General features: G+C 41.4%; 4 protein-coding genes and 1 pseudogene across 4 annotated transcripts; 3 read left to right on the plus strand and 2 right to left on the minus strand.

Moving 5' to 3' along the window:
* The first annotated feature begins 43,775 nt into the window (after window positions 1–43,775).
* LOC139354022 (uncharacterized) lies at window positions 43,776–44,567 on the plus strand. The gene is made up of 2 exons (XM_070998242.1): window positions 43,776–44,001; window positions 44,061–44,567. The coding sequence occupies exons 1-2, from the start codon at window positions 43,978–43,980 to the stop codon at window positions 44,472–44,474; spliced, it is 438 nt and encodes a 145-aa protein (XP_070854343.1). The 5' UTR covers window positions 43,776–43,977; the 3' UTR covers window positions 44,475–44,567.
* A 10,985-nt stretch (window positions 44,568–55,552) lies between these two features.
* Window positions 55,553–60,883, minus strand: LOC139354098 (uncharacterized). The gene has a single exon (XM_070998363.1). The coding sequence runs from the start codon at window positions 60,881–60,883 to the stop codon at window positions 55,553–55,555; it is 5,331 nt and encodes a 1,776-aa protein (XP_070854464.1).
* Window positions 60,884–68,468: 7,585 nt separating this feature from the next.
* Window positions 68,469–97,440, minus strand: LOC139354099 (uncharacterized; annotated as a pseudogene).
* Window positions 97,441–97,769: 329 nt separating this feature from the next.
* Window positions 97,770–98,789, plus strand: LOC139354100 (uncharacterized). Its single transcript, XM_070998366.1, has one exon. The coding sequence runs from the start codon at window positions 97,770–97,772 to the stop codon at window positions 98,787–98,789; it is 1,020 nt and encodes a 339-aa protein (XP_070854467.1).
* Window positions 98,790–99,538: 749 nt separating this feature from the next.
* LOC139354101 (uncharacterized) lies at window positions 99,539–100,324 on the plus strand. The gene has a single exon (XM_070998367.1). It carries the CDS (start codon window positions 99,539–99,541, stop codon window positions 100,322–100,324), a length of 786 nt encoding a protein of 261 aa, XP_070854468.1.
* The last annotated feature ends 43,855 nt before the right edge of the window (window positions 100,325–144,179 follow it).

Below are 144,179 nucleotides of genomic sequence, written 5' to 3' on the forward strand. Positions count from 1 at the left end.
TTTTTTTGGAAACTAGTTCAATTTGTTTTCCGCTTGTAATTGATCTTAGATACTTTCGACTTTGCGGAAAACTGTTTTTTCCATCGTTCCAAAAAATGTTGTGATGTGTATTGGTTAATCAAATTGCAGTCTTTCGAGTTTTGTATTTGGCATTGTAAAATCATATGGTGGTTCTTTTAAAAATCTACTATTCAAGTTTAGATCTTTTTCGAATACAATTCCAATTTGCACATCAATCGAAACAGTATCTTTCAGAAATTTTCTAATGTTAAACATCTCGTTGTACTAGTCCGTTTAATGGGTTATATTCATCTAAACGGTCATGTATGAAGAGACAATAAGCTTGGGTATTATCATGACTTGGTGTCTTCAGTTCTATTGAAATTCTCACATCAAAAGGATCAGTTTTCACTGATATTAATATGAAAGATCAACCACAACAATAGGGGCCTTTAATTTAAATTCATTTGGGGTCAAAAATGGTTGTGATTCACGATTACAGTAACTAGATTGAAATCTTGTGCACATTTTATATAGGTGAGCATACTGATTTCTACTAAAATCGACATTGAGATTATCATATGTTCTATATAAGTTCTCCATGTAGTGTAAATCCAATTATTGAAAATCTTGGTTTTTCGCGGTTAGCCGTCAATTTCACATTCCAGCTGTGTTGACTGCCATACCCCAACTAGGGTTTAGCATATGAATCCCAACTTCAGAATGCGATTGGTAAGCTTACACCACTTTTAATAATATCGCTATCTTCATTTTTGCAAAATCGATCGGAGTTACATGGGGAATTTTACAGGTTATATTCGTCGTTTCCAGTTAAAAAGTTTGTTCATTTCTGGTTTGTTCAAACACATCGCCAAGATTCTTAGGTATCATCAACACTTTTTTATAATCCTCAGCAAATCCCAACCAATTTTTTAATGGTACAGAAAAGTTGAACTGGGGTCCCGTAGAAATTTCGTCTCCACTGCTCCAACCAAAATTAAATATATATTGACTTTGAAGATTATCCAGAGATATAAACTTTTTTGGGATAGAAGTCATACCGACGAATCGTGTTCTATCAATCTCACATCCATTCATTTCGTACTCATTCAAAAAGTAAGCCATACAATTATTTTTAAAGAAAGTGGTGACATTTTCAGTTGAAAACAAGGAAGAACGCTATAGTCGAGTACCTCGACTATCAGATACCCGTTACTCAAAGGGAATAGGAGATATGCACGCAGCAAAGCGAAATTAAAATGCGCCACCTACCGGCGGTAGACAGTTTTAAGCGTTATGGGCGTTAGAGTGGGCGTGGCAAATTTATTTTTGGATCAATCGATAGGTATTGACGACACCAATACATTTCAGTTAAAATTTTTTAACTAGCATGCAAATTGTGGGCGTCACAGGTTTTCGTGGTTTGTGGGCGTTTAAGTGGGCGTGGCAAACTTTTTTTTTAAGTCAATCGATAGGTATTGATGAGAACAATACATTTCAGTTAAAATTTTCTGTCTAGCATTAAAACTGTAGGAGTTACAGTTTTGGGCGGTTTGTGGGCGTTAGAGTGGGCGTGGCAGTCTACTGAAACAAACTTGCGCTGCGTAAGAAGCTCAGGAATCTGTACGCCAAATTTTAATAGCCTAGCTCTCATAGTTTCCGAGATCTCAGCGTTCATCCTGACAGACAGACGGACAGACGGACAGACGGACATGGCTAGATCGACTCGGCTAGTGATCCTGATTAAGAATATATATACTTTATGGGGTCGGAAACGCTTCCTTCTGCCTGTTACATACTTTCCGACGAATCTAGTATACCCTTTTACTCTACGAGTAACGGGTATAATTAAGGTAGTTTTCGTGAGGAAGCACGATTTTGATAGTAATTTGAATTTCATCGTTTGTTTTAAATGTTTGATTATACGATGAATAAGTATGAAACTCTTTTTTCGAAATACTCTCATCTGAGTCAACCTTTTTTCGAGCATTACAAATTTCGTTAATTGTTTTCCTTTCCACCTCTTATATTATACTAGAAGCTTCAATCCTAACGACTTTAGGTATACTTTATTTTTCAAAGTAAGTGACCTTCTTTTTACTGTTTATCCTCTTTCTATAGCTTTACAATTAGTAATTCTTGGCTGAGGAGTTTAGCTACGTCTTTTATTATAAATAATCATTCTATTAACCGAATGTGTAAATTAAATTCGTTGTTTGAAGATGATTTAAAAAAATTAATTTTTGATTTTAATACTCGGGTGTTAAACCTTTATTCTTAATACACAATTAATACAAGACACTTTTAATACTTGTGAACCGATCGCGGCCTCGGACAAAATGGGACTGACTCCCTCATTTCTTAAACTGATCCAATGATGTTTAGATTAAAATTTATGTTTAGATTAAAAGCTTAAGATGAAACTGTCGCATATCATTGTGAAATTCAATTATGCTGACCGTTGCAATTTGGTGGGAACTTGAAACACAAAAGGCGCAATTGATTGGTCTTCGAGGGAAAGCCGATGTTTACTTTAATTTTGATTTGCTTAACTTAGCTTGGGAACCAAGATCGGACCTCAAAGCCAAAGGCAAATGCAGAGTTTGAATATTTTGTTTATAACAGCCTAAGCGGCCTAGTTTCACGGTTGCAATATGAAATTCATTTAATTGATCTCTTAATTCTCTTTTTGGTTACAAATAGTATAACATTTTTGTATTTTATAATGAGTAAAAAAATGAAATATATAATGATTAAAATTAATAATATAAAGGTAAGTGATATTTTAGTATTATTGATTTTAATGAAAGGATTTAAAATGTTTATATTATCTAAAGAAAGTTGTGAGTTATTTGATAATATGTAATCGGATATTTCATAATTTTTGAAATGGTTCGTAGTTATGTAGTTAAGAATTTTGTTTTCTATATTGGTATATGAAATATTATTAACTTCGGTTGTACCATTAAATGTTATCAAAAATGAACCGTTTAAATGGGAGTTGTTAACAATATTGTTACCATCTATAAGAAAGGCATCATCTTGTATGATGTATATTTTTTTATTTTTTCCTCTTATTTTTTTACAAGTGGATTTCTCACCATTTAGTAAGCGGCTAAAACAAGTTTTTTCCTTAATTAAAGTGGTATAATTATTAAAGAGTTCGTTCATAAAGTTAGATATTTCATAAAACATATTTGCGAATTTTGCGACTTGATTGCTTAATACTAGTTTCACATCGATTTAGGAAACAGCTCTAGCGTGATATATTTCGCATACAAATAACTAAAAGTTCTTTATGCAGTGCGATTTTAAAAACAGAGATGTCCATTAAGTCAGCGATAATTATAGGTTTTTGTTCCTGTTTTAATATTTCCATGATGTCATCATTGTTTAATATTGTGGTTTTATAAACGTCAATTTTTGCTAGTGTGATTGTGCCAATTAAATTTTGCAGATCAAATGTTAATAATCGTAAGCGATGTTTTCGCAGTGGTAAATCTTGATCAATAAAAACATTTTTAATATCATCAGAAAGAGATTATATTTCTTTGAACAATTTGGAATTGATAACAAATTGCTTATTCTTATTTTCAATTAAATCATTGAATTCATTCTGAGTTTTAATAAAATCCGGAGTTCCAGGTAACCATTTCCACACAGTTGTTGATCTAGGTGATATTTATTGTGATAAAATTAATTCGATCCCTTTTTATATTATCTGATTCCAATTTTATTATTTCTTTATAAAAACTTAAGTTAGTTACGTTACCTTGAATAAAAGATACTTGCGAACTGTATTGTCAATTATTTCTGATTTTGGTATTAAAATAAGGTGTAGTATGAGCACCTGATAAAACATTTTCTGGAAAAGGTACCTTTTCTTTAACTACTTGTATTTATATATAGTTTTAAGTTTATTTCTTTCTCCGTGTTTCTTTTTGCATAAACTACCTGTCCTACATGACATAATTTTTCTTTTCTGTTTTCATTATAAGTTTCTAACATTTTCTCTTGTGTATTTTTTAAAATTTGAGGAATGTTATCGTGCTCTATTTTATTATATAGTACGTCAAAAGGTTTTTGGTTAGTTGTAGAATGAATGCTCTGATTATATTCTTGAGTAGCTCTTATTACTATTTCGGTATAGTCGGTTAAATTAAAGTCTTCTTTAATGCATCGAGCTAATTCTGTTAATGTAGAATGTGCACTTTCAACTTGTCCATTTGAGGTACTGTGCCTCGGGTCTGCGTAATGTAAAATTAGACCGCACCTTTGTGCAAAAGATTTAAATTGGGTCAGTTTCCTTGCTATTTCCTTGCTAAAAATATATGAAAATGATTTCCTCGTAACTGCAATCGCATACTTTTTAGCTTGCCCAGCAATAATAGAAAGGAATCTGACGTTATGCATAACAACTTGCACCAAATTCTTACGTTCTTACGTTCTTAATGTTTAACGGCCGCTGCTCCCGAATACTGAACTTCGGTATATACGTTTAAAAATCTGTAAAAAATCGATTTACCAACGGATTGTCGTGATCAATGGCGCATATTCTCCGTTAAGGTTCAGCCTTCAAGAAAGCAACATAAAACTAATTTCGGTTTTTAGGCGTGTATTTTTAAAGAAGCAATTTATGCCAGCGTTTTTGCATTTTTTCCAAATTTTTCAATTTTGACGAAGTGTAGATTTTAAACGAATGATGTGTATAAGAAAGTTAAAGGGCATTCTATTACCTGTAAAATGAGTCTTTGATGACCGAATTCGGTTTATCACAACTCAAATTAGAAAATAAAAAAGTGCAAAAAACGTTTTGTACACTTAAAAAACCATTGGTACCATAGAAAAAATTTTAAGAGCCCTTTTCTTAATCAGGAAGATGTATCTTACCGGAAAACAAAGGTTTCCTGAAAGGCGTATTTCATCAATTTTTTTTTTGTAAACTGGTGGTCTTGGACAAATATTCTTGAATGCATAAATTTATTCATAAAGCAAGGAAGAACGCTATAGTCGAGTACCTCGACTATCAGATATCCGTTACTCACCTAAAGGAAACAAAGGGAAATGGAGATATTCAAGCTGCAAAGCGAGGTTAAAAAGCGCCATCTATCGGCGGTAGACAGATTTAAGCGTTATGGGCGTCAGAACGGGCGTGGAAAAATTTTTTTATCAATCGATAGATATTGACGAGACCAATACATTTCAGTTAAAATTTTTTATCTAGCATAAAAATTGTGGGCGTAACAGGTTTGGGCGGCTTGTGGGCGTTAAAGTGGGCGTGGCAAACTTTTTTTTGGGTCAGTCGATAGGTATACTAGATTCGTCGGAAAGTATGTAACAGGCAAATGGAAGCGTTTCCGACCCCATAAGGTATATATATTCTTGATCAGGACCACTAGCCGAGTCGATCTAGCCATGTCCGTCTGTCCGTCTGTCTGTCCTATTGAAATTTGGCATGCAGATTCCTAAGCTTCATACGCAGCGCAAGTTTGTTTCACCCACAAGCCGCCCAAAACTATGGCTCCTAATGTATTGTCCTCATCAATACCTATCGAGTAACCCAAAAAAAAGTTTGCCACGCCCACTTTAACGCCCACAAACTTCAAAAAGTCGTAAATCAATATGTGATCATGCGTATCCTTGTATAATTTATATTTATAGTTATGAAGGCGGATATCTAGAAAACTATCAAAGATAGAGAATTGGGATCTTAGATTTAGATTCCGTAGCCTTGTACGCAGTGCAAGTTTGTTACGCGAAGATGTCACGCCCACTTTAACGCCCACAAACCGAATAAGCCTGTAGCCTGTATTAGTCTCGTCAATTCCTATCGATTGACCCCAAAAAAAAGTTTGCCACGTCCACTCTAACGCCCATAACGCCAAAATCTGTCTACCGCCCACATAACCAAATATTGAGATCGCGGGTAGGTGGCGCATTTCAATCTCGCTTTACTGCTCGCATATCTCCATTTCCCCTTAGTCCCTTTAGCTGAGTAACGGGTATCAGATAGTCGAGGTACTCGACTATAGCGTTCTTCCTTGTTTTAGTTTTGCAAAGGTTTAGAAAAATAGGCGTCCTTTTAATTTTTTAAGGCCCCTAACTTGGTCAGAAGAACTCGGATTTTTAGATGGAATACCTTTATGGACTTGTGGTATGAACTCGCTGTTATCTGCATAAAAATATTTAACTTTAAAGGAAGTGAACATTTTCACCGTTTTATGTCATTGATTTTAATATTGCGAAGGTTTTGAAAAAAGGGCCTCTTCTTGAACTTTAAAAGCCCATAATTTGGCCAAAAGGAATGGGATTTCGATATGGCATACCTTTATGGACTTGTGGAATGGTTCTGCTGTTACCTACATAAGAATATTTATTTATAAAGGTAGTCAACATTTTTTCCGTTTTTAGGTCACTGATTTTAATTTTGAGAAATGGGCCCTCTTTTGAACTTTAAAAGCCCATAACTTGGCGAAAAGGAATCGTATTTCGATATGGCATACTTTTATGGGCTTTTAGAATGAATTTGCTGTTAACTGCATAAAAATAATTTACTTTAAAGGTACTCAACATATTCACCGTTCTTATTTCATTGATTTTAATTTTGAGAAGGTTTAGAGAAATGGGCCTCCTTTTGAACTTTTAAATCCAATAGCTTGGGCAAAAGGAATCGGATTTCGAAATGGCATACCTTTATTGACTTGTGGAATGATTATGCTGTTATCTGAATAAAAATATGTAACTTTAATGGTATTCAACATTTTCACGGTATTTATCTAGTTGAGTAAAATTTTGGAAGGTTTACAGAAATGGGCCTCCTAAAAGTATTTAACTTCAATGCTAGTCAACACATGCGAAGGTTAACAGAAATGGGCCTCCTTTAAAACTTTAAAAGCCCATAACTTGGCCAAAAGGTATCGGATTTCGATATGGTGTACCTTTTTGGACTTGTGGAATGAATTCGCTGTTATCTGCATAAAAGTATTTAATTTTAAAGGTAGTCAACATTTTCACCGTATTTGTGTCAAATATTTTAATTTGGCGAGGATTTACAGAAACTTAGAATGTTAAAAGCCCAAAACTTGGTCAGAAGGGCTCGGGTTTCTATGTGGCATACCTTTATGGACTTGTGGAATGAATTTCCTGTTATCTGCATAAAATTATTTAACCTTAAATGTAGTCAACACTTTCACCGTATTTTTGTCATTGATTTTAAAATGTTAAACTTTCGACATTTCCACCATTTTTAGGTCATTGATTTTAATTTTGCGAAAGTTTAGAGACATGGCCCTCTTAGTTTTAAAGCCCATAATTTGGTCAAAAGGAATCGGATTTAGATATGGCATACCTGTTTAATCCGCTGCCTAATTGGAGGCAGCCAAAGGTGAAATTTGCCCTCGTGCAAATACCAGTGGCTGTTATAATTGCACCGCCTCTGCATCTGTGCAGATGGCGGAGCTTGATCTAAAAATTAAAACGACGGAGTCAATGATATTCACTTCACGAAGTTCTGTGTGATACTATAATCTTGCTTTTGGTTATACATTTGGTTGGGCTATGCATAACAAGAAAGCTTATGATTTACCGTTTTCATTGTGGGTCATGATGCTTTACAATAGAGGGTAATATTTTAGCATACAATTTCAACTAAAACAAGGAAGAACGCTAAAGTCGAGTACCTCGACTATCAGTTACCCATTACTCATCTAAAGGGACCAATGGGAAATAGAGATATGCAAGCAGCAAAGCGAGATTAAAATACGCCATCTACCGGCAGTAGACAGACAGACAAATTTTTTTTTGGATCTATCGATAGGTATTGACGAGACCAATACATTTCAGTTAAAATTTGTATTCTATCATCAAAACTGTAGGAGCCAGTAAGAGTAAGAGTGGGCGTGGCACATTGCTGAAACAAACTTGCGCTGCATAGGAATCTGCACGCCAAATCTCAATAGCCTAGCTCTTATAGTTTCCGAGATCTCAGCGTTCATCCGGACAGACGGACATGGCTAGATCGACTCGGCTAGTGATCCTGATCAAGAATATATATACTTTATGGGGTCGGAAACGCTTCCTTCTGCCTGTTACATACTTTCCGACGAATCTAGTATACCCTTTTACTCTACGAGTAACGGGTATAATAAAGAGGCAAGCGTGAACATACTCAGCCCGTTGGAAGGACGGTCGTTCTTTCAAGATACAGGTGAGATAGGCTGGGGCGCAGATTTTCGAATTGGACGACGAATGACTCCTTTTGCCGTCTTAATATCGACGACTCTTCCGTCCGCTCCAGAGCAAGTAAGAGCGTTATCTTCATGGATCATGACCAGCTGTCCCTGCAAGGTGTGCAGGTAATCTCGTCGCCAAAGCTCCCAGAATTGTTCCTTCATGTGGGTGACCCGTTGCCAACGTGTCAAGTGCGATAGGTTGCATTCCTCTAAACTTGGCTCTGGAAGTGCCTTTAAAGACGTTCCGACCAAAAAATGCGATGGAGTAAGGGCTTCTCCATCGTTTGGACCTTCTGAAAGAGGCGCGAGGGGTCGTGAGTTGACAACCGCTTCAGCATCAACTGCGACAGTTTGGAGTTCCCGTACGTCAGATGTGAGCTACCAGTGTTTTTTTTACCAATAAAAGCTTCATGGACTTTACCGCCGCCTCCCACAAGCCGCCAAAATGTGGTGCGCGGGGTGGAATGAAGCTAAACTCTACGCCATTGGATGAAGAGTTGCATTTTAAATTCCTCTAATTGAGTGCGGGTTCCAACGAAGTTGGTTGCGTTGTCGCAGAATATCCGATTTGGCAAGGTATTAGTTGAAAGATCAGATACTAGTTCTACATGTACTGCTTTGGTGGCAAAGCAAACGAAGACGGCCATATATGTTTTGTATGAAGCCTTTCCGCGAATACGATAGGACGTCAGAAATGGATCACACAGGTCGACTCCAGATACAGCAAAGGGTTTTGTGAGTGACAACCGATCAGCAGGAAGTGACCCCATGATCTTGTCCAGCAAATGAGGCTTGCAGTAATGGCAGTGGATACAGTTGCACACCACTTTGCTAACTAGTCGACGAGAATTAACGATCCATACTTGGAGACGTAGGACTCCGATTAGAGCCTTGGGCCCTGCGTGCATGTTAGTTTGGTGAAGAAATTCGACGAGCTTATATGTGAATTTGTGATCTTTTGGCAATAAAAGTGGTACTTTGCTTCTACCGGGATTTGCGCATTTTCTAGACGCCCGCCAACACGAATCAGTATCACCGTGCGAGTTGCTATAGCTGATTCCGACAGAAAAGGTGTCAGCCTTTGAAGATTTGCGCTGAGGACTTTACCCTTCTTTAAACAATCTATTTCCTCCCAATACGATTAATGCTAAATAATAAACAGGAACGAGTGCTGCAATTCAGTTGGTGGCATTTCAACCGCTTGCGACACGCAAAGGTTTTTGCTTGCAGGGATCTTGTTAAACGCCCGCAAAACGTAAGCTGTGACTCGCAGAACACGATGATACGAAGAGATTCAATTCAGAATTTGCTCAAGGATGTTTTCTTTAGATTCGGTGCATTTCAATGATGAAATTTTTCTTATTTCCAAATCCGCATCTATGGTTTCGATTTTGTCCAACGACTGCGGCCAAAGATGTTCTTCCAACTTAAGAAAGGTTGGCCCTGTAAACCAACTTGTATTTTGAAGTTCGCTGACCTTGCATCCACGAGATATGATGTCAGCCGGGCTTTCTTTTCCTTGCACATGACGCCAAGAAATGTTTGATGATTTAGTTTGAATTCCTGCGATCCAATTGGCTACAAAGCAATTTGGTTTAAATTGTGCAAGCCAGGATAAATAGATTGCCAAGGATCTATTAATTGTTGAGGCAGTATTTCGTCCCAATCCAAATGACTCATCCACAGCTCCTGCACAGAAAATTTGCATCTTATAACCACTGGTCCTAACAAGCCAAGTATGTCATACAAACGTGCAATAATTGAGAGAATGTCCCTTTTCGTCATAGCGTTAGTTTTTGGCAAATCGAACCAAAAGCAAAATTCATCCAATTGGGGCCTCCACATTCCTAAGGTTTTTGTGATATCTTTGCTGTCTAACTTGAATCGATGTTCTTTGATATTATCATCCAACTTGCTAAAATTTTATTTGGCTAACTTCAATCCGGCACAAGACAAGATTCCAGTAACTTGATCAATCTTCAATTTTAAATCCTCAATGCAGCCAGCACCTCTAAGGAGGCCATCGACATACATCTCTTTAGATATAATTTCAGATCCTATAGAAAATTCTTTCCTATATTTTTCTGCTATGAAATACTTCTGATGGCGAGAAACGGTGCACAAGCAAGCCCATATGTGACAGTATTCAACTGATATAATTTAAACGGGTCAGAAATATTGTGCCTCCACCAAATCAACTAAAACTTGCGGTCCTGTGGATCTACAATGAATGGCCGATACATTTTTGTTATATCAGCTGTTAGAGCATGCCTATACAACCTAAATGAAAGCAGGGTTAAGATAAGGTCTTGCTGAACTGTCGGTCCAACCATTAAAATGTTATTTAATGATACTCCTGATGACGACTTCGCAGATGCGTCAAAAACTACACGCAACTTTGTTGTTGAGCTGTCTGGACGCAGTACAGCGTGATGCGGGATTACAAAGTGAGGTTGATTTGAGTCAACAGGTTGCAGGTTGCATGTGCCCCAGATCAATATATTCTTGCATGAAATCAGAATAAATTTTTTTTGATCGGGTAAACGTTGTAAACGACGCTCTATTTGCCAAAATCGTTGCTTGGCAATATCCATTGAACTTCCCAATTGTTGGGTAGATTTCGAAAAGGGAAGCCGAACTTGAACTCGCCCATTCTCGAGAAAAGCAGAGTTTTTACAGAAGTGGTGATCAAATTCTTCCTCTTCAGTTGTGTACTGGTTTTGAGATGGTTCTGGAAACGATTCGATATCTCAAATTAGATTTTCATTCAGCTGTTGTGACTGCGAGATTTTGCACATAAGAACATTAGCCTTCGCCCTAGATTGCGGATTATCAACAACTTGTCCACCAATAATCCATCCAAGTGTAGTGTTAAGTAGGCATGGCAGCCCAGGCCCCAGTGAGCGTGTGGTCGTCGAGACTGAGAACTGAAGTTGCTATAAAATCTGCCTCAAGCTGATCGCGAGAATCTTCTTCTAAGTCTATTTCTTCAATTTGCTGTTAAACTTGACACAATTGCCTAAAGTGCGATTCCAAAAAGGTCAAGTGACACTCTGCCGATGCAGCGTCCATTGCTGTGTCTGCAACCGCTCGATTCGAAGTTCGTTTGTTTCGTTGCAGCAGAGTTCTTTTGCGCCTAAGTGCAGCTAGCTGTTCTTCTACAGATGGTTTGGTCAAGTTTGCAAAGAGATGAAAGATCAGTCAAACTGTAAGGAAATTGCGTTTGAGGGGCTTTAACAAGTTTTAAAACCCTACAACAGTTTTAGAGTAACTGCGAAACTTTTTGATGTAAAATGGGGTACATCAAGCCTGCGTGTTCTGAGAAGCTTTTATGACATAGGTTAAATAAATCACACCTATATATCTAGAAATTTTTTCTCGACTTTTCTTTTTTATTTGTATTATGTGCGTCCGAAAGATCAAATAAAACTGCCGATTTAAAAGCTTACGTGGTCCAGTAATTGTCTCAGGTGTACTGGTGAGGTAATGGCGTGATGCCGTAAAAGTCCAAGTTGAGATAACTTTCCAACTGATCCGCCTGAATTGTAGCTGCTACTGAGTCCCTTGTGATCCCTGGCAGCTGAATTGACGCCAAGAAATGTTTGATGATTTAGTTTGAATTCCTGCGATCCAATTGGCTACAAAGCAATTTGGTTTAAATTGTGCAAGCCAGGATAAATAGATTGCCAAGGATCTATTAATTGTTGAGGCAGTATTTCGTCCCAATCCAAATGACTCATCCACAGCTCCTGCACAGAAAATTTGCATCTTATAACCACTGGTCCTAACAAGCCAAGTATGTCATACAAACGTGCAATAATTGAGAGAATGTCCCTTTTCGTCATAGCGTTAGTTTTTGGCAAATCGAACCAAAAGCAAAATTCATCCAATTGGGGCCTCCACATTCCTAAGGTTTTTGTGATATCTTTGCTGTCTAACTTGAATCGATGTTCTTTGATATTATCATCCAACTTGCTAAAATTTTATTTGGCTAACTTCAATCCGGCACAAGACAAGATTCCAGTAACTTGATCAATCTTCAATTTTAAATCCTCAATGCAGCCAGCACCTCTAAGGAGGCCATCGACATACATCTCTTTAGATATAATTTCAGATCCTATAGAAAATTCTTTCCTATATTTTTCTGCTATGAAATACTTCTGATGGCGAGAAACGGTGCACAAGCAAGCCCATATGTGACAGTATTCAACTGATATAATTTAAACGGGTCAGAAATATTGTGCCTCCACCAAATCAACTAAAACTTGCGGTCCTGTGGATCTACAATGAATGGCCGATACATTTTTGTTATATCAGCTGTTAGAGCATGCCTATACAACCTAAATGAAAGCAGGGTTAAGATAAGGTCTTGCTGAACTGTCGGTCCAACCATTAAAATGTTATTTAATGATACTCCTGATGACGACTTCGCAGATGCGTCAAAAACTACACGCAACTTTGTTGTTGAGCTGTCTGGACGCAGTACAGCGTGATGCGGGATTACAAAGTGAGGTTGATTTGAGTCAACAGGTTGCAGGTTGCATGTGCCCCAGATCAATATATTCTTGCATGAAATCAGAATAAATTTTTTTTGATCGGGTAAACGTTGTAAACGACGCTCTATTTGCCAAAATCGTTGCTTGGCAATATCCATTGAACTTCCCAATTGTTGGGTAGATTTCGAAAAGGGAAGCCGAACTTGAACTCGCCCATTCTCGAGAAAAGCAGAGTTTTTACAGAAGTGGTGATCAAATTCTTCCTCTTCAGTTGTGTACTGGTTTTGAGATGGTTCTGGAAACGATTCGATATCTCAAATTAGATTTTCATTCAGCTGTTGTGACTGCGAGATTTTGCACATAAGAACATTAGCCTTCGCCCTAGATTGCGGATTATCAACAACTTGTCCACCAATAATCCATCCAAGTGTAGTGTTAAGTAGGCATGGCAGCCCAGGCCCCAGTGAGCGTGTGGTCGTCGAGACTGAGAACTGAAGTTGCTATAAAATCTGCCTCAAGCTGATCGCGAGAATCTTCTTCTAAGTCTATTTCTTCAATTTGCTGTTAAACTTGACACAATTGCCTAAAGTGCGATTCCAAAAAGGTCAAGTGACACTCTGCCGATGCAGCGTCCATTGCTGTGTCTGCAACCGCTCGATTCGAAGTTCGTTTGTTTCGTTGCAGCAGAGTTCTTTTGCGCCTAAGTGCAGCTAGCTGTTCTTCTACAGATGGTTTGGTCAAGTTTGCAAAGAGATGAAAGATCAGTCAAACTGTAAGGAAATTGCGTTTGAGGGGCTTTAACAAGTTTTAAAACCCTACAACAGTTTTAGAGTAACTGCGAAACTTTTTGATGTAAAATGGGGTACATCAAGCCTGCGTGTTCTGAGAAGCTTTTATGACATAGGTTAAATAAATCACACCTATATATCTAGAAATTTTTTCTCGACTTTTCTTTTTTATTTGTATTATGTGCGTCCGAAAGATCAAATAAAACTGCCGATTTAAAAGCTTACGTGGTCCAGTAATTGTCTCAGGTGTACTGGTGAGGTAATGGCGTGATGCCGTAAAAGTCCAAGTTGAGATAACTTTCCAACTGATCCGCCTGAATTGTAGCTGCTACTGAGTCCCTTGTGATCCCTGGCAGCTGAATTGTTAAGGTTCAGGACAGCTGTCCAGTCACGGTCGCCAATGTTTAATCCGCTGCCTAATGGGAGGCAGCCAAACGTGAAATTGGTCCTCGTGCAAATGCCAGTGGCTGTTGTTATTGCACCGCCTCTGCCCCTGTGCAGATGGCGGAGCTTGATCCAAAAATTAAAACGACGGAGTCAATGATATTTACTTCACGAAGTTCTGTGTGAGACTATATTCTGCTTTTGGTTATACATTTGATTGGGCTATGCATAACAAGAAAGCTTATGATTTACCGTTTTCATTGTGGGTCATGATGCTTTACAATAGAGGGTAATATTTTAGCATACAATTTCAACTAAAACAAGGAAGAACGCTATAGTCGAGTACCTCGACTATCAGATACCCGTTACTCAGCTAAATGGAGATATGCAAGCAGCAAAGCGAGATTAAAATGCGCCACCTACCGGCGGTATACAGATTTAAGCGTTATGGGCGTTAGAAGGGTGTGGCAAATTTTTTTTTGGATCAATCGATAGGTATTGACGAGACCAACACATTTCAGTTAAAATTTTTTATCTAGCATGAAAATTGTGGGCGTCACAGGTTTTCGCGGTTTGTGGGCGTAAAAGTGGGCGTGGCAAACTTTTTTTTGGGTCAATCGATAGGTATTGATAAGAACAATACATTTCAGTTAAAATTTTTATTCTAGCATTAAAACTGTAGGAGCCACAGTTTTGGGCGGTTTGTGGGCGTTAGAGTGGGCGTGGCACTGTACTGAAACAAACTTGCGCTGCGTAAGAAGCTCAGGAATCTGCTCGCCAAATCTCAATAGCCTAGCTCTCATAGTTTTCGAGATCTCAGCCTTCATCCGGACAGACAGACGGACAGACGGACAGACGGACAGACGGTCAGACGGTCAGACGGACAGACGGACATGGCTAGATCGACTCGGCTAGTGATCCTGATCAAGAATATATATACTTTGTGGGGTCGGAAACGCTTCCTTCTGCCTGTTACATACTTTCCGACGAATCTAGTATACCCTTTTACTCTACGAGTAACGGGTATAACAAGGAAGAACGCTATAGTCGAGTACCTAGACTATCAGTTACCCATTACTCATCTAAAGGGACCAATGGGAAATAGAGATATGCAAGCAGCAAAGCGAGATTAAAATACGCCACCTACCGGCGGTATACAGATTTAAGCGTTATGGGCGTTAGAGTGGGTGTGGCAAATTTTTTTTTGGATCAATCGATAGGTATTGACGAGACCAATACATTTCAGTTAAAATTTTTTATCTAGCATGAAAATTGTGGGCGTCACAGGTTTTCGCGGCTTGTGGGCGTAAAAGTGGGCGTGGCAAACTTTTTTTTGGGTCAATCGATAGGTATTGATAAGAACAATACATTTCAGTTAAAATTTTTATTCTAGCATTAAAACTGTAGGAGCCACAGTTTTGGGCGGTTTGTGGGCGTTAGAGTGGGCGTGGCACTGTACTGAAACAAACTTGCGCTGCGTAAGAAGCTCAGGAATCTGCTCGCCAAATCTCAATAGCCTAGCTCTCATAGTTTTCGAGATCTCAGCGTTCATCCGGACAGACAGACGGACAGACGGACAGACGGACAGACGGTCAGACGGTCAGACGGACAGACGGACAGACGGACATGGCTAGATCGACCAAAGCTCCCAGAATTGTTCCTTCATGTGGGTGACCCGTTGCCAACGTGTCAAGTGCGATAGGTTGCATTCCTCTAAACTTGGCTCTGGAAGTGCCTTTAAAGACGTTCCGACCAAAAAATGCGATGGAGTAAGGGCTTCTCCATCGTTTGGACCTTCTGAAAGAGGCGCGAGGGGTCGTGAGTTGACAACCGCTTCAGCATCAACTGCGACAGTTTGGAGTTCCCGTACGTCAGATGTGAGCTACCAGTGTTTTTTTTACCAATAAAAGCTTCATGGACTTTACCGCCGCCTCCCACAAGCCGCCAAAATGTGGTGCGCGGGGTGGAATGAAGCTAAACTCTACGCCATTGGATGAAGAGTTGCATTTTAAATTCCTCTAATTGAGTGCGGGTTCCAACGAAGTTGGTTGCGTTGTCGCAGAATATCCGATTTGGCAAGGTATTAGTTGAAAGATCAGATACTAGTTCTACATGTACTGCTTTGGTGGCAAAGCAAACGAAGACGGCCATATATGTTTTGTATGAAGCCTTTCCGCGAATGCGATAGGACGTCAGAAATGGATCACACAGGTCGACTCCAGATACAGCAAAGGGTTTTGTGAGTGACAACCGATCAGCAGGAAGTGACCCCATGATCTTGTCCAGCAAATGAGGCTTGTAGTGATGGCAGTGGATACAGTTGCACACCACTTTGCTAACTAGTCGACGAGAATTAACGATCCATACTTGGAGACGTAGGACTCCGATTAGAGCCTTGGGCCCTGCGTGCATGTTAGTTTGGTGAAGAAATTCGACGAGCTTATATGTGAATTTGTGATCTTTTGGCAATAAAAGTGGTACTTTGCTTCTACCGGGATTTGCGCATTTTCTAGACGCCCGCCAACACGAATCAGTATCACCGTGCGAGTTGCTATAGCTGATTCCGACAGAAAAGGTGTCAGCCTTTGAAGATTTGCGCTGAGGACTTTACCCTTCTTTAAACAATCTATTTCCTCCCAATACGATTAATGCTAAATAATAAACAGGAACGAGTGCTGCAATTCAGTTGGTGGCATTTCAACCGCTTGCGACACGCAAAGGTTTTTGCTTGCAGGGATCTTGTTAAACGCCCGCAAAACGTAAGCTGTGACTCGCAGAACACGATGATACGAAGAGATTCAATTCAGAATTTGCTCAAGGATGTTTTCTTTAGATTCGGTGCATTTCAATGATGAAATTTTTCTTATTTCCAAATCCGCATCTATGGTTTCGATTTTGTCCAACGACTGCGGCCAAAGATGTTCTTCCAACTTAAGAAAGGTTGGCCCTGTAAACCAACTTGTATTTTGAAGTTCGCTGACCTTGCATCCACGAGATATGATGTCAGCCGGGCTTTCTTTTCCTTGCACATGACGCCAAGAAATGTTTGATGATTTAGTTTGAATTCCTGCGATCCAATTGGCTACAAAGCAATTTGGTTTAAATTGTGCAAGCCAGGATAAATAGATTGCCAAGGATCTATTAATTGTTGAGGCAGTATTTCGTCCCAATCCAAATGACTCATCCACAGCTCCTGCACAGAAAATTTGCATCTTATAACCACTGGTCCTAACAAGCCAAGTATGTCATACAAACGTGCAATAATTGAGAGAATGTCCCTTTTCGTCATAGCGTTAGTTTTTGGCAAATCGAACCAAAAGCAAAATTCATCCAATTGGGGCCTCCACATTCCTAAGGTTTTTGTGATATCTTTGCTGTCTAACTTGAATCGATGTTCTTTGATATTATCATCCAACTTGCTAAAATTTTATTTGGCTAACTTCAATCCGGCACAAGACAAGATTCCAGTAACTTGATCAATCTTCAATTTTAAATCCTCAATGCAGCCAGCACCTCTAATGAGGCCATCGACATACATCTCTTTAGATATAATTTCAGATCCTATAGAAAATTCTTTCCTATATTTTTCTGCTATGAAATACTTCTGATGGCGAGAAACGGTGCACAAGCAAGCCCATATGTGACAGTATTCAACTGATATAATTTAAACGGGTCAGAAATATTGTGCCTCCACCAAATCAACTAAAACTTGCGGTCCTGTGGATCTACAATGAATGGCCGATACATTTTTGTTATATCAGCTGTTAGAGCATGCCTATACAACCTAAATGAAAGCAGGGTTAAGATAAGGTCTTGCTGAACTGTCGGTCCAACCATTAAAATGTTATTTAATGATACTCCTGATGACGACTTCGCAGATGCGTCAAAAACTACACGCAACTTTGTTGTTGAGCTGTCTGGACGCAGTACAGCGTGATGCGGGATTACAAAGTGAGGTTGATTTGAGTCAACAGGTTGCAGGTTGCATGTGCCCCAGATCAATATATTCTTGCATGAAATCAGAATAAATTTTTTTTGATCGGGTAAACGTTGTAAACGACGCTCTATTTGCCAAAATCGTTGCTTGGCAATATCCATTGAACTTCCCAATTGTTGGGTAGATTTCGAAAAGGGAAGCCGAACTTGAACTCGCCCATTCTCGAGAAAAGCAGAGTTTTTACAGAAGTGGTGATCAAATTCTTCCTCTTCAGTTGTGTACTGGTTTTGAGATGGTTCTGGAAACGATTCGATATCTCAAATTAGATTTTCATTCAGCTGTTGTGACTGCGAGATTTTGCACATAAGAACATTAGCCTTCGCCCTAGATTGCGGATTATCAACAACTTGTCCACCAATAATCCATCCAAGTGTAGTGTTAAGTAGGCATGGCAGCCCAGGCCCCAGTGAGCGTGTGGTCGTCGAGACTGAGAACTGAAGTTGCTATAAAATCTGCCTCAAGCTGATCGCGAGAATCTTCTTCCAAGTCTATTTCTTCAATTTGCTGTTAAACTTGACACAATTGCCTAAAGTGCGATTCCAAAAAGGTCAAGTGACACTCTGCCGATGCAGCGTCCATTGCTGTGTCTGCAACCGCTCGATTCGAAGTTCGTTTGTTTCGTTGCAGCAGAGTTCTTTTGCGCCTAAGTGCAGCTAGCTGTTCTTCTACAGATGGTTTGGTCAAGTTTGCAAAGAGATGAAAGATCAGTCAAACTGTAAGGAAATTGCGTTTGAGGGGCTTTAACAAGTTTTAAAACCCTACAACAGTTTTAGAGTAACTGCGAAACTTTTTGATGTAAAATGGGGTACATCAAGCCTGCGTGTTCTGAGAAGCTTTTACGACATAGGTTAAATAAATCACACCTATATATCTAGAAATTTTTTCTCGACTTTTCTTTTTTATTTGTATTATGTGCGTCCGAAAGATCAAATAAAACTGCCGATTTAAAAGCTTACGTGGTCCAGTAATTGTCTCAGGTGTACTGGTGAGGTAATGGCGTGATGCCGTAAAAGTCCAAGTTGAGATAACTTTCCAACTGATCCGCCTGAATTGTAGCTGCTACTGAGTCCCTTGTGATCCCTGGCAGCTGAATTGTTAAGGTTCAGGACAGCTGTCCAGTCACGGTCGCCAATGTTTAATCCGCTGCCTAATGGGAGGCAGCCAAACGTGAAATTGGTCCTCGTGCAAATGCCAGTGGCTGTTGTTATTGCACCGCCTCTGCCCCTGTGCAGATGGCGGAGCTTGATCCAAAAATTAAAACGACGGAGTCAATGATATTTACTTCACGAAGTTCTGTGTGAGACTATATTCTGCTTTTGGTTATACATTTGATTGGGCTATGCATAACAAGAAAGCTTATGATTTACCGTTTTCATTGTGGGTCATGATGCTTTACAATAGAGGGTAATATTTTAGCATACAATTTCAACTAAAACAAGGAAGAACGCTATAGTCGAGTACCTCGACTATCAGATACCCGTTACTCAGCTAAATGGAGATATGCAAGCAGCAAAGCGAGATTAAAATGCGCCACCTACCGGCGGTATACAGATTTAAGCGTTATGGGCGTTAGAGTGGGTGTGGCAAATTTTTTTTTGGATCAATCGATAGGTATTGACGAGACCAATACATTTCAGTTAAAATTTTTTATCTAGCATGAAAATTGTGGGCGTCACAGGTTTTCGCGGTTTGTGGGCGTAAAAGTGGGCGTGGCAATTTTTTTTTTGGGTCAATCGATAGGTATTGATAAGAACAATACATTTCAGTTAAAATTTTTATTCTAGCATTAAAACTGTAGGAGCCACAGTTTTGGGCGGTTTGTGGGCGTTAGAGTGGGCGTGGCACTGTACTGAAACAAACTTGCGCTGCGTAAGAAGCTCAGGAATCTGCTCGCCAAATCTCAATAGCCTAGCTCTCATAGTTTTCGAGATCTCAGCGTTCATCCGGACAGACAGACGGACAGACGGACAGACGGTCAGACGGTCAGACGGACAGACGGACAGACGGACATGGCTAGATCGACTCGGCTAGTGATCCTGATCAAGAATATATATACTTTGTGGGGTCGGAAACGCTTCCTTCTGCCTGTTACATACTTTCCGACGAATCTAGTATACCCTTTTACTCTACGAGTAACGGGTATAACAAGGAAGAACGCTATAGTCGAGTACCTCGACTATCAGTTACCCATTACTCATCTAAAGGGACCAATAGGAAATAGAGATATGCAAGCAGCAAAGCGAGATTAAAATACGCCACCTACCGGCGGTATACAGATTTAAGCGTTATGGGCGTTAGAGTGGGTGTGGCAAATTTTTTTTTGAATCAATCGATAGGTATTGACTAGACCAATACATTTCAGTTAAAATTTTTTATCTAGCATGAAAATTGTGGGCGTCACAGGTTTTCGCGGTTTGTGGGCGTAAAAGTGGGCGTGGCAAACTTTTTTTTGGGTCAATCGATAGGTATTGATAAGAACAATACATTTCAGTTAAAATTTTTATTCTAGCATTAAAACTGTAGGAGCCACAGTTTTGGGCGGTTTGTGGGCGTTAGAGTGGGCGTGGCACTGTACTGAAACAAACTTGCGCTGCGTAAGAAGCTCAGGAATCTGCTCGCCAAATCTCAATAGCCTAGCTCTCATAGTTTTCGAGATCTCAGCGTTCATCCGGACAGACAGACGGACAGACGGACAGACGGTCAGACGGTCAGACGGACAGACGGACAGACGGACATGGCTAGATCGACTCGGCTAGTGATCCTGATCAAGAATATATATACTTTGTGGGGTCGGAAACGCTTCCTTCTGCCTGTTACATACTTTCCGACGAATCTAGTATACCCTTTTACTCTACGAGTAACGGGTATAACAAGGAAGAACGCTATAGTCGAGTACCTCGACTATCAGTTACCCATTACTCATCTAAAGGGACCAATAGGAAATAGAGATATGCAAGCAGCAAAGCGAGATTAAAATACGCCACCTACCGGCGGTATACAGATTTAAGCGTTATGGGCGTTAGAGTGGGTGTGGCAAATTTTTTTTTGAATCAATCGATAGGTATTGACTAGACCAATACATTTCAGTTAAAATTTTTTATCTAGCATGAAAATTGTGGGCGTCACAGGTTTTCGCGGTTTGTGGGCGTAAAAGTGGGCGTGGCAAACTTTTTTTTGGGTCAATCGATAGGTATTGATAAGAACAATACATTTCAGTTAAAATTTTTATTCTAGCATTAAAACTGTAGGAGCCACAGTTTTGGGCGGTTTGTGGGCGTTAGAGTGGGCGTGGCACTGTACTGAAACAAACTTGCGCTGCGTAAGAAGCTCAGGAATCTGCTCGCCAAATCTCAATAGCCTAGCTCTCATAGTTTTCGAGATCTCAGCGTTCATCCGGACAGACAGACGGACAGACGGACAGACGGTCAGACGGTCAGACGGACAGACGGACAGACGGACATGGCTAGATCGACTCGGCTGGTGATCCTGATCAAGAATATATATACTTTGTGGGGTCGGAAACGCTTCCTTCTGCCTGTTACATACTTTCCGACGAATCTAGTATACCCTTTTACTCTACGAGTAACGGGTATAACAAGGAAGAACGCTATAGTCGAGTACCTCGACTATCAGTTACCCATTACTCATCTAAAGGGACCAATGGGAAATAGAGATATGCAAGCAGCAAAGCGATATTAAAATACGCCATCTACCGGCAGTAGACAGATTTAAGCGTCATGGGCGTTAGAGTGGGCGTGGCAAATTTTGTTTTGGATCTATCGATAGGTATTGACGAGACCAATACATTTCAGTTAAAATTTTTCATCTAGCATGAAAATTGTGGGCGTCACAGGTTTTCGCGGTTTGTGGGCGTAAAAGTGGGCGTGGCAAACTTTTTTTTGGGTCAATCGATAGGTATTGATAAGAACAATACATTTCAGTTAAAATTTTTATTCTAGCATTAAAACTGTAGGAGCCACAGTTTTGGGCGGTTTGTGGGCGTTAGAGTGGGCGTGGCACTGTACTGAAACAAACTTGCGCTGCGTAAGAAGCTCAGGAATCTGCTCGCCAAATCTCAATAGCCTAGCTCTCATAGTTTTCGAGATCTCAGCGTTCATCCGGACAGACAGACGGACAGACGGACAGACGGACAGACGGACAGACGGTCAGACGGTCAGACGGACAGACGGACAGACGGACAGACGGACATGGCTAGATCGACTCGGCTAGTGATCCTGATCAAGAATATATATACTTTGTGGGGTCGGAAACGCTTCCTTCTGCCTGTTACATACTTTCCGACGAATCTAGTATACCCTTTTACTCTACGAGTAACGGGTATAACAAGGAAGAACGCTATAGTCGAGTACCTCGACTATCAGTTACCCATTACTCATCTAAAGGGACCAATGGGAAATAGAGATATGCAAGCAGCAAAGCGAGATTAAAATACGCCATCTACCGGCAGTAGACAGATTTAAGCGTCATGGGCGTTAGAGTGGGCGTGGCAAATTTTGTTTTGGATCTATCGATAGGTATTGACGAGACCAATACTTTTCAGTTAAAATTTTTATTCTATCATCAAAACTGTAGGAGCCAGTAAGAGTAAGAGTGGGCGTGGCACATTGCTGAAACAAACTTGCGCTGCGTAGGAATCTGCACGCCAAATCTCAATAGCCTAGCTCTTATAGTTTCCGAGATCTCAGCGTTCATCCGGACAGACGGACATGGCTAGATCGACTCGGCTAGTGATCCTGATCAAGAATATATATACTTTATGGGGTCGGAAACGCTTCCTTCTGCCTGTTACATACTTTCCGACGAATCTAGTATACCCTTTTACTCTACGAGTAACGGGTATAATAAAGAGTCAAGCGTGAACATACTCAGCCCGTTGGAAGGACGGTCGTTCTTTCAAGATACAGGTGAGATAGGCTGGGGCGCAGATTTTCGAATTAAACGACGAATGACTCCTTTTACCGTCTTAATATCGACGACTCTTCCGTCCGCTCCAGAGCAAGTAAGAGCGTTATCTTCATGGATCATGACCAGCTGTCCCTGCAAGGTGTGCAGGTAATCTCGTCGCCAAAGCTCCCAGAATTGTTCCTTCATGTGGGTGACCCGTTGCCAACGTGTCAAGTGCGATAGGTTGCATTCCTCTAAACTTGGCTCTGGAAGTGCCTTTAAAGACGTTCCGACCAAAAAATGCGATGGAGTAAGGGCTTCTCCATCGTTTGGACCTTCTGAAAGAGGCGCGAGGGGTCGTGAGTTGACAACCGCTTCAGCATCAACTGCGACAGTTTGGAGTTCCCGTACGTCAGATGTGAGCTACCAGTATTTTTTTTACCAATAAAAGCTTCATGGACTTTACCGCCGCCTCCCACAAGCCGCCAAAATGTGGTGCGCGGGGTGGAATGAAGCTAAACTCTACGCCATTGGATGAAGAGTTGCATTTTAATTTCCTCTAATTGAGTGCGGGTTCGAACGAAGTTGGTTGCGTTGTCGCAGAATATCCGATTTGGCAAACTTCTCCGCCCGATGAAGCGCTTTAAGCAGAGATTGAAGGTATTAGTTGAAAGATCAGATACTAGTTCTACATGTACTGCTTTGGTGGCAAAGCAAACGAAGACGGCCATATATGTTTTGTATGAAGCCATTCCGCGAATGCGATAGGACGTCAGAAATGAATCACACAGGTCGACTCCAGATACAGCAAAGGGTTTTGTGAGTGACAACCGATCAGCAGGAAGTGACCCCATGATCTTGTCCAGCAAATGAGGCTTGTAGTGATGGCAGTGGATACAGTTGCACACCACTTTGCTAACTAGTCGACGAGAATTAACGATCCATACTTGGAGACGTAGGACTCCGATTAGAGCCTTGGGCCCTGCGTGCATGTTAGTTTGGTGAAGAAATTCGACGAGCTTATATGTGAATTTGTGATCTTTTGGCAATAAAAGTGGTACTTTGCTTCTACCGGGATTTGCGCATTTTCTAGACGCCCGCCAACACGAATCAGTATCACCGTGCGAGTTGCTATAGCTGATTCCGACAGAAAAGGTGTCAGCCTTTGAAGATTTGCGCTGAGGACTTTACCCTTCTTTAAACAATCTATTTCCTCCCAATACGATTAATGCTAAATAATAAACAGGAACGAGTGCTGCAATTCAGTTGGTGGCATTTCAACCGCTTGCGACACGCAAAGGTTTTTGCTTGCAGGGATCTTGTTAAACGCCCGCAAAACGTAAGCTGTGACTCGCAGAACACGATGATACGAAGAGATTCAATTCAGAATTTGCTCAAGGATGTTTTCTTTAGATTCGGTGCATTTCAATGATGAAATTTTTCTTATTTCCAAATCCGCAGGCTCATGTGGTTTACCACCCAAAAAAGCCGTATCTCTCACTACCAGGTTGCATTCAAAAAGAGTCACAGTACTATGGATGCTCTCTTGAGATTCCAACACTTCGCGTCGAAGGCCCTTTCTACAAAAAATCACGTATCCATTCTGGCTACGGATTTTGAAAAGGCTTTCGATCGCGTGGGGTTACACTCAGTGTTATACCAACTCGTACTCTGGGGCGTTGGTCCAAGACTTTATAACCTTATAAAAGCCTCTATGACCAACAGAACTTTCAGGGTCCGAGTCAATAACTCAACATCAAATCTACATAAGCTCCACAATGGCATTCCTCAGGGTTCCCCTCTTTCGGTGGTACTCTTTATGATTGCTTTTGAGCAAATATCTTCAATTTTTAACAGACACAAAGACATTTCCATTTCATTGTATGCTGATGACGCATTTATTTACACCAACAAGAAAGATCTCAATTCCGTTAAAGATACCTTCTTAAACGTTCTGGACGAACTGGAACAGTGGGGCGCTTCATCTGGGGCATCTCTTTCCATTGGAAAATGTCAGGTCCTACATATTTGCCGAAAACAAAATTGCAACTTTCCCGAAATTGTATTTAAAAACAAAGTCATTCAACAAACTAATCATTTAAAAATCTTAGGAATTACCTTCGACTCTAGGCTTACATTTAAAGAACACTGCCTAAGACTTAGACAGCAGTTAGAATCTCGTCTCAATATAATTAAATTTTTAAGCTCAAAATACTCTCATGTACATATAAATACTTTAATTAACATAACAAGGGCATTAATACTCTCAAAGATAGATTACGGGCTTCCGATATTCGGCTGGATTGCAGCCTCCAATATCAAGAGTATTCAACCACCATACCACGCAGCTGTACGCAGATCTATCTATGCCTTTCCGACCTCTCCGACCAAGTGCACTCTAGCGGAGTCCGGACTACCCAGCATCACCAACAGGATAAAAGAAACTACAACCCGACTCATACCTAAATTATATACCACTCCAAATCGGTTATTAGCTGACGACTTCAAAAACATATTTAAAGAAAGAAGGAGATACAAATATCCTTCTACTCTCCGGATTTGCGCCAACTTTAGCAAGAAATTGGACCTACCCCCACCAAACAGATTTAGATCGTCCGGGCCATCTCCACCCTGGTCTCGGAACCAACCTAACATCAACACCAAACTGCGTATCTCCACAAAAAGTGATACTCCCAGCTCAGTTCATCGCACCCGCTTTCAAAACGAAAAAGAACTCCTCGGTGAAAAACATTGGCTGTTTACCGACGGATCCAAAACTTTGGAATCAACCACTTTCGCAGTCATCGACGCTAACAATTCAATATTCGTGGCAGAAGCTACGGCTATATTACTAGCCTGCCGCTTTGCCACCAGTAAAAACGGAGAGTTTGTTGTCTGCACTGACAGTCTGTCGTCACTCCTGGCAATAAATAACCCCGAGTATCGCGATCCCACCAAAAGAGAGATACAAAGATTAACAAAAGAACATCCGAAAAAAATAACACTCTTTTGGGTCTCAAGCCATCAAGGCATAAAGGGTAACGAAGACGCGGACCAGGCAGCCCACAACATTGGCCTCTCACCAACATTCGTTTTCACTCCAATAAACAGCAAGGACATACACAAGCTAATAGATCGCAACTTGGAAAACCAAAAGATGGAGGAATGGTCCACTTTCACCCACAGATACTGCAAATTTAATCCCACTTGTACAAAAATACCTCTCCCAGCGGCAATCGGGAGACGACAATGCAGTACCTTTATCCGGCTTCGTATAGGACACACCAAACACACACACGAACACCTATTAAAAGGCATCAACAATCCGATCTGCAGTCTCTGCGGAGGAATCCCAAACACCGACCACCTTTTAGACAATTGCCCTGGACTGGCCAATATTAGAGCCCACCTGTTCGGCACACAGCCCCCTTCCCAAATCCTCGATTGCCCATCCGTAGAAAATATTAAAAAAATTTACGAGTTTATAAGTAAATCAAAGCTAGCAATATAATAACAAACTAAGCCCATAAATAAACCGCAAGTACAGATTTAAACACAGCAGATTAGTTACAGTCAGAGTCGAAGGCCTCCGCAGCCAGTGCTCGGAAATTTAGTATTAAGTTTAACATTGTATGATAAGCTTAATTTGTTAAATAAATAATTTACCGTTTTCATTGTGGATCATAATGCTTTACAATAGAGGGTAATATTTTAGCATACAATTTCAACTAAAATAAAGAGGCAAGCGTGAACAATAACTTTATGTGCTTGTGGAAAGATTATGCTGTAATCTGAATAAAAATAATAACATTTAAGGGTAGTCAACGTTTTAACCGTTTTTATGTTATTGATTTTAATTTTGCAAAGGTTTACAGAAATGGGCCTCCTTTAAAACTTTAAAAGCCCATAACTTGGCCAAAAGGAATTTGATTTCGATATGGCTTACCTTTATTGACTTGTGGAATGATTATGCTGCTGTCCGCATAAAAATATTAAGCTTTAAAAGGAGTCAACATATACACCTTTTTGTATGTCATGTATTTTAATTTTGCGAGAGTTTAGAGAAATGGGCCTTCTTTTAAGCTTTAAAAGCCCATAACTTGGTATGCCATAACGAAATTCGATTCCTTTTGATCGGATTTCGATATGGCATACCTTTATGGGCTTGTGGAATGAATTCGCTGTTATCTGCATAAAAATATATAACTTTAAAGGTAGTTAACATATTCACCGATCTTATTTCATTGATTTTAATTTTGCGAAGGTTTACAGAAATAGGCCTCCTTTGAAACTTTAAAAGCCCATAGCTTGGACAAAAGGAATCGGTTTTCGATATGGCATACCTTTATGGGCTTGGGGAATGAAATTGCTGTTATCCCAATAAAAATATTTAATTGTAAAGGCATTCAAAAAGGCATTGAATTTCGATATGGCATACCTTTATGGGCTTGTGGAATGAATTCGCTGTTATCTGCATAAAAATATTTAATTTTAAAGGTAGTCAACATTTTCACCGTTCTTATGTTATTGATTTTAATTTTGCGAAGGCTTAGAGAAATGGGCCTCCTTTTTAACTAAAAAAGCCCATGGTCAACATTTTTACCTCCTTTTAAACTTTTAAGGCCCTTAACTTGGTCAGAAAAACTCGGATTTTTAGATGGAGTACCCTATGGACTTGTGGTATGAACTCGCTGTTATCTGCATACAAATATTTAACTTTAAAGGTAGTCAACATTTTCACGGTTTTTATGTCATTGACTTTATTTTTGCGAACGTTTAGAGAAAAGGGCCTCCTCTTGAACTTTAAAAGCCCATAACTTGGCCAAAAGGAATGGGACTTCGATATGGCATACCTTTATTACCGGAATGATTATGCTGTTATCTGCATAAAAGTATTTAACTTTAAAGGTAGTCAACATTTTCACCACTTATGTGACATTGATTTGAATTTTTCAAAGGTTAACGGAAATGGGCCTTCTTTGAAACTTTAAGAGCCCATAAATTGGGCAAAAGGAATTGGATTTCGATATGGTGTACCTTTATGGACTTGGGGAATGAATTCAGTGTTATCTGCATAAAAGGATTTAATTATAATAATAATCCACCGAATTTATGTCGTTGATTTTAATTTTGCGAAGACTTACAAAAACTTTAAACGTTAAAAGCCCATAACTTGGTCAGGACTCAAATTTCTATATGGCATACCTTTATGGACCTGTGGAATGAATTTGCTGTTATCTGCATATTTATTCACCGTATTTATGTTATTGATTTTAAAATGTTTTACTTTTAATGCTGTCAACATTTTAACCGTTTTTAGGTTATTGATTTTAATTTTGCGAAGGTTTAGAGACATGGACCTCTTATTTGAAAGCCCATAACTTTGTCAAAAGGAATCGGATTTCGAAATGGCATACCTTTATGTGCTGGTGGAAAGATTATGCTGTTATCTGAATAAAAATACTAAAATTTAAGGGAAGTCAACGTTTTCACCGTTTCTATGTTATTGATATTAATTTTGCTAAGGTTTACGGAAATGGTCCTCCTTTAAAACTTTAAAAGCCCATAACTTGGTCAAAAGGAATTGGATTTCGATATGGCGTACCTTTATTGACTCTGTTATTGACTTGTGGAATGATTATGCTGTTATCCGCATAAAAATATTTAACTTTAAAGGTAGTCAACATTTTTACCGTATTTATGTTATTGAGTTAAATTTTGCGACGGTTTTCAGAAATCTTTAAAATCTTTAAATCTTTAAAAGCCAATAACTTGGTTAAAAGGAATTGGATTTCGATATGGTATACTTTTATGGACTTGTGGAATGAATTCGCTGTTATCTGCATAAAAATATTTAACTTTAAAGGTAGTCAACATTTTCACCGAATTTATGACATTGATTTTAATTTTGCGAAGGTTTAGAGAAATGGGCCTCCTTTTGAACTTTAAAAGCCCATAACATGGCCAAAAGGAATCGGATTTCGATATTGCATAGTTTTATGGACTTGTGGAATGAATTTGCTGTTATCTGCATAAAAGTATTTAGCTTCAATGCTAGTCAACATTTTCACCGTTTTTATGTCATTGAGTTTAATTTTGCGAAGGTTTACAGAAACGGGCCTCCTATAAAACTTTAAACGCCCATAACTTGGCCAAAAGGAATCGGATTTCGATATGGTGTACCTTTATGGATTTGTGGAATGAATTCGCTATTATCTGCATAACAGTATTTTATTTTAAGGTAATCAACATTTTCATCGCATTTAATTTGGCGAAGATGTACAGAAACTTAAAACGTTAAAGGCCCATAACTTGGTCAGAAGGACTCAGATTTCTATATGGCATATCTTTATGGACTTGTGGAATGAATTTGCTGTTATCTGCATAAAACTAATTAACTTTAAGGGTAGTTAACATATTCACCGTTTTTATGTTGTTGATATTAATTTAGCGGAGGTTTGCAAAAATGGGCCTCCTATAAAATTTTAACAGCCCATAACTTGGCAAAAAGGAATTGGATTTGGATATGGCATACCTTTAGGGACTTGTGGAATGATTATACTGTTAGCTGAATAAAAATATTTAGCTTTAACGGTAGTTAACATTTTCACCGTTTTTATGTTATTGATTTTAATAATGCGAAGGTTTAGACAAATGGGTCTCCTTTTAAGCTTTAAAAGCCCATAACTTGGCCAAAAGCAATTGGATTTCGATATGGCATACCTTTAGGTTCTTGTGGAATGATTATGGTGTTATCTGAATACAAATATTAAACTTTAAAGGAAGTCAACATTTTCACCGTTTTTTGTTATAGATTTTAATTTTGCGAAGGTTGACAGAAATGGGCCTCCTTTTAAACTCTAAAAGCCCATAACTTGGCCAAAAGGAATCGGATTTCGATATGGCATACCTTTAGGGAGTTGTGGAATGATTATGCTCTTATCTGAATAAAAATATTTAGCTTTAACGGTAGTCAACATTTTCACCGTTTTTTGTTATTGATTTTAATTTTGCAAAGGTTGACAGAAATGGGCCTCCTTTTAAAATATAAAAATATTTAGCTTTAACGGTAGTCAACATTTTCACCGTTTTTTTTTATTGATTTTAATTTTGCGAAGGTTTAGAGAAATTGGCTTCTTTTTAAACTCTAAAAGCCCATAGCTTGACTAAAAGGAATCGGATTTCGATATGGCATACCTTTATATACTTGTGGAATGATTATGCTGTTATCCACATAAAAATATTTAACTTTCAGGGTAGTCAACATTTTCACCGTATATATGTCATTGACTTTAATTATGCGAAGGTTTAGACAAATGGGCCTCCTCCTAATCTTTAAAGGCCCATAGCTTGGTCAAAAGGAACCGGATTTCGATATGGCATACCTTAAGGGACTTGAGGAATGACTATACTGTTATCTGAATAAATATATTTAGCTTTAACGGTAGTCAACATTTTCACCGTTTTTTTTTATTGATTTTAATTTTGCGAAGGTTTAGAGAAATTGGCTTCTTTTTAAACTCTAAAAGCCCATAGCTTGATCAAAAGGAATCGGATTTCGATATGGCATACCTTTATATACTTGTGGAATGATTATGCTGTTATCCACATAAAAATATTTAACTTTAAGGGTAGTCAACATTTTCACCGTATATATGTCATTGACTTTAATTATGCGAAGGTTTAGACAAATGGACCTCCTCCTAATCTTTAAAGGCCTATAGCTTGGTCAAAAGGAACCGGATTTCGATATGGTCTACCTTTAGGGACTTGTGGAATGATTATGCTGCTATCTGAATAAAAATATTTAATTTTAAGGGTACTCAACATTTTCACCGTTTTTATGTTATTGATTTTAATTATGCGAAGGTTTAGAGAAATGGGCCTCCTCTTAAACTTTAAAAGCTCATAACTTAGCCAAAGGGAATCGGATTTCGATACCTTTATGGACTTCTGGAATAAATTCGCTGTTATCTGCATAAAATTATTAAATCTTAAATGTAGTCAACACTCTCACCGTATTTATGTCATTGATTTTAAAATGTTTAACTTTTAAGGCTGTCAACACTTTCACCGTTTTTGGGCAATCGATTTTAATTTTGAGAAGGCTTAGAGACTTAGGCCCCTTATTTGTAAAGCCCATAACTTGGTCAAAAGGAATCGGATTTCGATATGGCAGACCTATGTGTGTATGTGGAATGATTATGCTGTTATCTGAATAAAAATAATAAACTTTAAGGGTAGTAATCGTTTTCACCGTTTTTATGTCATTGATATTAATTTTGTGAAGGTTTACAGAAATGGGCTTCCTTTAAAACTTTAAAAGCTTGGCCAAAAGGAATTGGATTTCGATATGGCATACCTTTAAAAACTCTGTTATTGATTTGTGGAATGAATATGCTGTTATCCGCATAAAAATATTTAACTTTAAAGGAAGTCAACATATTTACCGTATTTATGCCATTGAGATAAATTTTGCGAAGGTTTTTAGAAATGGGCCTCCTTTAAATCTTTAAAAGCCAATAACTTGGTCAAAAGGAATCGGATTTCGGTATGGTATACCTTTATGGACTTGTGGAATGATTTCGCTGTTATCTGCATAAAAATATTAAACTTTAAAGGTAGTCAACATATTTACAGTTTTTTGTTATTGTTTTTAGTTTTACGAAGGCTTAGAGAAATGGGCCTCCTTTTAAACTCTAAAAGCCCATAACTCTTGTGGAATGGTTTCGCTGCTATCCGCATAAAAACATTTAACTTTAAAAGAAGCCAACATTTTCACCGTTTTTATGTCATTAAGTTTAATTTTGCGAAGGTTTAGAGAAATGGGCCTCCTTTTAAGCCCATAACTTGGCCAAAGGGAATCGGATTTCGATATGGCATACCTTTATGGACTTGTGGAATGAATTCACTGTTATCTGCATAAAAATATTTCACTTTAAAGGTAGTCAACATATTTACAGTTTTTTGTTATTGTTTTTAGTTTTACGAAGGCTTAGAGAAATGGGCCTCCTTTTAAACTCTAAAAGCCCATAACTCTTGTGGAATGGTTTTGCTGCTATCCGCATAAAAACACTTAACTTTAAAAGAAGCCAACATTTTCACCGTTTTTATGTCATTAAGTTTAGTTTTGCGAAGGTTTAAAGAAATGGGCCTCCTTTTGAACTTTAAAAGCCCATAGCTTGGTTAAAGGGAATCGGATTTCGATTTGGCATACCTTTATTTGCTTGTGGAATGATTAAGCTGCTATCTGCATACAAGTATTCAATGTAAAAGGAAGTCAACATTTTCAGCTTTTTTATGCCATTGATTTTAAACTTAGAAAGCCGATAACTTGGTCAGAAGGACTCGGATTTCTATAAGGCATGCCTTAATGGGCTTTTGGAATGAATTCACTGTTATTTGAATAAAAATATTTAACATTAAAGGCAGTCAACATTTTTCCCATTGTTAGGTCTTTGATTTAAATTTTGCGAAGTCTTAGAGAAATGGACCTCCCTTTAAACTTTAAAAGCCCATAGCACGGTCAAAAGAAATCGGATTTCGATATGGCATACCTTTATGTGCTTGTGGAATGTTTAAGCTGTTATCTGAATAAAAATATTTAACCGTAAAGGTAGTTAACATTTTCACTGTTTTTATGTTATTGATTTCAATTTTGCGAAGGTTTAGAGAATGTGCCTCCTCTTAAACTTTAAAAGCCCATTTCGATATGGCATACCTTTATACTTGTGGTTTGTAAGAGTAATGGGCCTCCTTTTGAACTTTAAAAGCCCATAGCTTGGTCAAAAGAAATGGAATTTCGATATGGCGTACCTTTATGTGCTTGTGGAATGATTATGCTGTTAAGTGAATAAAAATATTTAACTTTAAACGTAGTCAACATTTTCACCGTTTGTATGTTATTGATTTTAATTATGCGAAGGCTTAGAGAAAAAAGCCTCCTCTTAAACTTTAAAAGCCCATTACTTGGCCGAAAGGAATCGGATTTCGATATGGCATACTTTTATGGACTTGTGGAATGAATTCACTGTTATCTTCATCGAAATATTTAACTTTAAGGGTAGTCAACATATTCACCGTTCTAATGTCATTGATTTTAATTTTGTGAAGGTTTACAGAAATGGGCCTCCTTTAAAACTTTAAAAGCCCATAACTTGGCAAAATGACTCCGATTTCGATACGGCGTACCTTTATGGACTTGTGCAATTAATTCGCTGTTAACTTTAAGGGTAGTCAACATATTCACCGTTCGTATAATATTGATTTTAATTTTGCCAAGGTTTACAAAATTGAACCTCCTTTAAAACTTAAACAGTCCCACTTGGGCAAAAGGAATCGCAATTCGATATGGCATACCTTTATGGGCTTGTGGAATAATTATGCGGTTTTCTGAATAAAAATATTTGACTTTAAAGGTAGTCAGCATTTTCAAAGTTTGTATGTCATTGATTTTAATTTTGCAAAGGTTTTCAGAAAAGGGCCTCCTTTTGAACCTTAAAAGGCCATAGCTGGGATTCCGATATGGCATACCTGTAGGGACTTGTGGAATGAATTTGCTGTTATCTGCATAAAAATATTTATCTTTAAGGATAGTCAACATTTTCACCGTTTTTATGTTATTGATATTAATTTTGCGAGGGCTTACAGAAATGGATCTTCTTTAAAACTTTAACAGTCCATAACTTGGCGAAAAGGAATTGGATTTCGATATGGCATACCTCAATGGACTTGTGGAATGAATTTGCTGTTATCTGCATAGAAATATTTAACTTTAAAAATAGTCGACATTTTCACCCATTTTATGTTATTGATTTTAATTTTGCGAAGGCTAAGAGAAATGGGCCTCCTTTTGAACTTTAAAAGGCCATAACTTGGTCCAAAGCAATTGGATGTCGACAAGGCATACCTTTATGGGCTTGAGGAATAATTATGCTGTTATCTGAATAAAAATATTTAACTTTAAAGGTAGTCAGCATTTTCAAAGTTTTTATGTCATTGATTTTCATTTTGCGAAGGTTTAGAGAAATGGGCCTCCTTTGAACTTTAAAAGGCCATTACTTGGCCAAAAGGAATCAGACTTCGATATGACATACATTTATGTGCTAGTGAAATGATTATGCTGTTATCTGAATAAAAATATTTATTTTTAAAGGTAGTCAACATTTTCACCGTTTTTATGTTATTGATTTTAATTTTGCGAAGGTTTAGAGAAATGTGCCTCCTCTTAAATTTTAAAGGCCCATAGCTTGGCCAAAAGGAATCAAATTTCGATATGGCATACCTTTATGGACATGTGAATGGAATGGAATGAATTTGCTTTTATCTGCATAAAAATATTTAACTTTGTTTTATTGATTTTAATTTTGGGAAGGCTTACAGAAATGGGCCTCTTTTTGAACTTTAAAAGCCCATAACTTGGCCAAAAGTAATTGGATTTCAAAATGGCATACCTTTATTGACTTGTGGAATGATTATGCTGTTATCTGAATAAAAATATTTAACTTTAAAGGTAGTCAACATGTTCACCGTTTTTATGTTATTGATTATAATTTTTCAAAGGTTTAGAGAAATGTGCCTCCTCTTAAATTTTAAAAGCCCTTAACTTGGCCAAAAGGAATCGGATTTCGATATGGCATACCTTTAGGGACTTGTGGAATGAATTTGCTGTAATCTGCATAAAACTACTTAACTTTAAAAATAGTCAACATTTTCACTGATTTTATGTTAATGATTTTAAATTTGCGAAGGTTTACAGAAATGGGCCTCCTTTAAAACTTTACCAGCCCATAACTTGGCGATATGGCATACCTTTATGGACTTGTGGAATGAATTTGCTGTTATCTGCATACAAGTGTTCAATGTTAAAGGTAGTCAGCATATTCACCGTTTTTATGGCATTGATTTTAATTTTGCGAAGGTTTAGAGAAATGGGCCTCCTTTTAAACTTAGAAAGCCGATAACTTGGTCAGAAGGACTCGGATTTTTATATGGCATACCCTTATGGACTTGTGGAATGAATTCACTGTTATCTGCATATAAATATTAAACATTAAAGGCAGTCAACATTTTCCCCGTACTTAGGTCACTGCTTTTAATTTTGCGTAGGCTTAGAGAAATGGACCTCCTTTTGGACTTTAAAAGCCCATAACACGGTCAAAAGAAATCGGATTTCGATATGGCATACCTCTATGTCCTTGTGCAATGTTTATGCTGTTATCTGAATAAAAATATTTTTTTGTATAGGTAATCAACGTTTTCACCATTTTTATGTTATTGATTTTAATTATGCGAAGGTTTAGACTAAAAGGACTAAAGGAGGCCCTTTTGAAGTTTAAAAGGCTATAGCTTAGTCAAAAGGAATCGGACTTCGATATGGCATACCTTTATGTGCTTGTGAAATGATTATGCAGTTATTTGAATAAAAATATTTAACTTGAAAGGCAGTCATCATTTTCACCGTATTTATGTCATTGATTTTAATTTTGCAAAGCCTTAGAGAAATGGCCCACCTTTTAAATTCTAATGGCCCATAACTTGGCCAAAAGGAATTGGATTTCGATAAGGCACACCTTTAGGGACTTGTGGAATGATTATGGTGTTATCTGAATAAAAATATTTAGCTTTAACGGTGGTCAACATTTTCACCGTATTTATGTCATTTATTTTAATTTTGCGAAGGTTTAGAGAAATGGGCCTCCTGCTAAACTCTAAAGGCCCATAGCTTGGCCAAAAGGAATCGGAATTCGATATGGCATAACTTTATGTGCTTGTGGAATGATTATGCTTTTATCTGAATAAAAATATTTAACTTAAATAGTATTCAACATTTTCACCGTTTTTATGTCATTGATATTAATTTTGCGAAGGTTTACAGAAATGTACCTCATTTAAAACTTTTAAAGCCCATAACTTGGCCAAAAGGATTTGGATTTCGATATAACATACCTCTATGGACTTGTGGAATGAATTCGCTGTTATCTGCGTAAAAATATTTAACTTTAAAGGTAGTCAACATTTTCACCGTATTTCTGTCATTCATTTTAATTTTGCGACGGTTTAGAGAAATGGGCCTCCTTTTAAACTTTAAAAGCGCATAACTTGGCCAAAAGGAATCGGATTTCGATATGGCATACCTTTAGGGACTTGTGGAATGATTATGGTGTTATCTGAATAAAAATATTTAGCTTTAACGGTGGTCAAAATTTTCACCGTTTTTATGTTGTTTATTTTAATTATGCGAAGGTTTAGACAAATGGGCCTCCTCATAATCTTTAAAAGCCCATAGCTTGGTCAAAAGGAATTGGATATTAATATGGCATACCTTTATGTGCTTGTGGAATGATTATGCTTTTATCTGAATAAAAATATTTAACTTTAAAGATAGTTAGCATTTCACCGTTTTTATGTTATTGATTTTAATTATGGGAAGGTTTAGAGAAATGGGCCTCGTCTAAAATTTGAAAAGCCTATAACTTGGCCATTAGGAATCGGATTTCGAAATAATATACCCTTATGGACATGTCGAATGGTTTTGCTGTTATCCGCATAAAATAATTAACTTTATATTATTGATTTTAATTTTGCGAAGGTTTAAAAAATGGACCTCTTTTTGAACTTTAAAAGCCCATAACTTGTCCAAAAGGAATTGGATTTCAAAATGGCATACCTTTATTGACTTGTGGAATGATAATGCTGTTATCTGAATAAAAATATTTAACTTGTGGAATGAGCCAACGTTTTCACCGTTTGTATGTTATTGATTTTAATTATGCGAAGGTTTGGAGAAATAAGCCTCCTTTTAAACTTTAAAAGCCCATAACTTGGCCAAAAGGAATCGTATTTCGATATGGTATACCTTTATTGACTTGTGGAATGATTATGTTGTTATCCATATAAAAATATTTAACTTTATGGACAGTGAACATTTTCACCGTTCTTGTATTATTGATTTTAATTTTGCGAAGGTTTAGAGAAATGGGCCTCCTTTGGCCAAAAGGAATTGGATTTCGATATGTTAAACCTTTATGGATTTGTGGAATGAATTCGCTGTTATCTACATAAAAATATTTAACTTAACAGTCTCCTTTTGAACTTTAAAAGCCATAAGCTTGGTCAAAAGGAATAGGATTTCAATTGGCGTACCTTTACACTTTCACCGTTTGTATGTTATTGATTATAATTATGCGAAGGCTTAGAGAAATGAACCTCCTTTTAATTTCTAAACGCCCTTAACTTGGCCAAAAGGAATCGGATTTCGATATGGTATACCTTTATGGACTTGTGGAATGATTATGGTGTTATCTGAACAAAAATTTTTAACTTTAACGGTAGTCACCGTTTTTATGTTATTGATTTTATTTATGGGAAGGTTTAGACAAATGGGCCTCCTCATAATCTTTAAAAGCCCATAGCTTGGTCAAAAGGTATTGGATATTGATATGGCATATCTCTATGTGCTTGTGGAATGATTATGCTGTTATCTAAATAAAAATATTTAACTTTAACGGTAGTAAACATTTTCAACGTTTTAATGTTATTGATTTTATTTATGCGAAGGTTTAGACAAATGGGCCTCCTCATAAGCTTTAAAAGCCCATAGCTTGGTTAAAAGGAATTGGATATTGATAAGGAATACCTTTATGTGTTTGTGGAATGATTATGCTGTTATCTGAATAAAAATATTTAACTTTAAAAGTAGTCAACAATTTCACCGTTTTTATGTCATTGATTTTAATTTTGCGAAGGTTTAAAGAAATGGGCCTCCTTTTAAACATAAAAGGCCCATAACTTGTTGAGAAGAAGTCGGATTTATGTATGGCATACTTTTATGGACTTGTGAAATTAATTCGCTGTTATCTGCATACAAATATTTAACTTTAAAAGTAGTCAACATTTTTACCGTTTTTATGTTATTGATATTAATTTTGCGAAGGTTTACAGAAATGGATCTCCTTTAAAACTTTAACAGTCCATAACTTGGCCAAAAGGAATCGGATTTCGACATGGCATACCTCTATGGACTTGTGGAATGAATTTGCTGTTATCTGCACAAAAATATTTAACTTTATAGGTAGTCAACTTATTCACCGTTTTTATGTCATTGTGTTTAAGTTTGCGAAGGTTTAGTGAAATGGGCCTCCTTTTAAACTTAAAAAGCCGATAACTTGGTCAGAAGGACTCGGATTTCTGTATGGCATACCTTTATGTACTAGTGGAATGAACTCACTTTTATCTGCATAAAAATATTTAACCTTAAGGGTAGTCAATATATTCACCGTTTTTACGTCATTGATTTTAATTTTTCGAAGGTTTACACAAATGGGCCTCCTTTTGAACTTTAAAAGCCCATAGCTTGGTCAAAAGGAATCGGATTTCGATATGGCATACCTTTATGGACTTGTGGAATTAATTCGCTGTTATCTGCATAAAAATATTTAACTTTAAAGGTAGTCAACATTTTCATCGTTTTTAAGTCATTGATTTTAATTTTGCGAAGGCTTAGAGAAATGTGCCTCCTCTTAAACTTTAAAAGCCCATAACTTGGCCAAAAGGAATCGGATTTCGATATGGCATACCTTTAGGGTCTTGTGGAATTAATTTGCTGTTATCTGCATAAAAATATTTAGCTTTAAGGATAGTCAACATTTTCACCGTTTTTATGTTATTGATATTAATTTTGCGAAGGTTTACAGAAATGGACCTCCTTTAAAACTTTAACAGTCCATAAATTGGCCAAAAGGAATCGGATTTCGATATGACTTTCTTCTGTGGACTTGTGGAATGAATTCGCTGTTGTCTGCATAAAAATATTTAACTTTAAAGGTAGTCAACATATTCACCGTTTTTAAGTCATTGATTTTAATTTTGCGAAGGTTTACAGAAATGGGCCTCCTGTTGAACTTTAAAAGCCCATAGCTTGGTCACAAGGAATCGGATTTCGATATGGCATACCCATATGTACTTGTGGAATGATTATGCTGTTATCTGAATAAAAATATTTAACTTTAACAGTAGTCAACATTTTTACCGTTTATTGTTATTGATTTTAATTATGCAAAGGTTCAGACAAATGGGCCTCCTCTTAATCTTTAAAAGCCCATAGCTTAGTCAAAAGTAACGGATTACGATATGGCATACTTTAAGTGACTTGTGGAACGATTAAGCTGTTATCCTCATAAAAATATTTAACTTTAAGGGTAGTCAACATTTTCACCGTATTTATGTCATTTATTTTAATTTTGCGCAGGTTTAGAGAAATGGGCCTCCTTTTAAACTTTTACGGACCATAACTTGGCCAAAAGGATCCGGATTTCGATATGGCATAGCTATATGGACTTGTGGTATGGATTTGCTGTTATCTGCATACAAGTATTTAATGTGGAAAGTAGGATTTTAGGTCATTGATTTTAATTTTGCGAAGGTTGTAGTGGTCAGTTTAAATAGAAAGTATAAATACCTATGCTCTTAATGTTCTCTTTATAATTTGCATTGAGTGAAACTTCTTTTATGGTTCATATGCAGAAAGCTTCACCTTGCAAGAGTGCATCGGGGAAAAACGTTCATATATCATAGAAAAGCAATAATCAGGTAACATGCAGGTAAAAAATCGTATGATTCCTTTGTTATCGCCCCGGCTTGAGTAATTCGAAGTTGGCAGCTCTGCACAAACTCTTAAAAGACAATTTCATGACCGTCGATCGAGTCATTGTGAACACAAGTGCGAATACAAGTTGTCCAAAATCTATTACATTAAGCAACCTCGTGTCACCCGGAATCTATTATTTAATACTTCAATCCAAATAATCGTTCACATCACCTTACCAGTTAAAAGGGATTAAAAAAATAAATATCTTTTCTACTCGGGAGTTGCCGGTCAAGGCCTGGCCCCTTTGAGGGCCTGATACTTTTCGACGAGGGACTTTTAATTGGAAATAACTAAGCCAGGTTTTATTTGCTAGTGGAACCGCAGAGCTATCGGAGAGGCTTATTCTCCACGCCGAATCAATGTCCGGATCAAAGGTCGTAAGCTGCACGTGGTCATGATTACATAAACCGTCAGAGCAACCCCACCAACAAGAAGAAATAGTGCTCCAGTGACCCCATAATTGTGACCTGTACCACTCCTGATCGTCTTCACGTAACTCGGATGACAATCACGCTTCGCTAAAATCAGTTTTGGCCAACACATCGCCGCCTCTCAAAATGTGCCAATGTGGCTACGGGAGTGGCTTTAAAACCGAAGCTGTATGCGCAAGGCAAATGCTCCAAAACTGTTGCTGCTAGAGATGGACTGCTGTTCGAGAGCTTTTTTTTTTTATACATAATATTTAGATTTTAGATAGCACTCATCAACCACCGTCATCCTTGAGCTCAACGATCACGATTGGAAAATTATTTAAAAAGTAACGAGTGAGTTTGCAGTAAGAATAATAAAATGAATTGAACCCCCCAAATTATATATATACTTGCGCCCTATTGTTAACTAAACATACGGAAATTGAAATCCTAATATCCTAAATACATACTATCGTACGACTATTTTGTTCATCTAAATTTTGATAACTTAGATTATAACTAATTTTTTTCTTTATAAATATAAAATTATATACTCTAAAAACAAGATTAGAAAACTATGAGAATTACTATGAATTATTTTGACACTTATTTGAATTATCAAAATGTACACTTAATATTAAAATGATCGCCTAATATTTTTATTTACTCGTCCCGAGTGGAGTATGTGCAGGTCAGTGTTAATATGAATTAAAACTATAACTTTTATAAGGGTCATATTAATATTTAATATGATAAAGGAAGGGAGGGTAAAGAAATGGGATAACTAACATCTAATTCCCAGTCTGAAGAAAGAAACACCACTTGGCTATAGTCGTTAGCCTATTACAGTTATTTTATTTGCCAACCCCGCAACTTTTAATAGCCATAAGCTCGCAGTCATACGTGTACCTAAAATTGTATGCCAATGAGATCGATTGGCATATAGGAGAGTAGAAAGACCCCACGACAATCCGGCGAGCTAGTTTGAGCACAGCAAGAGGTACACTTCTCGAAATCCTCTCAATCGTCTGTGTAGTCCGAAATCAATAGCTTTTAGCTATTTCCCCTACAACAAACACTTTGTTGCAGTGTTTACATAAACAAAGGCTCGGTCAAAAACCTAAGTGGCCGAAACATGAGTCGATCGGCGGCGTACACAGAAAGTGCAAGTGTCAGCATTCTAACTGAAATGAATTGGACTTATATTATTTGGGCTTTATGGAAAATCCTACACGTTTAAACTATTACATGGCGACCGTGACGATGGTCCTGGAGGACCTAGGAAAGAAAAACTGCAGGACAGGAAATTAAAGACGATTTCATTTCACCATGACGCTGGTCCTGGAGGACCTAGAAAGGAACAAATGCAGGACAGAAATTGATCAATTTCATTAGCAGCAGACAAAAAATAATAATACCAGTGGTGTGGTAAAAAGACTAAAAGCCAGAAGGGCTGAATTACTGAAGCTACTAAATAGCGGAAGTAAATTAAATTGGAACGATTCGGTCAATTTACATGCCGAACTCGAAAATATAAAAACTTTAATAAGTGAAAGAAAAAATCAAGCCACAGCCACACACACACTTACCCTGCAATTAAAAGTCTCGCTAAAACTAATGTAAAATTACCTCCACCACAGAAGAAGGAAATAATAAAATTTTCAAAGAAGTGCCCAAACGACTGCGAGGGACCACTGTGCTCGCCCCATTGCGAGTACACCTGTGCAGCCAGCACCGGTGCCCCAACAAAGAAGACCGTCGAGGACATAGAGTAATGAACTATATAGAGGCGCCAATTGCTCTGCCGCTCTCTTTAGATAATGAGGCTATGATGCCACCTAGGCGAAAAATGCTTATTTCCCCTCTTTTTGACAAGTTTGATCGAACTTGTAATTCCTTCCCACCTCATTCTGCACCGCTCTTGCTCACTGTTTTGTTTTTGTTTTTAATCGAAATCCCTATTGCTGTTGCTTCGCACCTAAGTTAGCTTCAAACTTGGCCTTGAATTGGCTCTTAGCAGAGGTTGGGCAGAGGTTCGGGCAGAGCAATTGAAACCTCTATATAGATTCTTACTCTATGTCGAGGAAGTCCAGCCTATGCAGCCAGCACCGGCCACGTCTTGCCAACCAAGCAAGACCAAGGAGAAGTGAGCCGACAGCGCTTCATAGAGCGCATTTTTTTTTACCATGCATTGCGTTGCATAATTTTTTTCATTGCACTGCGATGCATATTTTTTTTATATTATATAAAAAACTAATGTAAAATTGAGCGACATTAAAGTTGCCCAATTAGCGTGTGGCCTGAAAGCCATACAACGTTAAAAATAAATTTTTATCAAATTATACAAAAAAAAATTTTCACGGCCCAATAAGGCAAATTTTTAACTACATGAGCCAAACTAAATGACAAATAAATTATAAATTAAACTACACACCTATAGCTATAGCAGCTCACAGAAAAACACCCAAAATGGGTTTAGTAGACGTAAAAGAAGTGGACTCCACAGCAAACGTCATAAATAAAATCGAGTCCAAAAATATTAATACAGATTTAACGAACATTTTATTATCAATCATTGTCTTTATTATGAGCACATCTATTTTTACAAGGCATTTATGTTTCATAATAAATGTATATCAAAGAGAGCCATAAATAAAAGCCAGGCTAATGATCTGGACAAAATATAAATACATAAAGCGCCAACAATAATTATAAAAAGATGTTCAAAATAAAATAAAAACAAAAGAGCAAACCATTTAATATAAATATGTATGTCCATATATTGATATATTGAATATAGATATTATTTCATCCAATAATGTTATCTAATGTACAATGAAAATAAATAAATAAAAAATAATAACAAATATAAAATATGAATACTACAGAGTGTATTAGAATCACTTTTGATAGGGAACCCAATTTTCAGAACAGGGTATTATCAATAATTGAAAAAGGAGCATAGCCTCTACTAATCAATGAATTCGTATATGAGTACATGAATAGGTACAACTTAGGCTTTTCTCCCTTGATACATTGCTCAAGTACCCAGAAGGCGATAGTATTGAGCAGCGTGCCGACCCTAAAAATAAGATGAGTAATTAACGATAACAAGTTACTTGGGAGACATCTTTCATTGATGGTTTCAAGAATCTAGAAAATATTCCATTAAATAATGGAATGGGACGAATTATATAAAGAACTAAATAATATAAAAATTGATTTTGACAGATCTTATAAGTCACTATCAAGACCCCGGCCAGCACAGCAAAACACTGTGAACAAGCATGACGAAATATTAGTAACTCGCTTCAATACAGCGCGTATACTAATACACGATCAGAGAGACAGGCTAAACAAAGCCCATTGGTCTCAGGTATGAAAATACTTAAACAAATTACGGGATAACCTAATAGTTATAAAGCAAAGGTACGACTTAACAATTTCAGTACCAACTATCCTAAACACACCTTTGAAGATAGAAGCTAGAGAAGAGTCAGAATCATCAGATCCACCAGGAAGAGCTAAGGCTGACGACCCTATCTCTAAAGATCCCGATATAAAAGAAAAAGATACAAACAACCTCACTATTCCGGCAGTCCTTATTCAATCTGAATTATCAGACCAGGAATCGACCGACTCGGATTCTCACAACAGCATTGTAGAAATAACTCCAATCAATCGAACACGAACATTTAGCAGTTTCCATTATAAAAACAAAGCTAAAAGGTGTCGCCAGAAATCTAATCGGATATGAAACAACAATAGCTGAAGTCATTTCCAGGTTAAAAAACAACGTCTTATAAACCCTTCCCATACAGTCCATTCGTTAGAAACGGTTGGGATTTTTGACAAATGTGAAACTCCGATTCCCACAGGGCACATCCAACATCTACCATCCGACAACAACTGTCAGTTCAGCTGTGCCTAATAAAAACACAAGCAAAAATTGTTAAAGTGGATTTTGCCAGACCAAAATGAACAATTTACCAATTATTTTGGCTGTTGTACAACAGCAAAATCTTAAGTTGAACCAGCTTTTATTGGCAGCCAATTCAGAGGAGTGGAATGACGACGAATTGGATTTGTACGAAAGCATTTTTTCTGCAAAATAGCAAATGCCACGAAGTGTGTGGATGCTGGTACGTGCTCTTAAAATGTTTTAAAAATACGATTAAAGAGTGCGAATTATATTAAACAGAAGCGATACGGGACATTTTGGGAAAAGGATATACCGGAAAACAACGACGAGTTCTTCAAAGAGAGCTTTCGTATGGAGAAGAGGACCTTTTCGTTTTTGGTGGACCGACTTGGTGTTTTGCGGAAGAAGGACACCAACTGGCGAAATGCCATTCCTCTTGAAAAGCGGATCGCTATAGCCTTGTACACCTTGGGATCATCAGCGGAATATCGTTCCATCGGAAGGCTTTTTGGAGTTGCACAGAACACTGTGTGCAAAATTCTCCACGAATTTTGCCGGGCACTCATTTTTGAGTTTGCCAGCGAGTTCATGTCACCGGACTATCTTACTCCAGAAAAAGTGGACGGGACGAGTGTCAAAGGATTCGAAGCAATCGGATTTCCCCAGTGTCTAGGTGCAATTGGTAAGACATAAATTCATTAAATCAGTTCATGGTCTTAGCAATGTATAACGTGTAGATGGTTGTCACATCGAAATAAAAACGTCAGCAGCAGAAGCAGTCGATCACCACAACTACAAAGGCTGGTACTCAATAGTATTATTCGCTCTCGTGGATTACAGGTAAACTGCGTTCTTCTAAGAGCTCAAATATGTTCTAAACCCATTGTATTTTAAATTTACTACAGATACAGATTTACCTATGTAAACATCGGCTCTGCTGGGCGCTGCAATGACTCCACTATATTTCAAAAGTCGAGCCTGGCAAGGAAAATGGTGTCTTCTTCGTTTCTTCACGAAAAAACAAGGGAAATTTGTGGCGTTCAAGTTCCGGTGCTGCTTATTGGGGACTCTGCCTTTAGATTTTCCCAAACGCTGATGAAGCCGTACCCATTTTCCACAACTGCATCCGAAGAACAGCGAAATTTTAACTACAATCTGTCTAAAGCTAGGCGAGTGGTAGAAAATGCATTTGGGAAGGTCGGGACAGCCACTACAAGAATAATAATGCAGTTATTCTAGCCTGCTGCATTTTGCACAACATTTTAAATGAGCACAACAGCGCTATAAAAGTTTCCCGTCATCATTGTTTACGTTTTCGTAATAAATGTTTCACTTTCCACTTTCAAGAAGAAGAGTTTAGGGTTTCCACCCAAAATTATCGCCTAACTATCGCATAAAGTAGTCCGTTAAATTTGGATGGGGAACTAACTGGGAAATTTTCGGAACGGCAAAACCTTATGGACCATCCGTTCAACGGATGGTAGATGGTGGATGGATCTCTGTGGGAAGACCCTAAAAGGCGAAACTGTAGAAGTGTTGTCAGCAAAACTGATGAACCTACAGCAACGCAATAAAACTGCCAACCAGTACACACAAGAGGTTAAGCAGATGACAAAATCTTTAGAAGGTGCATTTATAAGAGTCGAAGGCCTCCGCAGCCAGTCCTCGGAAATGTAGTATTAAGTTTAACATTGTATGATAAGCTTAATTTGTTAAATAAATAAGAAAATATTCCACTCGGCATGAAGTGAAAGCAATGACTAAAAATTGCACAATCGATAAGGTACAAACTATCATGCGAGCTGGTACCTTCAATACAATGAATGAGGCCATATTAAAATTTGTAAACAGTTGCACAAAGGCAACCGGACAGAGATACACTGTCCTATATTACAAAAATTACCCGCAGCGCGGCGGAAATCGCGGACGAGGTAATAATCGAGGTAATTATAACAATACCAGATATTATCAGAATAACGGATATAATCAAAACAATGGTTATAACAGAAATAACAATAACCAAAATAACAGTTATTACAGAAACAACAACCGTGGTGGAAACACCAGCGGCGGAAACAGCCGTGGGGGAAACAACAACAACCAGAATAACAATGTTAGAGTAGCACAAACAAATTCGGGAAACTCCCAACCACCTTTAGATACACGACAGTAAACAACATCAAAATTCACACTCTAAATCTCAGTCAAAATACATTTGTCACTTTCATGAACGTAGCAACAGGAAAAGAATTAGTTCTCCTACTAGACACAGGTGCGGAAATATCCATATTGAAGGAAAATTCCGTAAATTTTCAAAACATTCAAGATAATCACGTCATAAACATACAGGGTATAAGTCAGGAAGTTACCAAATCAAAAGGCTTAACTTTTATTGAAATTCAAACTTCTAAGTACATAATTCAACATGGTTTCCATATCGTAAATATGCAATTCGCTATTCCATGTGATGGAATACTAGGAATCGATTTTATCAAAAGATACAATTGTCAATTAGACTTCAAGCCGTCTGAAGACTGGCTTATAATAAGACCAAATAACCTAAAACATCCAATTTATGTTCGAATAGCATACAGTTCTGGCAACAACTTCCTGATTCTGCCAGCAAGATCCCAAGTCGTCCGAAAAATCGAAATAAATTCAGAAGAAGACAGTGTATTAATTCCGAATCAAGAAATTCAGCAAGGTATTTACATCGCAAATAACATAGCAACAGTCCAAAACGCATATATAAGATTACTAAATACTACAAACTCAGATCAAGTAGTCTATATCAAAAACATTCATCATGAACCACTTTCAAACTACGAAATAGTAAAAACGGACTTAGAAGACAGACAAAAAATTGTATTATCCCAACTTGCAAAAAACTTCCTGCCTCAATTCAATGAACAACTTACAGCATTATGCACCCAGTATAGTGATGTATTCGGACTAGAAACCGAATCGATCACTACCAATAATTTTTATAAACAAAAGCTGAGATTAATTGATGATGAACCCGTATATATAAAAAATTATAGAAATCCTCATAGTCAACAAGACGAAATTCAAAAACAAGTCCAAAAACTCATCAATGATGAAATAGTGAAACCCTCTGTATCACCTTATAATAGCCCACTTTTGTTAGTACCAAAAAAGTCACTTCCAAATTCGAAAAATAAAAATTGGCGATTAGTAATTGACTATCGTCAAATTAATAAAAAACTCTTGTCTGATAAATTTCCACTCCCTAGAATCGATGATATTTTAGACCAACTAGGTAGAGCAAAATATTTCTCATGCCTTGACTTAATGTCAGGTTTTCCTCAAATTGAACTGGAAAAAAGTTCACGGGATATAACATCTTTTTCAACAAACAATGGTTCGTATCGCTTCACGCGATTACCATTCGGTTTAAAAATAGCGCCAAATACTTTTCAGAGAATGATGACTATAGCTTTCTCTGGATTAGAACCTTCGCAAGCATTTCTTTATATGGATGACCTTATGGTCATAGGTTGTTCCGAAAAACATATGCTCAAGAACTTAACTGATGTTTTCGAGAAATGTAGGAAACACAACTTGAAGTTACATCCTGAAAAATGTTAATTTTTTATGCATGAAGTCACTTTCTTAGGACATAAATGCACAGATAAAGGAATCTTGCCCGACGACAAAAAATACGACGTAATTAAAAATTATCCAGTCCCACATGATGCGGACAGCGATAGAAGATTCATTGCATTTTGCAATTATTACCGACGTTTTATAAAGAATTTTGCTGAATACTCCCGTCACATAACACATAACAATGTCAAAACGCCTTCGAACATCTTAAATCAGCATTAATAAATCCCACTCTGTTGCAATACCCAGATTTTAGCAAAGAATTTTGCATAATCACAGATGCTAGCGAATACGCTTGTGGAGCAGTCCTAACTCAAAACAAAAATGGACTACAGCTTCCAGTGGCATACGCATCAAGATCCTTTACGAAAGGTGAGAGCAACAACAGCACTGCAGAACATGAATTAGCATCCATTCATTGGGCAATATGGTATGGTTTATGGTAGACACTCCACTGTCAAAACAGACCATAGAGCACTACCTACTTATTTTCAATGGTAAATCCCAGTTCCAAACTAACACGAATGAGACTTGAATTGGAGGAATATAATTTTACGGTAGAGTATCTAAAGGGTAAAGATAACTATGTAGCCGATGCGCTCTCTAGAATAACCATCACAGACTTAAAAAATATACAAACAAGCAATACAATTCTGAAAGATACTACCAGAAACCAAAGTAGACAAAAATCCTGCGCAGGAAAAGATCAAACAGAATGCATAAGCAATCTATAGAAAAAGCTTCAAAGCCCAACGTATATGAAGTCATTAATAATGATGAAGTACGTAAAGTAGTGACCTTGCATGTAAATAATAAAATGTGTTTATTTAAGCACGGAAAGAAAATTACAGCAAGATACGATGTTAGCGTTTTGTATACTAATGGAACCATTGACTTAGGTCAATTCTTTCAAAGGCTTGAAAAGCAGGCCGGCATTCACAAAGTCAGCCAACTCAAAGTGGCACCGTGGGAAAATATCTTTGAACATGTTTCAATTGATAATTTTAAAATTATGGGCAATAATATATTGAAATTATTGAGAGTAGCGCTACTCAAACCGGTGACCGTAATCAAAAGTTATAAAGAAAAAGAAGCTATATTGTCTACATTCCATGATGATCCAATACAAGGTGGTCATACAGGCATTACAAAAACCTTGGCCAAGGTCCAGAGACACTATTACTGGAAAAATATGTGACATAAAAAAATATGTGACATAAAAGAGTACATAAAGAAATGTCCTAAATGCCAAAAGTCGAAAACGACTAAACATACTAAGACCCCACTAACTATAACCGAAACTCCACAAAGAGCTTTTGATATAGTAATTGTAGATACTATTGGTCCACTTCCAAAATCTAATAATGGAAACGAATACGCAGTAACACTCATCTGCGATTTAACTAAATACCTAGTAGCTATACCTATACCAAATAAAAGTGCAAATACAGTAGCAAAAGCTATATTTGAAGATTTTATTCTAAAGTACGGTCCAATGAAGACGTTCATTACGGACATGGGAACAGAATATAAAAATTCAATTATTGAAGATCTATGTAAATACTTACATATTACAAACATAACTTCAACTGCACACCACCACCAGACTGTAGGTACCGTGGAGCGAAGCCACAGAACACTCAATGAGTTCATTCGTTCATACATCTCAGTTGACAAAACAGATTGGGATGTATGGCTACGATACTTCGTCTATTGTTTTAATACAACTCCTTCTATGGTACATGACTATTTTCCATATGAGCTAGTTTTTGGTAAAACTTCAGATAAAATAAAACCCCTTTATAATATAGAAGATTATGCTAAGGAATCCAAATTTAGATTAGAACAGGCAATTAAGAGAGCTAGACTAATGCTAGAATCTCATAAGTTAAAACAAAAACGAGGCCATATTAAAATTTGTAAACAGTTGCACAGAAGCAACCGGACAGCGAAACACTGTCCTATATTACAAAAATTACCCGCAGCGCTGCGGAAATCGCGGACGAGGTAATAATCGAGGTAATTATAACAATACCAGATATTATCAGAATAACGGATATAATCAAAACAATGGTTATAACAGAAATAACAATAACCAAAATAACAGTTATTACAGAAACAACAACCGTGGTGGAAACACCAGCGGCGGAAACAGCCGTGGGGGAAACAACAACAACCAGAATAACAATGTTAGAGTAGCACAAACAAATTCGGGAAACTCCCAACCACCTTTAGATACACGACAGTAAACAACATCAAAATTCACACTCTAAATCTCGGTCAAAATACATTTGTCACTTTCATGAACGTAGCAACAGGAAAAGAATTAGTTCTCCTACTAGACATAGGTGCGGAAATATCCATATTGAAGGAAAATTCCGTAAATTTTCAAAACATTCAAGATAATCACATCATAAACATACAGGGTATAAGTCAGGAAGTTACCAAATCAAAAGGCTTAACTTTTATTGAAATTCAAACTTTTAAGTACATATTGTAATTCAACATGGTTTCCATATCGTAAATATGCAATTCGCTATTCCATGTGATGGAATACTAGGAATCGATTTTATCAAAAGATACAATTGTCAATTAGACTTCAAGCCGTCTGAAGACTGGCTTATAATAAGACCAAATAACCTAAAACATCCAATTTATGTTCCAATAGCATACAGTTCTGGCAACAACTTCCTGATTCTGCCAGCAAGATCCCAAGTCGTCCGAAAAAGCGAAATAAATTCAGAAGAAGACAGTGTATTAATTCCGAATCAAGAAATTCAGCAAGGTATTTACATCGCAAATAACATAGCAACAGTCCAAAACGCATATATAAGATTACTAAATACTACAAACACAGATCAAGTAGTCTATATCAAAAACATTCATCATGAACCACTTTCAAACTACGAAATAGTAAAAACGGACTTAGAAGACAGACAAAAAATTGTATTATCCCAACTTGCAAAAAACTTCCCGCCTCAATTCAATGAACAACTTACAGCATTATGCACCCGGTATAGTGATGTATTCGGACTAGAAACCGAATCGATCACTACCAATAATTTTTATAAACAAAAGCTGAGATTAATTGATGATGAACCCGTATATATAAAAAATTATAGAAATCCTCATAGTCAACAAGACGAAATTCAACAAGGAAGAACGCTATAGTCGAGTACCTCGACTATCAGATACCCGTTACTCAGCTAAATAGAGATATGCAAGCAGCAAAGCGAGATTAAAATGCGCCACCTACCGGCGGTATACAGATTTAAGCGTTATGGGCGTTAGAGTGGGCGTGGTAAATTTTTTTTTTTAACCAATCGATAGGTATTGACGAGATCAATACATTTCAGTTAAAATTTTTTTATCTAGCATGAAAATTGTGGGCGTCACAGGTTTTCGCGGTTTGTGGGCGTTAAAGTGGGCGTGGCAAACTTTTTTTTGGGTCAATCGATAGGTATTGATGAGAACAATACATTTGAGTTAAAATTTTTATTCTAGCATCAAAATTGTAGGAGCCACAGTTTTGGGCGGTTTGTGGGCGTTAGAGTGGGCGTGGCAAACTTTTTTTTGAGTCAATCGATAGGTATTGATGAGAACAATACATTTCAGTTAAAATTTTTATTCTAGCATCAAAACTGTAGGAGCCACAGTTTTGGGCGGTTTGTGGGCGTTGGAGTGGGCGTGGCACTGTGCTGAAACAAACTTGCGCTGCGTAAGAAGCTCAGGAATCTGCACGCCAAATCTCAATAGCCTAGCTCCCATAGTTTCCGAGATCTCAGCGTTCATCCGGACGGACAGACAGACGGACAGACGGACAGACGGACAGACGGACATGGCTAGATCGACTCGGCTAGTGATCCTGATCAAGAATATATATACTTTATGGGGTCGGAAACGCTTCCTTCTGCCTGTTACATACTTTCCGACGAATCTAGTATACCCTTTTACTCTACGAGTAACGGGTATAAAAACAAGTCCAAAAACTCATCAATGATGAAATAGTGAAACCCTCTGTATCACCTTATAATAGCCCACTTTTGTTAGTACCAAAAAAGTCACTTCCAAATTCGAAAAATAAAAATTGGCGATTAGTAATTGACTATCGTCAAATTAATAAAAAACTCTTGTCTGATAAATTTCCACTCCCTAGAATCGATGATATTTTAGACCAACTAGGTAGAGCAAAATATTTCTCATGCCTTGACTTAATGTCAGGTTTTCATCAAATTGAACTGGAAAAAAGTTCACGGGATATAACATCTTTTTCAACAAACAATGGTTCGTATCGCTTCACGCGATTACCATTCGGTTTAAAAATAGCGCCAAATACTTTTCAGAGAATGATGACTATAGCTTTCTCTGGATTAGAACCTTCGCAAGCATTTCTTTATATGGATGACCTTATAGTCATAGGTTTTTCCGAAAAACATATGCTCAAGAACTTAACTGATGTTTTCGAGAAATGTAGGAAACACAACTTGAAGTTACATCCTGAAAAATGTTCATTTTTTATGCATGAAGTCACTTTCTTAGGACATAAATGCACAGATAAAGGAATCTTGCCCGACGACAAAAAATACGACGTAATTAAAAATTATCCAGTCCCACATGATGCGGACAGCGATAGAAGATTCATTGCATTTTGCAATTATTACCGACGTTTTATAAAGAATTTTGCTGAATACTCCCGTCACATAACAAGATTATGTAAGAAAGATGTAAAATTCGAATGAACAACACAATGTCAAAACGCCTTCGAACATCTTAAATCAGCATTAATAAATCCCACTCTGTTGCAATACCCAGATTTTAGCAAAGAATTTTGCATAATCACAGATGCTAGCGAATACGCTTGTGGAGCAGTCCTAACTCAAAACAAAAATGGACTACAGCTTCCAGTGGCATACGCATCAAGATCCTTTACGAAAGGTGAGAGCAACAACAGCACTACAGAACAAGAATTAGCATCCATTCATTGGGCAATAACACACTTCAGACCATATATTTATGGTAGACACTTCACTGTCAAAGCAGACCATAGAGCACTTACCTACTTATTTTCAATGGTAAATCCCAGTTCCAAACTAACACGAATGAGACTTCGAATTGGAGGAATATAATTTTACGGTAGAGTATCTAAAGGGTAAAGACAACTATGTAGCCGATGCGCTCTCTAGAATAACCATCACAGACTTAAAAAATATACAAACAAGCAATACAATTCTGAAAGATACTACCAGAAACCAAAGTAGACAAAAATCCTGCGCAGGAAAAGATCAAATAGAATGCATAAGCAATCTATAGAAAAAGCTTCAAAGCCCAACGTATATGAAGTCATTAATAATGATGAAGTACGTAAAGTAGTGACCTTGCATGTAAATAATAAAATGTGTTTATTTAAGCACGGAAAGAAAATTACAGCAAGATACGATGTTAGCTATTTGTATACTAATGGAACCATTGACTTAGGTCAATTCTTTCAAAGGCTTGAAAAGCAGGCCGGCAATCACAAAGTCAGCCAACTCAAAGTGGCATCGTGGAAAAATATCTTTGAACATGTTTCAATTGATAATTTTAAAATTATGGGCAATAATATATTGAAATCATTGAGAGTAGCGCTACTCAAACCGGTGACCGTAATCAAAAGTTATAAAGAAAAAGAAGCTATATTGTCTACATTCCATGATGATCCAATACAAGGTGGTCATTCAGGCATTACAAAAACCTTGGCCAAGGTCCAGAGACACTATTACTGGAAAAATATGTCCAAAGACATAAAAGAGTACATAAAGAAATGTCCTAAATGCCAAAAGTCGAAAACGACTAAACATACTAAGACCCCACTAACTATAACCGAAACTCCACAAAGAGCTTTTGATATAGTAATTGTAGATACTATTGGTCCACTTCCAAAATCTAATAATGGAAACGAATACGCAGTAACACTCATCTGCGATTTAACTAAATACCTAGTAGCTATACCTATACCAAATAAAAGTGCAAAAACAGTAGCAAAAGCTATATTTGAAGATTTTATTCTAAAGTACGGTCCAATGAAGACGTTCATTACGGACATGGGAACAGAATATAAAAATTCAATTATTGAAGATCTATGTAAATACTTACATATTAAAAACGTAACTTCAACTGTACACCACCACCAGACTGTAGGTACCGTGGAGCGAAGCCACAGAACACTCAATGAGTTCATTCGTTCATACATCTCAGTTGACAAAACAGATTGGGATGTATGGCTTCGATACTTCGTCTATTGTTTTAATACAACTCCATCTATGGCACATGACTATTTTCCATATGAGCTAGTTTTTGGTATAACTTCAAATCTAACAAAACATTTTAATAGCATAGATAAAATAAAGCCCCTTTATAATATATAACAAATTATAACAATACCAGATATTATCAGAATAACGGATATAATCAAAACAATGGTTATAACAGAAATAACAATAACCAAAATAACAGTTATTACAGAAACAACAACCGTGGTGGAAACACCAGCGGCGGAAACAGCCGTGGGGGAAACAACAACAACCAGAATAACAATGTTAGAGTAGCACAAACAAATTCGGGAAACTCCCAACCACCTTTAGATACACGACAGTAAACAACATCAAAATTCACACTCTAAATCTCGGTCAAAATACATTTGTCACTTTCATGAACGTAGCAACAGGAAAAGAATTAGTTCTCCTACTAGACATAGGTGCGGAAATATCCATATTGAAGGAAAATTCCGTAAATTTTCAAAACATTCAAGATAATCACATCATAAACATACAGGGTATAAGTCAGGAAGTTACCAAATCAAAAGGCTTAACTTTTATTGAAATTCAAACTTTTAAGTACATATTGTAATTCAACATGGTTTCCATATCGTAAATATGCAATTCGCTATTCCATGTGATGGAATACTAGGAATCGATTTTATCAAAAGATACAATTGTCAATTAGACTTCAAGCCGTCTGAAGACTGGCTTATAATAAGACCAAATAACCTAAAACATCCAATTTATGTTCCAATAGCATACAGTTCTGGCAACAACTTCCTGATTCTGCCAGCAAGATCCCAAGTCGTCCGAAAAAGCGAAATAAATTCAGAAGAAGACAGTGTATTAATTCCGAATCAAGAAATTCAGCAAGGTATTTACATCGCAAATAACATAGCAACAGTCCAAAACGCATATATAAGATTACTAAATACTATAAACACAGATCAAGTAGTCTATATCAAAAACATTCATCATGAACCACTTTCAAACTACGAAATAGTAAAAACGGACTTAGAAGACAGACAAAAAATTGTATTATCCCAACTTGCAAAAAACTTCCCGCCTCAATTCAATGAACAACTTACAGCATTATGCACCCGGTATAGTGATGTATTCGGACTAGAAACCGAATCGATCACTACCAATAATTTTTATAAACAAAAGCTGAGATTAATTGATGATGAACCCGTATATATAAAAAATTATAGAAATCCTCATAGTCAACAAGACGAAATTCAAAAACAAGTCCAAAAACTCATCAATGATGAAATAGTGAAACCCTCTGTATCACCTTATAATAGCCCACTTTTGTTAGTACCAAAAAAGTCACTTCCAAATTCGAAAAATAAAAATTGGCGATTAGTAATTGACTATCGTCAAATTAATAAAAAACTCTTGTCTGATAAATTTCCACTCCCTAGAATCGATGATATTTTAGACCAACTAGGTAGAGCAAAATATTTCTCATGCCTTGACTTAATGTCAGGTTTTCATCAAATTGAACTGGAAAAAAGTTCACGGGATATAACATCTTTTTCAACAAACAATGGTTCGTATCGCTTCACGCGATTACCATTCGGTTTAAAAATAGCGCCAAATACTTTTCAGAGAATGATGACTGGTTAGAAATATAAACGACGACGTGTGGACTGTATGTAATTTTTATTCTTGACGGTTTCGAAGCCTATTTGATACTGGTATGAATTTCACAAAAAGACGCTGTCGTAGCAGCGTTGCCAGAATCGAAAAATGGTATATATATATATGTATATCGATATTATATTACATAGGATAGAGATGGCATTATGCGCCTAATGATGAGAGGTTATTAAAGACTGCAACCGTTCAGGAACATCCCGGCCCGCCCTGAAACACAGTTTCTGAACTGGGCAAAACGGCAATCTTCGTGATTGGCCTGGTCATCTCTCCTGTTGATGTCTTCAACTTGACTGCTCGAACGAGGTTGTCCTTCCCTGGGTAGGTTTCCATAACCCGTGCGATGTGCCACGATGCTGGTGGCGTATTGGACTCCTTAACGAGAACTACATCACCGATCGAGAGGTTGGGTGTTGAAGTGGTCCATTTTGGACGTTGTTGCAGAGTAGTCAGATACTCCTGGTGCCATTTCTTCCAGAATCCTTGAAGCATAGCCTGGATGCTCTGCCAATATCCTAATCGGCCCACAGGGATGTGGCTTAAGTCAGGATCTGGTACGGTGGTTAACGGTCGCCCAATTAAGAAGTGGGCGGGTGATAAGTAGTTGTCTTCGGTATCCGATGTGTAGCACAAGGGGCGTGAATTTATCACTGCGCTGATTTGAGCAAGCAAGGTGCGCATTTGTTCGAAGGTGAGCGTTGAGTTGCCGGTGACTCGGCGCAGATGCAGTTTGACGCAGCGAACTGCCGACTCCCATTTCCCTCCCCAATGAGGAGCTCTGGGGGGAATGAGTACCCACTGAATTCCGTCATCTGCCAGAGTGGATGTGACGATGTCCTTATGCCGTTGTGATGCAAGCAATTCTTGCATTTCGTTGAGGGATCGCTTGGCTCCAATAAAGTTGGTTCCGTTGTCGCTGTAGATCTTGCTACACTTGCCACGTAGGGATATGAAGCGGCGCAAGGCAGCCAAGAAGGTTTCTGTTGTCAGGTCTGTGACAAGTTCCAGGTGTATGGCCGAGGTGACCATGCAGACGAACAGGCAAATGTAACCCTTGCTGATACGTGGCTTCCGAACTTTAGCATCCTTTAGAAGGATTGGACCTGCATAGTCGCAACCAGTATTGACGAATGGAAGGGCTTGAGTGACACGCACGCTGGGCAAATCAGCCATTTGTTGTTGAGCGGTGTGGTGGCGTTGACGAAAGCAGGATAAACAGTCGTGTGTTATTCTGCGAATGAGATTACGTGCTCCAAGTATCCAGAATCTCTGACGAACGATTACGAACAGGGAAGACACGCCAGGGTGAAGATTTACTCGGTGCTCGTGTTCCAGAATCAGCTTCGAGATTCGGTGCGTTTTTGGTAGCAAAACTGGGTGTTTTGCCTCTCGTGACAACTGCGATTGGTGCAGTCTTCCGCCTACCCTCAGCAAATCGTTTTCGTCTATCATTGGTGCAAGTTTGACCAGCTGCGATCGGCTCCTTAGGGGTTTCTTGGCAAGGAGCAATTGGTAGTCCTCGTGGAAACAGTGCTGCGCGTGTTTTATGCAAATGTTCCTTGCTGCCTTAATCTCTTCAAATGTAAGAGCTCTTGAGGCCCTATCGCAGGACGGGTTTTGTGTGCGTTGAATGAATCGCTTCACATAGGCGACAATGTGAACGAGCTTGAGCCAAGAAGAAACTCGTGCGATCAGCTTATCGAGTGGATGAACCTGAGTTGCAGCTGCCACTGTAGCCAAACAGTTGGACTTGACTTCTCCTTGAATGCGTTTGTCTGAAAGAGATAAACCAAAACGTGAATCGTTCAACTTTACCAGGTATTGATCCTGGTCCCGTAGCCACAAAGGTCCATTCCACCACAAATGGAAGTCGATGAGGTCAGCAGCCATCAGACCTCTGGAAGCGCAGTCAGCTGGGTTTGATTTGGAGTCTACGTGCCGCCAGGCCTTCCGAGGAATAGTGTCAAGGATTTCCGAGGTTCTGTTTCCAACAAAAGTCTTTAGTTGGGCTGGTGCATAAGATAACCAGGACAGCACTATTGATGAGTCAGACCAGGCAAAAACAGTTATGTTCTTGTGGCGCAATCCAGAAGAGATCGACCGAATGAGTTGGCTTAGAAGAAGTGCTGCGCAAAGCTCCAGGCGTGGCAAAGATTGTTGTTTCAGTGGCGCCACCCTTGTCTTCGCAGCCACAAGGGACACCGAGATGGATCCGTCGTCATTTGTAACTCTGCTGTACACCACAGCAGCATACGCCTTGGTTGAGGCATCCGAAAATCCGTGAAGTTCGATATTGTCTGCGTCGTTGGCAACGAAGCGTGGTAATTGGAATTTTTGTAGAGTGTCTAGATCTGCTCTACACTTCAGCCAGTTGTCCGCTAGTTTAGTTGGGAGCGGGTCATCCCAATTCAAGTTTAAGAGCCAGAGTTTCTGGAAAATAATCTTAAATTGGATTACAATGGGTGCCAAGAGTCCGAGAGGATCAAATATCCTGGAAACGTCGGACAAGACTTGTCTCTTTGTGCAGTCAGGATTTGCTGCTAGACCAATGTTGTATGTTAGAATGTCTTTTCCAGGATCCCAGTATAGTCCGAGAACCTTAACTGGCGACGATTGTGCGTTGGTATCATCCTTTTGTATAAATGAGGTATTTGATACCCATTTCCCGAGTTCCAGATTTGCGCACGACATCAGCTGAATCAACTCGTCTCGGTTTCGACGTAGTTCATCCTCATTGTTTGATCCAGTAAGAACATCATCGACATAAAAATCCTCCAGTAGGATTTTTGAAGCATTCGGGTATTCCTCTTGATGATCCACAGCGAGTTGTTCCAGCACTCGTACCGCCAGGAATGGTGCACATGACGTTCCGTAGGTTACAGTGCACAATTGGAAATGCTTGATCGGATCGGATGGATCCTCTCTCCAAACGATCTTCTGATAGTTTCTGTGCTTTTCGTTTACCCATATTTGGCGGAACATTTTAACGATGTCCGCTGAGAATGCGAACTTGTACATTCGAAAGCGTAGGCACACAGCAAATAGATCGCGCTGGATACTGGGCCCTGTGAAAAGAGTGTCATTTAAGGCCTTACCGTTAGCGTCGCGAAAGGATCCATCAAAGACCACTCGCAGTTTTCGGCCTAGCACTGGGTGGTGGGGAAGAAAGAAGTGATTCCCAGTAGCGATTTCCTCTGGCGGCACCTCACGCATGTGCCCCAGGTTGATATACTCTCGCATAAAGTATACGTACTGTGTCCGCAGCTGCTCGTTTTGTTGTAGTCGTCGTTCCACCGATTTGAAACGTCTGAGAGCTCCATGTAGAGTTTCTCCGAATTCAGGACTTTCCGTGTTGAATGGAAGTTCCACGATATACTTCCCGTTTTCATCGCGACTGTGGGTGGCGAGAAAGTGCTTCTCGACCTGGTCGTCTTCCGGTTCCAATTTTGTGTTGTTTTGAACGTTCTCCAGTTCCCAAAACTTCTGAAGCGTGTTGTCGATATCCGTGGTTAGTGCGATAGCGTCGCTTGAGTTCGATGTGATGAGTGAAGTGATAACCCATCCGAATACCGAGGAAATAGCGATAAGATTACCCTTGTTGTCGTACATCTTTCGTCCTGTGAACACTGACCATACGTGTTCGCTTCCCAATAGTATATCTACTGGTGTGTTTGCGTTGAAATGTGTATCCGCCAGCTGCAGATCCTTAAATACCTCGAGTGTCGATGCGTCTATATTTTGGCGCTCCAGAGATGAGGTGATTCTGCCTAGCACGTGGGCATAGACAACCAAACGATCATCAGATATGCGAGACTTGATTTGCAGCGTGCTGCATCCCCTTGTCGTGTCTGCTTTTACGGAAGAGATTCCCGTAACCAAAATGCGTGATGCCGACCGTGTCAATCCGAGAGCTTGGATGCAACGCTCAGATACATAAGACAGCTCTGATCCTGTGTCCAATAGAAGACGGCATGTTACGTGTTCACCTTTTGCGTTTTTAACATACACCATAGCAGTTGGTAATATGCTTCGTTTGAATTCCGTTTGATGTGTAGATTTTGCAGTGCCTTGTGCACATACAACCTTTTGGGTGCCCGCTCCTTGGGCCACATGACTGAGTGTCACTGAGTTTGTGTTAGACGCGCTTAAGTTTTGCTCGTCTCCCTCCGCTATCTGGGCAAGATTCCCACTAGCCTGTGGATTCGGTTGGACGTGAAGAAGGGAGTGATGATTTCCTTTGCATTGCCTGCACTTGTATGTTGACTTGCACCTGTTGACCCCATGACCAGGTCGCAAGCAGTTGTAGCATAGTGATTTCTCCTTCACAAATGATCGCCTCTGCAGTCCAGACATATCCAGAAACTGCTGACAGCCATATAGAGTGTGTTCCGTAGAACTGCATTTGGTGCAGCCACTACTTTCAACCGCAACCATCGAGTGTGTGATCCGTTTTGGCTTTTCAGGATGTGTTGTTGTCTTGCTTCCAGTCGCAAGCTCCCTTTTGCTCAGCTCCAGTTCCTCGCAGCGAGAATCGAGAAACTTGAAGAATTCCTCTAGAGTGGGTGAATCGGTCTCCATGCTGCGCTCAATCCACCTGCGCCGTGTGTCAGCGTCAAGTTTCTCTAGGGCTAGATATATGATCCAACAGTCGCGTCCCGTCTGATTCACCGCATCCAATCCACGAACAATTTCGTTTGCTCCGTCCGAAACCTTCCGTAGAACTGTTGCATCGATCTTTGTAGTTGCTGGCAGGCTCATAAACTGTTCCAAAAACGAGTTTACAATGTGCCGTGGACGATTGTATCTTTCCTTAAGACGTTCCCATGCAGTGTTGTAAGCCGTGTCCGTAATTGCCAAGTGTCGAACCAAGTTGGCAGCCTCATCAACGAGTAGTGTTTTTAAGTGATGGAACTTCTGGGTGTTGGACAAATGCTGTTTGTTATGAATTGTGCTTTCATATATGTCTTGAAAGGATGGCCACTCTGTGTAGTTGCCCGAGAACCGTTTGATTTGAATTTTAGGCAATTCGCTCAGATTTGAATTCGCCGTGAGTACCGAGTTCCGAGAATTCGCTAATGTGACGTCACCACCAACATGATCAGGCGTGTTCGGTGTGCTCTGACTTACAGCAAGTCGCTCAAATAGTTGTTGGTTTTGTTGTAGCAAGTTCAAGATTGCATCGTTGTGTGAGTGTAGCCCGTTGCTGCCACTCGCACCGCTTGTAGATGTCCCCGGTTGTAGATCATTACTCCTTTCCTTGAGAATAGCGCTTGCCCTTAGGTATTTTGCTTCATAGACCGCATTGTCAATCTCCGGATCGACATAGCCTTCCACTTCCTCGTGAAGCGCAATGCAATCGCTAAACTGGTTGAACTCCTTCCAAACTTCGTTGAGAAGATCTATCCGTGTGACGATCTCTGTGTGTGTAGCAATCTCCGTTTGTTCAGCCCATGCCAAGACACGTGTGATGTTGGCCTTGAGTCTTGCACGGCTTTTTACTAATGATTTTAATTGTTCCATAGCAAACAATTACCAATTGAGAATCAAAGCACTTCAAAACTGTCCAAGAATCCGGAACGATGGACCAGCAATATGGTTAGAAATATAAACGACGACGTGTGGACTGTATGTAATTTTTATTCTTGACGGTTTCGAAGCCTATTTGATACTGGTATGAATTTCACAAAAAGACGCTGTCGTAGCAGCGTTGCCAGAATCGAAAAATGGTATATATATATATGTATATCGATATTATATTACATAGGATAGAGATGGCATTATGCGCCTAATGATGAGAGGTTATTAAAGACTGCAACCGTTCAGGAACAATGACTATAGCTTTCTCTGGATTAGAACCTTCGCAAGCATTTCTTTATATGGATGACCTTATAGTCATAGGTTTTTCCGAAAAACATATGCTCAAGAACTTAACTGATGTTTTCGAGAAATGTAGGAAACACAACTTGAAGTTACATCCTGAAAAATGTTCATTTTTTATGCATGAAGTCACTTTCTTAGGACATAAATGCACAGATAAAGGAATCTTGCCCGACGACAAAAAATACGACGTAATTAAAAATTATCCAGTCCCACATGATGCGGACAGCGATAGAAGATTCATTGCATTTTGCAATTATTACCGACGTTTTATAAAGAATTTTGCTGAATACTCCCGTCACATAACAAGATTATGTAAGAAAGATGTAAAATTCGAATGAACAACACAATGTCAAAACGCCTTCGAACATCTTAAATCAGCATTAATAAATCCCACTCTGTTGCAATACCCAGATTTTAGCAAAGAATTTTGCATAATCACAGATGCTAGCGAATACGCTTGTGGAGCAGTCCTAACTCAAAACAAAAATGGACTACAGCTTCCAGTGGCATACGCATCAAGATCCTTTACGAAAGGTGAGAGCAACAACAGCACTACAGAACAAGAATTAGCATCCATTCATTGGGCAATAACACACTTCAGACCATATATTTATGGTAGACACTTCACTGTCAAAGCAGACCATAGAGCACTTACCTACTTATTTTCAATGGTAAATCCCAGTTCCAAACTAACACGAATGAGACTTCGAATTGGAGGAATATAATTTTACGGTAGAGTATCTAAAGGGTAAAGATAACTATGTAGCCGATGCGCTCTCTAGAATAACCATCACAGACTTAAAAAATATACAAACAAGCAATACAATTCTGAAAGATACTACCAGAAACCAAAGTAGACAAAAATCCTGCGCAGGAAAAGATCAAATAGAATGCATAAGCAATCTATAGAAAAAGCTTCAAAGCCCAACGTATATGAAGTCATTAATAATGATGAAGTACGTAAAGTAGTGACCTTGCATGTAAATAATAAAATGTGTTTATTTAAGCACGGAAAGAAAATTACAGCAAGATACGATGTTAGCTATTTGTATACTAATGGAACCATTGACTTAGGTCAATTCTTTCAAAGGCTTGAAAAGCAGGCCGGCAATCACAAAGTCAGCCAACTCAAAGTGGCATCGTGGAAAAATATCTTTGAACATGTTTCAATTGATAATTTTAAAATTATGGGCAATAATATATTGAAATCATTGAGAGTAGCGCTACTCAAACCGGTGACCGTAATCAAAAGTTATAAAGAAAAAGAAGCTATATTGTCTACATTCCATGATGATCCAATACAAGGTGGTCATTCAGGCATTACAAAAACCTTGGCCAAGGTCCAGAGACACTATTACTGGAAAAATATGTCCAAAGACATAAAAGAGTACATAAAGAAATGTCCTAAATGCCAAAAGTCGAAAACGACTAAACATACTAAGACCCCACTAACTATAACCGAAACTCCACAAAGAGCTTTTGATATAGTAATTGTAGATACTATTGGTCCACTTCCAAAATCTAATAATGGAAACGAATACGCAGTAACACTCATCTGCGATTTAACTAAATACCTAGTAGCTATACCTATACCAAATAAAAGTGCAAAAACAGTAGCAAAAGCTATATTTGAAGATTTTATTCTAAAGTACGGTCCAATGAAGACGTTCATTACGGACATGGGAACAGAATATAAAAATTGAATTATTGAAGATCTATGTAAATACTTACATATTAAAAACGTAACTTCAACTGTACACCACCACCAGACTGTAGGTACCGTGGAGCGAAGCCACAGAACACTCAATGAGTTCATTCGTTCATACATCTCAGTTGACAAAACAGATTGGGATGTATGGCTTCGATACTTCGTCTATTGTTTTAATACAACTCCATCTATGGCACATGACTATTTTCCATATGAGCTAGTTTTTGGTATAACTTCAAATCTAACAAAACATTTTAATAGCATAGATAAAATAAAGCCCCTTTATAATATAGAAGATTATGCTAAGGAATCCAAATTTAGATTAGAACAGGCAATTAAGAGAGCTAGACTAATGCTAGAATCTCATAAGTTAAAACAAAAAATTAGTTACGACAAAACTAGTTTAGATTTCGATTTAAAAATAGGAGATCAGGTTTTATTGAAAAATGAAACAGGACATAAGTTAGATTCAAAATGTACAGGTCCTTATAGGGTAGAACAAATAGGAGATAGAGATAACATAACTATAATAAATAATAAAAATAAAAAATAAATAGTACATAAAAATAGATTAAAACTCTTTACTTCATAATCAAATTTTATTCCATAAATATATCACGTAAAGGCTCGGTCAAAAACCTAAGTGGCCGAAACATGAGTCGATCGGCGGCGTACACAGAAAGTGCAAGTGTCAGCATTCTGTTGCACACGCCGGCCGCTCAGCCAAACTCAAGTACATACATATACCTCCGCGCTTCAGACTAAGTGAGCATACCTATATACTTAAGAATATATAGGCCGTCTCTCCGCTGCCGCTGTTGGCAGCGCCGCTATGAGACTCAGACCTCCTTAGCTCCTAAGTAAATTAAGTTTGAAAATAAACTCTTTTGAGCTCAGAGCGGCAACAATGGCTGCTCTGCTCCGAATACAACCAAATAAAAATCATCCAAATGGATATCTAACTGAAATGAATTGGACTTATATTATTTGGGCTTTATGGAAAATCCTACACGTTTAAACTATTACAGTTAAGCATACTTGTACCGCGATTTACTCGCCTCAGGCTAATGCCAGCGAGCGGCTAAACAGATCAGTTTTGGCAGCAATACGGGCCTATATAAAGCAGGATCACACCACTTGGGATGTTAAGTTACCAGAAATTAGTGCAGCATTAAGATCCAGCGTTCACCAAAATACGGGATATTCCCCATATCGTTAACATTTGGGCAAAATATGTTATTAAACGGGAAAGATTATGAGATACTACGTCGACTTCAATTACTTTCGGGGGATACTAGAACAGGATATCCAGATGCGCTTCAAACCATGCGGATAGCCGCACGTCAAAACATTTCCGAGGCACATGATCGGCACATTTGCGTAGTAGAAATATAAGTTTTAAAGAAGGTGATGAAGTATTAGCTCGAAATTTTTGCCAAAGTAGTGCAATCAAATAGTTTAGTGCAAAATTGGCACAAGTCTTTGTATCACCCGTTGTTGAACGTAAGGTAGGTTCGTCTTACTATTAGTTATCAAATGAACAAGGTAAAAAGTTAGGAATTTTTCATCTAAAATGTATCGAGGTAAGAACATAAGAAACTGTCTTTCTTTCTGTTTTCTCATTGCTAGCTATAACTAGCACTCGCAAACTGGTTGTAGTGGTCAGTTTAAATAGAAAGTACAAATACCTCTGCTCTTAATGTTCTCTTTATAATTTGCATTGAGTGAAACTTCTGAAGTATAAGACATTTTATGGTTCATATGCAGAAAGCTTCGCCTTGCAAGAGTGCATCGGGGAAAAACGCTCATATATCATAGATAAGCAATAATCGGGTAACATGCAGGTAGAAAATCGTATGATTCCTCCGTTATCGCCCCGGCTTGAGTAATTCGGTGTTGGCAGCTCTGCACAAACTCTTAAAAGACAATTTCATGACCGTCGATCGAGTCATTGTGAACACAAGTGCGAATACAAGTTGTCCAAAATCTATTACATTAAGCAACCTCGTGTCACCCGGAATCTATTATTTAATACTTCAATCCAAATAATCGTTCACATCACCTTACCAGTTAAAAGGGATTAAAAAAATAAATATCTTTTCTACTCGGGAGTTGCCGGTCAAGGCCTGGCCCCTTTGAGGGCCTGATACTTTTCGACGAGGGACTTTTAATTGGAAATAACTAAGCCAGGTTTTATTTGCTAGTGGAACCGCAGAGCTATCGGAGAGGCTTATTCTCCACGCCGAATCAATGTCCGGATCAAAGGTCGTAAGCTGCACGTGGTCATGATTACATAAACCGTCAGAGCAACCCCACCAACAAGAAGAAATAGTGCTCCAATGACCCCATAATTGTGACCTGTACCACTCCTGATCGTCTTCAGGGAACTCGGATGACAATCACGCTTCGCTAAAATCAGTTTTGGCCAACACATCGCCGCCTCTCAAAATGTGCCAATGTGGCTACGGGAGTGGCTTTAAAACAGAAGCTGTATGCGCAAGGCAAATGCTCCAAAACTGTTGCTGCTAGAGATGGACTGCTGTTCGAGACCTTTTTTCTTTTATAAATAATATTTCGATTTTAGATTTAGCCTTTACGTTAATTTTGGAACTTAAATATAGTGTCGAGAATGGTACGTTGAATAAGGGTATGAAAACAAAATAATGAAGTATATTTCTAGTTAATATTAGGCCTTGTTTACTATAAATCTTTTTGATTCCCTAATATGGCACTCATCAACCACCGTCATCCTTGAGCTCAACGATCACGCTTGGAAAATTATATAAAAAATAAAGAGTCAGTTTGCAGTAAGAATATTTAAATGAATTGAACCCCCCAAATTATATATATACTTGCGCCCTATTGTTAACTAAAGATACGGAAATTGAAATCCTAATATCCTAAATACATACTATCGTACGACTATTTTGTTCATCTAAATTTTGATAACTTAGATTATAACTATTTTTTTCCTTTATAAATATAAAATTATATACTCTAAAAACAATATAAGAAAACTATGAGAATTACTATGAATTATTTTGACACCTATTTGCATTATTAAAATGAACATTTTCACCTTTATTAGGTCATTAATTTAAATTTTGCGAAGGTTTAGAGAAATGGGCCTCCTTTAGAACTTTAAAAGCCCATAGCTTGGACAAAAGGAATGGGATTTCTATATGGCATACCTTTATGTGCTTTTGGAATGATTTTGTTGTTATCTGAATACAAATATTTAACTTTAACGGTAGTCAACATGTTCACCGTTTTTTGTTATTGACTTTAATTATGCGAAGGTTCAGAGAAATGTGCCTCCTCTTAAACTTTAAAAGCCCATAACTGGGTCACAAGGAATCGGATTTCGATATGGCATACTTTATTGACTTGGGAATGATTTTGCTGTTATCCACATAAAAATATTTAACTTTAAAGGTAGTCAACATTTTCACCGTATTTATGTCATTGACTTTAATTTTGCGAAGGCCTAGAGAAATGGGCCTCCCTTTGAACTTTAAAAGCTTAGAGTGACTTCGATATGGCATACCTTTATGTGCTTGTGGAATGTTAATGCTGATATTTGAATAAAAATATTTAATTTTAAAGGTAGTCAACACTTTCTCCGATTTTATGATATTGATTTTAATTATGCGAAGAAATGGGCCTCCTCTTAAACTTTAAAAGCCTATACCTTGGTCAAAAGGAACCGGATTTCGATATGGCATATCTTTACGGACTTGTGGAATGAATTCGCTGTTATCTGCATAAAAATATTTAACTTTAAAGGTAGTCAACATATTCACCGTTCTTATGTCACTGATTTTAATTTTGCGAAGGTTTACTTTAAAAGCCCACAGCATGGTCACAAGGAATCGGATTGTGCTGTTATCTGAATAAAAATATTTAACTTTAACGGTAGTCAACACTTTCACCGTTTTTTGTTATTGATTTTAATTATGCGAAAGTTTACAGAAATTGGCCTCCTTTTAAACTTTAAAAGCCCACAACTTGGCCAAAAGGAATTGGATTTCGATATGGCATACCTCTATGGACTTGTAGAATGAATTCCCTGTTATCTGCATAAAAATATTTAACTTTAAGGGTAGTCAACATATTCACCGTTCTTATGTCATTGATTTTAATTTTGCGAAGGTTTACAGAAATGGACGTTATTTCAAACTTTTACAGCCCATAACTTGGCCAAAAGGAATTGGATTTCGATATGGCATACCTCTATGGACTTGTGGAATGAATTCGCTGGTACCTGCATAAAAATATTTAACTTTAATGGTAGTCAATATTTTAACCGTATTTATGTCATTCATTTTAATTTTGCGAAGGTTTAGAGAAATGGGCCTCCTCTTGAACTCTAAAAGCCCATAACTTGGTCACAAGGAATCTGATCTCGATATGGCATACCTTAATGTGTTTGTGGAATGATTATGCTGTTATGTGAATAAAAATACTTAACTTTAAAGCTATTCAATATTTTTACCGTTTTTACGTTATTGATATTAATTTTGCGAAAGATTACAGAAATTGGCCTACTTTAAAACGTTAACAGCCCATAACTCGGCCAAAAGGAATCGGATTTCGGTATGACATACCTTTTTGGACTTTTGGAATGAATTTGCTGTTATCTGCTTACAAGTATTTAATGTTAAAGGTAGTCAACATTTTTAATGTTTTTATGTCATTGATTGTAATTTTGCGAAGGTTTAGAGAAATGGGCCTCCTTTTAAAACTTTAAAAGTCCATAACTTGGATGGACTTGTGGAATAAATTCACTGTTATCTGCATAAAAATATTTAACTTTAAAGGTAGTCAACATAAGTTTGCGAATGTTTAGAGAAATGGGCCTCCTTTTAAACTTAAAAAGCCGATAACTTGGTCAGAAGGACTCGGATTTCTTTGTGGCATACCTTTATGGACTTTTGGAATGCATTCACTGTTACTGCATAAAAAAGTTTAACATTAAAGGAGTCAACATTTGCACCGTTTTTAGGTCATTGATTTTAATTTTGCGAAGGTTTAGAGAAATGGACATCCTTTTGAACTTTAAAAGCCCATAAGATGGTCAAAAGAAATCGGATTTCGATATGGCATACCTTTATGTGCTTGTGGAATGATTATGCTGTTATCTTAATAAAAATATTTAACTTTAAAGGTAGTCAACATTTTCACCGTTTTTATGCTATTGATTTTAATTTTGCGAAGGCGTACAGAAATGGGCCTCCTCTTAATCTTTAAAAGCCCATAACTTGGCCAAAACGAATTGGGTTTCGATATGGTTTACTTTTATTGACTTGTGGAATGATTAGGCTGTTATCCACATAAAAATATTTAACTTTAATGGTACTCAACATATTCACCGTATTTATTATGTCATTGATTAACTATTGATTAATTTTGCGAAGGTTAAGAGAAATGGGCCTCCTTTTGAACTTTAAAAGCCAAAAGCTTGGTTAAAAGAAATGGGATTTCGATGTGGCATACCTATATGTGTTTGTGGAATGATTATGCTGCTTGTACGCCCGGGGGTAGCAGGGTACCGTGGTGGCACTGATGGAATGGCGTGGGAGGCGACGGCGTGGGCGGGCTGCTGCGCTGGGCTTCTGCGGTTTGCTGCTGGTGCGGCGGAAGCTGTAGGGGAAAAAACCACTCGAAACGCGTATTTGCCCCTTGATCGAAAAGAATGTACTCGAGAAAAAAGTTAACTGGTAAAAGTAGGCGGGGGTGCGACCGCGGTTTATTTCAGTTTGAACTCCAAAATTTAACTAATTTAGTCAAAGCTCCGCTCTGCGCTCCAAAGCGCAGCGGAGACTTCATGGAGGGAGCTAGGGACAGCGCAGGAGAGCGGGAGAGCGAGAGAGCGGGAGAGCGGTAGAGCGGTGCAGCTGGATAGCAGGGCCAGTCCAGATTCGCCGGACAGTGGGTCTGAACATTCTGCCCCCCTTGCAATCGCTAGCGTTGCAAAAAATAAAAGGAGATGGAACTTCGGCCAGTCGCCTACGCCTCAAGCCTGCGTACAGGCGCCGGAGACGATCCACCCGAACACCGTCTTCTGGGCTACTGGCAGTCCCTCGTCGACCACGTGGAAGCCCGGCTGTATCACCTTCGGGTAGACGTCCGCGCCCAGCATCAATGAAACAGTGGCTGGCCGGTGGAAACGCTCATCCGCGAGCGGTAGCTCCTGAAATTTCTGGACGACGCTCTCACTGAGCGCACGGATGGGGGTGCGGATGCGCACGTTCGGCTCGATCTTGAGGACCACCTCCAGCTTGATGGCCTCGTCGACCTTCGAACGAATCGTCGCCGTGCATATGCTCTCATCGCCCACGTTTGTTGTTGGCAAACGAAAAGCGGCGGCCAGGGATGCATCGATGGAGCTTGTCGGGGTGCACGGACCGAATAGCTCTGGAGAAAGCTGTTCCACCTTTGGCACAGCTCAATTGGAAGTTTATCGTCCCAGCCTAGATCCTGAAGCCAAATCTCTTGCACAACGATTTTGGCACACACAACAAATGGAGCGAGCCAGCCTGCTGGATCAAACAGCTTGGAAATTTGGGAAAGGACTTGGCGTTTCGTGTGGGAGATTTCCGTTGCTAAATCAGGTGGGACGAAAAAGAACTCATCGGACGTCGCCTACCATCGTACGCCGAGAGTTTTGGCTGTGCTCGCAGTGTCGATCTCGAGGAAGTCGGTTGTCAGAAGATGATCGCTTTGGATATGAGCTAATATTTCTTTGTTGTTGGTGGTCCATTTTCTCAATGGAAACCCCGCGGAATCTAGAGCACTTTGTAGCTCGCGAACAATGGACTTAGCGTCCTCGGCGGAGTCCGCTCCCGAAAGGACATCGTCTACATACATATGATTTCGAATGACGTTGCTCGCTCTTGGATGGCTGAGCTGCACGTCAGTTGCCAACTGTTGCAGGACTCGAATGGCCAGGAATGGCGCGCAATTGACTCCAAAAGTTACCGTCTGTAATTCGAAATCTCGAATGTGCCCCTCGCTGTTGCGGAATAAGATGCGCTGAAACGGGGAATGCTTCGGATCTACCCATATCTGCCGATACATTTTCTCGATATCGGCACTGTAGACGTATCGGAAATATCGCCACTTCAGGATCTGGATAGTTAGATCGGACTGTAAGACTGGGCCAGCATGAAGGATATCATTTAAACTGACCCCATTCTCTGAAGGGCTGGAGGCATTGAAAACCACACGTAGCTTAGTGGTTGTACTTTCCGGCTTAAGCACGGCATGATGCGGAAAGTAATAACTGGCAGAATTATGGGTAGGACGGACTTCTTTCATGTGACAGTCCCTCTTTAGGCGTTGCTCGGTTCTTAGGAACTGCGACAACGCGGAGGATCTGGAGTGACCGAGGGCGGATTTTACGTTTTGAGGATCACGAAACGGAAGACTTACGACATACCTGCCGTTATCGTCTCTCGTAGTCGTTTGGAGAAAATTTTCCTCACATGTCAAATCGGAAGATTTTGTCACTTTTACTGGCAGATCCTCCACCTCCCAAAATTTGGTGAGAAGCCTATCCAGGGACGTGTCAACTGTGTGGGAGATTCGTGTGGAAAAAACGGAAATCTGATTTTCCCTTGGAGCAGGAACGGATCCTGTTAGGATCCACCCGAAAATGGTTTCTTGCCCGAGGAGAGAGCCACAAATGTTCGGCAGGGTGCCGCTTAGGAGAATGGATTGCAGTATGTCGGACCCGACCAGAATATCTATCTGTGCGCTCTCGTAGAACTTTGGATCCGCTAGTGACAGTTCGGGAAGATCCCGTAGAAACTGTTGCGGAATCGGACAAGATGGAAGGTTTCCAGCTAATTGAGGAAGAACATAGGCCGTCGTGTTTATTTGCAAGCCAGGCCTGGTCGGAGAACGGATGGTAAACTGACAGAGCTTTTTTGATTCAGCGGATACTGTCTGGTTTAAGCCTAATACTTGGGCTCGGATTACCTGGTGAGGCAACTTAATAAGTTTGAACAGCCGCTCAGAAATAAAGGTTGCCTCTGATCCTGAATCTATCAAGGCACGAGCTTTAAAATTCGACCCCAGGTGACATATGTCAATTATGGCGGTGCCCAGCAAGACGGATCTATACCCCGTCGCGAATTAATATTGGACTGTAGAGTCCGTGGACCGGGAAGCGGTGGCAACTGGTGTACTTGGTCTTGATCTGGGTCTTGGGGCGGGATTCGAAGGCGATTGGGAGGAGTTGCCTCTGTGTAGTAAGGTGTGATGGCGGCCGCGGCACGTAAAGCAACTATGAGTGCTCTCACAATCACGCAGCTGATGCCCTCGTGCGAAGCAGTTTAGATACAGCTGCTTCCTCTTTATGTATGCCGAACGCTCGTCGACCGTAATCTGGAGGAACCGTGCACATGTGCGGACAGGATGGTTTTCCTTCTTACAAAGGTCACATTCTTTTGGCTTGGGTGCTACCCTTGTCTCGTAAGAATTTATTCTTCGAGGCGCTGCAGTGGGGGCGGATGTTTTTGGCAGAGATTGACTCGAGCCTGACGGCCGTACGTCGTCTATGGCTTCTAAGGTCCGGTGACGCTCCGTAAGGAAGGCGTTCAGTTCCTGCCACGTCGGAATCTCAGCCTTATTGTGCAGGGACTGTTCCCAGATTCCCTGACCCAGATTCCTGATTAACGGACTGCACATTGAAAAGTATTTTTAATTGGCTATTTACTAACAACCGCTTGTTTTCGAATGGCCGTAATCAGATCCCTAAAAGTCGGCCACCGCAGATAATCTCCGGTGAAAACTTCGGTATCGCACGGAGGCAGCCGACATTCAGAGGGAATGTAAGTCTGGGTAGGAACAGCTTGAACTTGGGGAGCCTGGGCTATCATATCCGCGATCTGAGCCCCACATCTCTAGTAAACGGAATAGCAGTAGCCGTATTTAGCCTTGAGAACTGGCAAACTATCAGCTGCACAGTCTCCGGCTTCTGCTATGCACCCGGTGCATTCATCGTATTCTGCCTTGATGCGTATTTCTTCGCGGCGGATGTTCAGCATGGACAGAGTAGGAGGGATCGGCGAAGGAGTGTTTGCTCTGGATTCAATCTCACTCAGCCGATCTGAGACCCCAGTAAATTTGCTTAGAGCGATTTGGGAAGGTGTTAGTGCCATTTTGACGTTTGCACGGGTGACCCTTTTTCGGGGCGACGAGGTCTTGGCGGTTAGTTCGGGTGTGGGCGGATCTACGGATATGCCTGGAACTACGGCAGGTGGAATAGACAACTTGTTGTTATCACTTCCAGCGGACATTTAAAGAGAAATGACCTTTTTTCTTGGGTCAGAATCTGCTCGCCTTTGTTTATGTCGGATAAATAGGAAACCTGGCCCACTTCTGGAACAGTGGAACGAGGTGTCGACAAAAAAAGTAGTGGATCGGAGAAATAGAAATTGGAAGCAAGTACCGACCTGGTTACTTTGCGGAATTAAACCCAATAATACGGATTAGGAACGGTGAGTAAGGAGTTCGAATATCACCCGTTGAGAAGTAATACTACAATATTTAACCCTTTTAGTGTATGTATTATGGTTGGGATCAAGTTTGGTATATTTTTGCTGGTATTTTTTTGCGTTTGGATAAATTGAGGGGGAAAAATACCAACTATGTGTATATATATAGTACCCTTGATTTAAACTTCTGAATGAAGAAAAAATACCAAAATTTGTTGGCCGGAGGATGCGATCGGTTGATTATTTAATATTGGAGTATTGATTTCATTTGAAAAATACTAAAAATATACCAAAAAAAAATGGTGGACGGAGGTTGCTATGCATGCAGTGAAGTGCTGGTATTTTTCTCGTTTAAATAAAATAAATTTTACGGAGTAAATACCAAATACCAAACAAAATACTAAAAAGTTTAATGGTAAATAAAACACAATGACCAAAAAATTTTCACGTCGGTTGGTGTAATTTTATTTTGTTATTTTTGACCGGATGGCCGACGGAAAACTTTAATTAGTCGGAACGAGATGGTGGAGTTAAAAATTATATGTGACTGTATGTGTATGTATGTAGATATTTGTATGGATGTAAATATTTGTATGTATATATATATTTGTATATATGTAGATATTTGTATGGATGTAGATATTTGTATGTATGTAGATATTTGTATATATGTAGATATTTGTATGGATGATGATATTTGTATGTATGTAGATATTTGCATGTATGTAATTTTCGTCGGTTTTAAATTTATTAAATAATTATTGCCGGCGGGGTATGTGTTGTTGTGGAAGTTTTCGATTTATTGTGTACGGACTGTATTTGGAAAAACGAAAAAATATATGCAAGTATTTTAGCGGCGGCCGATATACAGTGAGAAAAATCTTGAAAGGTTTTGGGGGCCTGAATTGGCAGAACACTAGAAATTTAATAATTCTCACTGTATGCTTGGCTTATATTTACACAATATTTTTTCTAAGCTTGGAATTTTTTCTCGATTTTGTATATGTGTATGTAAGTATGGATGAGCAGCCAAATGCAATTAAAAAAAGGAGTCGGAAAAAATTGGCAATATGGCCGCACGTAGCAAAAGGAAAATCGAAGGAAAAAATGGCGAAGTAATTTTTAGTTGCCGTCGTCGGATTTAATCGGACTAGGATTTTGGACAAATCGTACAGAAAGTCAAACGAATTATATTTTCGAGTGGCTGACTGCAGACCGGCAATTAATAAGACGAAAAGCTTTACTTATCTTATCGGCTCGAATGCATCAAAGTGTTAGCCGGGGGGTAGCGGGGTACCGTGGTGGCGCTGATGGAATGGCGTGGGAGGCGACAGCGGGAAACTGGCGGCGTCGGCGGGCTGCTGCGCTGGGCTTCGGCGGTTTGCTGCTGGTGCGGTTGGCTGCTGGGGCGGCGGAAGCTGTAGGGGAGAAACCACTTGAAACGCGTATTTGCCCCTAGATCGAAAAGAATGTACTCGAGAAAAAAGTTAACTGATAAAAGTAGGCGGGGGTGCGACCGCGGTTTATTTCAGTTTGAACTCCAAAATTTAACTAATTTAGTCTAAGCTCCGCTCTGCGCTCCAAAGCGCAGCGGAGACTTCATGGAGGGAGCTAGGAACAGCGCAGGAGAGCGGGATCGCGAGAGAGCGGGAGAGCCTGGGCCTGAGCATTCCGCCCCCCTTGCAATCGCTAGCGTTGCAAAAAATAAAAGGAGGCGGAACTTCGGCCAGTCGCCTACGCCTCAAGCCTGCGTACAGGCGCCGGAGACGATCCACCCGAACACCGTCTTCTGGGCTACTGGCAGTCCCTCGTCGACCACGTGGAAGCCCGGCTGTATCACCTTCGGGTAGACGTCCGCGCCCAGGATCAATGAAACAGTGGCTGGCCGGTGGAAACGCTCATCCGCGAGCGGTAGCTCCTGAAATTTCTGGACGACGCTCTCACTGAGCGCACGGATGGGGGTGCGGATGCGCACGTTCGGCTCGATCATGAGGACCACCTCCAGCTTGATGGCCTCGTCGACCTTCGAACGAATCGTCGCCGTGCATATGCTCTCATCGCCCACGTTTGTTGTCGGCAAACGAAACGCGGCGGCCAGGGATGCATCGATGGAGCTTGTCGGGGTGCACGGATCGATGAGTGCGGCGGTGTCGAACGTCTTCTCTCCGGTCTCTACGATCACCACAGCAGTCGGGAGGACATTGACGCTATGACGCTGGAGAAGTGCGGCTAGCGACGGAGCTGGTGTCGAGGATGCTGAGCGCGGTGGAGGGGCAGGCGTTTGGCGAGTTGGCGGATCTTGTCGGCGCGAACGCTGCGGAGAAGCGGGCTGTTGCTTGGAGCGGGACTTTTGCTTGGAGCCGGACTTTTTCCGGGAAACAAGGTCGTGCATGTGCAGCAGCGTGTGATGGTTTCGGTTGCACGTTCTGCACCGGTCACCGCTCCGACAGCTCCCAGAGGAGTGCTCGTGTGCGAGACAGTTCGCGCAGTACTTGTTAATGAGAACTGCCCCCAGCCGCTTCTCTGTGCTCAGCTTTAGGAACCTCTGACACTTCCGAAGAGGATGGATTCCGCGGCAGACTCGGCATCGGTAGAACTGAGTACCTCTACTACGTCTGCTGTCCAAGGCCTGAGCGCTACGTGGACGGGGAGCCATTTTCCTGTTTAGAATGTGGATAAGGAAAAAACAAACAGGGCTGATTAACAATGACGTTAATGGCTACGGACTAAGGTGTGTAAGAAACGCGGCTCGTTACGAGGTAGTTTTGGGCGGCTCTCTTGGAAGAAGAACCACCTTGGTCACTGGACGTTTGACAATGCCGCGTGTCGTACGAATGTCGACTACGCGGACATTGCCATCGTCTCCCGGAAAAACGGAGTCTATTCTTCCGAGTCGCCACTCATTTGAGGGCAAATTGTCATCCTTAATGACGACCAGGTCGCCAACACGCAGATTTTCTGTGGGGACTTGCCACTTGTTGCGCTTGTGGAGCTCCTTAAGGTACTCATCCTTCCATCGAGTGCGGAATTGTTGATGGAGAGACTTTAAGTGCTGCCACCGGTTCAGAATGGACTTGGATTCGCCCTTTACTTCAGGTTCCACTATGGATAGAAGAGGTCCACCAACAAGAAAGGGCCCTGGTGTCAACGCTAAGAGATCAGTTGGATCCTCGGACATGGGAGATAGCGGTCTGGAATTCAGACAAGCTTCGATTCTCGCTAGGAGGGTGGACAGCTCTTCAAAGGTGTACTTGCGTGTAGCGGTGGACTTGCAAAACAAGGTCTTGAAGCTCTTGACACCAGCTTCCCATAGGCCTCCCATATGGGATGCCCCAGGAGGAATGAATTGCCAGGTGAGCTGCTGATGACTATACGCATCGGTCGCAGACTCCTTAACGGCTTGCAGGAAGTCTCGGGAAAGCACGGTGGAGGCGCCGACGAAGGTCTTTCCATTGTCGGACTGGACTTCGCGAGGACACACTCTTCTAGAGACGAAACGAGCGAAAGCGGCAAGAAACTTTTCAGTCGTTAAGTCGGATGTAGGCTCTAGATGGATGGCCTTTGTAGAAAAAGAAACGAAAACCAACACATACCCTTTCGTAATGAGACAAGCTCTTCCGGTATAATTTTTTATATCAAACGGGCCGGCGTAGTCCATCCCTGTGTACGTGAACGGACGGGAAAAAGACACTCGCTCTTTCGGAAAACTTCCCATCATCTGGACTTGCAATATCTTTTTGTGGATAACGCAGACCTTGCAGGAGTTAACCACTGCCTTCACCAAGTTCTTTATTCTCGGAACCCAGTATCTGGACCGAGTGAGACGCACCACTAACTGGTTGCCACCATGTAACGTAATGAGATGCGTGAATTTGACCAGAAGCCGCGAGAGTGCACATTCGTACGGCAGGATTATCGGATGGCGTTCATCATACCGCAAACTGTCGGAGGCCGTTACGCGGCCGCATGCCCTGATTACCCCTTTCTTATCTAGAAAGGGGTTCAGGGAGAGAATCGAACTCGCCGCGGGCACAGGACGTTTCTGACTCAAGCAGCGGTATTCTTCAGAAAAATACCTGCGCTGAGTGCAAATCGTCATGAGTTCTTCCGCGGCGGCAACGTCCGTCTAGACGGACCCCGGAAGGCGGTGATTGTCTTCGACATCGTTGGAAAAATCGATGGACATACGCGAGGACCCGCAAAGCTCTATCTAAATTGGAAAAGCGATCTAGGAAATCTTCTGACGGCATAGACGCCACATGGACTTTAACGGCACGCTTTTCGATCTCAGTCACCAGCACTTCGGTTCCCTGGCTAGGCCAATGATCGCGTGGACGTTGCAGCCAAGTGGGTCCATGCCACCAAAGCGGGCTATCCACCAGCTCTTGAAGGGGAACTCCTCGACTAGCCAAATCAGCTGGATTATGTTCGGATTGAACGTGCGACCAATTGGCCGCCTCAGTGGACTCGGTGATCTTCGAAACCCTGTTGGCAACGAACGTAGTCCAATGGCACGCTGGTTTGGCTAACCATGCTAGCACAATCGTGGAATCGGTCCAACAATGGAAGTTTGAGGTCAGCCTCGGCATATTAGGAAGAATGGCTTCGGCCATCTCGGACAAAAGGAGAGCCCCACATAACTCCAGCCTGGGAAGGGACACCGTTTTGACTGGCGCCACACGCGTGTTGGCCGTGAGCAAGTGCACCATCGTCTTATGGCCCACTTCTACTCGCACACAGTCGCAGCACCGTATGCCTTTTGCGAGGCGTCACAGAATCCGTGATGCTCTACGCGGAACTCTGGACGGAAGGAAACCCATCTGGGTATTCTGTCCTGGTATAGGACCGAATAGCTCTGGAGAAAGCTGTTCCACCTTTGGCACAGCTCAATTGGAAGTTTATCGTCCCAGCCTAGATCCTGAAGCCAAATCTCTTGCATAAAGATTTTGGCACACACAACAAATGGAGCGAGCCAGCCTGCTGGATCAAACAGCTTGGCAATTTGGGAAAAGACTTGGCGTTTCGTGTGGGAGATTTCCGTTGCTAAATCTGGTGGGACGAAAAAGAACTCATCGGACGTCGCCTTCCATCGTACGCCGAGAGTTTTGGCTGTGCTCTCAGTGTCGATCTCGAGGAAGTCGGTTGTCAGAAGATGATCGCTTTGGATATGAGCTAATATTTCTTTGTTGTTGGAGGTCCATTTTCTCAATGGAAGCCCCGCGGAATCTAGAGCACTTTGTAGCTCGCGAACAATGGACTTAGCGTCCTCGGCGGAGTCAGCTCCCGAAAGGACATCGTCTACATACATATGATTTCGAATGACGTTGCTCGCTCTTGGATGGCTGAGCTGCACGTCAGTTGCCAACTGTTGCAGGACTCGAATGGCCAGGAATGGCGCGCAATTGACTCCAAAAGTTACCGTCTGTAATTCGAAATCTCGAATGTGCCCCTCGCTGTTGCGGAATAAGATGCGCTGGAACGGGGAATGCTTCGGATCTACCCATATCTGCCGATACGTTTTCTCGATATCGGCACTGTAGACGTATCGGAAATATCACCACTTCAGGATCTGGATAGTTAGATCGGACTGTAAGACTGGGCCAGCATGAAGGATATCATTTAAACTGACCCCATTCTCTGAAGGGCTGGAGGCATTGAAAACCACACGTAGCTTAGTGGTTGTACTTTTCGGCTTGAGCACGGCATGATGCGGAAGGTAATAACTGGCAGAATTATGGGTAGGACGGACTTCTTTCATGTGATTGAGGTCGAGATATTCTTGAATCACGGAGTCGTATTTGGCTTTCAGCTGACAGTCCCTCTTTAGGCGTTGCTCGGTTCTTAGGAACTGCGACAACGCGGAGGATCTGGAGTGACCGAGAGCGGATTTTACGTTTTGAGGATCACGAAACGGAAGACTTACGACATACCTGCCGTTATCGTCTCTCGTAGTCGTTCGGAGAAAATTTTCCTCCCATGTCAAATCGGAAGATTTTGTCACTTTTACTGGCAGATCCTCCACCTCCCAAAATTTGGTGAGAAGCCTATCCAGGGACGTGTCAACTGTGTGGGAGATTCGTGTGGAAAAAACGGAAATCTGATTTTCCCTTGGAGCAGGAACGGGTCCTGTTAGGATCCACCCGAAAATGTTTTCTTGCCCGAGTAGAGAGCCACAAATGTTCGGCCGGGTGCCGCTTAGGAGAATGGATGGCAGTATGTCGGACCCGACCAGAAGCGGTGGCAACTGGTGTACTTGGTCTTGATCTGGGTCTTGGGGCGGGATTCGAAGGCGATTGGGAGGATTTGCCTCTGTGTAGTAAGAAGTGATGGCGGCCGCGGCACGTAAAGCAACTATGAGTGCTCTCACAATCACGCAGCTGATGCCCTCGTGCGAAGCAGTTTAGACACAGCTGCTTCCTCTTTATGTATGCCGAACGCTCGTCGACCGTCATCTGGAGGAACCGTGCACATGTGCGGACAGGATGGTTTTCCTTCTTACAAAGGTCACATTCTTTTGGCTTGGGTGCTACCCTTGTCTCGTAAGAATTTATTCTTCGAGGCGCTGCAGTGGGGGCGGATGTTTTTGGCAGAGATTGACTCGAGCCTGACGGCCGTACGTCGCCTATGGCTTCTAAGGTCCACGTCGGTGCCACGTCGGAATCTCTTCCTTATTGTGCAGGGACTGTTCCCACAAGGATAGCGTGAGCTTAGGAAGTTTGGAGGAGCACATGTACACTAGGAGGCAATACCAATTTTCGGTTTCAATTCCGGACATTTCTAAAGCCGTAAGGCAACCCTGGATGGTACGTTGAAGTTCACGGATAGCTGACCCAGATTCCTGATTAACCGACTGCACATTGAAAAGTATTTTTAATTGGCTATTTACTAGCAACCGCTTGTTTTCGAATGGCCGTAAACAGATCCCTAAAGGTCGGCCACCGCAGATAATCTCCGGTGAAAACCTCGGTATCGCACGGAGGCAGCCGACATTCAGAGGGAATGTAAGTCTGGGTAGGAACAGCTTGAACTTGGGGAGCCTGGGCTATCATATCCGCGATCTGAGCCCCACATCTCTCGTAAACGGAATAGCAGTAGCCGTATTTAGCCTTGAGAACTGGCAAACTATCAGCTGCACTGTCTCCGGCTTCTGCTATGCACCCGGTGCATTCATCGTATTCTGCCTTGATGCGCCCCACAATGCGCGTATTTCTTCGCGGCGGATGTTCAACATGGACAGAGTAGGAGGGATCGGCGAAGGAGTGTTTGCTCTGGATTCAAACTCACTCAGCCGATCTGAGACCTCAGTAAATTTGCTTAGAGCGATTTGGGAAGGTGTTAGTGCCATTTTGACGTTTGCACGGGTGACCCTTTTTCGGGGCGACGAGGTCTTGGCGGTTAGTTCGGGTGTGGGCGGATCTACGGATATGCCTGGGACTACGGCAGGTGGAATAGACAACTTGTTGTTATCACTTCCAGCGGACATTTAAAGAGAATCTGCTCGCCTTTGTTTATGTCGGATAAATAGGAAACCTGGCCCACTTCTGGAACAGTGGAACGAGGTGTCGACAAAAAAAGTAGTGGATCGGTAGTGGAAATAGAAATTGGAAGCAAGTACCGACCTGGTTACTTTGCGGAATTAAACCCAATAATACGGATTAGGAACGGTGAGTAAGGAGTTCGAAAATCACCCGTTGAGAAGTAATACTACAATATTTAACCCTTTTGGTGTATGTATTATGGTTGGGATCAAGCTTGGTATATTTTTGCTGGTATTTTTTTGCGTTTGGATAAATTGAGGGGGAAAAATACCAACTATGTGTATATATATAGTACCCTTGATTTAAACTTCTGAATGAAGAAAAAATACCAAAATTTGTTGGCCGGAGGATGCGATCGGTTGATTATTTAATATTGGAGTATTGCTTTCATTTGATTTAATATTCCGAGGGAAAAATACTAAAAATATACCAAAAAAAAATGGTGGACGGAGGTTGCTATGCATGCAGTGAAGTGCTGGTATTTTTCTCGTTTAAATAAAATAAATTTTACGGAGTAAATACCAAATACCAAACAAAATACTAAAAAGTTTAATGGTAAATAAAACACAATGACCAAAAAATTTTCACGTCGGTTGGTGTAATTTTATTTTGTTATTTTTGACCGGATGGCCGACGGAAAACTTTAATTAGTCGGAACGAGATGGTGGAGTTAAAAATTATATGTGACTGTATGTGTATGTATGTAGATATTTGTATGGATGTAAATATTTGTATGTATATATATATTTGTATATATGTAGATATTTGTATGGATGTAGATATTTGTATGTATGTAGATATTTGTATATATGTAGATATTTGTATGGATGATGATATTTGTATGTATGTAGATATTTGCATGTATGTCATTTTCGTCGGTTTTAAATTTATTAAATAATTATTGCCGGCGGGGTATGTGTTGTTGTGGAAGTTTTCGATTTATTGTGTACGGACTGCATTTGGAAAAACGAAAAAATATATGCAAGTATTTTAGCGGCGGCGGATATACAGTGAGAAAAATCTTGAAAGGTTTAATAATTCTCACTGTATGCTTGGCTTATATTTGGACAATATTTTTTCTAAGCTTGGAATTTTTTCTCGATTTTGTATATGTGTATGTAAGTATGGATGAGCAGCCAAATGCAATTAAAAAAAGGAGTCGGAAAAAATTGGCAATATGGCCGCACGTAGCAAAAGGAAAATCGAAGGAAAAAATGGCGAAGTAATTCTTAGTTGCCGTCGTCGGATTTAATCGGACTAGGATTTTGGACAAATCGTACAGAAACACAAACGAATTATATTTTCGAGTGGCTGACTGCAGACCGGCAATTAATAAGACGAAAAGCTTTACTTATCTTATCGGCTCGAATGCATCAAAGTGTTAGCCGGGGGGTAGCGGGGTACCGTGGTGGCGCTGATGGAATGGCGTGGGAGGCGACAGCGGGAAACTGGCGGCGTCGGCGGGCTGCTGCGCTGGGCTTCGGCGGTTTGCTGCTGGTGCGGTTGGCTGCTGGTGCGGCGGAAGCTGTAGGGGAGAAACCACTTGAAACGCGTATTTGCCCCTAGATCGAAAAGAATGTACTCGAGAAAAAAGTTAACTGGTAAAAGTAGGCGGGGGTGCGACCGCGGTTTATTTCAGTTTGAACTCCAAAATTTAACTAATTTAGTCTAAGCTCCGCTCTGCGCTCCAAAGCGCAGCGGAGACTTCATGGAGGGAGCTAGGAACAGCGCAGGAGAGCGGGAGCGCGAGAGAGCGGGAGAGCGGTAAAGCGGTGCAGCTGGATAGCAGGGCCAGTCCAGATTCGCCGGACAGTGGGCCTGAACATTCGGCCCCCTTGCAATCGCTAGCGTTGCAAAAAATAAAAGGAGACGGAACTTCGGCCAGTCGCCTACGCCTCAAGCCTGCGTACAGGCGCCGGAGACGATCCACCCGAACACCGTCTTCTGGGCTACTGGCAGTCCCTCGTCGACCACGTGGAAGCCCGGCTGTATCACCTTCGGGTAGACGTCCGCGCCCAGGATCAATGAAACAGTGGCTGGCCGGTGGAAACGCTCATCCGCGAGCGGTAGCTCCTGAAATTTCTGGACGACGCTCTCACTGAGCGCACGGATGGGGGTGCGGATGCGCACGTTCGGCTCGATCTTGAGGACCACCTCCAGCTTGATGGCCTCGTCGACCTTCGACCTGCTCTCATCGCCCACGTTTGTTGTCGGCAAACGAAACGCGGCGGCCAGGGATGCATCGATGGAGCTCGTCGGGGTGCACGGATCGATGAGTGCGGCGGTGTCGAACGTCTTCTCTCCGGTCTCGACGATCACCACAGCAGTCGGGTGGACATTGACGCTATGACGCTGGAGAAGTGCGGCTAGCGACGGAGCTGGTGTCGAGGATGCTGAGCGCGGTGGAGGGGCAGGCGTTTGGCGAGTTGGCGGATCTTGTCGGCGCGAACGCTGCGGAGAAGCGGGCTGTTGCTTGGAGCGGGACTTTTGCTTGGAGCCGGACTTTTTCCGGGAAACAAGGTCGTGCATGTGCAGCAGCGTGTGATGGTTTCGGTTGCACGTTCTGCACCGGTCACCGCTCCGACAGCTCCCAGAGGAGTGCTCGTGTGCGAGACAGTTCGCGCAGTACTTGTTAATGAGAACTGCCCGCAGCCGCTTCTCTGCGTTCAGCTTTAGGAACCTCTGACACTTCCGAAGAGGATGGATTCCGCGGCAGACTCGGCATCGGTAGAACTGAGTACCTCTACTACGTCTGCTGTCCAAGGCCTGAGCGCTACGTGGACGGGGAGCCATTTTCCTGTTTAGAATGTGGATAAGGAAAAAACAAACAGGGCTGATTAACAATGACGTTAATGGCTACGGACTAAGGTGTGTAAGAAACGCGGCTCGTTACGAGGTAGTTTTGGGCGGCTCTCTTGGAAGAAGAACCACCTTGGTCACTGGACGTTTGACAATGCCGCGTGTCGTACGAATGTCGACTACGCGGACATTGCCATCGTCTCCCGGAAAAACGGAGTCTATTCTTCCGAGTCGCCACTCATTTGAGGGCAAATTGTCATCCTTAATGACGACCAGGTCGCCAACACGCAGATTTTCTGTGGGGACTTGCCACTTGTTGCGCTTGTGGAGCTCCTTAAGGTACTCATCCTTCCATCGAGTGCGGAATTGTTGATGGAGAGACTTTAAGTGCTGCCACCGGTTCAGAATGGACTTGGATTCGCCCTTTACTTCAGGTTCCACTATGGATAGAAGAGGTCCACCAACAAGAAAGGGCCCTGGTGTCAACGCTAAGAGATCAGTTGCATCCTCGGACATGGGAGATAGCGGTCTGGAATTCAGACAAGCTTCGATTCTCGCTAGGAGGGTGGACAGCTCTTCAAAGGTGTACTTGCGTGTAGCGGTGGACTTGCAAAACAAGGTCTTGAAGCTCTTGACACCAGCTTCCCATAGGCCTCCCATATGGGATGCCCCAGGAGGAATGAATTGCCAGGTGAGCTGCTGATGACTATACGCATAGGTCGCAGACTCCTTAACGGCTTGCAGGAAGTCTCGGGAAAGCACGGTGGAGGCGCCGACGAAGGTCTTTCCATTGTCGGACTGGACTTCGCGAGGACACACTCTTCTAGAGACGAAACGAGCGAAAGCGGCAAGAAACTTTTCAGTCGTTAAGTCGGATGTAGGCCCTAGATGGATGGCCTTTGTAGAAAAAGAAACGAAAACCAACACATACCCTTTCGTAATGAGACAAGCTCTTCCGGTATAATTTTTTATATCAAACGGGCCGGCGTAGTCCATCCCTGTGTACGTGAACGGACGGGAAAAAGACACTCGCTCTTTCGGAAAACTTCCCATCATCTGGACTTGCAATCTCTTTTTGTGGATAACGCAGACCTTGCAGGAGTTAACCACTGCCTTCACCAAGTTCTTTATTCTCGGAACCCAGTATCTGGACCGAGTGAGACGCACCACTAACTGGTTGCCACCATGTAACGTAATGAGATGCGTGAATTTGACCAGAAGCCGCGAGAGTGCACATTCGTACGGCAGGACTATCGGATGGCGTTCATTCATGATTACCCCTTTCTTATCTAGAAAGGGGTTCAGGGAGAGAATCGAACTCGCCGCGGGCACAGGACGTTTCTGACTCAAGCAGCGGTATTCTTCAGAAAAATACCTGCGCTGAGTGCAAATCGTCATGAGTTCTTCCGCGGCGGCAACGTCCGTCTAGACGGACCCCGGAAGGCGGTGATTGTCTTCGACATCGTTGGACAAATCGATGGACATACGCGAGGACCCGCAAAGCTCTATCTAAATTGGAAAAGCGATCTAGGAAATCTTCTGACGGCATAGACGCCACATGGACTTTAACGGCACGCTTTTCGATCTCAGTCACCGGCACTTCGGTTCCCTGGCTAGGCCAATGATCGCGTGGACGTTGCAGCCAAGTGGGTCCATGCCACCAAAGCGGGTTATCAACCAGCTCTTGAAGGGGAACTCCTCGACTAGCCAAATCAGCTGGATTATGTTCGGATTGAACGTGCGACCAATTGGCCGCCTCAGTGGACTCGGTGATCTTCGAAACCCTGTTGGCAACGAACGTAGTCCAATGGCACGCTGGTTTGGCTAACCATGCTAGCACAATCGTGGAATCGGTCCAACAATGGAATTTTGAGGTCAGCCTCGGCATATTAGGAAGAATGGCTTCGGCCATCTCGGACAAAAGGAGAGCCCCACATAACTCCAGCCTGGGAAGGGACACCGTTTTGACTGGCGCCACACGCGTGTTGGCCGTGAGCTAGTGCACCATCGTCTTATGGCCCACTTCTACTCGCACACAATCGCAGCACCGTATGCCTTTTGCGAGGCGTCACAGAATCCGTGATGCTCTACGCGGAACTCTGGACGGAAGGAAACCCATCTGGGTATTCTGACCTGGTATAGGACCGAATAGCTCTGGAGAAAGCTGTTCCACCTTTGGCACAGCTCAATTGGAAGTTTATCGTCCCAGCCTAGATCCTGAAGCCAAATCTCTTGCATAAAGATTTTGGCACACACAACAAATGGAGCGAGCCAGCCTGCTGGATCAAACAGCTTGGCAATTTGGGAAAGGACTTGGCGTTTCGTGTGGGACATTTCCGTTGCTAAATCTGGTGGGACGAAAAAGAACTCATCGGACGTCGCCTTCCATCGTACGCCGAGAGTTTTGGCTGTGCTCTCAGTGTCGATCTCGAGGAAGTCGGTTGTCAGAAAATGATCGCTTTGGATATGAGCTAATATTTCTTTGTTGTTGGAGGTCCATTTTCTCAATGGAAACCCCGCGGAATCTAGAGCACTTTGTAGCTCGCGAACAATGGCTCAGCTCCCGAAAGGACATCGTCTACATACATATGATTTCGAATGACGTTGCTCGCTCTTGGATGGCTGAGCTGCACGTCAGTTGCCAACTGTTGCAGGACTCGAATGGCCAGGAATGGCGCGCAATTGACTCCAAAAGTTACCGTCTGTAATTCGAAATCTCGAATGTGCCCCTCGCTGTTGCGGAATAAGATGCGCTGAAACGGGGAATGCTTCGGATCTACCCATATCTGCCGATACAGTTTCTCGATATCGGCACTGTAGACGTATCGGAAATATCGCTACTTCAGGATCTGGATAGTTAGATCGGACTGTAAGACTGGGCCAGCATGAAGGATATCATTTAAACTGACCCCATTCTCTGAAGGGCTGGAGGCATTGAAAACCACACGTAGCTTAGTGGTTGTACTTTTCGGCTTGAGCACGGCATGATGCGGAAGGTAATAACTGGCAGAATTATGGGTAGGACGGACTTCTTTCATGTGATTGAGGTCGAGATATTCTTGAATCACGGAGTCGTATTTGGCTTTCAGCTGACAGTCCCTCTTTAGGCGTTGTTCGGTTCTTAGAAACTGCGAAAACGCGGAGGATCTGGAGTGACCGAGAGCGGATTTTACGTTTTGAGGATCACGAAACGGAAGACTTACGACAGACCTGCCGTTATCGTCTCTCGTAGTCGTTCGGAGAAAATTTTCCTCCCATGTCAAATCGGAAGATTTTGTCACTTTTACTGGCAGATCCTCCACCTCCCAAAATTTGGTGAGAAGCCTATCCAGGGACGTGTCAACTGTGTGGGAGATTCGTGTGGAAAAAACGGAAATCTGATTTTCCCTTGGAGCAGGAACGGGTCCTGTTAGGATCCACCCGAAAATGGTTTCTTGCCCGAGGAGAGAGCCACAAATGTTCGGCCGGGTGCCGCTTAGGAGAATGGATGGCAGTATGTCGGCCCCGACCAGAATATCTATCTGTGCGCTCTCGTAGAACTTTGGATCCGCTAGTGACAGTTCGGGAAGATCCCGTCGAAACTGTTGCGGAATCGGACAAGATGGAAGGTTTCCAGCTAATTGAGGAAGAACATAGGCCGTCGTGTTTATTTGCAAGCCAGGCCTGGTCGGTGAACGGAGGGTAAGCTGACAGAGCTTTTTGGATTCAGCGGATACTGTCTGGCTTACGCCTGATACTTGGGCTCGGATTATCTGGTGAGGCAACTTAATTAGTTTGAACAGGCGCTCAGAAATAAAGGTTGCCTCTGATCCTGAATCTATCAAGGCACGAGCTTTAAAATTCGACCCCAGGTGACATATGTCCATTATGGCGGTGCCCAGCAAGACGGACTGTAGAGTCCGTGGACCGGGAAGCGGTGGCAACTGGTGTACTTGGTCTTGATCTGGGTCTTGGGGCGGGACTCGAAGGCGATTGGGAGGATTTGCCTCTGTGTAGTAAGGTGTGATGGCGGCCGCGGCACGTAAAGCAACTATGAGTGCTCTCACAATCACGCAGCTGATGCCCTCGTGCGAAGCAGTTTAGACACAGCTGCTTCCTCTTTATGTATGCCGAACGCTCGTCGACCGTCATCTGGAGGAACCGTGCACATGTGCGGACAAGATGGTTTTCCTTCTTACAAAGGTCACATTCTTTTGGCTTGGGTGCTACCCTTGGTCTCGTAAGAATTTATTCTTCGAGGCGCTGCAGTGGGGGCGGATGTTTTTGGCAGAGATTGATTCGAGCCTGACGGCCGTACGTCGTCTATGGCTTCTAAGGTCCGGTGACGCTCCGTAAGGAAGGCGTTCAGTTCCTGCCACGTCGGAATCTCTGCCTTATTGTGCACGAACTGTTCCCACAAGGATAGCGTGAGCTTAGGAATTTTGGAGGAGCACATGTACACTAGGAGGCAATCCCAATTTTCGGTTTCAATTCCGGACATTTCTAAAGCCGTAAGGCAACCCTGGATGGTACGTTGAAGTTCACGGATAGCTGACCCAGATTCCTGATTAACGGACTGCACATTGAAAAGTATTTTTAATTGGCTATTTACTAACAACCGCTTGTTTTCGAATGGCCGTAAACAGATCCCTAAAGGTCGGCCACCGCAGATAATCTCCGGTGAAAACCTTGGTATCGCACGGAGGCAGCCGACATTCAGAGGGAATGTAAGTCTGGGTAGGAACAGCTTGAACTTGGGGAGCCTGGGCTATCATATCCGCTACCCACATCTCTCATAAACGGAATAGCAGTAGCCGTATTTAGCCTTGAGAACTGGCAAACTATCAGCTGCACTGTCTCCGGCCTCTGCTATGCACCCGGTGCATTCATCGTATTCTGCCTTGATGCGGTCCCACAATGCGCGTATTTCTTCGCGGCGGGTGTTCTACATGGACAGAGTAGGAGGGATCGGCGAAGGAGTGTTTGCTCTGGATTCAAACTCACTCAGCCGATCTGAGACCTCAGTAAATTTGCTTAGAGCGATTTGGGAAGGTGTTAGTGCCATTTTGACGTTTGCACGGGTGACCCTTTTTCGGGGCGACGAGGTCTTGGCGGTTAGTTCGGGTGTGGGCGGATCTACGGATATGCCTGGGACTACGGCAGGTCGAATAGACAACTTGTTGTTATCACTTCCAGCGGACATTTAAAGAGAAATGACCTTTTTTCTTGGGTCAGAATCTGCTCGCCTTTGTTTAAGTCGGATAAATAGGAAACCTGGCCCACTTCTGGAACAGTGGAACGAGGTGTCGACAAAAAAAGTAGTGGATCGGAGAAATAGAAATTGGAAGCAAGTACCGACCTGGTTACTTTGCGGAATTAAACCCAATAATACAGATTAGGAACGGTGAGTAAGGAGTTCGAATATCACCCGTTGAGAAGTAATACTACAATATTTAACCCTTTTGGTGTATGTATTATGGTTGGGATCAAGTTTGGTATATTTTTGCTGGTATTTTTTTGCGTTTGGATAAATTGAGGGGGAAAAATACCAACTATGTGTATATAAATAGTACCCTTTATTTAAACTTCTGAATGAAGAAAAAATACCAAAATTTGTTGGCCGGAGGATGCGATCGGTTGATTATTTAATATTGGAGTATTGCTTTAATTTGATTTAATATTCCGAGGGAAAAATACTAAAAACATACCAAAAAAAATGGTGGACGGAGGTTGCTATGCATGCAGTGAAGTGCTTGTATTTTTCTCGTTTAAATAAAATAAATTTTACGGAGTAAATACCAAATACCAAACAAAATACTAAAAAGTTTGATGGTAAATAAAACACAATGACCAAAAAATTTTCACGTCGGTTGGTGTAATTTTATTTTGTTATTTTTGACCGGATGGCCGACGGAAAACTTTAATTAGTCGGAACGAGATGGTGGAGTTATGTGTATGTATGTAGATATTTGTATGGATGTAAATATTTGTATGTATGTAGATACAATATTTTTTCTAAGCTTGGAATTTTTTCTCGATTTTGTATATGTGTATGTAAGTATGGAAGAGCGGCCAAATGCATTTAAAAAAAGGAGTCGGAAAAAATTGGCAATATGGCCACACGTAGCAAACGGAAAATCGAAGAAAAAAATGGCGAAGTAATTTTTAATTGCCGTCGTCGGATTTAATCGGACTAGGATTTTGGACAAATCGTACAGAAAGTCAATCGAATTATATTTTCGAGTGGCTGACTGCAGACCGGCAATTAATAAGACGAAAAGCTTTACTTATCTTATCGGCTCGAATACATCAAAGTGTTCGCCGGGGGGTAGCGGGGTATATGGCGACAGCGGGAAACTGGCGGCGTCGGCGGGCTGCTGCGCTGGGCTTCGGCGGTTTGCTGCTGGTGCGGTTGGCTGCTGGTGGGGCGGAGGCCGTAGGGGAGAAGCCACTCGAAACGCGTATTTGCCCCTTGATCGAAAAGAATGTACTCGAGAAAAAAGTTAACTGGTAAAAGTAGGCGGGGGTGCGAACGCGGTTTATTTCAGTTTGAACTCCAAAATTTAACTAATTTAGTCTAAGCTCCGCTCTGCGCTCCAAAGCGCAGCGGAGACTTCATGGATGAAGCTAGGAACAGCGCAGGAGAGCGGGAGCGCGAGAGAGCGGGAGAGCGGTAGAGCGGTGCAGCTGGATAGCAGGGCCAGTCCAGATTCGCCGGACAGTGGGCCTGAGCACTGCTATCTGAATAAAATAATTAAATTTTAAAGGTATGCAACATTTTCACCGTTTTTATGTTATTGATTTTAATTATGCGAAGGTTTGGAGAAAAGGGCCTCCTCTTAAACTTTAAAAGCCCATAACTTCGCCAAAAGGAATTGGATTTCGATATGGCATACTTTATTGACTTATGGAATGATTATGCTGATATCTGAATAAAAATATTTGGCTTAAAAGGTATTCAACATTTTCACCGTTTTTATGTTATTATACCCGTTACTCGTAGAGTAAAAGGGTATACTAGATTCGTCGGAAAGTATGTAACAGGCAGAAGGAAGCGTTTCCGACCCCATAAAGTATATATATTCTTGATCAGGATCACTAGCCGAGTCGATCTAGCCATGTCCGTCTGTCCGTCTGTCCGTCTGTCCGTCTGTCCGTCTGTCCGTCTGTCTGTCCGTCCGGATGAACGCTGAGATCTCGGAAACTATGGGAGCTAGGCTATTGAGATTTGGCGTGCAGATTCCTGAGCTTCTTACGCAGCGCAAGTTTGTTTCAGCACAGTGCCACGCCCACTCCAACGCCCACAAACCGCCCAAAACTGTGGCTCCTACAGTTTTGATGCTAGAATAAAAATTTTAACTGAAATGTATTGTTCTCATCAATACCTATCGATTGACTCAAAAAAAAGTTTGCCACGCCCACTCTAACGCCCACAAACCGCCCAAAACTGTGGCTCCTACAATTTTGATGCTAGAATAAAAATTTTAACTCAAATGTATTGTTCTCATCAATACCTATCGATTGACCCAAAAAAAAGTTTGCCACGCCCACTTTAACGCCCACAAACCGCGAAAACCTGTGACGCCCACAATTTTCATGCTAGATAAAAAAATTTTAACTGAAATGTATTGATCTCGTCAATACCTATCGATTGGTTAAAAAAAAAAATTTACCACGCCCACTCTAACGCCCATAACGCTTAAATCTGTATACCGCCGGTAGGTGGCGCATTTTAATCTCGCTTTGCTGCTTGCATATCTCTATTTAGCTGAGTAACGGGTATCTGATAGTCGAGGTACTCGACTATAGCGTTCTTCCTTGTTGATATTAATTTTGAGAAGGTTTACAGAAATGGACCTCGTTTAAAACTTTTACAGACCATAACTTGGCCAAAAGGAATTGGATTTCGATATGGCATACCTCTATGAACTTGTGGAATGAATTCGCTGGTACCTGCATAAAAATATTCAACTTTAATGGTAGTAAACATATTCACCGTTTTTATATCATAGATTATAATTTTGCGAAGGTTTACTTTAAAAGCCCACAGCATGGTCACAAGGAATCGGATTATGCTGTTATCTGAATAAAAATATTTAACTTTAACGGTAGTCAACACTTTCACCGTTTTTTGTTATTGATTTTAATTATGCGAAAGTTTACAGAAATTGGCCTCCTTTTAAACTTTAAAAGCCCACAACTTGGCCAAAAGGAATTGGATTTCAATATGGCATACCTCTATGGACTTGTAGAATGAATTCCCTGTTATCTGCATAAAAATATTTAACTTTAAGGGTAGTCAACATATTCACCGTTTTATGTCATTGATTTTAATTTTGCGAAGGTTTAGAGAAATGGGCCTTCTTTTGAACTTTAAAAGCCCATAACTTGGCCAAGAGGAATTGGATTTTGATATTGCATACCTTTATTGACTTATGAAATGATTATGCTGATATCTGAATAAAAATATTTAGCTTAAAAGGTATTCAACATTTTCACCGTTTTTATGTTATTGATATTAATTTTGAGAAGGTTTACAGAAATGGACGTTATTTAAAACTTTTACAGCCCAAATCTTGGCCAAAAGGAATTGGATTTCGATATGGCATACCTCTAAGGACTTGTGGAATGAATTCGCTGGAACCTGCATAAAAATATTTAACTTTAATGGTAGTCAATATTTTAACCGTATTTATGTCATTCATTTTAATTTGGCGAAGGTTTAGAGAAATGCGCCTCCTCTTGAACTCTAAAAGCCCATAACTTGGTCACAAGGAATCTGATCTCGATATGGCATACCTTAATGTGTTTGTGGAATGATTATGCTGTTATGTGAATAAAAATACTTAACTTTAAAGCTATTCAATATTTTTACCGTTCTTACGTTATTGATATTAATTTTGCGAAAGTTTACAGAAATTGGCCTACTTTAAAACGTTAACAGCCCATAACTCGGCCAAAAGAAATCGGATTTCGGTATGACATACCTTTATGGACTTTTGGAATGAATTTGCTGTTATCTGCTTAAAAGTATTTAATGTTAAAGGTAGTCAACATTTTTACTGTTTTTATGTCATTGATTTTAATTTTGCGAAGGTTTAGAGAAATGGGCCTCCTTTTAAAACTTTAAAAGTCCATAACTTGGATGGACTTGTGGAATGAATTCGCTGTTATCTGCATAAAAATATTTCACTTTAAAGGTAGTCAACATAAGTTTTTGAAGGTTTAGAGAAATGGGCCTCCTTTTAAACTTAAAAAGCCGATAACTTGGTCAGAAGGACTCGGATTTCTTTGTGGCATACCTTTATAAACTTTTGGAATGCATTCACTGTTACTGCATAAAAAAATTTAACATTAAAGGTGTCAACATTTGCACCGTTTTAAGGCCATTGATTTTAATTTTGCGAAGGTTTAGAGAAATGGACCTCCTTTTCAACTTTAAAAGCCCATAAGATGGTCAAAAGAAATCGTATTTCGATATGGCATACCTTTATGTGCTTGTGGAATGATTATGCTGTTATCTTAATAAAAATATTTAACTTTAAACGTAGTCAACATTTTCACCGTTTTTATGTTATTGATTTTAATTTTGCGAAGGCGTACAGAAATGGGCCTCCTCTTAATCTTTAAAAGCCCATAACTTGGCCAAAAGGAATTGGGTTTCGATATGGCTTACCTTTATTGACTTGTGGAATGATTATGCTGTTATCCACATACAAATATTTAACTTTAAAGGTAGTCAACATTTTCACCGTTTTATGTCATTGATTTTAATTTTGCGAAGGTTTAGAGAAATGGGCCTCCTTTTGAACTTTAAAAGCCCATAGCTTGGTCAAAAGGAATGGCATTTCGATATGGCCTACCTTTATGTGCTTGTGGAATGTTTATGCTGTTATCTTAATAAAAATATTTAACTTTAAAGGCAGTCAACATTTTCACCGTTTGTATGTTATTGATTTTAGTTATGCGAAAGTTTAGAGAAATGGGCCTCCTCTTAAACTTTAAAAACCCATAGCTGGGGCAAAAGGAATCGCATTACGAATGGCATGCCTTTTTGGACTTGTGGAATGAATTCCCTTTTATGTGCATAAAAATATTTAACTTTAAGGGTAGTCAACATATTCACCGTTCTTATGTCATTGGTTTTAATTTTGCGAAGGTTTACAGAAGTGGACGTTATTTAAAACTTTTACAGCCCATAACTTGGCCAAAAGGAATTGAATTTCGATATGGCATACCTCTATGGACTTGTGGAATGAATTCGCTGGTACCTGCATAAAAATATTTAACTTTAATGGTAGTCAATATTTTAACCGTATTTATGTCATTCATTTAAATTTTGCGAAGGTATAGAGAAATGGGCCTCCTGTTAAACTCTCAAAGCCCATAGCTTGGTCACAAGGAATATGGGATACCTTTATTGACTTGTGAAACGATTATGCTGTTATCCACATAAAAATATTTAACTTTAAAGCTAGTCCACATTTTCACCGTTTTTATGTTATTGATTTAAATTTTGCGAAGGTTTACAGAAATGGGCCTCCTTTAAAATTTCAAATTAGATCTGCTTGGGTTTCCGAATAATCTGTTAACTTGGATTTCAAGTTATTTGAATGGTAGATCTCAGAGGGTTTTATTCAAAAACGCTGTTTCCAAGATGATCAACGTGACATCTGGAGTGCCTCAGGGCAGTCATTTAGGCCCTTTGCTGTTTACTCTGTTTATAAATGATCTTCCTTCTATCGTAAATCACTCTCGTGTACTAATGTATGCTGATGATGTTAAGCTTTGTTTTTCATATAATAATATTGAATCTGGTTTCTGCTTGCAGTCAGACATAAATAGATTCCAGGAATGGTGTCAGTACAACCTTTTGAATTTAAACTATCTTAAATGCAACGTTATGACTTTTTATAGGGGTACGCCAACGTTCATGAGTTACTCTCTTCAGAACATGTCCTTGGACCGAATATACTCAGTAAACGATTTAGGTGTTCTCCTAGATCCTAAACTTAAATTTGACTCCCACATAACCTCTACTGTAAATAAAGCTATGAGTGTTCTTGGGTTTATAAAGCGTTGGTCTAAAGAATTTGATGATCCATACACTACCAAATTATTATTTACCTCACTTGTCCGACCCAACTTAGAATACTGTTCTTCCGTTTGGAGTCCTCAGTATCAAGTGCACATTGACCGTATAGAGTCCGTACAGAAACAATTTCTTCTTTTTGCCTTACGTGGTTTGAACTGGGATCAAAACGTCAGGTTGCCTTCTTACTCGAGTAGATTGCTATTAATTAATTTGCCTACTCTAGTAAGCCGTAGAATTATGCTTGGTACTATTTTTATGAATAATCTTATCAGAGGCGATATTGATTCTGTAGATTTGGTAAGCCGCCTAAGTTTCAATGTTCCTGTTAGACTAATGCGAAACTACCATCCTATTAACTTGCCACGATGTTCATCTAATTTTAGTCAGCATGATCCCTTTCGCGTTCTTTCTAATAACTATAACAACCTGTATCATTTAATTTGTTCCTCAACTTCTATCCCTGTACTAAAAACTAAAATCTTAGCTCATTTGCTTTAATCTTGTTGATCTATGTTTTGTCCTGTCTTTATTTGTTCTATGTACCTTCCTCGCGAACCGTATTTGCCCGAAATAAAAATGGGCCCGCGCGTAACAAGCACGTGCTTGGTGTCGTTTGGGCCACTTGTTTGTACTGCTCTTAGTGCATCAACGTTCAACAATATAAAAAACTTTAAAAGCCCATAGCTTGACCGAAAGGAATTGGGTTTCGATATGGCTTACCTTTATTGACTTGTGGAATGATTATGATGTTGTCTGAATAAAAATATTTAACTTTAAAGGTAGTCAACATATTCACCGTTCTTATGTCATTGATTTTAATTTGGCGAAGGTTTACAGAAATGGGCCTCCTTTCAAACTTTAAAAGCCCATAACTTGGCCAAAAGGAATTGGACTTCGATACGGCTTACCTTCCTTGACTTGTGGAATGATTATGTTGTCATCCACATAAAAATATCTAACTTTTAAGGTAGTCAACATTTTCACCGTTTTTATGTTATTGATTTTAATTATGCGAAGGTTTAGACAAATTGGCCAGCTCTTAATCTTTAAAAGCCCATAGCTTGGTCACAAGGAATTGGATTTCGATATGGCATACCTTTATTGACTTGTGAAACGATTATGCTGTTATCCACATAAAAATATTTAACTTAAAAGGTAGTCATCATTTTCACCGTATTTATGTCATTCATTTTCATTTTGCGAAGGTTTAGAGGAATGGGAATCCTGTTAAACTCTAAAAGCCCATAGCTTGGTCACAAGGAATCGGATTTCGACATGGCATACCTTTAGGGACTTGTGGAATGATTATGCTGTTATCTGAATAAAAATATTTAACTTTAAAGGCAGTCAACATTTTCACCGTTTTTATGTTATTGATTTTAATTATGCGAAGGTTTAGACAAATTGGCCAGCTCTTAATCTTTAAAAGCCCATAGCTTGGTCACAAGGAATTGGATTTCGATATGGCATACCTTTATTGACTTGTGAAACGATTATGCTGTTATCCACATAAAAATATTTAACTTAAAAGGTAGTCATCATTTTCACCGTATTAATGTCATTGATTTTAATTTTGCGAAGGTTTAGAGAAATGGGCCTCCTTTTGAATTTTAAAAGCCCATAGCTTGGTCAAAAGGAATAGCATTTAGATATGGCATACCTTTATGTGCTTGTGGAATGTTTAAGCTGTTATCTGAATAAAAATATTTAACTTTAAAGGCAGTCAACACTTTCACCGTTTGTATGTTATTGATTTTAATTATGCGAAAGTTTAGAGAAATGGGCCTCCTCTTAAACTTTAAAAACCCATAACTGGGGCAAAAGGAATCGCATTTCGATATGGACTTTTGATTTATGAACTTGTGGAATGAATTCCCAGTTATCTGCATAAAAATATTTAACTTTAAGGGTAGTCAATATATTCACCGTTCTTATGTCATTGATTTTAATTTTGCGAAGGTTTACAGAAATGGGCCTCCTTTAAAACTTTAAAAGCCCATAACTTGGCCAAAAGGAATTGGATTTCGATATGGCGTACCCTTATTGACTTGTAGAATGGTTATGCCATTATCTGAATAAAAATATTTAACTTAAAAAGTATTCAACATTTTTACCGTTTTTATGTTATTGATATAAATTTTGCGCAGGTTTACAGAAATGGACCTCATTTAAAACTTGTAAAGCCCATAACTTGGCCAAAAGGAATTGGATTTCGATATGGCATACCTCAATGGACTTGTGGAATGAATTCACTGTTATCTGAATAAAAATATTTAACTTTGAAGGTAGTCAACATTTTCTTCGTATTTATGTCATTCATTTTAATTTTGCGAAGGTTTAGAGAAATGGGCCTCCTTTTAAACTTTAAAAGCCCATAACTTGGCCAAAAGGAATCGGATTTCGATATGGCATACCTTTAGGGACTTTTGGAATGACTATGCTGTTATCTGAATAAAAATATTTAACTTTAACGGTAGTCAACATTTTCACCGTTTTTATGTTATTGATTTTAATTATGCGAAGGTTCAGACAAATGGGCCTCCTCTTAATCTTTAAAAGCCCATAACTTGGCCAAAAGGAATTGTGTTTCTGAACGGGTGTTTCTGTCGATTAGGAGAAGCTGGACAGCTGTTTTCTGGCGACTCTGAGAAGCAGTGGACAACAGCAGTTTTATTAGCGAATGTTAGATTTCTGCTGCTAGCACGACACTACGAAGAAGACAGAAGGAGAAGCTGGTCGCGTTTATAACCGAGCTTTTATATTTCCTAATTTGTAAATAAAAGTTAGCAATAAGTCAAAGATTGAAAGTATACAAATGAATACAACTGGTGAAGTTCAACAAATTTCTGAGTTTTTATTACAAAGTGTGTGAAAGACCCCCAGAGTAGACTTCTGCTCAACTTTGACGATCGGGTGCGAATCGTCACAACATTTTGGTGGCCCATGAGGGGAACATACACTCATAACTTCATCAGCTTCCAATATTTGTAGACATACTTCAATCTTTGTGCTTACTTGTTTGCAAATCTATTATTAATTTAAACCAGCAAAGTTACGCAATCTTTGCCACGTACATCGCCATAACGGAGCCTCGAATAACGGAGGAATCAAGAAGTCGAGGAGAATAGCGGATTCAACCCATGCCTATTGCCATCTCATGCGACACACTAGTCTCGTGAAGTTTGCCGTCCCCTTCCTTCAAAGTTTGATCGCAACACGAGCGGAGCGACTGAAACAGGTGAGTGTGTTTGTAGAGTATTTGTGCGTGGTTTTTCAAAGCAGAGTGCAATAGGAAAACATTAAAATGGGTAAAAATGAAAGTAATGGTAGTGATTTGGCACAACAGAGCTCGGCACCTTTGGCTGTGGTCGAGCCTTTTTCAGACATGTACGCAATGCAGATGGACTTATCTTCCAGGTTGACCCAACTAATTAAAAATGCTAAAAGGGACGGTCAAATAAAGAAAACTAAATCCAACTATGAGTTTCGCCTCAACAAGCTCAACGAGCTTTCAAAACATTTTTACACAAATCATCAAGCGCTCATTTTACAGCAATGTCCACGATCGCATCCATATTTTGCGGATGCTGTTGAAGACAATTTTGAGCAAGCATACAGTCACATTTATTGTTCTTTCGCCGATGAATACGAAACCAGGTTTCCAGTCCCAATACAGGTATCAGGTGATCAATCCATAAACAACACCCTTGTGCCCATTCCTGTTTCCACAATTCAGCTGCCCAAATTGCCCGTACCCCACTTTTCAGGAAATTTTGTGGATTGGCCATCTTTTTATGACAGCTTTACGCAGCTAGTACATGAAAATCAATCTCTTTCAAACATTCAAAAATTTCATTTCTTGAAGCAAGCACTACCGCACGGGCGAGACCAGGATATAAACCATATGGCATTAACAGAAACCAACTATTCAGTGGCATGGAACCTTGTGGTAAAACGATACAACAACCCTCGACTGCAGTTCATGTACAATATGAATGCACTGTACGGAATCGAGCCACTGTCCAAGGAGATCGCGGTGGACCTTAGGAATTTGTTAAACTTGGCAAATGTATGTATTAGTGAATTCCGACGACTACATATTGCCATTGATTCCTGTGATCATTGGTTGGTACATCACTTACTCACAAAGCTGCCTATCAGCACAACACAGGCCTGGGAACATTCCCTGGGCAACAACGTGGAAATCCCCACCTTCACAAAGCTGGAGGTGTTTCTTCACAATCGATTGGTCAGCATCGACCTAATCGAGAGTAGGAAACCAGGTGTTCCAGTTAGATCATCTATACAATCGACCAACCATCGCCAGACAACCAGACCATCGGGAAACTCCACTGTTAGGGGACACAGCTTCCACAGTACTCTTGAGTCTGGATCCATCAGGTGCTCGCTCTGCCAACAGAATCACGTTCTAAGACGGTGCCCGGACTTCCTTGCCAAGGATTGTTTCGCGCGAAAGGTTATAGTCGACCGCTCGAAGGCATGCATCAACTGCCTTAGTGCTTCCCATTCTCTGAGTCAATGCAGCAGCAGCCGAAACTGCTCGCAATGTGGTCAACGGCACCATACTTTGTTACATTTCCCGAATGCTCAACAAAGTTCTTCATTGACTCCTGAAGTATCCCGACAGCATGCTTCAGACTCTGGTCGGAGCGCAGCCGCTGTACAAAATGCACCATCAACGCAACTCTTCAGCGCAGTTGCCTCCCATCTGAACTCAACGACCCTTATTGCTACTGCACTGGTTCGGATCGTAAATAACTCCACTGGGCAGTCGGAGGCACCCTCATCACGGAAAACATCGTTCAAGCGCTTAGACTCAAACGGCATCCTGTTCAAGCTGAGATCACGGGAATTGGTAATACGTCGCATAATCAGTGCAGGCACAGCACCGACTTCACCATAATCTCATGTTCAGGATCGGATTTTAATGACTACGTATCCTCAGCCTTCATCCTTCGGTCACTAACAGGTCATTTACCAAAACAAAATGTAAACATTAAGTCCTGTAAACATCTCCAAGGGTTATCCTTTGCAGATCCTAATTTCATCAAGTCGGGTCGCATTGACCTACTTATCGGTGTCGACATTATCCCGCAATTAATGCTTCCGGACATACGCAAAGGGACGGTTGCAGAACTAATTGCACAAAACACACAGCTGGGCTGGATAGTTTTTGGACCAGCTGAAGCAGCCCAGACGACTTCAATCTCCATTCGTTGTAATTTGGCAAACCTAAACAACATGGTACAGAGGTTTTTCGAATTGGATCAGGTCTCCACAACAAGACAACTCAACGCAGAGGAAAAATGGTGTGAAGACCATTTTCAACAAACTCATGTCCGTCAGCCGAATGGGAAATATCTAGTTCGTTTGCCTTTAAAAACGTTGTTTGACCCCACACAGGTGATCGGCCGGTCAAGGCAAATCGCATTAAACCGTTTCCACGCCCTGGAAAGGAAACTTAATCATCGGCCAGATTTCAGTCAACAGTATGCCAGCACTATTCAAGAGTACTATGATCTAAAGCAGATAAAAGAGGTAAAAGGTAGTGAGGAAGAACACACTAGGATCAACGCTCAAAGGCAACTCTCAATCTCTGCGTGCACCGTTCCACATCATGCTGTGATTAAAGACGACAGTTTAACTACAAAGATGCGCGTCGTATATGACGCTTCGTGCAAAACGTCTAACGGGAGGTCTTTGAATGATATTTTATGCACGGGTCCCGCCCTACAAAACGATCTTGGAGGAGTTATACTCAACTGGCGTCTCCATCGGTATGTCTTCGTGGCCGATATAACGAAAATGTATCTCTGCATAGATATGCATGAAGAAGATGCCCAGTATCAGCGAATTTTCTGGCGCGATGAAAAGGGACTCATCAAGGAATATTTTTTGACTACAGTAACGTTTGGCACTGCCTCGGCACCCTTCACAGCGATTCGAGTCATACATCAGATTGCGTCCGACGAGCGCGAACGCTATCCTCTGGCCGAGCATGTCCTTAAAAAAGAAATCTATGTGGACGATGTTCAAACAGGACACGAGACCATCGACGGAGCTCTAAAAATTCGCAATGATGTCATCGCAGCTCTGCAATCAGCAGGCATGGAGCTCAAGAAGTGGGCATCCAACCATCCAGATATCTTAGAAAGCATCCCAACTACAGATCTCTCTAACAGTAGCATTTTTGAGATAGACAATAAGGACTCCATTAAAACTTTAGGGTTGTATTGGCATCCAAACAAAGATGGTTTTGGTTTTAATCTTAAGTTTTCTCTCAATCCTATATTCACCAAACGTTCTATACTATCCACAGTAGCACGCTTATTCGATCCGTTGGGATACCTGGCACCAGTGATCATCGCTGCGAAAATCCTGTTGAAGGAAGTTTGGAGATTTCGTATCGAGCGCAAGGATGAGCCCCCGCATCATTAGATTAAGACGACCCATTGCCAGATCAACTCGCCGAGCGGTGGCGACAGCTCATTCAAGAGCTCCCCGACATTGAAGAGATACACATCCCTCGGTGCTTAGGCTTCGATTTAAGGCATGTCTCGACGTTGCAACTACACATGTTTTGTGATGGATCATCCATGGCGTATTGTAACGAGTTGATTTTTATTGTCTGCTCGCTACGAGATTCGTGCGGCTAGCTCAGTATATTGTGTGTTCGTCCCACCAAATTTATATTAACGTGACCGCCTAGTAGCTCAGTGAGAAAGCACAGAATTCACGGGTTCGTATTGGGTTTTATTGCGGGTATATTATTACAAGTGTCTTAGTCGCTTGGTTGGCTTTGACTCGTTGCTTGTGACCTTCGGTGCTTCCGACGGTCCTGGATGACTCTACGACCTCTCGCCTCGATGACTCGGTGCTCCAGTCCTGTAGCTCCCTGAAGATACTCGCAGCTCCCTGAAGATCCTCGCCGCTCCCTGAAGATCCTCGCAGCTCCCTGAAGATGCTCGCTCGCGGTTCACTTCTCACGCGTGACTTGGTGACTGATGGTAACGACTCGGACTCGCGAGGGGTATCGGCCGTACGGGCTTAGGGAAGCGTCACCGTTCTCAGACTAGGGTGAACAGAAGCTGCGCTCTCCAGGATCGCTCCTTTCGACACACCGCCGCCTGTCCCTTGCTCTGTCCCGGATGGTCCCACTGGGGTTTCTGCTCAGCCCGCGCGGACAGTCAAGGCGGTAACGCCAGGAAGCTGATTCGCGCCTTACTTCGCTTCCACGCCTAGTGTAAACGAACGTTCCACCCTAGCCTCACCCTTTTGCTTTTTGTCCGGGACGTTTCCGTGTGGCTTTTGGTACTCGGGGTTCGGGCACGCCGCTCCGGGACCTCGTAAGTCGAATCCGTAGGGCTCTCCTGGATAATTCCACTCGAGACCGTACCGATCGACCGCTCTCCCTTCTGGCTTGTTATATTCGTGGTTCGGGCACGCCGCTCCGGGACCTCGCAAGTCGAATCCGTAGGGCTCTCCTGGACAATTCCACTCGAGACCTTACTGATCGACCGCTCTCCCTTCTGGCTTGTTATACTCTTTCCAGGCGTAACGCCAGGACTTTGTGGACAGGGTTAATCGACCGCCTTGACCTAGCCGTGTGATGCCCTCTGGATCTCAGCTACCTGCGTCTCAATTCGGAGATTCCTGGTATCCCAATCCCGAACGTCTCGACGTAGCAATCTCGCTCCTTGTAGGCTCCCACGGCGCTGCTTCTCTGGCGACTCGACTTGCTGCTGCTCCCTTGTAGGTTATCTGGTTGTTTGATTGTTCACTTTGGTATCTGAATGATCTTGACGGTTTGACTCCTTGTGATCGACTCATCCGGCTGCCAGCGCTCTGCGGCCTTATATAGGGCCTCCAAGCACCGTTATTCCCCTTTTGCGCACGGCCCGCTGGATCTCTCCACTTTGGGTCCAAAGTCCGTGCCTCCTGGATGACCCACTTGTCCTTTATGTACCGCTTCCAATGGATGTTCCGCCCACTGCTGCCGCTCCGCTGATTCCCGTGCCGCTTGTGGTACGCCTGTGTGCCGCTCCACTGCCGAGATGTGGCACTTCCTCTCCCGGTCCAAAGTTCACGGGAGAGTCCAAAGTCCAGAGGAGTTCCGTTATCCCCTTCTGCATACGGCACTCTTGCTCTGCCCGCGAAGTCTCCATTCTCTCTCGATCTCCATCCTTGGTCTCCAATCTCTCTCGCTCTCCTTCATTGGTCTCCAAACTCTCTCGCTCTCCATCCTTGGTCTCCAATCTCTCTCGCTCTCCTTCATTGGTCTCCAAACTCTCTCGCTCTCCACGCCGCGCCGTTACTACGCGAATTCGCCGCGTATCTGGTAAGCGGCCGGCCATCTGCTGCTGCTTCTATTTGTGGGGAGTTATTCAACTCCTCACATTCCCCCCTTACTTCGGGAAACATTTAAGACTGGTTCCTACTCTCCGGCGTTTCCTTGCTTATCCTAGCCTTTGAGTCCTTGTGATTCCCGCGGCGCTCCCTCGTTGCTCCCTCGATGCTCCCTCGACGCTCCTAACTCCCTTGAGTTTCTACAGCGGGGGTCATCCTCCTCGTAGCAACTTTAAATCTCCCGCGCCGATATTTCCTGTGTTCCCACTGGGACATCGATACTCCTGGGCTATCGATCCCCAGCTCGCTGCTCATTGCTGCGTCTCACTCCTTTCCGTGTTTCCTCCGCCTGGTCACACCATTCGTGCGTGATCGATATTTATTCGCTATCGACGGTGCGGCGTTGCCACCTGCTCGTTGCGATACTTCCACCTTTGGCCGATATTACCATTTGACGTGTACCCATCGATCGCACTTTCATCTAGTGCCAATCGATCGCCTATCGAGGCGCCCCCTTCCCTGGCTCATGGTGATTTTGCAACTTTCTAGGTAAGTTTTCGCATTTCCTCACTCCTTTCTATTTCATCCTTTCTCTCTCCACACGACCTCTCTCGCCTCTCGTCTCTCTCTCTCCCCCTTCAATCGTCCTCAGCCGGCTGAGCCTGGCTTTACGCTGGCAACACTCGAACGCTGGTGCGGAGAGGACTTCGCATTTGCTTCGCTGCAGGTAAGTATTTTGGTGTCGCTTGGCTGCTTCCTGTATTAACCCAGTATGAATTTCAGAATGCTGGAGCGGCCATGTATGCCCCTTACTTCTGGCCCCTGTTTCACCTTTCCCGAGTGCAATATCTCCACGGTCATTTCGACCCTTTTGATGTCAGCGGCGCTCAGGTTCACGCATAGGCTGCGCACCAGATCTTCGACGAACTGGGGAAAGTGCTCCGATTCCCGGAACTGGGCCACCTTCCAGCTGATCGTGGCGCCGAAATCCTTGAACTCCTCCTTGCTTTCCGGATTGAAGGCATCGAGGCCGCCGCTCGTACTCGTCACGCCGAAGGCGTATTGGGCGTGTTTGAGGTCTGAGGCCTCCTGGATCTTTTGCAGGCGCAGCTTCTCGGCCAGTTTATCCTCGGGTGATAAGTTAGCCAGTCGTTCCGCCTCCGCTTCCTCTTCCAGCCGCGCTTGCTGCTCCAATTTGGCATTTAGTGCCTTGCTTGGCTTGGTTTTGGCTGGGGCTTCTGTTTTCGTGGGCTTCTCCTCGTCCTTCTTACTACCCAGATCTACGGTACAGCTTTCTGCTCTGTGCCGTCTTCCCTCTTCCTTCGGCAGACTTTTGATGCGTGTTTTTTTCTTTTCCTCCGATCAGTCCCAATCGAGACCTTAGACGCTCTGGTTCGCTCCCTTTGTGTTCTTAACGTTCTCCTGATGTCCTTTATGTGTTTTATTGCGCCTTTGTAGATGACCTGTAGTATCCTTGGAGGTATCCTTGGAATTTGTTCGTAGTATCCTTTGGGAATCCTTGCAGGTATCCTTGGACTCTTTCCGTAGTACCCTTTGGGAATCCTTGGAGGTATCCTTTGACTCCTTTCGTAGTGTCCTTTGGTCATCCTTGGAGGTATCCTTGGACTTTTAATGTTGTTTTGCATCTGTTGTGTCTGCTTGCTGTAGCCGCTCGCCTGTGTTTTCCGTTTGTTGCTGTTTCAGCTCGCTTACGTGGATGGTCCGCTCTTTCTTTGTGTTTATGTGTCTTATTTTGCAGATTACTGGTGACGCAAAACCTATGACTTGGTAAGGTCCGTCGTATCTTGGGGCCAATTTTGCTGCGAACCCCTCGGCCGCTTTTGATAAATGGTGTTCCTTGGCCCACACGACGTCACCCACCTTTGGCGTCCATTGCCTCCTCCTTAGGTTATAATGCCTAGCCTGGTCCTGGGATGCTTTCTCCAGGTTCCGCCTTACAATCTCGAAGATTTCCCTGAGTTTGTTAGCATTCTCTTCCGGGGTCTCTGTCGGTCGTCCGGTCCCTACGGTTTCTCTGTCGTATAGGGCGCTCGGTAGTCTTGGTTCTCTGCCTTGGGTAATGAACGACGGTGTGTAACCTGTGGATTCTGAAACGCTCGTGTTTACTGCCAGCATGATTTCTGGCCATTTTTCGTCCCAGTCTCTTTGGTTCTGCCCTGCGAACTGCGCAATCATTGTTTTCACCGTCCTATTGGCTCTCTCAGTCGGGTTCTCCTGTGGGGTTTATGGAGCTGTGAACTGTTGCCTGGCTCCCATTTCGGCCAGGAAACTCTTGAAGGTTTTGCTGGTAAACTGGACTCCGTTGTCCGTTATGACTATTTTGGGGACCCCATACCTCGCGATTATGCGTTTTTGAAAGCTTTCTTTAGGGATTCGGCCGTCGCGCTTCGCAGCGGCACCAACTCAGTCCACTTGGAGAACCTGTCTATCAATACCAGCAGCATTTGGTTGCCGTGTTTCGAACGCGGCAGGGGTCTGACGAAGTCCGCACATACCGTAGCCCATGGTTCCTCTGGCACCTGCGTAAGCATTTTCCCAGCCATTTGCATCTGATTCGGCTTGAACCTCATGCATGTCTCGCATACTCGCACGTGGGCTCGGGCGTCTCTGTGCATTCCTGGCCAGTAGTACCGGGCTGCCAGACGTGCTATTGTCTTTCGGCTTCCTACATGGCCAGCCGCCGGTGAGTCGTGGTTCTCCTTCAGCACCGTTTCCCGCAGCGCTTTCGGGACGCACATCTTCCATGTTGCAACATCTTCGCTGCCCGCTCTATGAGGTATATTCCTGTACAGGGTGTTACCCTCCATCACGTAGTCTGGATACTTTTGCGGCTGGGTCCTTATCTTTTCGCGCATTTCCAGAATCCAGCTGCATGCTGCAGAAGCTTCCGCCGCCGACGTCTCCTTGATCCCTCGAAGCGTTTCCGGCAGTGGCTGCCTTGACAAAGCGTCTGCCACCACGTTGAGTTGCCCTTTCCTGTACGCTATTTCGAAGTCGTACTGCTGCAACTCCAGGGCCCATCTGGCGATCCTCCCTGAAGGGCTCTCTATGCTGTTGAGCCACTTCAGTGCCATGTGGTCGGTTACTACTTTAAAGTGGTAACCTTCCAGATACGGCTTGAGCTTTCGGATTGCCCAGACGATTGCCAAGCACTCCTTCTCGGTTGTTGAGTAATTCTTCTCAGCGCCGTTGAGCGTTCGGCTTGAGTAAGAGATTACCTTTTCGCCTCGTTCAGTTTCCTGGGTCAAGATTGCCCCGATGCCGTAGTCGCTTGCGTCAGTTTGCAAGATGAATGGTTTGTCGAAGTCCGGGCATGCCAGTACGGGGTCTGCGACGAGTCTTGCCTTCACCTCTTCGAACGCCGTCTGATGTTCCTGTGTCCACACCCATTTATTGCCCTTGCGTAGCAGATCGTTGAGCGGTTTGACTATTTTTGCGAAGTCAGGTACAAACCGGCGGTACCATGATGCTACGCCCAGGTACTGTCGGAGCTCTCTTACTGTCGATGGTGGTTCTAGTTCGGCGATGGCTGCTACCTTTTCCGGATCCGTGCCTATTCCTTCGCTAGTCACTCGATGACCGAGATATAACAGCTCTTTCTTAAAAAATTGACACTTCTCCGGGTTTAATCTCAGATTTGCCTCCTTTAGTCGTCGGAAAACTTCCTTTAGGTTGGCCTTATGTTCTTCCAGCGAGCGCCCGATCACTATGATGTCGTCCTGGTAAGCAAATGCGTGCGGCGACATTTCTGGGCCGATCACCCGGTCCAGCACCCGTTGAAAAGTCGCAGACGCCGAATGAAGTCCGAATGGCATTACTTTCCATTGGAATAAACCTTTCCCCGGCACTGTAAATGCCGTATACTGCCTGCTGTCCGCTTTCAGTGGGATTTGCCAGTACCCATCCTTTAGGTCCAAGCTGCTGATGTACCGTGCTTCCCTCAGTTGGTCGAGAATATAATTTGTTCGGGGCATCGGGTAGGCATCCTTTACAGATTTGGCATTTATTTGCCTAAAGTCGACGCACAGTCTCCATTTGCCCGTCTTTTTTCTAACCATCACGATGGGAGAACTGTATGGGCTTGTTGAGTGTTCTATGTATCCCATTTGGAGAAGCTCGTCCACCTTCGCATTGATCTCCCCTTGAACTTTCGGATTCTTGGGATAGTATCGCTGCTTTATTGGTTTGTCGTCTTTCATCGTGATCTGATGCTCTGCCATGTTTGATGTTCCCTTCATGCTGCTGAAAGTCGATAGCTCTGCCTCCAGGAATTTCGTCGTGTCGTCATCTTCGCTTGCCCGTTGTACGACTGCCACCGACAACTTTTCCTCGAGCCATCCCTTGTGACGATTCCTGGCCGGTATTATCACTTCGTGTCCAGCGCACTTAATTTCGGTACCGACTTGTGTTAGAAAGTTCCATCCCAACACCAATGAATCCACTACTCCTGGTAGTATCAGCAGGCTCATGCTCAGTCGCTTGTTCCCGAACGCAATTTCCACTTCCAGCTGCTCATCGATTCCGCCACATCTTCCGTCTGCCAACCTAACTTGCCGTCGTATCCTCGTAATCTTTCCGAGGGCAGCCAGGTCGTCCGCCAGCTCTTTGCTTATAAAGCTTGCTGTTGCCCCGGTGTCGATTGTGGCCTTGTATGTGCCCCCACCAATCGTCACCGCTGCGGACAACTGCTGCTCCTCCTCGATCAGCTTTCCCGTTAGTTTGGAGAGGTAGCATCTTGCGACCCCCGCTCGCCTCTCTGCGGCTGAGATCGCTGGGCATTTCCCGCCTGCTGGCAGCATTCAACGCTCCTGACGCCTACTCTCCCGCACACCCAGCAGAACAACAGGCGTTGGTGCCGACATCCCCGCGCCCAGTGTCCATGACCGCCGCACTTTCGGCAGGCCTCCTGGGGGTCTGTGATGTGTGTCGTTTCACAAGGCCTTTGTGTTGTACTTGGTGGCCTCCAAACATTGTTTGCTGGTTGCATCTGTTGCTGTTGTGGTGGTGTCCATTGGCCTCCGCGTGGTGCTCCTGTTGCCTGCTGCCGTGGTACTCGGTTAGGTGGCGACCATTGGTCGTTTCCCCGCGTCTCCTGGATTCCTGTCTCTTCGCATCTTCTGCATGTTACCTGCGCTGGCGATGACGACTTGTTCTTCGAGAATTTGTTTTCTTGCGCGAACGCTTCCCGCTCCTTTTCCAGTTCTTCATACTCGTCTGCTAATATCATCAGCGTGTCCAGGTCCGACACTTTGTATGCCCTTAGGAAGATCCTTAGACTGGGGGTGCAGTTCTCTTTAATGACCCTTAACGTCTCTTTCGTAGAATAGTTAAGTGGCCTCACCATCGTCTGCATGTCGATCATGTAGTCCTTGAACGACTCGCTGAAGCCTTGCTTCCTTTGCCGGACCTGGTCCGCCAGCCTGGTGAAGAAGTCTCTTGGCAGGAAATATGTGTGGAAGCTTTCAATGAATTCTGCCCATGTTCTCCATTGCTTATTGTTGGCGATGAACCATTTCAAGGCCCTGCCTTTTAGCAACTCCGGCATCGCTCGAGGGATCATATCAAGCTCCAAACCGTACGTGTTGGCGGACCATTCTACCTGCTCCAGGAACTCGAATGGTTTTTCCGCCCCGTCGAACCTGAACGACCATTCGCGGACCTGCTTAGCGACCTTTGCGTAGTCCGACTGGCTAGGTCTCGAGATCAGCGCTGTTGTTTTCCTGTCTTGGCTTGATTCTCTCCTGTTTGCCTCCTTTTGTAGGTTGTCAACGCTCAGGCTTGCCACTAAGTTGTCCCCTTCGACGGTTGTTAACGTGATGCTGGGGCCGGCTTTGTCGTGGTATGTGGCTTCCAAATCGGCCCAGATGTCAACGAGTTGTGGGTCATTATCCGTTTCTGAGTAATACTCGGATAATGCTTTTCTCATGTCCTCTAATCTGCCGTCCAGGGTGACATTAAGCCTCTGTGCGACATTGGCGAAATCCTCCTTTTTAAGTCGGTAGATCCACTTCTTCCCCATTCTGTTTAAATTGCTTTCACTGCTGGGACAATCACGTTGGGCGCCAGATGTAACGAGTTGATTTTTATTGTCTGCTCGCTACGAGATTCGTGCGGCTAGCTCAGTATATTGTGTGTTCGTCCCACCAAATTTATATTAACGTGACCGCCTAGTAGCTCAGTGAGAAAGCACAGAATTCACGGGTTCGTATTGGGTTTTATTGCGGGTATATTATTACAAGTGTCTTAGTCGCTTGGTTGGCTTTGACTCGTTGCTTGTGACCTTCGGTGCTTCCGACGGCCCTGGATGACTCTACGACCTCTCGCCTCGATGACTCGGTGCTCCAGTCCTGTAGCTCCCTGAAGATACTCGCAGCTCCCTGAAGATCCTCGCCGCTCCCTGAAGATCCTCGCAGCTCCCTGAAGATGCTCGCTCGCGGTTCACTTCTCACGCGTGACTTGGTGACTGATGGTAACGACTCGGACTCGCGAGGGGTATCGGCCGTACGGGCTTAGGGAAGCGTCACCGTTCTCAGACTAGGGTGAACAGAAGCTGCGCTCTCCAGGATCGCTCCTTTCGACACACCGCCGCCTGTCCCTTGCTCTGTTCCGGATGGTCCCACTGGGGTTTCTGCTCAGCCCGCGCGGACAGTCAAGGCGGTAACGCCAGGAAGCTGATTCGCGCCTTACTTCGCTTCCACGCCTAGTGTAAACGAACGTTCCACCCTAGCCTCACCCTTTTGCTTTTTGTCCGGGACGTTTCCGTGTGGCTTTTGGTACTCGGGGTTCGGGCACGCCGCTCCGGGACCTCGCAAGTCGAATCCGTAGGGCTCTTCTGGATAATTCCACTCGAGACCGTACCGATCGACCGCTCTCCCTTCTGGCTTGTTATATTCGTGGTTCGGGCACGCCGCTCCGGGACCTCGCAAGTCGAATCCGTAGGGCTCTCCTGGACAATTCCACTCGAGACCTTACTGATCGACCGCTCTCCCTTCTGGCTTGTTATACTCTTCCCAGGCGTAACGCCAGGACTTTGTGGACAGGGTTAATCGACCGCCTTGACCTAGCCGTGTGATGCCCTCTGGATCTCAGCTACCTGCGTCTCAATTCGGAGATTCCTGGTATCCCAATCCCGAACGTCTCGACGTAGCAATCTCGCTCCTTGTAGGCTCCCACGGCGCTGCTTCTCTGGCGACTCGACTTGCTGCTGCTCCCTTGTAGGTTATCTGGTTGTTTGATTGTTCACTTTGGTATCTGAATGATCTTGACGGTTTGACTCCTTGTGATCGACTCATTCGGCTGCCAGCGCTCTGCGGCCTTATATAGGGCCTCCAAGCACCGTTATTCCCCTTTTGCGCACGGCCCGCTGGATCTCTCCACTTTGGGTCCAAAGTCCGTGCCTCCTGGATGACCCACTTGTCCTTTATGTACCGCTTCCAATGGATGTTCCGCCCACTGCTGCCGCTCCGCTGATTCCCGTGCCGCTTGTGGTACGCCTGTGTGCCGCTCCACTGCCGAGATGTGGCACTTCCTCTCCCGGTCCAAAGTTCACGGGAGAGTCCAAAGTCCAGAGGAGTTCCGTTATCCCCTTCTGCATACGGCACTCTTGCTCTGCCCGCGAAGTCTCCATTCTCTCTCGATCTCCATCCTTGGTCTCCAATCTCTCTCGCTCTCCTTCATTGGTCTCCAAACTCTCTCGCTCTCCACGCCGCGCCGTTACTACGCGAATTCGCCGCGTATCTGGTAAGCGGCCGGCCATCTGCTGCTGCTTCTATTTGTGGGGAGTTATTCAACTCCTCACAGTATGCAGCATGCGCTTATCTTCGAGCTAGTTGTACGGATGGTTCCGTGCAGGTTAACTTATTAGCCGCCCGCAGTAGAGTCACACCTGTTAAGCCGCTAACAATTCCTAGAGTTGAGTTATCCGGAGCCCTGCTGTGTACACAATTAGCCGATTGTATTGTCAATCAACTTCAAGCATCACATCACACCATATCAGTACACTACTGGTCGGATGCAATGATAGTACTGTATTGGATCAGCGGAGACCCTAGGCGTTGGAAGACATTTGTGTCGAATAGAATTGGAGCAATCCTGGAGGCAAGCTCGCCATCGCAGTGGAGACATGTTCTTACGCAAGAAAACCCTGCAGATTGTGCTACACGCGGACTCACCCCTTCCCAGCTGAAACATCACACGCTTTGGTGGTAGGTGGTCCACCTTGGCTTCATCTTTCAGAGGAGCATTGGCCAGTCAATCCAGTTCAGTCCCCAAAATCAGAACTTATTTCAGGAGAGCAATCCTTAAAGCACATCGGAGCCCACATTTGTATAGAAGTGCAACCATTTATCGAATCATATTCCTCCTATAATAAACTCTTATTCGTTACAGCCTACGTCAAACGATTCATTTATAATACTCGTCACAAAAAAGCGGATAGACTCACCGGCCCTATTCAGGTATCTGAATTTCAACAGGCTTTGTTCGCACTGGTGCGGATGGTTCAACAAGAAGTCTATTCGGAAGAATTATCAAGACTACGATCCAACAAATTTCTATCCAAATACAACAAACTCAGCCAGCTATCACCGTTTCTCGACGATGAGGGGCTCATGAGAGTTAAGGGCAGACTTAAGAATGCTTTGCAGCTCTCCAGGTCTCAACGCACACCAATAATCCTTCCAAAGGCCCACCACCTGACGATTTTGGTTATAAGGAACGCTCATCACAACACCTTACATGGCGGTGTGCAACTAACTTTATCTACAATTCATCAAGTTTTCTGGATCGTCAACGGTAAACAGGCAGTAAAAGGGATTCTGCGACAGTGCGTAACTTGTTTCAAACACCGGCCGTCACCATCAAGCCAACTGATGGGAGATTTACCAGCGCACCGTGTCAATCCGCCCAAACGGGCGTTCGAAGCAACTGGAGTTGATTACACTGGTGCGATTGAGATAAAGTCATCCAGATTCAGAGGTCACACTTGCTATAAAGCATACATTGCAGTTTTCATTTGCTTAGCGAGCAAAGCGATTCATTTGGAAGCAGTCACGGGAATGTCGGCACAGCATTTTCTGTGGGCGCTGCAGCGCTTTATCGGACGTAAGGGTTTTTGTCAACATCTATACAGCGACTGTGGAACCAACTTTATCTCATCCGACAAGTCTCTAAAGCTGTGGACCAATGAATTCTATAAAGGAATTGAAGAAACAGTAGTTCCTGAACTTACTCGTCGAAACATTCAGTGGCATTTCAATCCTCCACATAGTCTCTGGAGGACTCTGGGAATCCAACGTAAAAGCTGTTAAAACCCATCTTTATCGATCGTTTAATGGTATTCGAATGACGTACGAGCAGCTGTCTACCATTCTTGTCCAGATAGAAGCGTGCTTGAACTCTCGGCCATTATGCCCCTTAACGTCTGACTTAGATGATTTGCAAGCTCTCACCCCTGCACATTTTTTTATCGGGGATTCGATGATGTCACTCCCTGAGCCCAGCCTTAAGGATTCTTCATTAAACGCAGAGTTCCTGAATGGTCAAAGGATGTTTCGCCTCTTTTGGAGAAAATGGAGTGCAGATTGGCTATCTCATCTGCAGGTGCGCCCCAAGTGGCGCCACGAAACTGACAATCTTCAGCGTAACGACATGATCATCATCAAGGATGATCGAACTGGTCCTTCTGACTGGAAATTAGGGCGAATCATCGACTTACATCCTGGGGCCGATGGGCTCGTTCGAGTAGCTACAATTAAGACCTCAACGGGTATTTACAAGAGGTCTGTGTCAAAGATTTGTCGTTTGCCTTTGCCAAGATTTACTGAAGAGTCTAGCCCAAGTACATAACCCATGCACCTTTGAATATACCCGCACTCACTCCATAACACACTTCAATCTTTTCAGAGTTAAGCATGGTCTAAGGCTTTGAATACTGGGTCCAGTATTGGGGGCGGCATGAACGAGTGTTTCTGTCGATTAGGAGAAGCTGGACAGCTGTTTTCTGGCGACTCTGAGAAGCAGTGGACAACAGCAGTTTTAACAGCGAATGTTAGATTTCTGCTGCTAATGTTAGCAGCACGACACTACAAAGAAGACAGAAGGAGAAGCTGGTCGCGTTTATAACCGAGCTTTTATATTTCCTAATTTGTAAATAAAAGTTAGCAATAAGTCAAAGATTGAAAGTATACAAATGAATACAACTGGTGAAGTTCAACAAATTTCTGAGTTTTTATTACAAAGTGTGTGAAAGACCCCCAGAGTAGACTTCTGCTCAACTTTGACGATCGGGTGCGAATCGTCACAACAGTTTCAATATGGCTTACCTTTATTGACTCGTGGAATGATTATGCTAGGTTAGGTTAGGTTAGAGCGGCTGCCAAATCATTGACACACTTAGTCCTTAAAAGGTCCATTGTGGTACCGCGTGGATCTGTATCCCCTTTCCTAAAAATCTGCTGCCTTTATTGCAGCTGGCTTAGCATAATTCCCTTCCGGTTGCTTTAATGAATTTTATTATTCGTTTTAGGCTTATGTTCCCCAGTTCAGATAGACTGCTCATGAAGGGATTCCCTAGGTGGTACAGTCTAGATCTGCTCAGGGCCGGGCAGGAACAGAACAGGTGTTCCACCGTTTCCTCTTCCTCCTCGTCCCTGCAGCTTCTGCAGAAATCGTTTCGGGGCGCGCCCAATCTGCTTGCGTGTGTGCCAACCAACCAGTGGCCTGTTAACACTCGTATTACCATTCCGCACTCGGTACGGTTTAGTCTTAATAGTTCCGAAGTTCTCTTCGCGTCAATGATTGGCCATGTCTGGCGAGAGATGCTACAGTGCTTAACATGTGTCCATGCTAGGCTCGCAAGTTTCTTATATTGGTTTTTAATGTTAAGCTTGCAGGTGGCCATCGGCATACCAATGTTCTCCTTGTCCGGAAGGAGAGGAACGGTAGTGCCATGCCTGGCCAGCTCATCTGCAATACAATTGCCTGTAATGTTCCGGTGACCCGGGACCCATATCAGGTAAATTTTAAACTGCAGAGCCATCTCGTGCAGAGGTTTGCGGCAGTTTGATATGGTGTGGGAGTTTGTATTGGTCGAGATAATCAACCTGATAGCCGCCTGACTATCACTATATATGTTAATCAGTTTATTCTGACAGTTTGCATCGTTCAGAAGCATCAAAGCTTCAATTATGGCAAATACTTCCGCCTGGAAGACGCTACAGTGATCCGGATGTCTGAAGGATTTCCTGATATTAAGTTGTTCGGAGTATATGTATACCCCCTCCGACTTGATTATTTAATTTTGAGCCGTCAGTGTAGAAATTGACTGCCTCTGTAGGGCCCGGCTGGCCTTGTTCCCAGTCTTCTCTGGTTGGGAGCAATGCTTCAAAGGGGGTGTGGATGTATTCAATAGGTTTGCATAGATCTGTACTGGGTGGGATCATTGTGTCTTGCTGGAGTATCCTGGCATGACCGTATATTTGGGGTTTGTTGTGGTTGTCTGCTTCATTAGCGCGGGCCACCATATTGACACTCCGTAGAGCAGAATAGGCTTAACTATCGCTGTGTGTATCCAGTTGACGATTTTTAGGGACATGCCCCATTTCGTTCCGATGGCCTTTTTGCAGGAGTAGAGGGCAATTGTTGCCTTCCTCGTTCTCTCTTGGCTGTTTAGTCTCCATGTCAGACGCTTATCTAGTAGTAACCCCAAATACCTGGCGTTGTCACTGAAGGAGAGAGAGCAGTTATTTAATATTGGTGGGTTTAGTTTAGGAATCTTGTATCTGTTTGTAAACAGCACCAGTTCCGTTTTCGAGGGGTTTACCCCTAGACCTCTTTCTGTTGTCCAGTCAGAGAGTGTTTTAAGTTTGGCGGTCATTAGATCGCATAGTGTCTGAGGAAATTTTCCTGAGAAGATAATGGCTACATCGTCCGCATATGCCCCAACCTTGCATCCACCCCCTTCCATGTAGCACAACAGCTTATTTACTGCGATGTTCCATAGCAGGGCGGAGAGTACACAACCCTGAGGGGTTCCCCTGTTCACGAACCTTGTTTGTGTTGAGATTCCTAGGGTGGAGGTTACCATTCTGCTCATCAGCAATTTATGGATTAACTCCACGATTTGGATCTCAACACCCAGGTCGGTGAGGTATTCGGTTATGGCTGTAGGGAGAAGATTGTTGAAAGCGCCCTCTATGTCCAGAAATGCAGCAAGTGCGTATTCCTTGTGATTGAGTGACTTTTCGATTTGGCTGACTACCGCGTGTAGAGCTGATTCGGTGGACTTGCCTTTTGAATATGCATGCTGCGCTGCTGATAACTGTTTCGAGTCCATGACTGACCTGATGTGCAGTCCAGTCAGTCGTTCAAAGCTCTTAAGGAGAAAGGATGTCAGACTTATGGGCCTAAAATCTTTCGTCATCGTGTGCGAGGCTTTGCCCGCTTTGGGTATAAAGACTACCTTTGTTTCCCTCCATGTTGATGGCAACGTTCCTATCCTAAAAATGGTACGGAAAATTGTCTTTAGCCAGTTGATGGCAAGTTGACCTGCGTGTTGGATGTGCGCAGGTGAGAGATGATCGGGTTCTGGTGATTTGAAGGGTTTGAAGCTGTTTATGGCCCAACTTATGTTGCGTTCGGAAAGAAGCGTTTCCAAGTCAATGCTTAGACCTGCATGATTTTCTGGGAGACGTTCTACCGGGAGACTACCCGGAAAGTGGGTGTCTAGAAGTAGGCTTAGGGACTCCTCACTAGAGTCTGTCCACGAGCCATCTGGTTTTTGAAGGTACCCCAAGGAGGGGGTTGTTTTGGAGAGAATCTTCCTAAGCCGAGCTGCATCGGCTGTTTCCTCTATGTTTGAGCAGAAGGTCTGCCAAGCTGATCTTTTTTCTTTCCTTATGGCCTTCTTGTAGGAGGCTAGTTCTAGCTTGTACTGTTGCCATTTTAGATCCTCATTTCCTGCTTTTGCTCTGTTAAAAAGGGTTCTGCAACTGGATCTGAGTTCTGAAAGTTTCTGTGTCCACCAAGGAGGCTTTTTGGTTCCTCTCGGTTTGCGTTTAGGGTGGGCTGCTTCGAAAGTCGAGTTGCAGGCATTCGTGAACATCCCTACTATGTTATCAAGACTGAGTATATCACTGTTGTCATTTGGGGGTTCTATTGGAAGAATGTTTAGTAAAGCTTCCCTATAAGCGCGCCAGTTGGTACGTCTATAGTTGACGAATTCAGCTGGAGTAGAAGGGTCTAGTGATAAAGTGGTTTCTATAAATCTATGGTCAGAGAAAGAGTGTTCGTTTGAGACTTCCCAGTTTCTGACTAATTCTGGCAGATTACTTGACACCATGGTAAGGTCAATGACTGTTTGGTTTTTTTTTGTGATAAAGGTGGGGGTATTACCCCTGTTGCATAGAAATAGATTTGAGTCAAGGATGAAGTTAAAAAGAGACTCACCCCTGTTGTTGCTTGTTGCCTTTTGGCTAAAATGCAGGTTCGAATTTTACCTTCTTTTGGATCAAGCAGCAGCTTGAAATCTTTGGTACCCAGTCCAGCAACCTTGCCTCCTACCACCCAAGGCTCCTTTATGAGTACTAGGTCTGCCCCGCCGTCAGCCAGGCGGAGCAGAAGGGCAGCCGACGCTGCTTTACTGTGGTGGAGGTTCACTTGCAGTAGTCTTAGCGACATTTGCCGAGTTCCCCTCACTCACTGTGACGTCCGCTTCCTCGCTGCCGCTGAGGTCGCCGTCGTCTTCGTCCGCCGGATTCATCGCCTGCATCCCTCTGCTTAGCGACGCGTCGGTTGAGTAGCCATCTTCCGGTTCATCATCTCCAGGAGCCTCTATCTCCTCGGGAAAGACCTGCTCGGCTGGATTGCCGGTCGGGTCCTCCTTTGAGTTAGAGTCTCCCTTATAGACATTGATGCGGATGGCACTGAATCCGAAGTTCAGCTCCCCGTGAGCGGCCTCTATTGGGGATACTGACTCCTTATTCAGTACCACGATGGCCTGGCTGATCGGCCCCTCGTGAGGTTCCACCTTTAAGACTTTCCAGTCGTGCGTGGGCAAATTGGGGTTGCATCTTTGCAACATACAGAGGATGTCCTCCGGTGCTTTGATAGACAACGGCAGCCATATCCTCGCACGTGGTCTGCTGGGGACGTCGCACCAATCTAGTGCAACGATTTCCGCCCCAGGATACACCTCTCCGAGCTTCTCCGTCGCCTTCTTGTAGAGGTCAGCTGATCTCTGACTGTCGCAAGACACCACCTTGACGCTGCCCTGGAACCAGCCTGCGTCCTAGCAACATGGCGTCGGTTGGGGGAAGTCCCGGAGCAAAGCCATGCAGATGACCGCTAGCTGCTCCTCGACCGCCTTCCACTGGTTTCTTGGTTTCCTTTGTCAACCAGTCCAATCAGAACCTTGTCCCGCGCTATCTCCGCAAATGACAGGTTCTGTTGGACCCTAGATCTCTTTGCCGCAGGTCCAGGCAACTCTAGAGATCGTTGTCTCTTTGGCTGTGCACTTACAGCATTAGGCTTCTCTTGCCCGTAGTTGGGGAGCACCGTCTTCGCCCATTCCACCTTCTTCAGCAATTCGGCTGAGGGGTTGGCAATCTTGCTCCTGTTGTGTGAGCGGAGTGTCTGCGCGGCAGTCCGCTTCTCCGCATAGGTGAATTTATTTTACTCGGTGGTTGGAGCGACCGTCTTAGTCATACCTCCTGCAGTTTTTGGCGCCGGCGCGCACTTTGCAGAGGTGCTGGCGGCCGACTGTCTTCCACCTATCACCCCCAGTTTGGGGTGGGGCCCTTTTGGGATAGCCCCCGAGCTGGTGCCAGCACAGGCGGAGCCAACGCTCGCAGATCCTGTCGCACCCACCTTCTCCTCCGTCACGGGTTTCTTAGGAGTGCCCGGCTCCATTGTGTTTTTATTTTTATTTTTGTTGGCATTCATATTTGATTCCCACGAGTTGCGGAGAAAGGGAAGGTCCACCCGGGCAGAGATCCGCGATGCCCGGGTAAGGCGATAAATAGAGCAGGGGGCCGCCATCTCCCTGAGCCCACCGTTAGAGACTGAGCTAGTTTTTAACCCGGGCCCTCAGCCAGGCTGACTCTCGGCACGGTCCGATTTACACCTTAGTCCGGCCCGGGGTGAGATGTTGTGTGGGATAGGAAGAAGATAGGTTGTGCGTTTGGGGAAAAAGGGTTGTGTAGAGCAACTATTTAAATGCGGCTGAACAATTCGCATCGACGGTACTGTCGCTAAACAGCGACAGATACCCGCTGGCTGTCCGGAGCTGTTTATTACAGAGGTTTCGGTCTGAAGGAATCCGTTTGACCAAGCCTACTGCTATTCACAGCTGGCCTTATAGGCCGTTCGCTATCCGCAACCTGCGACCCGCTTGGACGCCTCCAGCTAGGCGTCCTCGGAACCATCTCACAAGTTCCTTGGACCAAGATGATTATGCTATTATCCACATAAAAATATTTAACTTTAAAGGTAGTCAACATTTTCACCGTATTTATGTCATTGATTTTGATTTTGGGAAGGTTTAGAGAAATGGGCCTCCTTTTGAACTTTAAAAGCCCATAGCTTGGTCAAAAGGAATGGCATTTCGATATGGTATACCGTTATGTGCTTGTGGAATGTTTATGCTGTTATCTGAATAAAAATATTAAACTTTAAAGGCAGTCAACATTTTCACCGTTTGTATGTTATTGATTTTAATTATGCGAAAGTTTAGAGAAATGGGCCTCCTCTTAAACTTTAAAAACCCATAACTGGGGCAAAAGGAATCGCATTTCGAATGGCATACCTTTATGGACTTGTGAAATGAATTCCCTGTTATGTGCATACAAATATTTAACTTTAAGGGCAGTCAACATATTCACCGTTCTTATGTCATTGGTTATACCCGTTACTCGTAGAGTAAAAGGGTATACTAGATTCGTCGGAAAGTATGTAACAGGCAGAAGGAAGCGTTTCCGACCCCATAAAGTATATATATTCTTGATCAGGATCACTAGCCGAGTCGATCTAGCCATGTCCGTCTGTCCGTCTGTCCGTCTGTACGGATGAACGCTGAGATCTCGGAAACTACGGGAGCTAGGCTATTGAGATTTGGCGTGCAGATTCCTGAGCTTCCTACGCAGCGCAAGTTTGTTTCAGTAGACTGCCACGCCCACTCTAACGCCCACAAACTGCCCAAAACTGTGGAACCTACAGTTTTGATGCTAGATAGAACATTTTAACTGAAATGTAATGTAAAAGTTTGCCACGCCCACTTTAACGCCCACAAACCGCAAAACCCTGTGACGCCCACAATTTTCATGCTAGATAAAAAATTTTGAAATTCTGAAATGTATTGGTCTCGTCAATACCTATCGATTGATCCAAAAAAAAATTTGCCACTCCCACTCTAACGCCCATAACGCTTAAATCTGTATACCGCCGGTAGGTGGCACATTTTAATCTCGCTTTGCTGCTTGCATATCTCCATTTAGCTGAGTAACGGGTATCTGATAGTCGAGGTACTCGACTATAGCGTTCTCCCTTGTTTTAATTTTGCGAAGGTTTACAGAAATGGACGTTATTTCAAACTTTTACAGCCCATAACTTGGCCAAAAGGAATTGGATTTCGATATGGCATACCTCTATGGACTTGTGGAATGAATTTGCTGTTATCTGCATAAAAATATTTAACTTTAATGGTAGTCAATATTTTCACCGTATTTATGTCATTCATTTTAATTTTGCGAAGGGTTAGAGAAATGGGCCTCCTGTTAAACTCTAAAAGCCCATAGCTTGGCCACAAGGAATCGGATTTCGACATGGCATACCTTTATTGACTTGTGAGACGATTGTGCTGTTATCCACATAAAAATATTTAACTTTAAAGCTAGTCCACATTTTCACCGTTTTTATGTTATTAATTTAAATTTTGCGAAGGTTTACAGAAATGGGCCTCCTTTAAAACTTTAAAACTCCATAACTTGGCCGAAAGGAATTGGATTTCAAAATGGCATACCTTTATTGACTTGTGGAATGATTATTCTGTTGTCTGAATAAAAATATTTAACCTTAAAGGTAGTCAACATATTCACCGATCTTATGTCATTGATTTTAATTTGGCAAAGGTTTACAGAAATGGGCCTCCTTTAAAACTTTAAAAGTCCATAACTTGGCCGAAAGGAATTGGATTTCAAAATGGCATACCTTTATTGACTTGTGGAATGATTATGTTGTTATCCGCATAAAAATATTTAACTTTAAAGGTAGTCAACATTTTCACCGTTTTTATGTTATTGATTTTAATTATGCGAAGGTTTAGACAAATTGGCCAGCTCTTAATCTTTAAAAGCCCATAGCTTGGTCACAAGGAATTCGCTGCTATCTGCATAAAAATATTTAACTTTAATGGTAGTCAATATTTTCACCGTATTTATGTCATTCATTTTAATTTTGCGAAGGTTTAGAGAAATGGGCCTCCTGGTAAACTGTGAAAGCCCATAGCTTGGTCACAAGGAATCGGATTTCGATATGGCATACCTTAATTGACTTGTGAAACGATTATGCTGTTATCCACATAAAAATATGTAACTTTAAGGGTAGTCATAATTTTCACCGTATTTTTGTCATTCATTTTAATTTTGCGAAGGTTTAGAGAAATGGGTCTCCTGTTAAACTCTAAAAGCCCATAGCTTGGTCCAAGGAATCGGATCTCGATATGGCATACCTTTAGGGACTTGTGGAATGATTATGCTGTTATCTGAATAAAAATATTTAACTTTAACGGTAGTCAACATTTTCACCGTTTTTATGTTATTGATTTTAATTATGCGAAGGTTTAGACAAATTTGCCAGCTCTTAATCTTTAAAAACCCATAACTTGGGCACAAGGAATCGGATTTCGATATGGCATACCTTAATGTGTTTGTGGAATGATTGTGCTGTTATCTGAATAAAAATACTTAACTTTAAAGCTATTCAATATTTTTACCGTTTTTACGTTATTGATATTAATTTTGCGAAAGTTTACAGAAATTGGCCTCCTTTAAAACGTTAACAGCCCATAACTAGGCCAAAAGGAAATGGATTTTGGTAAGACATACCTTTATGGACTTTTGGAATGAACTTGCTGTTAAAGGTAGTTAACATTTTTACTGTTTTTATGTCATTGATTTTAATTTTGCGAAGGTTTAGAGAAATGGGCCTCCTTTTAAAACTTTAAAAGTCCATAATTTGGCCAAAAGGAATCGGATTTCGATATGGCATACCTCTAAGGACTTGTGGAATGAATTCGCTGTTATCTGCATAAAAATATTTAACTTTAAAGGTAGTCAACATATTCACCGTTTTTACGTCATTGTTTTTAAGTTTGTGAAGGTTTAGAGAAATGGGCCTCCTTTTAAACTTAAAAAGCCGATAACTTGGTCAGAAGGACTCGGATTTCTTTATGGCATACCTTTATAGACTTTTGGAATGCATTCACTGTTAGCGAATAAAAAATTAAACATTAAAGGAGTCAACTTTTGCACCGTTTTTAGGTCATTGATTTTAATTTTGCGAAGGTTTAGAGAAATGAACCTCCTTTTGAACTTTAAAAGCCCATAAGATGGTCAAAAGAAATCGGATTTCGATATAGCATACCTTTATGTGCTTGTGGAATGATTATGCTGTTATCTAAATAAAAATATTTAACTTTAAAGGTAGTCAACATTTTCACCGTTTTTATGTTATTGATTTTAATTTTGCGAAGGCGTACAGAAATGGGCCTCCTTTAAAACTTTAAAAGCCCATAACTTGGCCGAAAGGAATTGGATTTCAAAATGGCATACCTTTATTGACTTGTGGAATGATTATGCTGTTTTCTGAATAAAAATATTTAACTTTAAAGGTAGTCAACATATTCACCTTTCTTATGTCATTGATTTTAATTTGGCGAAGGTTTACAGAAATGGTCCTCCTTTCAAACTTTAAAAGCCCATTACTTGGCCAAAAAGAATTGGATTTCGATATGGCTTACGTTTATTGACTTGTGGAATGATTATGTTGTTATCCGCATAAAAATATTTAACTTTAAAGGTAGTCAACATTTTCATCGTATTTATGTCATTCATTTTAATTTTGCGAAGGTTTAGAGAAATGGGCCTCCTTTTGAACTTTAAAAGCCCATAGCTTGGTCAAAAGGAATGGCATTTCGATGTGGCATACCTTTAGGGACTTGTGGAATGATTATGCTGTTATCTGAATAAAACAAGGAAGAACGCTATAGTCGAGTACATCGACTATCAGATACCCGTTACTCAGCTAAATAGAGATATGCAAGCAGCAAAGCGAGATTAAAATGCGCCACCTACCGGCGGTATACAGAATTAAGCGCTATGGGCGTTCGAGTGGGCGTGGCAAATTTTTTTTTGGATCAATCGATCGAGGTATTGACGAGACCAAAACATTTCAGTTTAAATTTTTTATTTAGCATAAAAATTGTGGGCGTCACAGATTTTCGCGGTTTGTGGGCGTTAAAATGGGCGTGGCAAACATTTTTTTGGGTCAATCGATAGGTACTGATGAGAACAATACATTTCAATTAGAGTTTTTATTCTACCATCAAAACTTTAGGAGCCACAGTTTTGGCAGTTTGTGGGCGTTAGAGTGGGCGTGGCACTCTACTGAAACAAACTAGCGCTGCGCAGGAATCTCAGGAATCTGCGTGCCTAATCCCAGTGTTGTAACTCTCATAGTTTTCGAGATCTCAGCGTTCATACGGCTAGTGATCCTGATCAAGAATATATATACTTTATGGGGTCGGAAACGCTTCCTTCTGCCTGTTACATACTTTCCGACGAATCTAGTATACCCTTTTACTCTACGGGTATAAAAAAGGCGAAAATGTGGACTAGCTTTAAAGTTAAATATTTTTATGTGGATAGCAGCATAATCGTTTCACAAGTCAATTAAGGTATGCCATATCGAAATCCGATTCCTTGTGACCAAGCTATGGGCTTTCACAGTTTACCAGGAGGCCCATTTCTCTAAACCTTCGCAAAATTAAAATGAATGACATAAATACGGTGAAAATATTGACTACCATTAAAGTTAAATATTTTTATGCAGATAGCAGCGAATTCCTTGTGCAAGCTATGGGCTTTCACAGTTTACCAGGAGGCCCATTTCTCTAAACCTTCGCAAAATTAAAATGAATGACATAAATACGGTGAAAATATTGACTACCATTAAAGTTAAATATTTTTATGCAGATAGCAGCGAATTCATTCCACAAGTCCATAGAGGTATGCCTCATCGAAATCGAATTCCTTTTGGCCAAGTTATGGGCTTTTAAAGATTAAGAGGAGGCCCATTTGTCTGAACCTTCGCATAATTAAAATCAATAACATAAAAACGGTGAAAATATTGACTACCATTAAAGTTAAATATTTTTATGCAGATAACAGCGAATTCATTCCACAAGACCATAAAGATATGCCATATCGAAATGCCATTCCTTTTGACCAAGCTATGGGCTTTTAAAGTTCAAAAGAAGGCCCATTTCTCTAAACCTTCGCAAAATTTAAATCAATAACATACAAACGGTGAAAATGTTGACTGCCTTTAAAGTTAAATATTTTTATGTGGATAACAGCATAATCATTCCACAAGTCAATAAAGGTAAGTCATATCGAAACCCAATTCCTTTTGGCCAAGTTATGGGATTTTAAAGATTAAGAGGAGGCCCATTTGTCTGAACCTTCGCATAATTAAAATCAATAACATAAAAACGGTAAAAATGTTGACTACCTTTAAAGTTAAACATTTTTATTCAGATAACAGCATAGTCATTCCACAAGTCCCTAAAGGTATGCCATATCGAAATCCGATTCCTTTTGGCCAAGTTATGCGCTTTTAAAGTTTAAAGGGAGGCCCATTTCTCTAAACCGTCGCAAAATTAAAATGAATGACAGAAATACGGTGAAAATGTTGACTACCTTTAAAGTTAAATATTTTTACGCAGATAACAGCGAATTCATTCCACAAGTCCATAGAGGTATGCCATATCGAAATCCAAATCCTTTTGGCCAAGTTATGGGCTTTAAAAGTTTTAAATGAGGTACATTTCTGTAAACCTTCGCAAAATTAATATCAATGACATAAAAACGGTGAAAATGTTGAATACTATTTAAGTTAAATATTTTTATTCAGATAAAAGCATAATCATTCCACAAGCACATAAAGTTATGCCATATCGAAATCCGATTCCTTGTGGCCAAGCTATGGGCCTTTAGAGTTTAGCAGGAGGCCCATTTCTCTAAACCTTCGCAAAATTAAAATAAATGACATAAATACGGTGAAAATGTTGACCACCTTTAAAGTTAAATATTTTTATGTGGATACCAGCATAATCGTTCCACAAGTCAATAACGGTATGCCATGTCGAAATCCGATTCCCTTTGCCCAAGTTATGGGCTTTTAAAGTTTAAAAGGTGGCCCATTTCTCTAAACCTTCGCAAAATTAAAATGAATGACATAAATACGGTGAAAATGATGACTACCTTTTAAGGTTAAATATTTTTATGTGGATAACAGTTCAATCATTCCACAAGTCAATAAAGGTATGCCATATCGAAGTCCAATTCCCTTTGGCCAAGTTATGGGCTTTTAAAGTTTTAAAGGAGGCCCATTTCTGTACGCCTTTGCAAAATTAAAATCAATAACATAAAAACGGTGAAAATATTGACTACCTTTAAAATTAAATATTTTTATTCAGATAACAGCATAATTGTTGGGGCGGTGCGGCTTGATCGATTAAATAGTTGAAGCCCCAAGATCGAGTGGTACGCATAAAAATACGCGGGTACTTTTGGGGTTTTTACGCGACGTGCGTAGGTGTTTATTCGTACACTTTGAAACATGAACTGCTTAAGCCTAACTTAACTTAAGCGCTCCAGAGCAGAGCGGAGACTTAGGGGAGAGATGGAGAGGGAGAGCGGACGGCAGTGCGAGCGCGCGAGATGTAGACATCTGGATAAAACTGCCGCTCGACACTGCCTCCTGAAATTAAACGCCCTTTTGGCGTGAACATTCTCCCCCCCCCCTTGCGAGGACACCCGTAGCAAGAACCTCAGGATAGTAGGCTCAGGAATATGCTGGAAGTATAGATCGGTCGTCCGTATGTAGGAGAGTGTGGTGGGCCTTTCCACACTTGTGGCAGTGATGTCCACTGCGGCAGGAGTCCTTGGAATGATTGTGAGCCAAGCAATTGGAGCAGTACTTCTGGATATGTACTTCCTGAAGCCGATTCTGGGGGCTTAGCCGTAGAAAGTGGTGGCACTTCGGAGAGGATGGATCTTTTGGCAGACTCGGCATTGGTAGGATTTAATACCTCGAGTACGTCTGCCATCCAAGGTGGGGTATGGAACCCAATATTCGGATGGAGTATTCTTAGGAGTGACTTTTTGTACGGAAACTTGCGTTGAATAGGACGAAATGATGTGTGGAACTGAGGCGGATACTGGCCTTGGAGGGTTGGATGGAATCGTCGGAGTAGTAGGACCGCTGTTTCGATGCAGCAATGTGTGATGCCGATCTTGGCAAGTGAGACAGTTGTGAGCGCTTGTGCAATCCCGGAATTGATGGCTACTTGCAAAGCAATTGGAGCACAACTGCTTCCTTTGGATATAGGCTAAGCGATCTTCTACCGTCATCTGTAGGAAGCGTGGACATATACGCACGGGGTGGTTCTTCTTCGAACACAGATCGCAGCCTTTGGTTATCGGAACTAACCTTGTGTTGAAGGAATTTATTTTTGGAAATTCTGCCTCTCGATTTGTGTCTTTGGACTGGACGTGGTGGAAATTGGCAGATCGGAAGCTATCGACGGCCTCAAGAGTTAGATGGCGCTCCGTCAAATATGCATCAAGCTCAAGCCACGTAGGAATTTCGGCTTTATTTTGGATGGATTGCTCCCATAAGGAGAGAGTGAGCTTTGGTAGTTTTGTCGAGCACATATAAACCAGGATAGGGTCCCAATTCTCAATATTAACACCGGAAAATTTTAAGGAAGTTAAGCAACCTTGAAAAGTGCGTTGAAGTTCCTTTAAGGCTGCTCCCGACTCCTGTGCTATGGATTGCACATTGAAAAGTGTTTTCAGGTGACTGTTCACCTGCAATCGCTTGTTTTCGAAACGCTCAGTTAGGTCATTCCAGGCTGAGCGAAAGCCGTCATTGGTGAGTGGGGATCTTGAAACTATGGAATGAGCTTCGCCACTTGTTTTTGAATTTAAATGGAATAATTTTTCAACGGGCGTTAGACTCGGATTGTCTATGTATATTGCCGAGAAAAGGTCCCGGAAAGTCGGCCAGCGAAGATAATCGCCAGAGAAAACCTTTGTGTCGATAGGAGGGAGCCGACAGCCATAAGACGTGGAATTTTGGGACGAAGTTACTGGAGCTTGAGGTATTTGGGAGGAGCCTGTTTGGATTTGTTCCATCAGCTGCGCGGCAAATATTTCGTAAGTGGAGTACGTTTGGTAATACTTGGACTTTAGTATGGATTTTGTGTCTGCGGCGCTCTCGCCTGCAGCTATAATGCAGTCGGAGCATATGTCGTATGCTGCCTTTACCGATTGCCACAAGGAATTGAGGTGATCGCGTCGGATGTTACAGGCGGTTAACGTTGGTGTAGGAGCACCTGGAGCGTTCACAGTGGCCTCAAAGTGGATCAGACAGTCAGCTGTGGCCATAAATCGGGTTAAAGCGGATTTTACTGATGTTGCCATGACGTTAAATAATTTCGAATTTTAATTCAGATGTAAGGAAACGGATTGGAATCAAATTGGAATTTAGGAACCAATTAAGATTGTAAATATATATACGGTCACACTGTAGGATAGGCAGAGTCAATAAATATTTATTATATCCGATTGTCGGACTTATGTAAAGAATTACGGACTTTAATATTGTATGTTTGGAAGGAACATTTATTGTGAGCTCTTGACCCACTGTGCACTGGCGAAGGTATTGATATACGTATGTATGTGTGTACATATGTGGATTGCGAGTAGCAGAATAACGTTGCGGGAATGGGAAAGACTTCGCTTATGTTTGTGTGTCGGTGCGTTTGTTTGTCACCTGCACAACTAAATTGCAAACGATTTGCTGGAGTAAATTTGTGGATATTCTCACTTTGTTTTTAATTTTAGAAATAGTTTAGCCGTATTTGTAGGTCGAGAAAAGTAGTTGGAGTGGACTGTATTAGATTCTTTTTGTAAATATACACATGCAGCTGGAACACAGTAAAAAACAAGGAAGAACGCTATAGTCGAGTACCTCGACTATCAGATACCCGTTACTCAGCTAAATAGAGATATGCAAGTAGCAAAGCGAGATTAAAATGCGCCACCTACCGGCGGTATACAGATTTAAGCGTTTTGGGCGTTAGAGTGGGCGTGGCAAATTTTTTTTTGGACCAATCGATAGGTATTGACAAGACCAATACATTTCAGTTAAAATTTTTTATTCAGCATAAAAATTGTGGGCATCACAGGTTTTCGCGGTTTGTGGGCGTTAGAGTGGGCGTGGCATATTCGCGTGACAAACTTGCGCTGCGTATAAGGCTACGGAATCTAAATCTGAAATCTCAATTCTCTATCTTTGATAGTTTCCGAGATATCCACGTTCATATTTACGATTTTTTGAAGTTTGTGGGCGGTTTATGGGAGTAAGGGTGGGCGTGGCAAACTTTTTTTTGGGTCAATCGATAGGTATTGATAAGAACATTACATTTCAGTTAAAATTTTTATTCTAGCATCAAAACTGTAGGAGCCACAGTTTTGGGCGGATTGTGGGCGTTAGAGTGGGCGTGGCACTGTACTGAAACAAACTTGCGCTGCGTAAGAAGCTCAGGAATCTGCACGCCAAATCTCAATAGCCTAGCTCCCATAGTTTCCGAGATCTCAGCGTTCATCCGGACAGACAGACGGACAGACGGACAGACGGACAGACGGACATGGCTAGATCGACTCGGCTAGTGATCCTGATCAAGAATATATATACTTTATGGGGTCGGAAACGCTTCCTTCTGCCTGTTACATACTTTCCGACGAATCTAGTATACCCTTTTACTCTACGAGTAACGGGTATAAATATTCAACTTTAACGGTAGTCAACATTTTCACCGTTTTTATGTTATTGATTTTAATTATGCGAAGGTTTAGACAAATTTGCCAGCTCTTAATCTTTAAAACCCATAACTTGGTCACAAGGAATCGGATTTCGATATGGCATACCGTTATTTACTTGTGGAACGATTATGCTGTTATCCACATAAAAATATGTAACTTTAAGGGTAGTCATCATTTTCACCGTATTTATGTCATTAATTTTAATTTTGCGAAGGTTTAGAGAAATGGGTCTCCTGTTAAACTCTAAAAGCCCATAGCTTGGTCACAAGGAATCGGATTTCGATATGGCATACCTTTATGTGCTTGTGGAATGATTATGCTGTTATCTGAATAAAAATATTTAACTTTAACGGAAGTCAACATTTTCACCGTTTTTATGTTATTGATTTTAGTTATGCGAAGGTTTAGACAAATTTGCCAGCTCTTAATCTTTAAAAACCCATAACTTGGTCACAAAGAATCGGATTTCGATATGGCATACCGTTATTTACTTGTAGAACGATTATGCTGTTATCCACATAAAAATATTTAACTTTAAGGGTAGTCATCATTTTCACCGTGTTTATGTCATTCATTTTAATTTTGCGAAGGTTTAGAGAAATGGGAGAAATGGCCCATAGCTTGGTCACAAGGAATCGGATCTCGATATGGCATACCTTTAGGGACTTGTGGAATGATTATGCTGTTATCTGAATAAAAATATTCAACTTTAAAGGTAGTCAACATTTTCACCGTTTTTATGTTATTGATATTAAATATGCGAAGGTTTAGGCAAATTTGCCAGCTCTTAATCTTTAAAAACCCATAACTTGGTCACAAGGAACCGGGTTTCGATATGGCATACCTTAATGTGTTTGTGGAATGATTATGCTGTTATCTGATTAAGAATACTTAACTTTAAAGCTATTCAATATTTTTACCGTTTTTACGTTTATGATATTAATTTTTTAATATTCAACTTTAAAGGTAGTCAACATTTTCACCGTTTTTATGTTATTGATATTAAATATGCGAAGGTTTAGGCAAATTTGCCAGCTCTTAGTCTTTAAAAACCCATAACTTGGTCACAAGGAATCGGATTTCGATATGGCATACCTTAATGTGTCTGTGGAATGATTATGCTGTTATCTGAATAAAAATTCGTAACTTTAAAGCTATTCACTATTTTTACCGTTTTTACGTTATTGATATTAATTTTGCGAAAGTTTACAGAAATTGGCCTCCTTCAACATTTTTACTGTTTTTATGTCATTGATTTTAATTTTGCGAAGATTTAGAGAAATGGGCCTCCTTTTAAAACTTTAAAAGTCCATAATTTGGCCAAAAGGAATTGGATTTCGATATGGCATACCTCTATGGACTTGTGGAATGAATTCGCTGGTACCTGCATAAAAATATTTAACTTTTATGGTAGGAAATATTTTAACCGTATTTATGTCATTCATTTTAATTTTGCGAAGGTTTAGAGAAATGAGCCTCCTGTTAAACTCTAAATGCCCATAGCTTGGTGACAAGGAATCGGATTTCGATATGGCATACCTTTATGTGCTTGTGGAATGATTATTGTTCACGCCAAAAGGGCGTTTAATTTCAGGAGGCAGTGTCGAGCGGCAGTTTTATCCAGATGTCTACATCTCGCGCGCTCGCACTGCCGTCCGCTCTCCCTCTCCATCTCTCCCCTAAGTCTCCGCTCTGCTCTGGAGCGCTTAAGTTAAGTTAGGCTTAAGCAGTTCATGTTTCAAAGTGTACGAATAAACACCTACGCACGTCGCGTAAAAACCCCAAAAGTACCCGCGTATTTTTATGCGTACCACTCGATCTTGGGGCTTCAACTATTTAATCGATCAAGCCGCACCGCCCCAACATTTTGGTCCAGTTCGAGCCGGATTTCAAAATCTTTGGACTTTCCTCTCCTGGAGTTTCCTTTGATTTTATCCCAGCAGGCTTGAAACACTCCAGATAAGTTCCGCTTACTATAATTGCCGGTCATACAGCCAGTTTTTCGAACCCTATTTCGACTAACTTTCTGTATGATATATTGTCTAAATCCAAAAGAGATTAATCCGACGCAACGGCATTTAATATATGTATTTCAATTCCGTTACTTGTGCCCGACAATATTCCAGTTTCCTTTGCCCACAGTTGCACACTTGAAACAATTCCAGTAAATATTTCAGTGCTACTATTCAACGAAAATATTTGTCAAATATATTTTCAATTCCAATCGTGTGTAAAATATAACTCAGCCGCAGTAAAAAATTCCCGGTCATAAAATTTTCCCTTAAGATTTGCACTCTTTATTATACCCGTTACTCGTAGAGTAAAAGGGTATACTAGATTCGTCGGAAAGTATGTAACAGGCAGAAGGAAGCGTTTCCGACCCCATAAAGTATATATATTCTTGATCAGGATCACTAGCCGAGTCGATCTAGCCATGTCCGTCTGTCCGTCTGTCCGTCTGTCCGTCTGTCCGTCTGTCTGTCCGGATGAACGCTGAGATCTCGGAAACTATGGGAGCTAGGCTATTGAGATTTGGCGTGCAGATTCCTGAGCTTCTTACGCAGCGCAAGTTTGTTTCAGTACAGTGCCACGCCCACTCCAACGCCCACAATCCGCCCAAAACTGTGGCTCCTACAGTTTTGATGCTAGATTAAAAATTTTAACTGAAATGTAATGTTCTTATCAATACCTATCGATTGACCCAAAAAAAAGTTTGCCACGCCCACCCTTACTCCCATAAACCGCCCACAAACTTCAAAAAATCGTAAATATGAACGTGGATATCTCGGAAACTATCAAAGATAGAGAATTGAGATTTAGATTCCGTAGCCTTATACGCAGCGCAAGTTTGTCACGCGAATATGCCACGCCCACTCTAACGCCCACAAACCGCGAAAACCTGTGATGCCCACAATTTTTATGCTGAATAACTGAATAATAACTGAAATGTATTGGTCTTGTCAATACCTATCGATTGGTCCAAAAAAAAATTTGCCACGCCCACTCTAACGCCCAAAACGCTTAAATCTGTATACCGCCGGTAGGTGGCGCATTTTAATCTCGCTTTGCTACTTGCATATCTCTATTTAGCTGAGTAACGGGTATCTGATAGTCGAGGTACTCGACTATAGCGTTCTTCCTTGTTTTTTACTGTGTTCCAGCTGCATGTGTATATTTACAAAAACAATCTAATACAGTCCACTCCAACTACTTTTCTCGACCTACAAATACGGCTAAACTATTTCTAAAATTAAAAACAAAGTGAGAATATCCACAAATTTACTCCAGCAAATCGTTTGCAATTTAGTTGTGCAGGTGACAAACAAACGCACCGACACACAAACATAAGCGAAGTCTTTCCCATTCCCGCAACGTTATTCTGCTACTCGCAATCCACATATGTACACACATACATACGTATATCGATACCTTCGCCAGTGCACAGTGGGTCAAGAGCTCACAATAAATGTTCCTTCCAAACATACAATATTAAAGTCCGTAATTCTTTACATAAGTCCGACAATCGGATATAATAAATATTTATTGACTCTGCCTATCCTACAGTGTGACCGTATATATATTTACAATCTTAATTGGTTCCTAAATTCCAATTTGATTCCAATCCGTTTCCTTACATCTGAATTAAAATTCGAAATTATTTAACGTCATGGCAACATCAGTAAAATCCGCTTTAACCCGATTTATGGCCACAGCTGACTGTCTGATCCACTTTGAGGCCACTGTGAACGCTCCAGGTGCTCCTACACCAACGTTAACCGCCTGTAACATCCGACGCGATCACCTCAATTCCTTGTGGCAATCGGTAAAGGCAGCATACGACATATGCTCCGACTGCATTATAGCTGCAGGCGAGAGCGCCGCAGACACAAAATCCATACTAAAGTCCAAGTATTACCAAACGTACTCCACTTACGAAATATTTGCCGCGCAGCTGATGGAACAAATCCAAACAGGCTCCTCCCAAATACCTCAAGCTCCAGTAACTTCGTCCCAAAATTCCACGTCTTATGGCTGTCGGCTCCCTCCTATCGACACAGAGGTTTTCTCTGGCGATTATCTTCGCTGGCCGACTTTCCGGGACCTTTTCTCGGCAATATACATAGACAATCCGAGTCTAACGCCCGTTGAAAAATTATTCCATTTAAATTCAAAAACAAGTGGCGAAGCTCATTCCATAGTTTCAAGATCCCCACTCACCAATGACGGCTTTCGCTCAGCCTGGAATGACCTAACTGAGCGTTTCGAAAACAAGCGATTGCAGGTGAACAGTAACCTGAAAACACTTTTCAATGTGCAATCCATAGCACAGGAGTCGGGAGCAGCCTTAAAGGAACTTCAACGCACTTTTCAAGGTTGCTTAACTTCCTTAAGAAGCTCAGGAATCTGCACGCCAAATCTCAATAGCCTAGCTCCCATAGTTTCCGAGATCTCAGCGTTCATCCGGACAGACAGACGGACAGACGGACAGACGGACAGACGGACAGACGGACATGGCTAGATCGACTCGGCTAGTGATCCTGATCAAGAATATATATACTTTATGGGGTCGGAAACGCTTCCTTCTGCCTGTTACATACTTTCCGACGAATCTAGTATACCCTTTTACTCTACGAGTAACGGGTATAAATATTCAACTTTAACGGTAGTCAACATTTTCACCGTTTTTATGTTATTGATTTTAATTATGCGAAGGTTTAGACAAATTTGCCAGCTCTTAATCTTTAAAACCCATAACTTGGTCACAAGGAATCGGATTTCGATATGGCATACCGTTATTTACTTGTGGAACGATTATGCTGTTATCCACATAAAAATATGTAACTTTAAGGGTAGTCATCATTTTCACCGTATTTATGTCATTAATTTTAATTTTGCGAAGGTTTAGAGAAATGGGTCTCCTGTTAAACTCTAAAAGCCCATAGCTTGGTCACAAGGAATCGGATTTCGATATGGCATACCTTTATGTGCTTGTGGAATGATTATGCTGTTATCTGAATAAAAATATTTAACTTTAACGGAAGTCAACATTTTCACCGTTTTTATGTTATTGATTTTAGTTATGCGAAGGTTTAGACAAATTTGCCAGCTCTTAATCTTTAAAAACCCATAACTTGGTCACAAAGAATCGGATTTCGATATGGCATACCGTTATTTACTTGTAGAACGATTATGCTGTTATCCACATAAAAATATTTAACTTTAAGGGTAGTCATCATTTTCACCGTGTTTATGTCATTCATTTTAATTTTGCGAAGGTTTAGAGAAATGGGAGAAATGGCCCATAGCTTGGTCACAAGGAATCGGATCTCGATATGGCATACCTTTAGGGACTTGTGGAATGATTATGCTGTTATCTGAATAAAAATATTCAACTTTAAAGGTAGTCAACATTTTCACCGTTTTTATGTTATTGATATTAAATATGCGAAGGTTTAGGCAAATTTGCCAGCTCTTAATCTTTAAAAACCCATAACTTGGTCACAAGGAACCGGATTTCGATATGGCATACCTTAATGTGTTTGTGGAATGATTATGCTGTTATCTGATTAAGAATACTTAACTTTAAAGCTATTCAATATTTTTACCGTTTTTACGTTTATGATATTAATTTTTTAATATTCAACTTTAAAGGTAGTCAACATTTTCACCGTTTTTATGTTATTGATATTAAATATGCGAAGGTTTAGGCAAATTTGCCAGCTCTTAGTCTTTAAAAACCCATAACTTGGTCACAAGGAATCGGATTTCGATATGGCATACCTTAATGTGTCTGTGGAATGATTATGCTGTTATCTGAATAAAAATTCGTAACTTTAAAGCTATTCACTATTTTTACCGTTTTTACGTTATTGATATTAATTTTGCGAAAGTTTACAGAAATTGGCCTCCTTCAACATTTTTACTGTTTTTATGTCATTGATTTTAATTTTGCGAAGATTTAGAGAAATGGGCCTCCTTTTAAAACTTTAAAAGTCCATAATTTGGCCAAAAGGAATTGGATTTCGATATGGCATACCTCTATGGACTTGTGGAATGAATTCGCTGGTACCTGCATAAAAATATTTAACTTTTATGGTAGGAAATATTTTAACCGTATTTATGTCATTCATTTTAATTTTGCGAAGGTTTAGAGAAATGAGCCTCCTGTTAAACTCTAAATGCCCATAGCTGAGATCTCGGAAACTATGGGAGCTAGGCTATTGAGATTTGGCGTGCAGATTCCTGAGCTTCTTACGCAGCGCAAGTTTGTTTCAGTACAGTGCCACGCCCACTCCAACGCCCACAATCCGCCCAAAACTGTGGCTCCTACAGTTTTGATGCTAGATTAAAAATTTTAACTGAAATGTAATGTTCTTATCAATACCTATCGATTGACCCAAAAAAAAGTTTGCCACGCCCACCCTTACTCCCATAAACCGCCCACAAACTTCAAAAAATCGTAAATATGAACGTGGATATCTCGGAAACTATCAAAGATAGAGAATTGAGATTTAGATTCCGTAGCCTTATACGCAGCGCAAGTTTGTCACGCGAATATGCCACGCCCACTCTAACGCCCACAAACCGCGAAAACCTGTGATGCCCACAATTTTTATGCTGAATAACTGAATAATAACTGAAATGTATTGGTCTTGTCAATACCTATCGATTGGTCCAAAAAAAAATTTGCCACGCCCACTCTAACGCCCAAAACGCTTAAATCTGTATACCGCCGGTAGGTGGCGCATTTTAATCTCGCTTTGCTACTTGCATATCTCTATTTAGCTGAGTAACGGGTATCTGATAGTCGAGGTACTCGACTATAGCGTTCTTCCTTGTTTTTTACTGTGTTCCAGCTGCATGTGTATATTTACAAAAACAATCTAATACAGTCCACTCCAACTACTTTTCTCGACCTACAAATACGGCTAAACTATTTCTAAAATTAAAAACAAAGTGAGAATATCCACAAATTTACTCCAGCAAATCGTTTGCAATTTAGTTGTGCAGGTGACAAACAAACGCACCGACACACAAACATAAGCGAAGTCTTTCCCATTCCCGCAACGTTATTCTGCTACTCGCAATCCACATATGTACACACATACATACGTATATCGATACCTTCGCCAGTGCACAGTGGGTCAAGAGCTCACAATAAATGTTCCTTCCAAACATACAATATTAAAGTCCGTAATTCTTTACATAAGTCCGACAATCGGATATAATAAATATTTATTGACTCTGCCTATCCTACAGTGTGACCGTATATATATTTACAATCTTAATTGGTTCCTAAATTCCAATTTGATTCCAATCCGTTTCCTTACATCTGAATTAAAATTCGAAATTATTTAACGTCATGGCAACATCAGTAAAATCCGCTTTAACCCGATTTATGGCCACAGCTGACTGTCTGATCCACTTTGAGGCCACTGTGAACGCTCCAGGTGCTCCTACACCAACGTTAACCGCCTGTAACATCCGACGCGATCACCTCAATTCCTTGTGGCAATCGGTAAAGGCAGCATACGACATATGCTCCGACTGCATTATAGCTGCAGGCGAGAGCGCCGCAGACACAAAATCCATACTAAAGTCCAAGTATTACCAAACGTACTCCACTTACGAAATATTTGCCGCGCAGCTGATGGAACAAATCCAAACAGGCTCCTCCCAAATACCTCAAGCTCCAGTAACTTCGTCCCAAAATTCCACGTCTTATGGCTGTCGGCTCCCTCCTATCGACACAGAGGTTTTCTCTGGCGATTATCTTCGCTGGCCGACTTTCCGGGACCTTTTCTCGGCAATATACATAGACAATCCGAGTCTAACGCCCGTTGAAAAATTATTCCATTTAAATTCAAAAACAAGTGGCGAAGCTCATTCCATAGTTTCAAGATCCCCACTCACCAATGACGGCTTTCGCTCAGCCTGGAATGACCTAACTGAGCGTTTCGAAAACAAGCGATTGCAGGTGAACAGTAACCTGAAAACACTTTTCAATGTGCAATCCATAGCACAGGAGTCGGGAGCAGCCTTAAAGGAACTTCAACGCACTTTTCAAGGTTGCTTAACTTCCTTAAGAAGCTCAGGAATCTGCACGCCAAATCTCAATAGCCTAGCTCCCATAGTTTCCGAGATCTCAGCGTTCATCCGGACAGACAGACGGACAGACGGACAGACGGACAGACGGACAGACGGACATGGCTAGATCGACTCGGCTAGTGATCCTGATCAAGAATATATATACTTTATGGGGTCGGAAACGCTTCCTTCTGCCTGTTACATACTTTCCGACGAATCTAGTATACCCTTTTACTCTACGAGTAACGGGTATAAATATTCAACTTTAACGGTAGTCAACATTTTCACCGTTTTTATGTTATTGATTTTAATTATGCGAAGGTTTAGACAAATTTGCCAGCTCTTAATCTTTAAAACCCATAACTTGGTCACAAGGAATCGGATTTCGATATGGCATACCGTTATTTACTTGTGGAACGATTATGCTGTTATCCACATAAAAATATGTAACTTTAAGGGTAGTCATCATTTTCACCGTATTTATGTCATTAATTTTAATTTTGCGAAGGTTTAGAGAAATGGGTCTCCTGTTAAACTCTAAAAGCCCATAGCTTGGTCACAAGGAATCGGATTTCGATATGGCATACCTTTATGTGCTTGTGGAATGATTATGCTGTTATCTGAATAAAAATATTTAACTTTAACGGAAGTCAACATTTTCACCGTTTTTATGTTATTGATTTTAGTTATGCGAAGGTTTAGACAAATTTGCCAGCTCTTAATCTTTAAAAACCCATAACTTGGTCACAAAGAATCGGATTTCGATATGGCATACCGTTATTTACTTGTAGAACGATTATGCTGTTATCCACATAAAAATATTTAACTTTAAGGGTAGTCATCATTTTCACCGTGTTTATGCCATTCATTTTAATTTTGCGAAGGTTTAGAGAAATGGGAGAAATGGCCCATAGCTTGGTCACAAGGAATCGGATCTCGATATGGCATACCTTTAGGGACTTGTGGAATGATTATGCTGTTATCTGAATAAAAATATTCAACTTTAAAGGTAGTCAACATTTTCACCGTTTTTATGTTATTGATATTAAATATGCGAAGGTTTAGGCAAATTTGCCAGCTCTTAATCTTTAAAAACCCATAACTTGGTCACAAGGAACCGGATTTCGATATGGCATACCTTAATGTGTTTGTGGAATGATTATGCTGTTATCTGATTAAGAATACTTAACTTTAAAGCTATTCAATATTTTTACCGTTTTTACGTTTATGATATTAATTTTTTAATATTCAACTTTAAAGGTAGTCAACATTTTCACCGTTTTTATGTTATTGATATTAAATATGCGAAGGTTTAGGCAAATTTGCCAGCTCTTAGTCTTTAAAAACCCATAACTTGGTCACAAGGAATCGGATTTCGATATGGCATACCTTAATGTGTCTGTGGAATGATTATGCTGTTATCTGAATAAAAATTCGTAACTTTAAAGCTATTCACTATTTTTACCGTTTTTACGTTATTGATATTAATTTTGCGAAAGTTTACAGAAATTGGCCTCCTTCAACATTTTTACTGTTTTTATGTCATTGATTTTAATTTTGCGAAGATTTAGAGAAATGGGCCTCCTTTTAAAACTTTAAAAGTCCATAATTTGGCCAAAAGGAATTGGATTTCGATATGGCATACCTCTATGGACTTGTGGAATGAATTCGCTGGTACCTGCATAAAAATATTTAACTTTTATGGTAGGAAATATTTTAACCGTATTTATGTCATTCATTTTAATTTTGCGAAGGTTTAGAGAAATGAGCCTCCTGTTAAACTCTAAATGCCCATAGCTTGGTGACAAGGAATCGGATTTCGATATGGCATACCTTTATGTGCTTGTGGAATGATTATTGTTCACGCCAAAAGGGCGTTTAATTTCAGGAGGCAGTGTCGAGCGGCAGTTTTATCCAGATGTCTACATCTCGCGCGCTCGTACTGCCGTCCGCTCTCCCTCTCCATCTCTCCCCTAAGTCTCCGCTCTGCTCTGGAGCGCTTAAGTTAAGTTAGGCTTAAGCAGTTCATGTTTCAAAGTGTACGAATAAACACCTACGCACGTCGCGTAAAAACCCCAAAAGTACCCGCGTATTTTTATGCGTACCACTCGATCTTGGGGCTTCAACTATTTAATCGATCAAGCCGCACCGCCCCAACATTTTGGTCCAGTTCGAGCCGGATTTCAAAATCTTTGGACTTTCCTCTCCTGGAGTTTCCTTTGATTTTGTCCCAGCAGGCTTGAAACACTCCAGATAAGTTCCGCTTACTATAATTGCCGGTCATACAGCCAGTTTTTCGAACCCTATTTCGACTAACTTTCTGTATGATATATTGTCTAAATCCAAAAGAGATTAATCCGACGCAACGGCATTTAATATATGTATTTCAATTCCGTTACTTGTGCCCGACAATATTCCAGTTTCCTTTGCCCACAGTTGCACACTTGAAACAATTCCAGTAAATATTTCAGTGCTACTATTCAACGAAAATATTTGTCAAATATATTTTCAATTCCAATCGTGTGTAAAATATAACTCAGCCGCAGTAAAAAATTCCCGGTCATAAAATTTTCCCTTAAGATTTGCACTCTTTATTATACCCGTTACTCGTAGAGTAAAAGGGTATACTAGATTCGTCGGAAAGTATGTAACAGGCAGAAGGAAGCGTTTCCGACCCCATAAAGTATATATATTCTTGATCAGGATCACTAGCCGAGTCGATCTAGCCATGTCCGTCTGTCCGTCTGTCCGTCTGTCCGTCTGTCCGTCTGTCTGTCCGGATGAACGCTGAGATCTCGGAAACTATGGGAGCTAGGCTATTGAGATTTGGCGTGCAGATTCCTGAGCTTCTTACGCAGCGCAAGTTTGTTTCAGTACAGTGCCACGCCCACTCCAACGCCCACAATCCGCCCAAAACTGTGGCTCCTACAGTTTTGATGCTAGATTAAAAATTTTAACTGAAATGTAATGTTCTTATCAATACCTATCGATTGACCCAAAAAAAAGTTTGCCACGCCCACCCTTACTCCCATAAACCGCCCACAAACTTCAAAAAATCGTAAATATGAACGTGGATATCTCGGAAACTATCAAAGATAGAGAATTGAGATTTCAGATTTAGATTCCGTAGCCTTATACGCAGCGCAAGTTTTTCACGCGAATATGCCACGCCCACTCTAACGCCCACAAACCGCGAAAACCTGTGATGCCCACAATTTTTATGCTGAATAACTGAATAATAACTGAAATGTATTGGTCTTGTCAATACCTATCGATTGGTCCAAAAAAAAATTTGCCACGCCCACTCTAACGCCCAAAACGCTTAAATCTGTATACCGCCGGTAGGTGGCGCATTTTAATCTCGCTTTGCTACTTGCATATCTCTATTTAGCTGAGTAACGGGTATCTGATAGTCGAGGTACTCGACTATAGCGTTCTTCCTTGTTTTTTACTGTGTTCCAGCTGCATGTGTATATTTACAAAAACAATCTAATACAGTCCACTCCAACTACTTTTCTCGACCTACAAATACGGCTAAACTATTTCTAAAATTAAAAACAAAGTGAGAATATCCACAAATTTACTCCAGCAAATCGTTTGCAATTTAGTTGTGCAGGTGACAAACAAACGCACCGACACACAAACATAAGCGAAGTCTTTCCCATTCCCGCAACGTTATTCTGCTACTCGCAATCCACATATGTACACACATACATACGTATATCGATACCTTCGCCAGTGCACAGTGGGTCAAGAGCTCACAATAAATGTTCCTTCCAAACATACAATATTAAAGTCCGTAATTCTTTACATAAGTCCGACAATCGGATATAATAAATATTTATTGACTCTGCCTATCCTACAGTGTGACCGTATATATATTTACAATCTTAATTGGTTCCTAAATTCCAATTTGATTCCAATCCGTTTCCTTACATCTGAATTAAAATTCGAAATTATTTAACGTCATGGCAACATCAGTAAAATCCGCTTTAACCCGATTTATGGCCACAGCTGACTGTCTGATCCACTTTGAGGCCACTGTGAACGCTCCAGGTGCTCCTACACCAACGTTAACCGCCTGTAACATCCGACGCGATCACCTCAATTCCTTGTGGCAATCGGTAAAGGCAGCATACGACATATGCTCCGACTGCATTATAGCTGCAGGCGAGAGCGCCGCAGACAAAAAATCCATACTAAAGTCCAAGTATTACCAAACGTACTCCACTTACGAAATATTTGCCGCGCAGCTGATGGAACAAATCCAAACAGGCTCCTCCCAAATACCTCAAGCTCCAGTAACTTCGTCCCAAAATTCCACGTCTTATGGCTGTCGGCTCCCTCCTATCGACACAGAGGTTTTCTCTGGCGATTATCTTCGCTGGCCGACTTTCCGGGACCTTTTCTCGGCAATATACATAGACAATCCGAGTCTAACGCCCGTTGGAAAATTATTCCATTTAAATTCAAAAACAAGTGGCGAAGCTCATTCCATAGTTTCAAGATCCCCACTCACCAATGACGGCTTTCGCTCAGCCTGGAATGACCTAACTGAGCGTTTCGAAAACAAGCGATTGCAGGTGAACAGTAACCTGAAAACACTTTTCAATGTGCAATCCATAGCACAGGAGTCGGGAGCAGCCTTAAAGGAACTTCAACGCACTTTTCAAGGTTGCTTAACTTCCTTAAAATTTTCCGGTGTTAATATTGAGAATTGGGACCCTATCCTGGTTTATATGTGCTCGACAAAACTACCAAAGCTCACTCTCTCCTTATGGGAGCAATCCATCCAAAATAGAGCCGAAATTCCTACGTGGCTTGAGCTTGATGCATATTTGACGGAGCGCCATCTAACTCTTGAGGCCGTCGATAGCTTCCGATCTGCCAATTTCCACCACGTCCAGTCCAAAGACACAAATCGAGAGGCAGAATTTCCAAAAATAAATTCCTTCAACACAAGGTTAGTTCCGATAACCAAAGGCTGCGATCTGTGTTCGAAGAAGAACCACCCCGTGCGTATATGTCCACGCTTCCTACAGATGACGGTAGAAGATCGCTTAGCCTATATCCAAAGGAAGCAGTTGTGCTCCAATTGCTTTGCAAGTAGCCATCAATTCCGGGATTGCACAAGCGCTCACAACTGTCTCACTTGCCAAGATCGGCATCACACATTGCTGCATCGAAACAGCGGTCCTACTACTCCGACGATTCCATCCAACCCTCCAAGGCCAGTATCCGCCTCAGTTCCACACATCATTTCGTCCTATTCAACGCAAGTTTCCGTACAAAAAGTCACTCCTAAGAATACTCCATCCGAATATTGGGTTCCATACCCCACCTTGGATGGCAGACGTACTCGAGGTATTAAATCCTACCAATGCCGAGTCTGCCAAAAGATCCATCCTCTCCGAAGTGCCACCACTTTCTACGGCTAAGCCCCCAGAATCGGCTTCAGGAAGTACATATCCAGAAGTACTGCTCCAATTGCTTGGCTCACAATCATTCCAAGGACTCCTGCCGCAGTGGACATCACTGCCACAAGTGTGGAAAGGCCCACCACACTCTCCTACATACGGACGACCGATCTATACTTCCAGCATATTCCTGAGCCTACTATCCTGAGGTTCTTGCTACGGGTGTCCTCGCAAGGGGGGGGGGAGAATGTTCACGCCAAAAGGGCGTTTAATTTCAGGAGGCAGTGTCGAGCGGCAGTTTTATCCAGATGTCTACATCTCGCGCGCTCGCACTGCCGTCCGCTCTCCCTCTCCATCTCTCCCCTAAGTCTCCGCTCTGCTCTGGAGCGCTTAAGTTAAGTTAGGCTTAAGCAGTTCATGTTTCAAAGTGTACGAATAAACACCTACGCACGTCGCGTAAAAACCCCAAAAGTACCCGCGTATTTTTATGCGTACCACTCGATCTTGGGGCTTCAACTATTTAATCGATCAAGCCGCACCGCCCCAACAATTATGCTGTTATCTGAATAAAAATATTTAATTTTAAAGGTAGTCAATATTTTCACCGTTTTTATGTTATTGATTTTAATTTTGCAAAGGCGTACAGAAATGGGCCTCCTTTAAAACTTTAAAAGCCCATAACTTGGCCAAAGGGAATTGGACTTCGATATGGCATACCTTTATTGACTTGTGGAATGATTGAGCTGTTATCCACATAAAAATATTTAACCTTAAAAGGTAGTCATCATTTTCACCGTATTTATGTCATTCATTTTAATTTAGCGAAGGTTTAGAGAAATGGGCCACCTTTTAAACTTTAAAAGCCCATAACTTGGGCAAAGGGAATCGGATTTCGACATGGCATACCGTTATTGACTTGTGGAACGATTATGCTGGTATCCACATAAAAATATTTAACTTTAAAGGTGGTCAACATTTTCACCGTATTTATGTCATTTATTTTAATTTTGCGAAGGTTTAGAGAAATGGGCCTCCTGCTAAACTCTAAAGGCCCATAGCTTGGCCACAAGGAATCGGATTTCGATATGGCATAACTTTATGTGCTTGTGGAATGATTATGCTTTTATCTGAATAAAAATATTTAACTTAAATAGTATTCAACATTTTCACCGTTTTTATGTCATTGATATTAATTTTGCGAAGGTTTACAGAAATGTACCTCATTTAAAACTTTTAAAGCCCTTAACTTGGCCAAAAGGATTTGGATTTCGATATGGCATACCTCTATGGACTTGTGGAATGAATTCGCTGTTATCTGCGTAAAAATATTTAACTTTAAAGGTAGTCAACATTTTCACCGTATTTCTGTCATTCATTTTAATTTTGCGACGGTTTAGAGAAATGGGCCTCCCTTTAAAATTTAAAAGCGCATAACTTGGCCAAAAGGAATCGGATTTCGATATGGCATACCTTTAGGGACTTGTGGAATGACTATGCTGTTATCTGAATAAAAATGTTTAACTTTAAAGGTAGTCAACATTTTTACCGTTTTTATGTTATTGATTTTAATTATGCGAAGGTTCAGACAAATGGGCCTCCTCTTAATCTTTAAAATCCCATAACTTGGCCAAAAGAAATTGGGTTTCGATATGACTTACCTTTATTGACTTGTGGAATGATTATGCTGTTATCCACATAAAAATATTTAACTTTAAAGGCAGTCAACATTTTCACCGTTTGTATGTTATTGATTTAAATTTTGCGAAGGTTTAGAGAAATGGGCCTTCTTTTGAACTTTAAAAGCCCATAGCTTGGTCAAAAGGAATGGCATTTCGATATGGCATATCTATATGGTCTTGTGGAATGAATTCGCTGTTATCTGCATAAAAATATTTAACTTTAATGGTAGTCAATATTTTCACCGTTTTTATGTTATTGATTTTAATTATGCGAAGGTTCAGACAAATGGGCCTCCTCTTAATCTTTAAAAGCCCATAACTTGGCCAAAAGGAATTCGATTTCGATGAGGCATACCTCTATGGACTTGTGGAATGAATTCGCTGCTATCTGCATAAAAATATTTAACTTTAATGGTAGTCAATATTTTCACCGTATTTATGTCATTCATTTTAATTTTGCGAGGGTTTAGAGAAATGGGCCTCCTGGTAAACTGTGAAAGCCCATAGCTTGGTCACAAGGAATCGGATTTCGATATGGCATACCTTAATTGACTTGTGAAACGATTATGCTGCTATCCACATAAAAATATTTAACTTTAAAGCTAGTCCACATTTTCACCTTTTTTATACCCGTAGAGTAAAAGGGTATACTAGATTCGTCGGAAAGTATGTAACAGGCAGAAGGAAGCGTTTCCGACCCCATAAAGTATATATATTCTTGATCAGGATCACTAGCCGTATGAACGCTGAGATCTCGGAAACTATGAGAGTTACAACACTGGGATTAGGCACGCAGATTCCTGAGATTCCTGCGCAGCGCTAGTTTGTTTCAGTAGAGTGCCACGCCCACTCTAACGCCCACAAACTGCCAAAACTGTGGCTCCTAAAGTTTTGATGGTAGAATAAAAACTCTAATTGAAATGTATTGTTCTCATCAGTACCTATCGATTGACCCAAAAAAATGTTTGCCACGCCCATTTTAACGCCCACAAACCGCGAAAACCTGTGACGCCCACAATTTTTATGCTAAATAAAAAATTTTAACTGAAATGTTTTGGTCTCGTCAATACCTATCGATTGATCCAAAAAAAAATTTGCCACGCCCACTCGAACACCCATAACGCTTAATTCTGTATACCGCCGGTAGGTGGCGCATTTTAATCTCGCTTTGCTGCTTGCATATCTCTATTTAGCTGAGTAACGGGTATCTGATAGTCGATGTACTCGACTATAGCGTTCTTCCTTGTTATGTTATTGATTTAAATTTTGCGAAGGTTTACAGAAATGGGCCTCCTTTAAAACTTTAAAAGCCCATAACTTGGCCGAAAGAAATTGGACTTCAAAATGGCATACCTTTATTGACTTGTGGAATGATTATGCTGTTTAGGTTAGGTTAGGTTGGGGCGGCTGTCGGACTATAGTCCGACACACTTAGACCTCAATGGGTCCGTTGTGATACCGCATGATCTCGTTTCTTCCTTCTCTAGGGTCCCGTTTCTAGTAGTTTCAACTTGTGTTAAGCTGATCAGCATGTCTTCCACCCGGAAGATTTAATAAAGGCACTTATGCTTTTGAG

The sequence above is a fragment of the Drosophila suzukii genome (assembly GCF_043229965.1).
Source record: "Drosophila suzukii chromosome 2 unlocalized genomic scaffold, CBGP_Dsuzu_IsoJpt1.0 scf_2c, whole genome shotgun sequence".
NCBI classification, from domain to species: Eukaryota; Metazoa; Arthropoda; class Insecta; order Diptera; family Drosophilidae; genus Drosophila; species Drosophila suzukii.

Coding starts and splice junctions, on each gene's coding strand:
- LOC139354100 (XM_070998366.1), top strand. CDS start 97,770: ATGGCATTAACAGAAACCAACTATTCAGTGGCATGGAACCTTGTGGTA.
- LOC139354022 (XM_070998242.1), top strand. CDS start 43,978: ATGCCACGAAGTGTGTGGATGCTG. Junction 44,002..44,060: donor CACGAAGTGTGTGGATGCTG/GTACGTGCTCTT, acceptor TATATTAAACAG/AAGCGATACGGGACATTTTG.
- LOC139354098 (XM_070998363.1), bottom strand. CDS start 60,883: ATGGAACAATTAAAATCATTAGTAAAAAGCCGTGCAAGACTCAAGGCC.
- LOC139354101 (XM_070998367.1), top strand. CDS start 99,539: ATGCGCGTCGTATATGACGCTTCGTGCAAAACGTCTAACGGGAGGTCT.